Source organism: Mastigoproctus giganteus, chromosome 3 (genome assembly GCF_048544385.1).
Source record: "Mastigoproctus giganteus isolate SK-2022 chromosome 3, ASM4854438v1, whole genome shotgun sequence".
Taxonomy (NCBI): domain Eukaryota; kingdom Metazoa; phylum Arthropoda; class Arachnida; order Uropygi; family Thelyphonidae; genus Mastigoproctus; species Mastigoproctus giganteus.
Window position 1 is genome coordinate 51,422,782 of NC_143577.1, and position 144,179 is coordinate 51,566,960.

General features: G+C 38.4%; 1 protein-coding gene across 1 annotated transcript; it reads left to right on the forward strand.

The window, feature by feature from the left end:
* Window positions 1-18,368: 18,368 nt before the first annotated feature.
* LOC150087955 (uncharacterized) lies at window positions 18,369-73,165 on the forward strand. The gene is made up of 4 exons (XM_090370525.1): window positions 18,369-18,506; window positions 45,336-45,665; window positions 53,838-54,003; window positions 72,991-73,165. Exons 1-4 carry the CDS (start codon window positions 18,461-18,463, stop codon window positions 72,998-73,000), a joined length of 552 nt encoding a protein of 183 aa, XP_090226651.1. The 5' UTR covers window positions 18,369-18,460; the 3' UTR covers window positions 73,001-73,165.
* Window positions 73,166-144,179: the final 71,014 nt, after the last annotated feature.

A 144,179-nucleotide genomic window follows, 5' to 3' on the forward strand; every position in this document is an offset into this window, starting at 1 on the left:
CAGGACCCTGGGTGTGCCAAGCCCATACTCACCAGATGTGAGCCCCTGGGGTTCTGCTATGATTCCTCGAAGGAAAGGAAAAATGGTATATTCAAGACATGTTTAACAGAGTCCCAAAGAAAAATTCCTTTAGTCCGGAGTAATGAGATCAGACGATCGAGGAGGCCAAAAGATCAATCCGGTCTAATTCAGTGAACATCAAACATGTTACTCAGTGTCAGACAGAGCTCAGGAGAAAGGCAGAGAATGGTATTTGCCAGTTGAAATAACTTCCTCTGTTCAGCTCAAAGTTCAGTGAAAAATCATCACAACAAGTCACAATTGTGTTCAACTCTTGCTAAAATATGAGGTAGTTTAAACAATCCTCTCAATGCAGCCCTACGATTATAACAGGACACACCATAGCAGGGGTCTCGTAGGTAGCACAATTGGCAGGATGGCCGTCGCCCTCCCCACACCGCGTGGAAAAGACCTGAGTTCGAGTCCTATCGATAACGGGGGAATTTTTATGGAAATTTTTCACAACGTGGCTGAGTTAGTCGGTCTCAGACGAGGGTAGCATGATTTTTTATCCCGGAAACTGGGGTTTTTCGTCCAGCAAACAGAAAACCGGCCTGAGAACACACGCAATTTACAGACGATATACACGGAGCAATATGGCCTTAGTTGCTAATGCATACAACAAGGGTTAGTCTTGGATTAATAATAGACATTGTATGTACGCAAAGAGATTATTAAGTATCAAAAAAACAAAATAGGAGAAGCTGCTTTGGCCTAGTTGATATTTACGAAAAAAACACGGGATTACCTCTTTCATTTATTTATTTTTAAGACCTGTTTTCGACCATTTCTTAAGGAATTTAAATTAATGAAGAAAAGAGTCATATAACACACAACAGAATGAACTTCATCATATTTGAAGAGTTGCCTGGTACTGCGCTGCTTTCAAACAAAAGACTGCCAAAAGGTTATTCAGTTATTTGTTTTTTTAAAATCGAGACACTGCTATAACAACCATTTCAGAACTGACGGTCTGTCCATGAAGAAAACTTATAAAAGGATGAAATAACGCTATGCTTTTGGCAAATATCACCTTCTAGACCATATAGTTTTAGCTATTTTATAATTGATGTACAGCATTTAATTATAAGGCATAGCATGTCACATTGAACCCAATTTTTTCATAGTTTCATCTGAAACCATCCACTACCTGATAAAGGAAAAATATGTTACAGCAACATCTTGTATTTTAAAAAATGATGGAATAACTAATCTGTAATGCCATTTGTTTTTTGAAAGTAGTGAAATACCTAGATAACTCATCAAAATCGGTTCTTCTGAGATGTAAGACCGAAAGATTTTCCCTGTGCAGTTTAAATTCTGCAGGTTGAAAATAATATTACGTGAGGAATGGCTCTGTTATCCAAAATAGAGAGAGATTTAAAATATTCTACGACAGTACTGAAACTTCTATTACAGCAACAAACCAGGAAGACCATGAAAAAACAAAAATGATGACAGGAAATAACACTGACTGACTTTTATTTCTATTTATTGAGGTCATTAAAATTCCTAACCCTGAATCACGGGATGAAGCTCAACCTGCTCATAAAAGACTTCAAAATTTACGCCTCCTAACTCTGCAATGATCCATCAGTGCAGAACCTCGCCGCATATTGTTTCTAGGGTAATGAGCAGGAAGTGAACACCAGCTTTCACCACGGTTACGATAGCATAGATTATGTTAACGGTTTCTTTCGGATTAGTGAGCTAACGGCAAATAATGTTTTCTTTTCCTTTTCGAAATGAACTATCTGAGTCTTTCCTAATGCTCATGGCTGTTTCTTTAATTTCGCCATTTTATTTTATCTTTGTTAGCATCCCAAGAGTTTTGTTGTGTGAAGGACAAGCTGAATGATACCATAAAACAAAGCCGAAATCTCGTAACAGCTTATAAAGTTGGTTAAAGAAAATGTTTAATCCAGAAAATATTAGGCAAGGAAAGACGTTCATTTCTTAAATGATTTTTCAACCCAATTTGTATTTTTCAGTGTATTTTCTGGTAGATGGATAGAATAACAACCATGGATTTTTATTCTATTATATTTATTTTTTAGGAGGGGTGAGTGTCGCTAAAATATACACATAATTTAACAATTCAACACATTTTAAATCTTTGGTGAAATTTGGGATAAGATGGAAACATTGGTCTGTGTCGTTCAAGAGACGCTGTTTCTGTATCCATGGCTTTATTAACAAATTGCTATATTACTAGGTGTAAGCTTGGTTTTAATTAGGAATGTTTCAAAGAATAATTCAATTAATTAAATTTAGTCAAACCTACTGCGTGAAGGACTGCCCATGAGTGTATCTTTGTCTTTGTGGATGACTAACTTTTCGGATGACTAATCTCTTCCGGTTTTTTCGGCGTTGTGGGATGTATTGTGGAGTTATCTTCTGTGCTTTGGTTCGTTTCGGAATTGTGATATACTTGACCGTAGATGGGTGGGGGTGGTGTTTAGAATCCTTGGATTTTGCAGTCAAAAGCACATTCCCAGAGTACTTTTGTTTATATTTTCAGGTTTCTATTAAATGTCTTAGCTTTGCCCTTGCGGCATGTACAGCTATTATTATGATCAGCGTGAGTTCGAATCCCACCGAAATGAAAGGAATTTTTATGAAATTTTTTTAAGAGTGAACGAGTTAATGGGTTACAGTCAGGAACTTGGAATTTTCTCCTGCTAAACAGCCACAAAATATACACTTACAGACACAATATACTGGAATCAAATGCCACAAATAAAGTGGGTGTACCAAATAAGGCCTAGTTAAAGTTTGTTGGATCCTAGAATTTGATTGGTATACTCCTGAAAAGGTACAATAACGTTTGGTTGTCGTCCAATATATTAACTTTAAAATGTGCCATTATTAAGAGCATGGAGTTCAAAATAAGGCCCAAGGTGTATTTAAATAATCTTCTACGTCTTACTTGTTTTTTTGTCATCATGTCTGTTTTGTAGGTGATCCCAATAATCGTCCTGAGAATTTCGCCTTGTCTACTGCAATGGTCAGATAAATCCCCCCTCCCCTCCTAGGCGAGATCAACGAGAACAAAGTTCTCACATATTATTAGTATGCTTAATTGGGAAATATTTTTGAGGCTACTGAATTCATATGCTCAGAGAAATTCGTGTTAGGGACACACCAATGAGAGATCCATCAGTCAGTATTACTTAAAGGTCACTTTGACTTAAAACTGGAGGTTATCGAAATGTCCTTGGAGCAGAGGACTCTCAACGTATCGCGACGGATATGAACTCATAAAAGTGACCTCCCAGTTTCCGTCATAACGGTATTATCAAGTAGGTAGAATGTAGGAGACGAAATAATCCCCGAGTAGCGGAACAACCTAAATATAATAGAAGCTTCAGCTACGTGAGTTATGAAAGGAAGTGTTGGGACACGCTCTTCTGACGACGTTGGCGAAGAGGAAAGAGAATGATCCAGTTTTATCTTTGACACTGGAGGACTCGAAAGGCATTTATAATTAATTTCACGTAAGCATTTGAATACCCATCCGCGTCTCTCTTATTGTAGAGAGGTCGTTCGTCGCCACTCTCTTGACAGGTGCATAGCGTCTATTCATAAAACCCACGAAACAGCGACGTTGATTCTCGGAAGACGGCCAGGGATGAGTCAAATTAATAGAAACGCCCATCCTTAGACAGCAGGGTCGGCAACCTTTCGGGTATCGTGTTCCAGGTTCACTTTGGTATGGGTACATACACTCTCAACTGATATATCTAAAATATGAATAAAGATTTTAAATGTAGTTTGTACATCACAAATACAGACTGATAAAAACTATAAGTTGATTATAAAAATTATTTGTGCTTCGATACAGCTACTCCATGGCAAGTGGGGGCTAAAACTTCATTGTTTTTTTTTACACCATGGCAGAGCTAGCAGATCTCGAGAGAGGGTTATAGGTCATAGGGACCCTTCCCTCTCTCCAGAAACTCGAGAGTGTTTTTCATCCAGCAAACATGCAACATGACTACAGAATGCAGGGAGTTTTCAGAACAGAGAGTACTAATGCCTCATAGCCTTACATGCGTGGGCACAAAAATAATTTACTGTAACTGTTCATGGCAGCCAAAAAACCAGGGCCCAGTTGACAAATGGTCGCTTTTTTTGTTTTGTTTTTGTTCTGCAGCTGCGTAAGGATTGAATAGCCCCAGAACCAAGGCATTAAAATTGCAAGGGTCAGAAACTATATGAAAATAATTTTAAAAATTGCAAAATGAGAATTTCACACGATCGAGTATATATGAATTTGTGGCCGAATCGCTTTAAGGTTGACTACTTCTCCCTCTCGTAGATATTGCGAAAAGAATTTTTTTTTCTGAATGAAAGTAAGAGTTATAGTTTATTAAACATATGCAATTAATGAAAGTGGAAATCTCTAGTAGTTGGATCTCCTCTTTTTATAGGATTATGCAATGCATCCAAATTTTTTGAATCCAAATCCAAGTTTTGCAAATGAAAATTTAAAATCCTATGTATGATGTGTACTTACCCCAAACAGAAAATTTTAAATTCATTAGCAAACTAAGCATAGTGCGAACTCTTAAAACAAAAAGCCGATAGAAAACAAGCAAATGACACTTTAAAATTACCAGTCATTACTGTCTATTTAAATTCTTTGAATAATTTAACCTTACATAATTTATTAATTTAAACAAGATACGCAGAAAGATTCCATCTGCTATAATTAACACTAGTACGAACAAATACACAGAAAATCTGATGGATTACCAATCGATCGACTAGCAGGTAAGTGCATACTTAAGACAGATCTACTATCTGTAGTATTTTCGTGTTATAAACCACGAAACCCATGGGCTCGGCCAGAAATTTTCTTCTGGAAGAAGGAAAATGTTTGTGGTGTAAATTTTCCATCTTATGAAAGCGTCTGGTCTACTTTTTAATGTATCTGGAATCCTTGGGAAGGGATCAAGGACCCCCTACGCCTATACCTAAATCTTTATGCCGTGATGCTTTGAGGAATGCATTAAATAGTTTAACCTTCACATGGTATAGTGTTTATCATAAGAATAAAGAGTATCAACTACCCACATGAAATCATTATCCTAAATTATTAAGCAGTCTAAATATGTAATAAATTATAGTTAGCCAGTCAGAACAAGTTGCCTCTTAAATCTTCAGACAATCGTACTTTATGCATTCTTATTCTCTCACTTCTAATAGAATTCTGGTCGAATCTTCTAAAAGAGAACTCATCAAATCATAACTGTGAACCGGTTCCATGCGTACTTCCTCTGAAAATGGAACAAAGCAATTCCTGAGATCAATTGTCAGGTTACACGCACTGCCGCGTGCATCGACGGGCAAAAGCTGCATTCCAAGGAAAGATATAAAGTGCTATTCATATTATTAATGCTCACTGTGGAGGATCAAAGTTAAGCAAATTCAAGATGCTCATTACAATTTGTGTGTGCAACGGAGAAAGAAAATTTCATAGCTGCTTTTTAGGAATAAACTGGCAAGGTTTCCTGAATAGAGCACCAATTTTAGTGTTCAAACTGGACATTACTCCTTTGATCAGCCGTCGTAGCCGAGTGGTCACGCACAAGGGTGCGTAAGTACACGTGCCTTGAGTGACCGGGGTTCAAGCTCGTGACAGCTAAATACGGTGCCGTTTCTTGCATTCTCTCTACTTTTCATCCCGGGTCATCCCAGAGTATAAACAGAAAATTTATTTATTTATTAAAATGGACTGATTTGTGTCCAGACGACTATGGTTAATTCTTGTTCTTTCCTTTCCTTTAAAATATCAAATTATTTAATAGACTATTTCTGAATCGCAGAATTAATCATTTATAATTAATAAGTGAACATGTGCATCCTTAATTATTAATCTGTCTGCGCGGGTAGCACAGTGGTGACGTCACCGTTCTATCCACATCGAGTGGAAAAGGCCCGGGTTCGAATCGCGTCGATGACTGGAGGAACTTTAATGGGCTCATAGATAGCAAGGTTTTTCCCCCAGATAACTGGGGTTTTTCGTTCATCAAAAAAAGACAAATCGACCAGAGAACACACGAAATTAACAGACATAAGACACACAGCAGGGAAGATGAATTTAATTATTCGGGTGGCCTAAAAATAATAGTTTTTTTTTTTTTAATTATTAATCTGCTTTTCTTTTGATGATTTAAACAAGATAAATGAAACATGCCCAAACTATTATTTGATAACCATTAATACGTACTCCATGCTCGTAACTAGTTTATAATCATATTTAAGCATATAGCTGTCACAGAGGGTTGGCCGAGGGCAATCTCTTCTGCCCATGTGTAATGTGTCCATAAACTGCTTGTTCGGTTTGTCTGTTTTATTGGACGAAAAACTCGATTTCCCAGGAGAACAACTTTATTAATCTTGACTAACACCAACTAACTAGTGAAAACCCCATAAAAGTGCCTCGCGTCATTGACGAGATTCGAACCCAGATGTGAGGAGGGCAGCGATTACAACCAATATGCCACCACGACATTTAAGCATATAAAGAGTCGCCTGTTGTATTGTCACCATTGACCATCTACTAGTCGTTTTGCTATTGTAACCAGTGACTTACGTCATTTTTGATCTCCGCATAGTTATTCAAAATGTTACTGTTGTTGTAGGGTTTAGAAGCATCAGCGACCAAGGCCATATTGCTCCATGTATATTGTCTATAAATTGCGTGTATTCTAAGGTCAATTTTCTGTTTTCTGGGAGCAAAAACTCAGTTTCCGGGGAGAGAAAATCCATGCTACCCTAGTCTGAGACCGACTAACTCAGCCACATTGTGAAAAAGTCCCATAAGAATACCTCATGCCATCGCGTAGTGAAAATTCCCCATGAAATTGAAGATCTTCAATGAAGAATAAAAAAGCTTTTTTTTTTTTGCACTGTTAGCAAAATGTAATTCGCAACTCTATGAATTGATAAGAAACTCCTTCTAAAATAGAATTATTAAAACTATAGCCCAGTATCAATCCTATAAATGACTAACCCGTAGTTTTGAACATTGTCTCAGCACAGCTTATGCCGCTGAATTTGTTATTTGCATTTCCGGCAGATCTACAAAATCCTGGAAGATAGTGCTGAAGTTATCCTCGATGATTTAACCTCTTGGACTAATATTAATAAGTTAAAAATCTCTCCTTCAAAAACAACCATGATGGTGTCAGTAGCAAACTGAATTATGACCGACCACCTAAAATCCACATCAATGGAAAACAAATACACTGGTGTACAAAATTTAAGAACCAGTCAGGCTTTCATCTGTAGCTTCCCATAGGAGTGGCCTGGATATGGAAAAAGCATACCAAAGGAACCTCGTGAGGTACAGAAATGATGATGGAAACAACACCGACACAACAACGGAAACAAAACGGTACACAGGGACTTTATTCAAAAATGGCAACATAGTACTGACTGCCATGATACAGATGCATCACTGCCAAAGATGGAACAAAGAGAAGCGGTGGTCCTCAGTAGGAGATATGGCCACCCCTAATGCCGGTGCAGGCTTTGCACTGCCTCTCCATACTTAGAACAATGTTGTTGATAAGTTCTTGCGGTAACATCGTCCATTCCTCGGTCAGCGCCATCTTCAGCTGGTGAACATTTTCTGATGGGTGTGGACGTGCCGCTAGGCGTCTCCCTAGAGCGTCCCATATGTGTTCGATGGGATTTAGATCGATAGAACGGGCAGGCCAATCTATACGAACAACATCCTCACTTTCTAAAAGCATACCAACAGCTGCAGTGCGATGGGGTGTGGTGTTATCATCCATAAACACGAACTCGGGGTCAATGGCACCTCGGAACAGACGCACATGGGTAAGGATTACCTCAGTACAGTAGCGTGCACCGGTTACAGTACCGCCTTCCAGTATCTGGAGTTCTGTACGTCCATCCAAGATAACGCCTCCCCAGACGAGAACACCTCGACCCCTTTCAGTGATGTTTGCGGGGTGATACCGTGTGCCAACCTTTCGCCAGATTAGCTGACGTCCAGAATCGCTGCTGAGACTGAATCTACTCTCATCCGTAAAGAGTATTAAGTAAAGATTTTGTGGTTGTAACCTTTAGAAATAGTGTTGGTCCTTAAGTTTTGCACACCAGTGTACCTTTTGCGTCTAAGACCAAATACCTTGGCATAATCCTAGATAACCAACAGCTTCCAACCGCACATTGACAATCTGGCCATTAAAATGAAGAATTTTACATCCTTAATAATTAGAATAACATTCTCCTATTGGGGCTTAAACAAGAAAACGCTCACATTATATATATATATATATGTATATGAGCGTTTCATATCGTATTATACATATTTATGTATTTAGGATACCCAAAGTTGAAAATGGATAATGAATTTTTGTAAAACTGTTATTGAGACTACAGAAACGGGTATGCATGAGACATTCATTCAATGTGGCTATCTGTCCGCTCAAAGCCCTAGCAGAGAGATAGCCAAGTGGATGAACGTGATTTTTTCTTAATTTTTCCTTCCTCTGGCTGTGAAAGTTAGGAGAAAGGTTGATTGTGATACAGTTGGTTAGAAGTGACCACTATTTACTTTACTTTACTTTTCTAAATTTTTCCTTCCTCATTCACTTCTTCATTTATTATTGTATTCCTTTTTATAACCCTTTAGCTTTAATTAATTTTTCCATTTCCATTTAACCTTTTATATTCATTTTTAACATATTTTCATTTTAAAATTACAACATAGATCTTTAGGCGAACGGGCATTTGCTAGCACACCAAATTGCTAGGCAATACCGTTAGGCCTTAATGCCTGAAATTGCCTCCCAACAAAATATAACTACACTACAAACACAAACCCAAAAATTAAATAGAATCTTTCCCTAATTCTATTAATGTGCGTATAATGTTTAATTATTACAATAGCATTAACGCCACATATCTACAACTACAATACAACTGTAAATTGTATGCCTTATAGCGCATAAAACATAAAATTAGCAACTAAGTGTGTGTATATATATATATATATATATATGAAAAACGTAAAATTTGGAATGAAGTGCAAAATATCTGGCAATTTCGCTGGAACGCTTCTGACAAGGGAATCGTTACCCAAAAACTCATTGGCGAAGTTTTATTTGCCACGTAAGCTTCAATTATTAAATGGTTCTTCATATCTATAAAAACATCGTACATCCTAGATGATCATGGGTCTTTAAGGACCAAATTATTCCAAATTGGCCTTGAGGATAGTCCTTTATATCAATGTGGCTCTGAAGTATCTTGGTCACACATCTCTTTCACTGTGCATTTTATGATGCTCAAAGAAATGATCTTTTGAATTCTATTCCATTCCTGTGTGAAGGACATGAGAATATAATACTTCAAAATGTAGCACAATTTCGAGCCTTGGAATTTTTTTTTTTTCGGAGGCCTTCAATAGAAAAAAGCAATTATTAGCAACTAAGATATGAAATTTTGTTTTCTAGATCTGCTCATTAGCACACTGGAGACGATGGACTTGTTGATCATTACCTTTCTAATTCTCAAAAAGATGAGAACTCTAATCAAGTTTGATTATGTAGTAATCAAACGTCATATAATCTTCAATGAAGATGTGTAATTATCCTGTATATATATATATATATATATATATATTTTTTTTTTTTTTTTTTTTTTTTGGTGCGGGCACTCACTGAAGTAGCACTACCTCCAGTGGATGCTGGATCATCGTAGTGCCTGAAGTCAACCACGATTCACGCTTAGTTGTGACCTACCTCCTCGTGGTGTAGACAGGCTTTCCAGGTGATCGCCTTCCTGGTGACAAAGTGGCCAGAAACAACTAAACAACACACACAATGCACAAAAATAACATTACATACATTTCTGGCCTTTTACAGAATTCTGTATTCATCATAGTGTACCAAGGCGGAGTTGAGCTAATGTTTTGGAGCCGCCCTACGTAAAATACTATACAGTCCACACACCGGAATCTCTTAGGAGACCATGTGCACCCTGCTGTGTTGCATTTTTTCCGGGACAGAAACGGGATCTTCCAAGACGATAATGAGCCGTGTCATCGGGCCCGCACTGTGCACGAATGGTTCGAGGAACACAATGAAGATATCATCCATCTTGACTGGACTCCAAATTCACCTGACCTCAATCCAACTGAACACCTGTGGAATGTTTTGGAACGGGAAATGAGAAGTGAGGCATATGGACATCAAGAGTGATCTATTCCGATCCTGTTTCTGTAGATCCTTACAGACTACGCTAGATGTCTGAAGACATCTAGCTTAGTCAATGCCTGGGCGAACAACGGCTGTTACCCATGCGAATGGTAGCCCAATAGTAGGTAGGTGGACTCATATTTAGGAAGTGATTACTCAGTGTGTATGAGAAGAACATATTACGACAGAATTTCATATCTCCAAGGGATGAAATGACGTTGAAAGCGGATACCTTTTGATGTTGAGGGTGGCTCATTAGATAGGTGAGGAGTGCCGCTGTATAAATAATTTCAGCGTATAAAGATTTGATTAATACCCTTAAGGAAATATTCTGAATGGTGAGTCATGGATGAGAGATCTCATCGATTTCTTGACTCCACATATAGTAAAATCATATGTAAAGTTCTTGGCTATAAGTTGTATATTCACCCTTGAGAAGGTAGAAAGGGGTGTGTCAAGTACTGCAATTTATTAGTATCGATGTTTGTCATAAGACTTTATCTACTTCATTCTAGCCATAAACTTTCTTACCCTTTTTTTTTTATTATTTTTTTTTTTTGTTATTTGTATAGAAATTTTCCGCATTCCAAGTAGAATTAATCATCATTAAGTGGTATTAAAAGTTTGATAGTGTCAGCTATATCGAACAGCCGAATCCTATAATGTATGCAACCTTAGTGTTTTGTTTTTTTTTCGTGCTATAAAGACGTGTATAAAAGAATTCGAAACTGTCGAACAAAGGGTCTCTGCACGCTTAAAAGCCATGCCGAACAAAGAGCAAGGATACATAATAGCCAACGACCTTGTGAGTTATACAGAATTTAGTCTTCCATAACGTCGAACTGTTCCCCACCCTGTATCACCATTGTAGAGGTCAAAACAGAAGCGATGGTGTTTATGATTGTGAGTGTTACTGCTTAGAAAGTATACAATTTGCAGCCTCTGTTTCTCGTTTTCAGTTTCAAAATCCTATCACTGGCACTGGCACGCGCTGGCATGTGAAAATGTCAGCTAATCCTCTTACAGCGAATGCATCCCTATAACTAAAATATTTGCAGATACCGATCGAATTCCCTTGTAAATCTCGTTTGAGCAAAATAGTTCTGGCAAAAAATTCAGTACAACAAATTATTTTTAAAGTCCACCTATGCCTAAAACGTACTGTACCATATTTCTGAAAGTGTGGATTATTAAATTTTTTGGCTAAATTCGGAACAGGATGCGCACTCCAGTGAAAAAAAGGTTAGGGTATGTTACGTCACTAATTCGGGATGGATTCAAGCAATCAATCATTAGTAAATATTATCAATGATTAATAAAGCAATTAATAATTATTGGAAAAAAAGTTAGGTTATGTTACCCTACTAATTCGGGACGGATTCAAACAATTAATGATAGTCTGCAGTGCGACCCTATTCTGAAGTTTTACCAAATTTTATACGATAAAGTATTTCTTATAAATACAATATGATTTCAAAATGACGAGCTCTGAACAGATATTTTTACTTTTGTAGTATATACAGAATTTTGTCATTTCAAATAGTAATCATTGATATTAAAGTCGATATGTAAGTACAATAAAACGGAAATTGCTACTTCTATATTATATATAATAAATTATTATATTATAAGAAGGGTGCAGCAGAATTTATTTGAACAAAGGTTCTTTTGAAATAATTTTGAATATTCATTAGACCGAAATTCCTGTATAATGAAATGATTCTTGCATTCCTGAGAAGTTCGTTGTAGCGGGATTTTACTGTAGTATCGCATGACCGAAATAAATACATGCTTATACATCGCCAAAGTAGTCCACAAAAGTTGGAAATCTTAGAATCATCTTTACTGAAATTTCCAGTACCTGTACAATGTCTAAGATTTGTCAAGTTTCTACTGAGGAAGAATATGTGTATTCAGATTGGAAACGTTTACAGAAAGTACTTGTTTTATGGCGTTTAGTGCTAGTTTCTTAATACACGAGTTGTTGATCCATGGACTAAAGAGTCCCTGATTCAATGTTGATGTCGCTTTTTGATTCCTAAAAGTTGGTCTCTTGTGTCACACGATTGAATAAAGCTTGAAAAAGAGTGCAGAACAGAGGCATTAGAATGGAAAGCATAGATTCAAGCAAAATTGAACAGAAACATAAACTGCACTTGAAAGAGTCTATTCATGTTACTGAAAGCTGTGATGGTCTAAGAAGGCGCTCTGGAAACAGGTAGATATTATAAAAATTTAGTGGTCGGTACCAGAGGGTGGTCATGTGTTTGTAAAGCTAGTCTTAGAAAAATTTCTAGTCTTAGAAATTATTTCTAGTCTGCAATAAAGAAGACTCTAAAATGATTGTGGAGTTGCCTGAAAGCGCATAAGGCAACCAATCTGAAGGCAGTCTTTGCCAGCTAGCACAGCCTACAAGTATTTATTAATAAGGATTTTCTTCTCAGATAAGTATTACTATTAGTTATCTGAGTGTTAGGTTATATTAATCCGTCCCAGAAACACGGTACAGCAGAATGAAGGTCATAACACAGTACCACTGCTTATAATCCCGGAGTACTGGGAATAAGTAACTGCCCCAAATGACCCTTGCACGTCTACTCTGCTTTCCCATTTCTGCTAGCCCTCCATTAAGTATAAGTAAACTCCTAAATAGGCTCTAGTTGAAACCTGGAAACTGGAAAGGTAGAAAAAACAAACCAATTAATATGCCTGGACAATATATAGTGCAGAATGAAACACGAATGTGTTTTGTGTCATTCTCAAAAGGCAGAGATCGTCTATTCAGTATGCCCAAGATGATTCTGGTATGGATGTGGATCAACAGAGAAAAGAAACAGAAACCAGAAGAGATCTGCATCCCTATTATGTCGTGAGATAATAGGGATGCAGGATCACAAGAGAAGAATGAGTCTCTTGAAGCAAAGCGATAGAAATGAGCAAGACGTCGACACAGGTAGATGTAAATGAAAACGAGCTAGGCAATGTATCAAATTGAATCAACACATAGTTCGACTACACTGTAATGTGGACTCATAGACAAACAATGCAGTCATCTAAGTTCCGAGAAAACTGATCACTAAAATCGAAGTCTGTACCCAAACAGAGGAAGTGATTGACTTTCCCAGGATGAAATTAAAAGAATTGCGAAATCATAAATCGAAGAGACATTCCATACGATGAAAAATGATAGGCGGAAGAAGCTGATTTCCTTAATGCCACAAATGAGAAAATTTCACTGATAATGCAAGAAATAAACGAGCTAGAAGGAGAGAATGGACCATTAAAAGAATATAATAAGAGAGAAACTTTCATAACGAGAATCATGACAAAATTCTATAGGGCATGCAGAGGATAACAGACAATTTTAATGATTTGAAACTACCTGAGAGTGAATGTGATTTTCCTAACACTCGGAACCTATGGAGAGATCCCAGAAATTGTGCGCCATTCATGTCTAGAGGAACCACGAAGTTCAAACGTGTGAATTCAATCCGAGAACAGCAGACTCCAATTTCTTTGTTCAAGTATCGGTATAATAAAAAGTATAATTGCCGCAAGTCAGCCAAGAGGAAAAAATAGTTCCTCATGACAGAACCAAAAAAACCCTCACATCCCACTTTCATATGCCTTTAGATGAGAGTAGGACACGTTTAAAGAATCATGTTCCGAGAAAACTGATCACTAAAATCGAAGTCTATACCCAAACAGAGGTGAAGTGATTGCCTTTCCCAAGATGAAATTAAAAGAACAGCAAAATTATAGTTCCAAGACGCATCCCACACGATCGCAAAATCATGGTAGGAAGAAGCTGATTTCCTTAATACCATAAATGATAAATTTGTGTACAGCTGCAATCCGAATACATCCCCCTATTAAATAGAATCGATAAGCTGCGCAAATCAGCCTCTAACCAGAAAAGGTCTCATGTAAGCCAGGACAATACAAACGCCCAGATAGTAACCACTCTCCCTGCCTAGGGGTCCCCAGAGCAAAGAAGTAACTACCACAATCTGAGAGAGCAGAAGAAGACCCTTAAAGAGGGGGAGACCTGCAATTAGCGTCGAAGTTGAGATTATCTACGACATAAGGGCTATATAGGCAAGATCATTAAGCTCGAACCAAAGATAACCCAAGAACATAAAAATCTATTTCTCCAGAGAGCACGGAATCAAAGCAGAGGTGAAACAGCTGAAGAGGTGAAATAACCAGACAGCCAGAGTATGCGTCCTTTATTATAAGCTGTCTCAAAAACGAAAGCCATAAGATCTGTGATCTAAGCAACTAGCCTAGATAATAGATCTATAAACCGATATAGAGAGAGAAACTTGATAAGAAACAATAGGTATCCAATAGGAAATCCTGACAAGAAATGCAGGAGAGGAGAAGGAGAACGTTCTTACAGAACGTAGAACGCACTAGAAATAAGACGCACAATTTGCAAATTAAAAGTTAAAATGATTAATCATTAATCATTAACCATTGCTTTTAAATAAATTAAGCAATTCGAATGGGAATAAAGTTTCGCGGAATCTTGAGAGAAAATAAGTTTCGGTGTTCTTAAAAAAACGCCTGCAATTGAATTTGATACAATTTAAATAATTCTATTAAATCGCAGGGTTACTGTGACTAAACAATGCCAAATCAGAACCCCCTGAATCTAATCATGGATTAGATTATACAATAATTTATTTAAATACAATAACTATAAAATATCATTTTTAAAATTTAACTAACTTAAAAAAAAATGTACCATGGGTCCACTGATGTGAATAGCCAATCTTTCGAACCATTTGAATAATTATAACTGCAGTTATTTCGTCCAAGAACTACAAGGCAACCAGAATAATCTGAATTAAAACTCCATGTCGTAAAAATTTTACTTCCATGAACTATCGCTTGTTCGGCCGCTTGCAGACGACAAGACCATTGTCGTCTGTGATTAAGAGTCCTATTATTTTCAGAATCATACTCAGATCTCAGAAAAGCTTCTGATATTGTTCTACAAGAACAACTGCTGTACAAATTAGAGAGGTGTGGTATTAGAAACAAGTTACTACTAAAGAGATGGTTGAGTGAGAGAGGACAGAGAGTAGTTATTAATGACACTATTTTTCATGGACTGGTGTTATGAGTAGAATCCTTCAGAGTTCAGTGTCGAGCCTCTATTTCCAAGGTTTATTAACGATACTGATGAAGGAATATATCAGGTTCAATGTAGAAGTTTGCTGATAATACAAAGAAGAAGTGCAGGGTGGTAAATGACAGGAATCAGGGTGTGCTACTGCAACAAGACGAAAAAAAATCAAGCACATAGGCTAAGTGGCAATGGAGTTTAACAATTATAAATGCAAGGTACTGCACGTGGCTAGCAGTAATCTCAGAATAACAATGTTAATACCAACTGGGTATTAACAAAATCAAGATTGTTGGTGTTCTAGGGTTTTAGGCGCATCAGCGACTTAGATCATATTGCGTCCCATACACTATATTTGTAAAATGCGTGTGTTCTGTAGTTGACTTGCTGTTTGCTTGATGAAAAACTCGATTTTTAAGGGAGAAAAACCATACTATCCTCGCTTGAGACTGAATAACTCATCCATGTTATGAAAAAGGCCAATAAAAACTCCTCGCGTAATTGACGGGATTTGAACTCAGGCATTTTCCACCCGGTGTGGGGAGCACGGTGATTATATCAATTTTGCTAGCTGCACGAGACCCCTCAACGTAGTGGAGCATTTAAAAGACCTAAGGGCAATTATACAGTCCAACGTGCAGTTCTCTGAGTAATGCAGAAAATATCTGGACAGGCTGCCAGGTCTAGAAGCGTCATGTTAAGGAGAATGTGGATCTCTTGGAACAAGTGGAAAGAAGATCAACCAGATTTGTCAGGGGCTAAAAGCTTGGACGTTTTTCTTTGATTTTCGAAAAGCCAAACTTACCAAGTTCGAGAAAGAAAAAAAACAACAACAACAAAAAACAGTCCTATTAAGGCCACTTGAGAATTATCTCATCTACCCGTGTGTATTATGTCTGCAAATTGTGTGTTCTCTGATTGGTATGTGCGGCTGGAAAAGACTTGAGGTTGAATACCGTCGACAAAGGGAGGAATTTTTATGGGTCTGTTTCGCAACATGGCTGAGTTAGTTAAATCATGCTATCCTCTCAGGAGAGGGTAGCATGGTTTTTTCTCTCAGAAACTCGGGGGTTTTCGTCCAGCTAAACAGAAAATCGATCTCAGAACACATGCAATTTACAGACAATATACATGGGGCAACATGGCCTTAGTCGCCGATGCTCCTAAAACCCAACAATAACCAACTCTGATTGGTTTACCTTTTTTGCAGGACGAAAAAAAAAAAAAAAAAAAAAAAAAATTTCCGGGAGGAACCTTGCTGTCTTCGCTTGAGACCAACTAACTCGGCCAAGAGATAAAAACCCCATAATAGTTCCTCGCGGCATTCACGGGATTTGAACCCGAGAGAGAGACGCTAGAGAACGGGCTAGTCATGGTTGGGTTGTTTTGAATAAACCACAGCTGTTCGACAAACTACAACTAGAAGATACCACTCAGAAAAGAGATGACACACTTTCTGAACGAGTCTATGCTCTCACTTCGCAACTCTAGCCAATGCCTTTTTTAATATACAGCAATATGCACAGCGAAAGCAATTGACTAGCAGTTGCAAAATGTGATATGGAATGTTGAATCAGCATACAGAGAGTATTCATCAAATATATGCACATGGGCATATCGTATGCCAAATTTAAGAGTGACATCACCAGATGCGCTCACCAATAATGGTCTCGGTATGCCTAACGTGATTTTCCCTATAGTGCTTTTCCGGAGGATACATGCATAACTCTACCATGGCCCATGACATAATGAACAATTCTGCTCCATCAGCACTGGGAATTCTTCGGAAAGTACCCGATTGCCAGTTAATAATGGAATGGTCTGGAGAGCAAACAGTGAAAATGTGCCTTGGTCAACCGATTCTCAATTTCAATCCAAATGAGCATCTCTGGAATATTTTGGAACTGAAAGTCAGACAGAGATGCCTAAATTCTAAATTCTACGTATTAGTCATTATCTTGTGGGATGAGAGGCTTAAAGTTTTGATGATTGTATATCTTGCTGAGAGTGTGTCTCACAGAATGTCTGCGTTCATTAAAGTGAACAATGGCCACGTCGGATAATTTTCAAATTTGAAAATAAAAAATTCTCAATTTTTTTCCTCAAAAAGCAGACTATTTAATGACAAAAAGTAGAGTATAACGTTTCACGATTAACTTCTTATTATCAATAATTAGTGGTTCACAGACCACTAACTAGCCACGCTCATACAATATGAGGAGGACCATGACTTAAATCTCTCAATCTTTCGAGAAAAGTAAAATGGAATCAAAACTTTCAGAAGCGGTATAAGAAAGTATTCTAAAGGAAAAAGAATGTTTTAAGATGGACAAAGCCTGTCTCGTCTTATCACTCATACAAAAAATGTTGATAGATTTCACTACAGTTGTATGTAATCGGTACTGTGGAAAGGGGAAAAATATCTTTCGTGGTGGAATGAGTTTTCTTAGATTGTCCAAGAAAAAACTCATTTCCAAGATGCTGCAATAAAAGTATGGAATTCTTTAATATCATGAAATATCCGAAGGCAATCTTAGTATCGCTATTGCCTTCGAAAAACTGAGAGCCGATGAGCATTGCAATCTGACATTGCAACGTCTTTGTGCTGCTCTAGCACAATATCCACTTATTTTCTGTCAAAACTCTCTATTTCCGTTGTTTTACCTCAGGTAGAGGTTTTATCACGGACGAGTAACCGTAAACTTTCCCCGTTAGGTGTAGTCATGGCTTGCCGAACTAAACCACTGAGATCATATCTTGTACCGTTTCCGTCACAAAGGTCGGGGGGAGGGAAGAAAAACGTGCGAGGTTATTTTCACGACACTGGAGTTGTGTTCTCTTTTTTATTGTTTTGTAGAAAATCAGTAAGCGCCACCGTATCAAAACGTCACGGGCAGTAGAAACGCGTTCTGCTAGCTGCTGGCCACACAGGGCATCCGCGACTGGGAAGAGCAAGGATTGTTATAAGCAGTGAGGTCCTCACTCGTGTGCTTATTCTCCTGTTCGTTTATCCATCTCCGAGAAGATGGAGAAGTTGTGGGTTTTTTCAGCAACACTTTGCTATTTGTTAGGTAAGTGAATCGCCTCTTTATAAAACTCGTGAATAAACAAATTTTGTATTTTGGATGATGCATTTATGGATGCAGCTGTTATTTAACTCGCTTCAATTTGGATAACTAAAGTAACATAAATAATACGACATTGGATAGTACAAGACGACTAGTATAAGAGAGTTTCTCCTGACGGGACTGAGGGAGCTTTAGGGGATATTCGACTTTTTTTTTTTTTTTTTTTTGTAATGGTGTGTGCGAAAAGACAGTAGTGTTATCCATGAAAAAGAAATTTAAAATGTTAGAAATATATATTAAAGGTGAACCTACACTACATCTCTAATTAATTATTGTTTTTTCTCATTAATAAATGCCAATATGATTTTTCACTAATACATATATATTTTTAATTTAACTTTTTTTCTGAGGTCTAAAATGTAAATTCGAATCTATACGTGTTACCTATAGATTCGTGTTATATTATATAACACGAATTACCTATAATATAACACGAAACATGTTATATTATAGGTATTACCTATAATATAAACTACTCACAACCTGGCTTGTTTACACTATTTAATATTTTTATCAAATCATTTCACTTTCTAAGATAGATCCACTAACATAGACGGAATGGCCACAGTTTTTCTAGAGAGGAGAATATTTACCAGGAAAATAATTTAGGCGAAAGTCTAAAGAAAGAACTTTTAGGCGCCACTGAAGAATAATTAATAATGCAAGTAATCATTGAGAGGACAGTAATCATAATCAATAATGCAAGTAATCATTGAGAGGATAGTAACCATAATCAATAATGACTTCCATTTCATTGAAGTGTGGCCAGGAATTCCATCTGTGCTGCTCTTGACGATCTAATACCCAAATTATGAGTTTAGCATAAGGTAGTTAGTTCATAGCATTCTATTCCATTGTAGGACTCAGTACATATCTGAATTGCGGCCATTTACTCATTTTATATCCTCACGTGTAGTGCAGTGGATATATCTCTCATACCGCCATAGCCTAGTGGTCAGGCGCGCGGGTGCATAAGTACACGTGATTGGGGTTCAAGCCCGTGACTACTGAATACAGTGCTGTTTCTTGTATTCTGTCTATCTTGTGAACTCCTCTGACCGTTTGGTCATCCCGGAGTATAAACAGAATTTTTATTTATTTATTTTACCATGTAGAAAAGGCCTGGGTTTTATTATCGTTATCAGCTGAAGTAGAGAAATACTGTATTTACCATCAGAACGGTTTATTTTTTCTCCCCTCCCCCCGGCATCATGTAGCTGAATTAGGGCGAAGGTTGCAAAGTTTTTCCGTTCAGGAAACTCAAGTTTTTTACCCTCTAAAACAGACAACAAGCGAAATTTATAGACACATATACTGATGTTTCAGTTGCCTTAGTTGGATCGACAAAAATTCTAAATCAACTTAAAATAGCTCTTTTCTAATATAGGTCTAAGTGGATGAAAAAAACGCGAATCATCATCAGCCATTTTCATTCCATTGCCGGATGAAGGCCTCTCCAGCAACTTTCCAGTTCCTTCTGTTTTGCGCAATGGCCATCCATTTAATACCAACGAACTCGTGAATTCCATCTGTCCATCTCCGTTGTTATCTTCCTGGTTTTCTTTTAGCTCCTCTTGGGTACCATTCTGTTATTTTCTTAGTCCATCTGTCATCATATTTTCGAACTATATGTCCTGCCGAAGTCCATTTCTGTTCTTTAGTTTTGATAAGAATGTCCTTTATTTGTGTTTGCTGCCTAATCCATGTGTTTCTCTTCTTATCTAACAGTCTGATTCCTAATATAATTCGTTCTATTCTTCGCTGCGTAGTTTTCAGCTTCTCTTCCATTCTTTTGGTGAGTGCCCAACTTTCACCTCCATAAGTCATGGTGGGGCGTATACATTGGTTCATTATTTTACGTTTCAGACAAATTGGGATATTGTTCCTCAATATGTGACTATATTTCCTGACTGCTATCGATCCGAAATTTATTCTTCTCTTGACTTCCAGCCAAAAACTCGAATATATCACACTTAAAATACCACCACTTCTCATACGATGAGTAAAAACATATATATACTTCTGGATGACCACATAGACAGCATTACTATCATTATCATTAACCATATTTTGTGGTCACAGGGTTACTACAAACGGTAGCAATATTTAAAAATTTATCGTATTGAAGTAAACTTGTGTTTTTAAATGATGTACAAATACACTGTAAGTTTTTTTAACAATATTAATATATTTCAAAGTTATTATTTGTGTCGGGTAGATGTTCCAAATAGGAAAATCATTTACTTTACAAACACATGGTTAAATTTCAAACTGATACAGCTAATTATTGTCTGAAAAAGTACACAAGGTTAACTTTTATTTTTTATTTTCGCAAAATCAATTATTATTTATTAGTTATATCGTACAGCATTGTATAAATTTACTCTCTATACAGTACGGTTGTGATTTACGCGGTTTTTTTGCGTGATTTTGAAACAACGCGCCCATAGAAAAATAAATCTTATTATAGGTGTAAATATTAAAATAACTGGGCTATATGTTCATGCAGGATAAAAAAAAATAATAATAAAAAAAAAAAAAAAAAAAAGCTTACGAAATTTACCGCTAAGTGAAGATTTAATAAATAATTATTCGTTACAATTTTAATTTAATTTTTATCTGATTTATATTAATTATAAAAATATATTAATTTTAATTTATCTCATTAAAATAATTCGAAAATTTTTTACGCATTTCCCCCGAATTTTAACGAATTTATGGGATAGCGGGTCTTAATTAGCGCGAATCTTTGTTTATGCGCTCGTTCCAGAAACGCGACCCACGTGTAAATCATGACCACCCTATACTTGATGAACCTTACTCAAAATGAAGAAGACAAACCATTAAAGAACTGTCTTCTTCATTCAGCCCTGGTACCAAAGATTTATAGACATGATGTCTGTGCAAATGTTAGCGTTGCACAGATATATAGTGTTCGTGAGGTTTTAGTGACAAGTTCACAAAAGTCAACATCAACGGACTACGCAGAGTTAAATGCACCGCAAGAGCAATGTTGAAAATCCTAGAGCCATTACTCAATATATCAGAAAAGGTTGTTGTTCTTGTTGTAGTACACTTTTAGGAGTATCACCAACTAAGTCTATATTGCTCCGTGTATACTGTCTGTAAATTGCATGTGTTCCGAAGTCGATTTTCTGTTTGCTGGATGAAAAACTCAAGTTTCCGGAAAGAAAAAACCATGCTACCCTCCACTGAGACCGACTAACTCAGCCACATTGTGAAAAAGGCCCATAAAAATTCCTCAGGTCTTTTCCACCCGGTGTGGGGAGAATGGCGATTCTATCAACTGTGCTACCCACGTGGGCTAGCAGTAAACCAGGAAATTCACTATAAACTATTAGAAATTTCACTCCTTTTTTCACAGATAACCAGTTAGAAGGGTATACATCTTGTAAGGAGAAGTAAACATCCAAATCATAAAGATGGTACAAAGGTATAGCCTCTTGATTAACAAAACGCAAGCTAATAGTATGGATTTAAAAGAGGAAAATCTCCCCATAACATCATATGAGAAAATAAGACCATTTCGCTTACAAAGCAATGAACTTTTACAAATATACAAGAGATACTTCATTCATTAATCTCTAACATATAAAATGTACTTACTTGCATTTTACGTTAATTTTGGAATTACCAATCTTTAATTAAGTTAATGTATATAGTGTACATAAAATTGCGAAAAATTATAATTTTGTAAATTATAATTACATTTATAAATAAATTAATTAATGTGATATAATGTTTAAATTTTAATGAATTATGGGTAACCGAAGTGAATGCTCCCCACTTTCCTACCTCTTCAGAGCTGCTCTGTTTCTAATGACATTCAGCAATATATTATTGTAAAAAAATATGCTAAAATCGGGGAAATATGCAGCATTCGAAAAAAGAAAAAAACTACTTTTATGAAATTATTACTTTACTTAAAACGTTGCAGTTACAGTTCTTTTTCTCTAATTCAGAGAGAGAGATCTTTAGCATCCGGCTTTACTGTTTTGAAAATGCATTTTCTTTAATACAGATGAATCGCAAGGAGCAGGTTTTATATCCCACATTATTCATTTCTGCACGCAATATTAACAAGTAATATTGCGTGTAGAAATGAATGAATGCTTTGACGTAAACTGACGTAAACATTTGCGCGTTCTTAAAAAAATTTGTTACCTTCCTCAGTATTGAGCGAAATTTAAAAAAGTTGCGCAATTTTTACCTTCCCAGATACACTGATTAAATTTCAAAGTCGATAACAACAAATAACAAATTTATTGCCAATATTTATTTATTTTGTTCTCTGTGAAATGCTTTACTTTAAGCCTATCGTGCCTGACCAGAGGGTGCGCTCTCATCGCTTTGTTAAGCTGAAGACGTCACGCCCTTGGTATTTTTAGTACAGTAATTCCGCAACAAAGAACTTATAGTTTATTATTTTTATATCGTCATTCCAATTTCACAAGAAATTACTACTCTGACCTAAGCAAGCTAGACTGCCAATATCATGGACTCCAGTTCGAATCCCACCTAGAAAAAATAAAATCGCAGGTGGAAAAAAAACGCCAAAATCGCGCTTCATCGAACCTATCGTCTCCAAGGTCGAAGTGACGGCTGAGGAAGAAAGTGAGCGGCACCATTTGGTGTCACTCCCATAACTACCATCCACCACTAGATGCCAGAGATAAAAAATAGGTCCACCACCATAGGTGGATGAAGATGAGAAATAGAAAAATTGAACGTACTGTGTGGGCATGTAGACGTGTATATGTAAAGGGCGGCTCCTAGAACGTTTGTTCAACTCCGCCTCGTATCTCTGTGAAGAACAGTATCACTACAAATGGGCCAGATATGTATGTGACGTCGGTTTGTGTGTATTATGCGTGTGTTCTGTTGTTCTGTTCTGGTCGCTTGGCTACCCAGAAGCATCAGTCACCTAGACAGATGATTCTGGGTGCTCGTCCACACCACGGGAAGGTCGATCAGTCCATGTAAAGCACGTACTGTCTCAAGAGAGACTCTGACCCACCCCATTCCAGAGGAATAAAAAAAAATAAAAAAAAAATATGATAATAAATAAATGCATAAAAGAAAGAAAGTGATGCTACTAAAAAAAAAAAAAGAAAAAAAAGAAAGAAAGAAAGAAATTATATGTCTGCAATGTCCAAAACTTGCATCCTTAGTCCCCACTCAAAGCCATAGTGTAATGACCTCCTGACCAAGGCCTTTAGGGAAAAACAGGTGGCCCATGACTCTTACAAGAAGTCGCCTTCACAAGAGTCATACGCCAAATTTTCCAAAGCAAGGATGGATTTCCAGAAGAGGAAACAATTTTCTATTGACAATTTCATGAACGGCCGGCTATCCAGGGGAAAACGTGTGTGGTCCACTAGTCATACTTGCACCCCTCTATCTTTAGATGTCCAGGAATGATGTGAGAATGTGCTGCGTTTTAAGCGAGATCACCGTGTGTCCGAAGCATATCCTTGGAACGAAGCGTTTAACGTTTCTTCACCTTCTAGTAATACAGAAATTTCCGAAGAACAACTAATAAAAATAATAAATTCACTACCTGACAAGTCCACCATAGGAATTGACGCAATACCTCTTTTTAGTCTAAAAATTGCTTCTTATTTCATCAGCAAAGAGCTCACTCAACTCTACAACAAAGTACTCAAATTTGCACAGGTGCCGTCAAGCTGGTTATCATACAGAGTCGTGGCAGTTCCGAAAAAGGCTCGTGCGAAAAGACCGGCTGACGTCAGGCTAATATCAATTGCATCTCCCTTCCTGAAATGCCTCGAGAAGTGCATCTATAATGATGTAGCACTCGCAATATTTGCGCATAGGCCAGAACATACCCATTATGCCATGCCTAATAGATCTACTGTAACCTGCCTACAGTCATTATCACAGAAAATACTTCGCGCCTGGAATGACAACGAAGATCTTCACACCATTTTTCTGGACATGAAATCTGCTTTCGACTCAGTCCAAATAACACCCCTTCTTGCCTTACTTGAGAGATTCTACGGGATATCCGGAAATATGCTCGAGATCCTCAATAATTTGCTATCTAGGAGAATGCTTCACTTCAAAGGCGATGGCATTACAGTCACTAAAAGCGTCGAAGTAGGGATCCCACAAGGTGGTTCTCTATCAGCCTTGTTATTTGCAGTAATATTCGTTCCACTAATGGATCAAATTCCAGCTTTCCTATCGTATGCTGATGATATTGTTTGCTACTTGCCATGCAAACGCCATATTGGTGATTCACATAAAAGACAAACCGCCTCTGAATCTGTAAACAGCTACCTAAATACATTCTGTAAGTATGCTAAATTTTTTGGCCTGTCAGTCAATCCAGAGAAGTAAAACTATCTCATCTTTACGCCAAGTCAGATGACTTCTGCTGATACTGCATCTTCTCTACTTCAAGAATTGGCAGGAAATGTTCTGACTCCCACAAACAGCGTCAAATTCCTAGGAGTAATCCTTGATGCCAACCTCACCAATAAAAAACAAATCCAAGCTCAGTATTCCAAAGCCCTGAGAGCGTTCTGGGGAATGAAAATTGATCTGTGCAAAACGCACAATAAACAAATAATCAAGAAATACCTCGCAACTTACTTCTGTAGTGTACTCTCCTATGCCGTGGAAGTTTGGTCGGCGGCACCACCCACCAGACTCAGGAAACTATGGGGCCTCGAATTCTGGGTGCTGAAGTGGGCCAACTTGTGGTCGCACCAGATGTACACAACATCTAAATCTACTCTCTGTTGCAACCTGCAATACACGCCCATAGTCCACAGAGCCCATGTGCTAAAAATAAAGTCATTCCTTCATCTGTGCTCAGCTAAGCAGGATCACGCCGTAGCCTAGTGGTCAGGCGCGTGGGTGCATAAGTACACGTGCCTTGAGTGACCGGGGTTCAAGCCCGTGACTGCTGAATATGGTGCTGTTTCTTGTATTCTGTCTATCTTGTGAACTCCTCTGACCATTTGGTCGTCCCGGAATATAAACAGAAAATTTATTTATTTATTTATCTGGAACACGGTTGGTTAGCGTTTGCCAGGCAGACATCTCCGTAGTACCTCCTCCTTTTGCTCAAGGCTCCAGCGGTTACAGAATTTCAAGAGACACTTCCCTAATGTGACTCTGGACACTCTCAACTCGCTCAACATCGACATCGACCTGTGGACTATAGACAAGGCATATCGCAATGGCATCTTGTCCTATCTTGCTGTTTGTAAAGGACATTTATGTAAGTGCCGATGTCATTTCATGTTCTGCTCAACTTGTAGTACTTTTTCGCTGTAATTACTACTTAATTTTTACATTTTGATTATCATCTTTGCTTTGATCTATTAATTATTATTTAGTTATTATTATTATTTTATTTCAATTTTTTTTTCTATAATAAAACAAAATCACTTGTATAAACAACGAATTGTAAGATTCCTCTGGCTTTCTGTGCAAGGAATCACTATTGTATAAAATTTATGTTAATAAAGAATCTTATTATTATTATTATTATAATAAATACATAATAAAAAAAAAACAAAAGTGATGCTACTAAGAAAAACGAGAAAGAAAGCACTTAATTTTGTCTGCAGGCCGAGGAAAATTTTCACTTCTTGGGGATTTGAGTTTATATATTATTAAAAGAGATCTAACCAGCTATGCATCAGCAGGACCATTGTGCTGCATTCTGTTGAGATCTGTCGACACTGAACGCCTTCGAAGAAATACGCCTTGAGCGAAAGCCTGAAGAATGAGATATGACTCCGAGCTTTGTAGCAGAGACGACTCCTGTCCTGGTTGAAAATTATTAAGTGAAGAGGAAGTCTGAGCTCGTCATATAGGGAGCAATGAAACAAGATGTGATCCCAACTCTCTGGTGATCCACACGAACAGAGGTCTGTTTGTGATAAATTGAACCTAAAAAGACTCTGGTTCATCGATCCATGTCCTGTCAACAGGTAGGACGTGAATATGTCCATGCAGAAAAACAATCGAACACGTTTATCAAGGAGAAATGAAACTTGTGGTATAAATTTTCTCGTTGTTGCACCAACGGGAGCTGTATCCTATCGAGACTGCCAGATGCTAACTAACTCGTTCCACAGTTTCCTTCTTTCTCTTTTAGCATCATCTTGAAGGTTGATGGTTATTCCAAGAAATTCAGTCTCAATCTGCTTTTTCAGTCTGTACAAAAATCCTCTATAAGTAACTTGCAAGTCTAAAGGTAATGTTCCGGCTAGTACTTGCAGAGCTTGCGTCGAGACTGTCCTGCATGCCTTAACTAAACACCGCAAGATGGTTCTCTGCAATGATGAGAGTTTTGCTTTGAAGTGTTTGAGCCGTGCCCTGTGAAACCATGCACCGGCAGCATACGTGATTAGAGGGAGGAAAACTGCATTGTAATAGATCCTTAAAGTTTTTCTGGAGAGCCCCATTCAACACGGGACACCCTACCAGTAAATCTACGTATTTTAGATGATAAGTTTGTCAAGTGAGGAATAAAATTGAGACTGGAATCAATTACCACTCCTAGAACCTTGTACTGTTTAACTATCTGGAGACGAATGTTATTGATCTTGACCAACGGAGGACGAGAGATATCCAACTTTGATCCAAGAATCATCATCTTTGTTTTTGACAAGCTGATTTTAAGCTTATTGGCCGCAGTCCAATTGTAGAGATCCCGGAGAATAAAATTTGCGGTAGTTTCAAGATCGGCCCTAGAGTTACCATTTACCAAGATGGTGAGATCGTCTGCATACGCTATTATTTTGACGTTATTGAAAGATCGGGAGAGCCACTGCTGAAGCACCATGTTCCATGTAAAAGGACCCAATATTGAGCCCTGTGGGCACCCTCTAGATACTGATCTTGATACTTGGCTACGTTTAGCCTTGACTATTATGGTTCTATTGGCAAAGTAAATACGGATTAAAAGGTAAAGGTGGTTGGAGCACCTAGCCGATCGCAGACGCTCCAGGACGCTCTCCCACCAAAGGGAGTCGAAGGCGCCCTCGAAGTCAATGAAAACAGCCAGGGTATATTTATGTACCGAGTTTTGAACTGAAGAGACAAAGTCCACAAGAGCATCCTCGCAGGAACGTCTGGGACAGAACCCATATTGACTCCTTGAAAGCAGATCCTGTTCTACCAGTAGGGTATTCAATCTAATTGCCATTAGTCGCTCTAGCAATTTACCAAAATTAGCCAGCAGAGCGATCGGCCTGTACGATCTAGCCGCTCCAGAAGGCTTATCCGGCTTTCTGATCAACTTAACTAGAGCGACCTTCCAAATTTACGGAAAAGTTTCTTCCTGAAGGCATTTGTTGAATAAGTTTAGAAGAACATAAGGTTTTAATTTCAAGACTCTGATAATAAAAATGTTTTCTACAAGATCTAGTCCTGGGCACTTCTGAACATTAACTTTATACGAGACATCCTGCAGTTCATCCAACGTAAAAGGTTCGGTGGTTGTTGAGGACACATAAAATTCATTGTCTGATCGGATTTTAGAATGAACAGCTAAGTCTGAGGTAGGATCATCCAACGGAAAAAGAGCATCTAAGATTGCATTTGCAGAATCATGCCAGTTCAGTGTTTCCACGGAGTCCGCCACAATTGAGCCAAATATGTTAGAACCAGAGGTTTTTCCTCTTACAATCGTGTATAGAAGACCCCAAGGATTAGCATTTGCAGAGGTGTGAACGAAATTCATCCACATTTCACGCTTTCGAGAGGCAATGGCCTTCACGTAGCTTTTCCTCAATGAAGAATGCTGCTGGTAAAAACGATTAACGTCGGCTTGGGGCCAGTCTCTATGCCTTTGGTAGTACCTACGGGCTCGATGAACTTGGCTTCTTAACTGGGATAACTCCTGCGTCCACCATGAACACGTCTTCTGATTAACCCTCTTTTTCCTAGAAGACTTATATGACGCTTTTATTATAGCATTTTGAATATAGTCCACTTGATGAGAAATAGGTGAGGTTTCAAAAGAAGCAAGTTTCTGTTCATCAAGGTCCAGAAGAATAGAAGAGTCAAAAGCATTCCAGTCAATATTTCTGATGGAAAATCTTATTAATTCTGGCTGTGAGAAAGTGTGTGAAGATAGAACGGCAGAATCAGGGTAAAGCATATAATAGATGACTCTATGGTCACTAGAGCACCAGTGCGTATACACAGTCCAGTCAGTAAGCCGCAAATCGAAGTGAGAGTTTGTCATCGTTATATCTATATTAGATTCTCCTGCATAACTTGAGAAAGTATGAGGGTAATTAGGCTTGTTGTGAATTGAAACAAATTATTAATTATAAACTCCTCCAAGAGAAGGCCACGTGCATCTGTAGAAGAGCTGTGCCAAAAGTTTGATTTTGCGTTGACCTCCGATGAGATCAATATTGCTATTCGGTCCCAAAGTATTTATCACAGTCTCGAGGTAAGCAAGACAGTGATTAAAGTCCTCCGATGGAGGGCAGTAGAGAGAAATTAAGTAAAAATTCATTACGGAGTGTGTGACAAGAACGCAGGTAGAGAACTGAGTGCAAAATCCATGAAGAACCGTGATGTCTAAAGAGTCATTAAGAATTAAAATATTGAACGTACGTACAGCATCGAGTGTGGCGCAGGATAAAGTCACTTGCGTTCAGGTCTTAGGCAGAGGGGCCGGTTCGAAAAGTTGGAGACAATCTCCCGCGGACGACACTGGAGCGAGTAGCGCTGTTTCCCATATGTCCACTACAACTGAAGGGCAAGACCACCCAGCTCAGCCATCTGGAAGCGCTTTCTATGCAACTGCACTAGTGACCACCCAGGAAAGAAGGAAGAAAAAGCCAACGCATAAAGAGGAGTATGAAAATGAATACATTCATCATGCGAGCATACTACGAAGTAAAGAAGCTAGAGACAGACATGACAATATATAGGACGAAACTACACACCAAGTGGTTGGAAAGCAGGATTACTGTTAGCCAGCGAACAGCAGACCAGAGACGGACCATCGTTAAGAAGAACCTGACAACCGCTGCTCACTTGACTTGGAAAAAGTCAAGCAGGGTGTCACCAACACCAAATACGAACACAATGGAACCAGAACTGGAGGAGCAACAGCAAGTACAAGAACTTAAACCCGCAGCAGCCGAAATGGAAACAGACAAGATGGCGATATTCAGAATAGAAGAAGAGAGGAAAAAATCCCTAGCAGAATTCGAGAGAATGGATTCCACAAAGGCCAACATCATACCGAAGCAGAGACCCAACAGAAATCCTATGGCAAGTCACAGATAACCTCAATAGGCGAATAATACCGGATTATTTCAAAAACAACGAAGTAACACTAGACACCATCGGCACAGACATTTTATTACTGTGTCGCTGCAGCAGCCACTAGGATGGGGCATCAGAGAACATAACAAAAAACGCAAAGACAAGGAACCACCAGCCTGGGAAAGAAGGTTACAGCAGAAGATAGAAGATATAAAAGTGAAAATAGGCCAACTGACCAAGTACCGTCGGGGTAAAAGAAGTAAGAAGCTGATCAGAAAAGTGAAGGCCATCCTCAAGAAAGATAATAGCCACAAAAAAACTATTATATTAGGGCCACCGGTAATTTCTTACATATCCCCATCTATGTATTATGTCTGTAAATTGCATGTGTTCTCTGGTCGATTTGCCTGTTTTTGGACGAAAAAATCCCAGTTTATAGGGAAAAATAATCTTGCTATCTAGCTTGAGATCGACTAACTCAGCCAACGAGTGAAAAAGCCCATTAAACTTCCTCGCGTCATCGACAGGATTCGAACCAGGGCCTTTTCCACCCGGTGTGGGGAGGACGGTGACGATACCACTGTGCTACCGCGCAGACAAGACAACGTCCACAGCAAACACGAGACCTACACAGTATAATGAGAGGGCCGAAGAATACCTTGACACCCTCAAGCAGAAACTCTTGGTACTCAGCAAGAGTTCGCGGCCGTTACAGGGAGAGTGCTCAGAGGAAAACAGATGGGATATTTGATGAAAACCAGAGAGCTTCCAAAAAAAACTTACATGGAATTCCAGAAGGTTGCAATCCTAAACACCTGTAGGAGTTCCTCGACCAACAGTAATAACAGCAATAATAATAGTAGCCGGACACAATCAACCCCCCCCATACTTGGCCCCAGTACCCATTATGGGGGGAATAAACCCCATAAAGTATAAAAAGTTTTTTTTTATAATAATAACAATAATAATAATCTAGAGCTTATGTTTTTAGATACTCGCCTTTTAATCCATCTGCTTGAAGATATCAATTCAAGTGATATCTTCAACCACACGGATTAAGAGGTAATATCGTAAAAACATAAGCTCTAGCCAAAATAGTCTAATTATTATTTTAGTAAGGACTTATTATTCATTAAATTTGGAAAATATCACGCGACACCGTGGTATATCATCTCACAAGTTGATACTTCTGCTTTCAAATCTCATTATTTAACATTTAAATTGAATTTCTTGTTTAAAGAATCAATAAAAATCTATCTGTATACTAATTATAATTTTTTTAAATTCTAAACAGTATAAAAAAAACCCAAATTATGATATTAGGGTCCCCTGTAAATGATTACAACTAGCTATATATTTATTTTGTCTGTAAATTGCGTGTGTTCTCTGGTCGATTTGCCTGTTTGCTGGACGAAAAAAAAAAAAAAAACCCTAAACAGTACAAACCAAAGTTATTTTATGTTCATTTTCGTTAAATTTAATCTCATGAAAGAAATGAAAACTTCTTTCAACTTATTTTTTAACTGTCGCTAACAGGAGTTTTCAATAGGGTTTTATGAGCATCATCGACTAAGGCCATATTGCGTCGTGTATATTGTCTGTAAATTGAGTGTGTTCTGAGGTCGATTTTCTGTTTTGTTGGACGAAAAACTTGAGTTTCCAGGAGAAAAAAACCATGCTACCCTCGCCTGAGACTGACTAACTCTGCCACGTTGTGAAACTGGCCCATAAAAATAATTCCTCGCTATCGACAGGATCGAACTCAAGTCTCTTCCACCCGACGTGGGGAGGACAGCAATCCGGCCAACTGTGCGACCACGAGGGCTTGGTCAGTTTTGCTACCAAAAACCAGAATTTCCGGTAGAGAAAACCTTGCTGTCCTCGCCTAAGACCGATTAACTCAATCTCGCAGTGAGAAAAAAGCCTATAGAAGTTCTTCACGTCATTGACGAGATTCGAAACCTGGGCCTTTTCCAACCGGTGTGGGAAGGTGGTGATTATAATCACCTCGCTACCCGTGAGGACCATTCTTCTGGAGTTCTAAACAACGTTTCATTCAGATCACTGACGGACTACGGCAAAAAATCGGTTCTAACATTTAAAGCAAACTAGCTCAGCAATTTCAAATAGTATAGCCTTTCGGTATTATTATTATTATTATTATTAGTAGTAGTAGTAGTAGTAGTAGTAGTGGCAAATGATTCAAGGAAGAAAGCTCATACAGCATCAACCAAAAAAAAAAAAAAAAATTACCGACCTCATCTGTCCATCACCTATAACTTTCTTAAATATATTTAAACTATCCTTTCACAAAAACACATGGTAATTTGTTCCAACAATCAACTATTCTGGATGAAAGCAAATTTGCAAACATCTATTCTGTGGACAAATTTGCTAACTATCCTTTTACGGTTTAAGTTTATGTCCCTTTAAGCCCTCGTCGGTAGCACAGTTGGTTAGATCGCCGTCCTCCCCACACTAGATGGAAAAGTCCTGAGTTCCAATCCCGTCGATGACGGGAGTAATCTTTATGGGCCTTTTTCACAACGTGGCTGAATTAGTAGATCTCAGGCGAGGGTAGCATGGTTTTTTTCTCCCGGAAACTCGTGTCTTTCATCCAGCAAACAGAAAACCAACCTCGGAACACGCGCAATTTACAGACAGTATACGAGGAGCAATATGGCCTTAGTCGCTGATGCTCCATTCATTAATATACTTCCGACCATACTACAATAACAAAAACAGCAACATGTCCTTTTTTGTGTATTGTCCGAGAACGAGTAAGAGCCATAGAGTGCAGGGAAGCAACAGGCTTTTGCTGCACACACCAAAAAAAAAAAAAAAAAAAAAGTAGATAAGAAAATTCAAATTATGGTCTTCCCTTCTCATGTAAGTAACTACACAGTTGACCTTTGAATTTCTTCAAACTGTCAGCCTCAACCTCAACTATCTGCGGAAGCAACTTGTTTTTGTCTTCAGAAAGTAAGAATACATATCATATTACATCCTTCCCAAAATTTAATACAGATCCGGAGTTTCCCTCCACTTTTATTCTGTTTCCTCTGTTTCTCAAAGCGGTGGTCAACACAAAAAAAAAAAAAAAAAAAAAAAAAAACCTGTTCTGAGCATTGCTACACGATACGGGGAATAAAAAGGGAGTTGATTATCTTTGTATTTTTGAAGAGTATCTGGACTTCCTGAATAGTGTCTTATAATCATGTGACACCCTTTCCAGAGAATGTATGTATATAACTTCAGTGTGCCATATTCTTCATACGTGTTTCTATTATCAGATATTTTTCAGAACGAAAGTTTTGTCTGTATCATAAATTCTTTCTGTATTTGCAGGAACTAATTCTGACACCTATTTAATGAAAGTTGTCTTTAGAGACATCATATCTGTCAATTGTCTTTTCGTAAAAATTTAGAAAATACGCTCACATTTCTTTGCCATAACCTAGGGAGGTTCCTTCAGGTAGTTATTCAGAGTAAAACCACAAAACCTGTCTCAAATTATTCTCTCGAGTTTTGCCCTATATTCCAGTCATAAGCTAAACACTACGATCACATTTGATCAACTGGACTTTCCTCGCTCAAATCCAAAAATTTGAAGATAACACGCTGTTACTGCAAAATGCAAGGAAAATGACACCATTTTCGCTGTCACACAAGCTCCCACTTGGTGAACTGCAAACAACTTTCTGATATGCATAGTGCTGCCATCTTATGGGAGGCAACTCAAACAACAGGTGCACGTCATACAAGTGGCACCATTCATATTCATTAATATAATTCCGATATAAGATTAAGGGACCTTATAACTTGGCCCCCACGTACTCAGTCATCAACTTTTTCGTATTTTTCCTTTTGTCTCTGTCTCGAAAATTATCTGATGCCATCAAATAAAAGAAGTTCATTTTCTTTTTTACAGTAACTAAGTATTGTCTGAATAGGCCACCTCTAAAAATCAAATACATAATTTTTCGATAATTTGATTGTTATCAGTGACTGATATCATCGCTTTGTTGTGAATGATTGGGGCTTTTCTGCAGATTTCCTCCTAAAATATTCTTATTCCTAGTTAGTTCCGTCCTTGCCTCTTCTACAAGGGTACACACTTATTAATATACAGTAATTAGTAAAATTAGTAAATAATACTAAGTAAATAGAAATACAGAAATTAGTAAAACTCCACTAATCACTTGGAGCTCTTTGACTTCCTCTCTTTGCAACTTGACTTTCTCCAGTCCAACTTTCCTAACAGTGAGGTAATTTTCCCTGGTGATTTTAATGTTCACAACTCCAGCTGGCTTCCATTTTCTAGTCACACCGACCCAGCAGGTTGAGATGCTGAGGCTTTTGCAATTACTAATGACCTAGCACAGATTGTTCATTTACCTACAAGAATACCGGACAATCCTAATCATACAGCCAATATCTTTTTCTCACAAAAAACCCTTCTAAGTACACGGTCGAAGTGAGAGGTCCTTTAGGCACTTCAGATCACAACTTGGTGATTGTCTCTTCTCCAATTGAACCTTTATCTCATGGCTATTCCCAACATCGTGTTGTTTGGCATTACAAGAATGCAAAATGGGATGACCTGCGAGACTTCTTTTCTTCTTTTCCATGGTCGGATTACTGTTTCAAAACTTCTGATGTCAACGTTTGCTCAAATCGTGTCAGTGAAATTATTCTTGCAGGAATGGAATCCTTTATCCCACACTCCACTTTAAAATCTCGTCCTTTATCTAAACCCTGATTTTCCAATAAATGTGCTAAGGCTGTTCAAGAGAAGAATGTTGCATATCGTAATTGGCTTCTATCTAATTCTTCAGTTTCATTTTCTGCCTACACCAAAGCTCGCAACAATTGTAAAGCAGTTATTAATCAGTCCAAACTAGAGTTTAAACAGGCTAAGAGTAGAAAACTTGCTTCTTGCCCTAATGGTAGCCGAGCATTCTGGTCTCTTGCCAAAGCTATTGGCCGCAACTTTTGCCCATCTCTGCTCCCACCTCTGTCCAAACCAGACGGTTCTGTTGTCACTTCAGCCAAGGATAAAGCTGACCTGCTAGCATCCCATTTTTCTTCCAGCTCATGTATTAATGATCTTGGTAAAACACCTCCCACCATTCCCAACACGCTCCATTCAATGCCTCCTCTGGTCTTCCGTCAAAAGGATATCAGAAGGATTTTGATGAATCTTGATGCTAAGAAAGCCCCATGTCCTGATGGTACATCTCCACTTGTTCTCAAAACTTGTGCTCCTGAACTTACTCCTATTCTTTGCCGCCTTTTTTCACTTTCTTATTCCAAAGGTATTTTTCCTTCTGCTTGGAAATTTGCTCATATCCAGCCAGTTCCTAAAAAGGGTGACAAATCCCTCCCATCCCATTGCAATTACTTCTACTCTTTCTAAAGTAATGGAGAAATCAATTAACTGCCAACTCTTAAACTACCTAGAAACCTTCCGTCTGATCAACGATCGCCAGTATGGATTCCGTCAGTGTCGATCCACTGGTGATATTCTGGTTTATGTTACCCATTTATGGACTAATTCAATGGAAAGGTTCGGTGAAACACAAGTAATTGCTCTTGACATCTCAAAGGCTTTTGATCGTGTTTGGCATAAAGGTCTTCTAAACAAGCTTCCATCTTATGGTTTGCCAACTGTTTTTAGTAATTGGTTATCCAGTTTTCTCTCTGATCGCTCACTTAGGGTGATGGTAGATGGCTCTCTGTCTTCTAACTTCTCCACTAATGCCGGTGTCCCCCAAGGTTCAGTTCTTTCCCACACTCTTTTCCTCTTGTATATTAATGACCTTTTTCCATTGACTGAAAATCCTATCCATAGTTTTGCCGATGATAGCACATTACATTCCACTTTCCATTTTGAGAAACCTTGTCCTGCTCAATCAGCTTCAACTTCTCGAAAATCTGCTACCAATTCCTTAAATGCCGATCTTCAGGTAATTCTCCAGTGGAGCAAAGACAACTTAGTTGATTTCAACCCTTCTAAAACTCAGTCTTGTCTTATATCTCGCAAAAAGGATTCTTCTGCTCCTATGCTTATCTTTAGTGACACTCCGATTTCTAGGCAAAATGATATATCTCTTTTGGGGATTACCCTGACTTCTAATCTCTCTTGGCACAAGCACATTAGAAATATTGCTTCCTCTGCATCTAAAAAACTTGGTTTTCTCTTTCGCTCTCGGCGTTACTTTTCTTCCAAACAGCTGCTCACTCTGTATAAATCACAAATCCGCCCTGCCATGGAATATTGTTCCTACATCTGGGGTGGTGCCCCAAAACCTCTCTCAGGCTTCTTGATTCCATTCAGAAGAGGGCAGTTAGGTTAATTAATGATTCATCTCTAACAGAGTCTCTCCACTCGCTTTCTCATAGACGTACTGTTTCTGCTGCATGCCTCTTCTACAGATACTTCCATGGGCACTGTTCTTCTGAATTGGCTTCTTTAATTCCCGCTCTCTCTTTCAAAACAGTCCGAACACGTGCCGCCACTAGCCAACATCCATTTACTGTCCAACTTCAAACCCACAGAACCAACTTTTCATCTTCCTCATTTATTCATTCAACTGCCGTTTTCTGGAACAACCTTCCTTCATACGTATTTCCTGAAAATTACAATCTACAGAAGTTCAAGTCCAATGTCAACAAATATCTTCTTTCGTCTTCTTAACCTCCAACCGAAGCACGGTACTAAGTACTATAGGTTCTAATATCTCTCGTGTTTGGGGTTCACATAAAAAAAAAAAAAAAAAAAAAAAATTAGAACGGCATCGTACTCATTCAATATGACTTTTCGAGTTACAAATGAATTTCGCTTAGTAAAGGCAAGTATTGTTGAGTTTGGGATAAATATTAATTTAAAGAATATTTTCATATTCCTTAATGTATACCCAAAATGTACTAATGCTGCTTTCGGATGAAATTCACATATTGATGTAGTCCTTTGTATTTTTCATTTTTAGTAAGAGGGAATCTTCAGTCCCTTCCACATGGGTGTCACAGTAGCAGGGGGCAGTATCCTCACGAATTAGAATGCGACCGCTATTATGATTGCTGGGATGGAATAGTGAAAATTCAACAATGTCCGGGAAAACTGGTTTTTAGTTTGTCCAAATTGAAATGTGATTTTCCCCAGAACGTCAACTGTGGAGGTCGTATCAAAATTCCAGGTGAGTGTATGTTAAATTCAATACCTACACAAAGATAAAATTCTTGCTCACTTTCTATAGCCTATTCTGTATTATAATACAGAAGGTAAAAATGACTGAGGAAATAGTAAGAAATGGCCCTAATCATTAAATGTAAGTAATCAATGTTTTATGACTATGCTCTACAGTTTTCCACCTCCACTGTTTTAATATTCCCATGTTCTGATCTATACCTGCTTATTGTTATTCCAAGAATGTAGGATTACTTACCTTTGATTTATTTGAGAGAAGTTCGGGAACTGAACTATTATTTAGGAAATGGTGAAGCTAATAGGCAATCGGGTTGATCTCCTTCGAAGTAGTCTCCATGATACTGTATCCGATTCCAACGCTCCTGCAGCTTCTGGAGACATTTCTTATAGGCTTCTTTTGGAATTGCTTACAGTTCCTGTGTCGCGATCTGAATAATTTCCTCAGTCGCTGCAATCTGTGGCAATTCAAGAGAGCTTTAAGCTGAGCAAATAAAAAATTAAAAAAATCACAGGAAAATAAATCTGGTGAGGATGGCGGATTGGAGACCACGTTGATGTGCAAGAAATTCTTAAACGGAAAGCATTGAGTGTGCAGGGGCATTGCCTGCAAGCGCCGATTCCCGGAAGCCAACTTTTTTGGACATTTTTTCTGAACAGCATCGCTCAGTTTCCTTAGAACTTCTTTTTAATATTGCTAGTTAACTATTTGACCATGTGAGCCCACTGGATCTTCCTTACATTTGGAGGGCACAGTTCTAAAACGGTGTTCGCAGGCCGGCCGCTAGCTAGTCCAAAGGACGAATCTATTGGTAACTCTATTGGAGATACATCCGAATCAGCCAATGCACAATCTCGCTACCTCTATTCTGGCAGTGGAGGGAGCCCGGGTAGTGTGTATGCGGGGGGAGGGGATACTGTCGAGGCCACTTTATGTCAAGGAGCTGGGTATATTCATACTGTGTGGACGCATCCATAAATTTCATTACTTCATACACATGTCCTCCACCTTTTCTTACTACTGAATATATCATGAATGATCAAACTAATCGAAAAAAATTACCTGTGAAAAGATCTAAACAATCCCAAACACTTCCTCGTTCACTTCAAAAATACACGTGGTCTCCGTTCCAATCTCAATGATGTCCATTTTCTCTTACAGTCTATCGAGCACCACTTACGTTTTCTGACAGAATTCCAATTATCGGTTAATTCAACCACTGCTCATCTCGGTTGTCCTAACTATTCGCTGTACGATTCCTTTCGCTTCAAAGGTGGTACTTGTGTTTATGTCCGCTCTGGTGTTCCCCTGTTAGAGACAGTAATTTGGAATCTGCTCTTTTCGATCTTCTCTGGCTTAAAATCTCTCTACTCCATTCTGTCAAATTCATATTTTTACCTCTATCTTTCTTTTGAAATTTCTTTCTTTGAAATTTCTTTTAAAATTTCTTTGAAATTTGAAATTTAAAATTTCTTTGAAATTTTACTTTCTACAGTTCAACTTTCCTAACAGTGATGTCATTTTCTGTGGTGATTATAATGTTCATAACTCCAGCTGGCTTCCGTTTTCTATTCACACGGACCCAGCTGGTAGAGATGTTGAGGCTTGAGGCTTTTGCAATTACTAAACCTAGATTGTTCATTTACCTACCAGAATACAGATTGTTCATTTACCTACCAGAATACCAGAGAGTCCTAATCACAAAGCCAACACTCGATATTTTTCTCACGAACAACCTTTCCAAGTACACGGTCGAAGTGAATGGTCTTCTGGGCACCTCAGATCACAACTTGATGACAGTCTCTTTTCCAATGGAGCCTTTCTCTCGTGGCTATTCACAACTTTGTGTTATTTGGCATTACCGGAGTGCAAAATGAGATGATCTATGAGATTTCTGTTCTTCTTTTCCTTGGTTGAATTACTGTTTTAAATCTTCTGATATCGATGCTTACTCAGATCGTCACATGCTTACTCAGATCACACTGCACCTTAAAATTTTGTTCTTTATCTCAACTTTGGTTTTCCAATATATGCGATAAGATGTTGCATATGGCAACTGACTTGCCTCCAAATCTCCAGGTTCATTTTCTATCTACAACAAAGCTCGTTAACATTTGTAAAACTAATCAGTCATTAATCAATCAAAACTAGATTTTGAACAAGCTATGAGCAGGAAATTTGCCTCCCGTCCAAACAGTAGTTGAGAATTCTGGTCTCTTGCCAAAGCAATTGGCCGCAAATTTTGACCAACTCTATTAGCACCTCTGTTAAAACCCAACGGTTCTATTGACACTTCAGCTAAAGATAAAGCTGACCTGCTACCATCCTACTTTTCTTCTAACTCTTGTCAGTGTCGATCCACTGGTAACAAACTGGCTTATGTTACTAATCTACAGACAAATCAATGGAAAGTTTGGTGAAACTCAAGCAGTTTCTCTTGAAATTTAAAAGGTTTTTGATTGTGTTTGGCATAAAGGTCTTATAAATAAGCTTCTATATTATTATTTGCCAACTGTTTGTTTAATTGGGTGTTTAATCTAAAAAAACCGATTTTTTTAGATACATAAAAAATAAGATTATCATGCTCTTCGCATTTGATTGAGATTGTCTTTCTTTTTCCGGGTCATAACTATACACCCACGATTCGTCACCAACAATCATGGAAGAAACAACAGTGTGAGTCAGCCGCAGCATGTTGACGAAGATCCTGATATGCGAGAACTCGCCGCTCTCTGTAATCATCAGCGAGGTTGCACAAACTTGGCTGAAACGCATCACATTTCCAAATCTTGTGTTAAAACTGAATGATTTGTCCCATAAAAAATAACAATTTCACTAGGAGCTTCAGGGATAGTTAAACGAAGATCACTCTGATCAGATCACGAACACGAGCGTTTGGATCATGATTTTGAGGTTGAAGGACGACCAGAGCAAGGATATCTTCGAAGGACAAGAGATCCTCTTGAAACTTTGCGAACCACTGACAACCTTTCAACGAATCATCACATAGCATCCTTTCCGAAAGCTGTTTTTAACATATTTGAAGTAAAAATGAAAATCCTGCTCAGGAAAATCATTCATTTCAAACTGTGACGAAACACACCTATTCTAAGCATGCTAATTCAGACAGACTAAACGATGATTCAGATTATTATGACTAGATGGGCCACCGAACATGTGACGACAGGTTGCAGCTCACTAACATCGCAATTTCATGATACAAAGTCATTCCTTGAACTTTTTGATCACACCTTGTATGAAACTTTCTCCTATTAACTCTCTCATCTTAATATCTACATTGATTCGATTTGTGTTGATTTGCTATACACGCTTGTAAATGTAATATATTTTGAGATAATATAAATATCACTTATTTGGAATAGAAAAGTTGGCATCAAATCTATGTATATAAATATTTACAGATATCGACCTAACTCGGGATGCTCTAGTATAAGATCACATTCGTCGCAAACAATTCGTCCTGCGTATGGTTTTTGTTTTTGTTTTTTTTTTAAATACGAGGGCTGTTCTATAAAGAATGATCATAATTTTAATGAACAACCAGACTACTTGCTATTTCTAGCTGAGCTGCAGAATTTAAGACCAAACCAACATCAGATGCATCACCTAGCAGCTGTGCAGTTGACTCGTGCGCACGGTGTGATCTTGGCGGTCGGTCAAGTTTATGCGTGTTCAGTTTCGCCTATGTAACAATGGACATGATACACCAGGAACAGTACGCTGCTATCAAATTTTGTGCCTTCTCAAAAAAACATCAGCTGAAGCGTATGGAATGTTAAAAGAGGCTTATGGTGAATCTACGCTTCCATATAGCACAGCTCGCAGATGGTTTAGAATGTTTAAAGATGGACGTGATTCTATCACGAAAATCGGCGTTCCCGGACCTCCAACCACTGCTGCCACCACGTGAGAGAAGATCGTCGTATAACAGTAAGACAAACAGTAGAGTTGTTGAGAATAGCAGTTGTAAGCACGCACAGTATTCTCCATGGCTATTTGCATATGACACGTGTTTGTGCACCCTGGGTTCCAAAGCTACTCACACCTGTGCAACAGCAAGTTCGAATGGAGGTGTGTCAGGATCTGCCAATGGATGGTTGCTGAAGATGGTGAGGTTCTGCACAAGGTGACAACGGCGGATGAGACATGGCTTCATCATTTCGACCCACAAAGTTCTGTTTGGATGTCTACGTCATTGCCAACACCGAAAACAAGCTAAAGTTCTGGCTTCTGTATGAAAGGTTATGGTCATCTCTCTTTTTTTGACATTCAAGGAATGGTTTAACAGCATGTTGTGCCACGGGATACGACTGTTACGGGACCTTGCTACAGAACTGTATTGCACACATTAATTTTGAAGAATGCTAGATATGCTGGAGTAAGTGCATTTCATCAAATGGCGACTACTTTGAAAAGGATCATCAAAATATGCTTGATTAACGTTGTGAAAAAAAAAAAATTATGATCATTCTTTATTGAACAGCCCTGGTACTAAACTTATAACAATAGTACTGGCCCCTAATACTGTATTTACGAAAAAAAATTCCCAAATAACTTTCGATAAAGTAAAAATTTCAAAAATAATTTAATGACAAACAAAGGCATAAGTAATTATTGTTAATCAGTAAAACAAAGAGTTATTTAAAAATAAGAATTAACAATACCTTTATGTACAGTGCTTGAATATTAACTTAGTTTCGTTATTATCAACACCTTTCGCTAGAATGCAATATTTATAACATCTTTTCACGCACAATATTTTCGGTGTAGAATTTCCTTGCTGGAGGCCTGAGTCTTTTGATTTGGCTATACAGGTCTACTTCTAAGTAAGAATTTTAAGCCTTATTCACTATATTCACTGATAATTTAATTTGGTAATGAATGTTTTAACTCTATATAGTTAGTAATATGTATAAGTATATTAAATGATTATACATTTATTTTACTGCAACATATGCAAAGTGTTCATTTCAAATCTACCCGGAGGTATGCCAGATTCTGTGATCGACTTGTCTTTTATCCTTTTTTTTAATGAAACCCCAAACACAAAAAGTTCAGAACCTGCAATACTTAGTACCGTGCGTGGTATGAAGTTGAAAAGACAGAAGATACATTTCTGCACCGTGACTAGTATCCATTTATGACTACTCTCTGTCTCCTATTTATAGTTAGCCTTTATTTCAAGACCTTCAAGTAAACTCAGTTTGTTTCAGTTTATATAGCTTTTCATGGTGAACTGCATCAAAAACTTAAAGTAGAGATAATAATATCAAAGTTGTTTCTCTCATCAGAGACAACTGTAACATTATAAACTTCATAATAATTGACGCACTCGTGGGTAGCACAGTTGGTAGAATCGTCACCCCACACTTTGTGGAAAAAAACTGGAGTTCGAGTCCCGTCGATGACGTGGGGAATTTTTATGGGCCTTTTTCACAACGTGACTGAGTTATTTAGTTAGTCACAGCCAAAGGGGGTATGCTTTTCCTTCCGGAAACTCGGATTTTTTTTGTCCAGCAAACAGAAAATCGACCATAGAACCCACGCAATTTACAGACAGTATACACAGAGCAATATGGCCTTAGTCGCTGATGCTCCTACAACGACAACATAATAATAATAATTAACTAGATTGTTTAGGCAAGATTTCTCGTTCATGAATCCATGCCGTGATTCATTAAGGATACTACTGCTTGTCGAAATGGTCTTGTATCAAAAGCTTAATCACAGACTCCATGACCTTACATATCACTAAAGCTTATATTCCGATTCACTGTATAGTACACTTTCAACCAATCCCTTGTAGCAACCAGCAAGGATTTAATTTAACACTATATCAAACTTTCCGAACCCAAAACACGAGACGCATCCCCACACCATATTCCTCCTCTGAACTTCACTATAAATCCAGTACACTATAGTGGATAACTTTCGCCAGGAATTCTCCACACCCATATTCAGAAACTGAATCAAAGGCCGAGTCATGGGACTCGTAATTCCATATGTTATAGTGTTTTAGGCGCATCAGTGACTCAAACTATGTTGTGCCGTATATATATATTAGGTCTGTATATTGCATGTGTTCTGTGGCCTTTTGGTTGGACGAAAAACCCGAGTTTCCGGAAGTAAAACTGAATGTCTCGTCTTGGACTGGCAAACCCAGCAACGTTGTGAAAAAAAAAAAGAAAAAAAAAAAAGACAAAAATTCCTCACATCATTGATCCACCCGGTGTGAGGAGGATTTATTCCATAGGACTTGTTTCCATTCGTCCGTATTCTACAAACGTGAGCTAGGAACCATGCATGTGGGACTTGTGAGCAGCAGCTTCCTACAGACTGTAGATGTACTTTCAGATATCCTTCAGGCGGACATCTGGAGGTCCACGGAATCTGCAAGATTCAAACGTGTAGCTGTCAATGCATTGAGAAATTGTTGATATGGCGTCCGATGATCAACTCTTTTAGAAACATCGTAAGGTTCTTGCCGGGTGTCATTCTGCAAGTTTTTAATATCTTCGCTAATGTTCGAACACTTTTAAACATGTTCCTGATTCGCAAACTTTTTTTTTTTTTTTTTTTGCACCGCTCACGCAATATCACCTCTGTATGTATGACCCCTCTGTTAGAAGAATGACTATCAGTACCTAATTATAAAAAAAAAAAAAAAAATCCGAAAAATAAATTTTTTTTAGTTTTGTCGCTGGTGGGTTTTGAAAGGATTAATATTACCACATTAGAAACGTCAGAAAAGTGATAATCGCAATTCAGATACTGTATTACTAAAACTTGATCGATAAATATTATGAAGTGGATTACGAACAATTTAAAAAATCGCACTTAAGATTTTCTCCTACGTAGGAGTGCAAAATTTATCCAACAAGCCCTCCCTATAAGAGTAGGTGTAGTAATCTATACAGGAGAAGTGTGTTAAAATACCATTTAAACATTTTAACCGATGAAGAACTTAAAAAATTGTTTTAAACGCTTCGCTTTCAGATAGTTTACTGTTTGACTAGAATTGTTGAATAAGCTGTGTATTCCCCTAATCATGATTTTAAACGAGTCGTTGCCTTTGCTGGTTAATTACATTAAGAGATAACTACAAATTAAACTAGTGCTACTCCGTTATATTGTAATTACCTTTATAAAGAGTATCACTTTCTGGAAAACAGCTTTCGAGTGTAGCACAGCTGGTAGGATCGCCGTCCCCTCCCCCCCACACCGGGTGGAAAAGACCTGAGTTCGAGTCCCATCGATGACGTGAGGAATTTTATGGGCCATTATCACAACGTGGCTGTTAGTCGGTCTCAGGAGAGGGTAGCATGATTTTTTCTCCCGGAAACTCAGGTTTTTCGTCCAGCAAATAAAAAATCGACCACAGAACACACGCAATTTACAGACAATATACACGTAGCAATATAGCCTCAGTCGCTGATGCTCCTAAAACTCTACAACAACAACAACCTGACCCTATACCGATCCCTTCATCACATGCACAATCATAAAAAAAAAAATGTTCTTGTTTATACTCCGGAACGACCACCAGATCAGTGGAGTTTACAATAAATCAATCAATCAATACAAATGTTAATCGTATTTAGCAGTCACGGGCTTGAACGCCGGTCCACTCAAAGAGCGTGCGCAACTGCACTGACCACTCGGCTATGTCAGGCCTAAAATGTCAATGGTCAGGATGTCCAGGCAAGTTATCTTAAAATAAGAGAATGAAAATAACGTCACAAGAGAGCAGTTACTTAACTCCCGATTGGTCAATCAACGAAATGTCAATGGTCAGGATTTGGTCTATGACTCATTAACCTATCGCACCCTCTAAAGATCAGTCCTCTTTCAATTACTGTAATTATGTATATGGATTTTCAACTCCGAGTTAAAAAAAAAAAAAAAAAAAACCCCGAATATTTCATTTACAAATTACATTCTGTTGGCGAAAAGATGTATCCATAATGAATCTACATTTCTCCCCATATTTCTGTTTACAATCAGTTTCTTGTAATCATAATAAGGAAGACATTTTTATATGCAGGATCGACATCGGTGGCTCCTGTATCAAAACAATTAATCTTCCATTTATTCTTTAATATTTAGATTGTTCTGATTAGGTTTTTTTTCTTTTTTTTAAACTGTTATCTTATTCTTGTACTCAATCACAATGCAAATTGTTTCAATATACTTGGCGCGTGTGAATACAATCGATTTATGTGACGCGTCATCTCTTTTCTCTCCGTAGAGCCATATATCGTGAACGGACGCTGTGTGAAGGAGTGGGGAACGTTCCCCGATCCCAACGACTGCCAAGCTTTCTACGAGTGCGACCACGGAGAAGCTGTGAGAAAGGTGTGTCCGTACAGGACAGCGTTTAGCCCTGCAGTCCTCGTGTGTGACCACGCCCACAGAGTTGACTGCGATGGTAGGGGAGGGATTTTTGGTACGTTAGCACCACCTCTGTTGCCATTGGCAGCAGGAGACAGCGCAAGCTTTGCAGCACCTCCAAGTGACGGGGTATTAGGATCTGACGGCTCCATATCCTCTTCATCAGATGGACAAAGCAGTGTTGCTGGTGGGTATACATTTTTTATCTCTTACCCCTAATTGAGAATCTAACAAGTACTATTTACTCCTATTTACCACTGCGTATGAATATGGTAAACGTCTAAAGCAGAGGCGTAGCAATATTATGTAGGGCTTGGGGGGCAATGCAATTATTTGTGCCCCTCTATGTAAATCATTTAAATATAAAAATATTATTTACTGTTTTCGATATACTAATAAGAATCGCATTATTTATTTTATTTACATTTATTATAATGGCATTAGAACACAACGTTTAATTCATTTAGTTGGAAGTTAAATATTTTAATTGATTGTAAGATCATACTTTGGCACATGGCAATATTATCTATTTATTACTTCACAACATATTTGATATGAATATAATAGAATTACATGAAAGATTTATAAGAGATTATTTTATAAAGATATTTATAAAAGATTTTTTATAAATAATTTATGTTTATTTTCAATATGTATAAAATAAAAGTATTTTATCATTAAATCCCAACGTAGTAATCTCCATTTACTGATACAATTGGTACGAAAGCAATTCGTTGCATCTCTAAAGATTTCTAATGTGAGATCCTTATGTGGAATTTTTGGCTAATTTTTATGTTACTTTTATACAAATAAAATGATTAGCTTAGTCTATTTTATGGACTTTAGACTCTTTGGCGGTGGCGAGAGGAGTAATATTATTTTTATTTAAAAGAATCTTGAGGTTTAAGTTCCCGTTGCGAAGCCCATTCATGTTAAATTGATAAATTCCTGGAAAATAACGTCCATATTTTACTGGCGAATAAATAGACATTTTTTCCACTTTTTTGAAAGTATAAGAATAAGATCTCCGGGTTTTATTATTTTACCAATTTGAGGAGACCCATTCCGAAACGCATCAACATTTAAAATTTTTTTTTTTTTTTTAATATTAGCCTGTAATAACCTGTTTTGTATGCCATTGATTAAAACACTTATTCAAGTTCAAAGGACCCGAGGATTGCCAGCTTGACATCCCTGCTTTAGGACTAAAAGAACTGAAAACATTAGAAAAAAATTATATATATAAAATTCCTTTATTGCCTGAGATGATATTAATGACAAAAAGGGCAATACCCAGAACAGGTTAACCCGACCTGACCAGGGATTTTTTTTTTTTTTTTTTTACAAAATGGTATTAAAACAAACAAAATGGGATTAAAACTCAGCAAGTTATATAGCAGATTTGTAAAAGAAATATAAAAATCACGCAATAATTATTCAAAAAGTCAAAAGAAATTGTCCTTAAACGGCAGAATCGCAAAAATGTTTATACTAATTACATCAATTCATAGCTTTGTTGATGAAAAAGGAGTGTATCTTCTTCAGTCTGGTAAGGTTATGTTGAACAGTATGCGCAGATTTCGTGTATCCAGGAAGAATTTTCCAGTTCAGTAGGCCCACATATCGAGGAAATCGTCCTTTGCTGCAAGAAGTGTCAATGGGCAGATGATCGTCTTTGGCTTCCATTACACCTAACTGATGGTGTGATTTGAAGGCGGATATAAAGAGAGCAGGGAAAGAATAACCCATTTTCACATTCAGTTGGTGGAAAACAAAAATATTTGACGGAGGTGATGGGCCGAATGACAAACTTGGAGCAAATTACCAGATGGGGGAGAAATATAGAAAAAGGGGTAAGATGTGAAAATAACTTATGACGATTATTCTGTTTGAAACCAGTGCAAATTACATTTCACTGATCAGAAGGCTTTACGATAGAAACACTTAGTTTTGAGAAGAAGAATGAAGCTGAGAATCTATATGAAAGCCCAAAAAATTGATTGACCTTACTCTCAGGGGATATTTTTAGATAATGCAAACGGAACGTACTTTGTTTTAAGAGGATTGAATTCTTCTAATATTCGTGGATGTAAACATTAAAACAAAGTGTTTCAACTGTTTGTTGATACACTTTTCATGACTAATCATGCAATTTCCTGCAATAAGCTTCAGCATTCGTCTTTCTTGACTGAATTTTCTTCATTTAAAAAGAAGCACCCTCGTAAAATGTCTCTATTTATCCAGATAATTCATCTAATTGCGATCCTCTGTACTAGTATAGTAGGCTCGCCGCCATTTCTCACTAAGTAGGATAGATCTGGGTTCAAATATCATCGGTGACTGGAAGAACTCTTAGAAGCCTCTTCAGTAGGGACTGTAGTCAGCTGATCTTAAGCGAAGAAAGTAAGGCTCTCTCCCCCTCCCACCCACAGTATTTTTCAGCAAGCACGACTCTTACAATTCGGACGAACTGCTGCCACCATCAATTGAAATACTGTGAATCAATTGATATACTGAGTTGTGTATCAAGCCTCTAAACCAACCTTCTATTTACAAGTAAAATGGGTTTTCTGTAAACAAGAAGCATTTTGTCCTAAGTTCTTTCTGTAGGGACTTGTTTATAGATATTTCGTTTATGGACTGAGTAGGGATATTTTTTCTAGAGCCTGATAGTGATGTGGTGTATGGGCCCTGAAAATTTACAACTGTGCCCATAACAATATGTTCCCTCATCCTCCACGCTGTGAGAGCTGTTACACTGAAGGGATCTTTTAGGAGACACAAACATCCCCTTCAAAGTCTGAGCATCAACAGCAGAGGGAAAAATGTGACATTCTTCCCTTTGCTGCAGCTCAAATAGGATGCCCAAATAGTCTTCTTTTGTGGACTCTGGGTTCACAAAAAGAGGACTTCCAAGTCTTTTCGGATAATTTTTTTTTTCACTCCAGTTTGCCGCAGGAATAACACAGGATTGACTGAAACGTACAGCCATTTTTTCCACAAACCAAACTTAATTTAAGCTACTTAAAGCAGTCTGTTTATTAATCCTGTACGACCATAAACAAAGCGGTTCACAACTAAAAATCTTGACACAGTATTATCATTACTTGTATTTAGTGGTGACGTGGGCTAGAACCACTCTCAACTCACCCGGTTGTATTACAGATATAAAATTCTATGAACACTCATTGAGTTGTTATATGAGAACGGACAGACGGACACAGGAAGACATGAAGTGCATTACGCACTTTTTGAACACGCATAAAAAAATTCGCCAAATAATTCAGAATGCAGCTTATCCTCGCTGAACAACTTTTCTGTTACGTTGCTTCGCTTTAACGTTATTTACTCGTTAATCTTTCATGTCTGTGGATGTCACGAAGTTCGCTATTACGTAGTTTGCTAACGGTCGCTAAGATAAACTGTTTGACGGGGCGTAAATGTGATAGTAGGAGTAGCTGCGGAGCGGTTGTAATTACTTCACTTGGCCTGGCGATACAATAAAACATTTTGTCTGAATATTTAGTTTAGAGGTATTGTGTACCGTGCAGGGTCCTCCGTAGTAGCTTAATCAGCAAGATATATCGCTGCCATGTTTGGAGGGGTCTGGGTTCGATTCCCGTCGATGTCTAGAGGAATTTCCACAGGCCTCTTCGATAGAAGCTATAATTAGCCGACTACAGGCGCGGGGAGTAGAGCTTTATTCTAGAAGTAATTCTCGATTTTTCAACCCGCACATGGAAAGGGAGGGGGATTAACTACCTCTTCGCTTTTGAAAAGGGATTTTTATATAAGCACATTCTTGCAAGCTTCTGCGTTATCTGTGAAGAGAATAATTTCCTATACGGTTGCTCCTTACAATGTTAAGACAATCTATCTTTAGTACTGTGTTTGCTCTGTATGGTATTTCATGATTTAATATATATAGTCATCATCATCATCCTTTCAAGGATTTAGGCCAGATGGCCTGTTCCGGTCTCAGTCCATCTTTTCTTCGGACGTCCTGGATCTCTTCTTCCAACTGGCCGATATTTCAAAATCTTCTTTGGTAATCTTGCTGTGTGCATCCTGTCCAAATGATTAATCAATTTTTCTCTGTATTTGTCGATTCTATCTATTATTGAATCAATACCTAATTCTTTGCGAATATCAGACCTTTTCTTCTTGTCTAATAACCTATAGCCACTGATACGGCGAATAAATTTCATTTCAGCACTTTCAATCCTTTTCTAATCTTTTGATTTAATTGTCCACGTTTCACTTTCATAGAGTAAAGTGGGTCTTGCTATCACCTTATAAGCATTTATTCTTGTATGCTTTTGAAATTTATTCGGTTCTAGGATATTTTTAATTAAACTTGTAACTTTTAGAAAATAAGAAAGCTTTAATTTTATGTATTTTTCTTCGACATAAGAAAGATAACATCCAAGATACTTAAATGAATTTACTTGTTCCAGGATGATATTTTCTATTACTATTTTGCTTCTGATTGGATAATTACCTTTAAATACTATAACTTTAGTCTTTTCATTTGAAATTTCCATTCCGAATGTTTTAGCAATATTATTTAAGGTAAAAACTGATCTTTGAAGTTCGTCTTCATGCTGAGCTATTATTATTTGATCATCCGCAAATAATAAAGAATTTAATTTAGTTAGTTGATCAATTTTAAAGCCACAATTGATAGTATTCTTCCATTCTTTGACTATTGCATTTACATAAATATTAAACAACGATGGTGACATCGGGCATCCTTGACGAACTTCTTTACGAATTCCTCCTATATAGTCATTAAAAGATATATAACTTAGATATGTATGCTCAGATTTAATTATACGTGTTTCCTTTTACGGATGGTTTTAATTATAGCGTATGTAGATATCCTACTGACTTCTTATGGGAAAGGAAGCCAATCATACAGTCAGTCATTACTCGTAATTTTAAATCTTTTTAATAACTTTAGTTCTGTTAAGCTTCAGTATATTTTCCTTTAGCATCTGAGCATCTGTTCTCGATCTCAATAAATACAATACATCAAATTAATGATATCCTGTAAGGTAACAGTAACGCACTGCATGAGTTTTCCCAGGTTAGATGGATTTAGTGCATAAATATTATTTTAAAAAAATACTTCTTTAGTTTATGCTCAAGTTGCTAAACCCCGTTTTCCTTAATGTTGAAGTTTTTAGGAGCACAACTACTAGGTTCAGAGAGGATAATGTTTAGAGATGAGGTAGTTATGCTTGGCTCTGTACAGTTACAAATAATGGTACTACATAAAGTTTTGCTAAATAATTTGTAGTAAAAATTTTGCTCAACAAAATTAACAGAACACATAAAACGTGCCCTAACTCGTGCAGGTTGTGATGAAGCCAGACAAATTTTGGTATGGTAGCGTAACACTAAAAGGAGGAGACAGCGAGAAACTTTGGACAGGGTATAAGGGACATTTATAGGGGTTGTATGAGAATTACCAAAAAGTTCACATTAGAGAAGTCGATAAAAGATGCTCGAAAATATGGTCACATGACATCAGTATGGCGTATGATCCCCTCCAACGGCTAAAGAGGCCTGACGGCGGTGAACCATAATCGATATAAGGGTGTCTATAAGATTCTGTGGCAACAGATACTGTTCTTCCACCAGCGCAGACAGCGCACCAAGTGACCGAGGAGTTAACTGTCGGGGTGCAATGAGACGCCCAAGGGCGTCTCACACATTTTCGATCGGATTTAAGTCTACTGATCGTGCTGGCCATGGCAGTCGTTGGATATCTTCAGTTTCAAGATATTCCTCCACCACTTGAGCTCTATGCGCAGTCGCGCTGTCGTGCATGTCAAGTAAGTCTGGGCCAACCGCACCCCTAAAAAGTCGCACATAGGGTTTGTGGATCTGTTCTCGGTATCCTCTGCTCAGTTATGGTATCAAAAACATGAAGGGGAGTGCGGCGAGTGATCATTATTCCGTGCCATACGAGAACACCGCCTCTAGAAACTGTCACATTCTTTGATGTTGAAAAATGCTACCGCATTCTTCCTTGTTGTCTCCCGATGAAATAACAGCTAGAATCTGTTTATAAGCTAAAACAGGACTCATCAGTCAGGGCTCCAAGTCACATGCTCATGGCAGCAGTTTCGACGAGCTCTGTGGTGGTTTTGGGGATAATGGGATACAAACCACTGCCTTCCTTGCATAGAGTCCACTTGAATTGAGCTTGTTAATACAGCCCGGTTGGAAATATTTTCACCTGTGGCCGCAGCAACCTCAAGAGACAGTTGTGACAGGATATCATAGGGTCCGTCTTGCTGTTAGAGCCAGATAGCAGTCTGTTCTGGTTGACGTAGCCCTCTGGCGACCTTTGCCAGCTCTTCTTGTAATGTTTACTCTCTCCTGAAACTGCTTCCATGCTGCGGAGACAACACTGTGTGACACATTAAGCCAACGTGCCACTTCCACCTGCGACTGCCCGGTTTCAAGTCGCCCAACGGCCCGTCATCTCAAAGAATCATCTAAAAGACGATGACTTGCCATCTTGAGTATTGGAGACGTGCTATCCCACTGAGCAAGCAAGCAACCCCCCCCCCTGAATGAAGTGATGTGGTCGTAACCTGTGTTTTTAAAGGCATGAATAATTTGCACAATGTGCGGCTCTGTAAGGTGTTAGATCAATTTCTACGGGATACTCGGAATTTGCATGCTAGAATACATATGACATCACATATTCGCCTTCGGCGGCACTATTCACAATAAAATATTCCTGGAAACATTTTGTTCTGTTAATTTTGTCGAGCAGTGTAACTTTAAGGTCCTTAATTACCATTCATCAGACCAGATTACCTTTTTGTACATTCTCAAATGTCCAGCCTTATTTCTTTGTCCGTTGTATCCGTAGCTGCTTGTTTTTAGCTGACAGAGCGGAACCTGGTGAAGCTCTCTACTGCTATACCCCCCCATCCGCCAAAGGGTTCGACGCATTGTGAGTGTACAGATTTACTTCCTTACATCCCATTGTTGCGCTGTTCTATCATTTGACCGATTGTGGCAAGTCTGTTAGACAGTACAACTCTGTTCACCCAACGTCTGCCTCTCACATCAATAAACTGTCTCTGACCACAGTTAGCTGAATGTTTTCTTATTGTTGGGCCATTCTAGTTGGGCACGTCTTGCAGCGACTATCATACCGAGCTCAAAGTCACTTAGGTCACGTTATTCTCTAGGTGAATTGCACACACACACACACACGGCCCTTTCTATCTGAATGTCTTCTTTATGCAGCCTGGTGCGGACACGTTACACTGCCTTTCACCATCATATTTAGTTGTTATCACGACCATAGCAGACTCGCACGTGGCTACGGTCGTGACAACAACTAGACCTCTTCCAGCAGCGCAGCAAGTGAAAATAGTCAAATCCATGGAAAATATGAACAGAGACACTATCAATGCGTGGTTATCATGAACTTTTCAAACAGACATAGAACAATACAAACGTATCAATTAGAAATGGTTCAGGGTGGAAAAAAAAAATACCAACAGAAATCTTGATAACAAGAGTTCCGCTGTAGTTTTCTCTGACGCTAACCATCCCAAAATTGGTTAGCGTCCTATACCAGTACATGGTATCTCTCTCTTTTCATAATGCCGATGACCTTATATGTTCCATATGTTCTATACACACAAGGAATGCTAGAATTATGAAAGCAATAATACGTTTTTAACTCGTCACATCATTCTGGGCCCCCCACAAGATTTTTCAACCATACCAAACCAGTGGACAAACCTCTCCCCCCCCACCAAAAGACACTTCTGAAAGTATGCTAGTTTCGTTACTAGTTCGGTCAGGATGAGAATTTTCCTACTCAATACGGTATCGCTCGTGTATTCAGCAGAAGACCAAATAATTTCAATCGCGCTGCCTTGATATTTAATTTAACATTTTTAAATTTGTAATGACATTTAACATTTTTTAATAATATTTAATTTATTTTTTTTAAATTATAGAAAAAAATTATAATTTCATAAATCATAATCAGTTTTTATTTTGCTTCTTGCAACGTGATCAATCAGCTGAAACTCATTAATTGCAACTGGTTATGAAAACAAAATGCAACCGCCGCCACTAAGTGGTTAAAAGTATTTAATATTAGTTAACTATTTGATTTAATAGAAAATTTGATAAACATAAATCACAGAAACATAATTTAAGTTAAATTTAAGTGAAATATGTGTGCCATTCAGATTTTATCCTTTCTTATTTTTCATTTTTTAATCATTAGGGAATTTTTATTTAGAATATTTTTGTCACTATTTCCAACATCATTTGTTTAAAAATCACTTTCCTTTTTCTTTTCTTTTCACAGATTCATCATTTCGCTGTCCTGTGGCTCGAGGACTCTTTCCATATGTATACGACTGTAACAAGTTCTGGTTATGCCGTAAATACCGACCGGTTCTTCTCGCATGCCCGCCCAACCAACTGTTCGACCATATTAGCCATTCCTGTGGGCGTCCTGGATGGGTCAGATGGTAAGATTTCCAAGGATAAGGCAGTGTATTTACATAATCTTTTGCCGTATATAAGAACTAAACTGGTTTAAATTTAGAATCAGAAAACTATCCACCTTTATTTGATATAAATGACTAACAGGATAAAAAGAAACGAAAATAAACTTAACCCCCATATTCAAAATGGAGTGTCCCTGAAAGCAGACAGACAGTGGAAAGATGGAACAGGAAGAACAATAAAGAAAAGTATAAAATGCCACGAAATCAAAAATATGATTTTTGAAAAACGAAAATTCTATCGTTTTAGAAATTTACTTTAGCCAACAGTAATTACATATGGGTATAAGCTTAATTAACCAGGCAAGGAAGGATAAGCTTAATGATTCGATTTAATCTTAAGTTGCATTACACCTGCACGAATTGCATCTGACCGAAAGTATTAGAATCATGTATTTAGTAAAACCATAACTGGTTCTTTTCAGCAGGCATTACGATGTAGCGATTCCATCATTAGTAGCACAATGTATCAGTTATAAATTTTCAACAGAATCCTTTTTTCTTTTTTTATGGTAACCTTGATTCAAAACACTGAAGGTATTGGACCTCATTCGTACTCTAGTATCGTTTTATGGATTGAAGGTTAAGAAAGCAAGAAATACTTGTTGGCGTCGGACTTCAATTTCTGTAGATTGTAATTTTCAAGAATTCGATACGAAGAATGATTAGAAGTTATAAATGAGAAAAAGGGCGTTCCATGAACTGCCTTTTCCTCATTTATAACTTTTTGAACCGTGAATAAATGATGCATGAAGTGTCCATTTATATACATGTGGAAAAGGCATGCAGCAAAAAGTGAATGTCTGTGCGATAGGGAGTTTTAAAATGAGAGATTATTAATGAACCTAACTGCACTACTCCAGATATGGGAAGAATACTCCATGGCGGGATGAAATTATGATCTGTATGGAGTTAGCAGCTGCTTTGAACAAGAGTGATGTCGAGAATGAAAGAGAAAACCCCAGTTCTTTCAGTGCAGAGAAAATAATCTTTATGATAAGCATATGTCATGAAAGGGTAGAGGCCGGGCAGTGGCAGCCAGCTACAAAGTGCCACAATAACACTGAAAAAATAAAACCAAATATTTTTTTTTGCATTTTGTATTTATAAATGATTCATATTTATTTTGTTTATTACTGATTTTGTGTTTATTCTGTATTTATAACAACCGAATCTATAAATGATTAAATATTTAATCATTTAATAATGTAGGTGTGTTCGTAAGTCGATAGCTAAAAGCGATGTGCCACTCTAACATTGCTGTCATAAAGAGAGAGATAAAGCAAATAACCACTGTATACTCATAGTGGCGCTTTGGAACTCTTCTCTATATTCATTCGAAGAACGAATGAATGGGCCAGACAAGACTGGCTCCAGTTTAAATCTTCAATGCATTTATTAGTGTTTATTTGAAATCAATAAGATGACTGGGCCGGCCATGGTCCAGTGGCCTCCGAGTAAGGAATTTGCGAGTTCGAGCCCATACACTGCAACAAAAAAATGGACACCCCATGGCGACTGTGACGCTGCAAATCCAAATGTCCTTAATAATTCTATATGTATATGTAGTAACGACATAATTGTCAATTCTTCTGGCCTCGGCCTTGAGAATAAAACAGATTTTTTTGCGAAAGGCAACGATCCCTTATGGTGATGGAAGATACAAATATGCCTATAACAGCCACATTATTAAGTATGAGTACATATAATTTTATCTAAAAATAGTTGCATATAATATAACTGCATGTATAGTTTAATATTTTTGTGGTGGCAAAGTTTAGTGCAGTGTCTTGTATCTATTAGTATTATCATTGCATAAAGATTTCTTAATTTGCAAAAGAAAAAAAGCCTTTTTTTTTCTCCAGAAATACAACAGTGGATTTTAGAAGGATTAAAGTTCGCTGAGTTTTCTTCTTTCCAGTGGAAAACAACCTGCAGATCAGCATTTAAGTAACTGCTGGTGGATATTTGAGAATTTGTAGCTGCAATTGCACAGAAAGGTTTGCAAAATGTGTTCGGTACGGTGGGAAGATATTTACCAAGATTAAAATCAGTAGGAAGATCAACTATTAAAATAAGTAAGAGATCATTCCTGTTCTTACAAGAACCAACTTTGATGAAGGGAAGAATTATTAATATCTGATCATTGCCAAGAACCCGATTAAATGACTTCCTGGGACTTGTTTTGCTCGCGAGTTGTGTTTTTCCCACTCTGGAATATTAGGGTATATCCTTTTACCAGTAAATTATAACACGATAAAGGTTTTCTAATATGGACTTACTTTTCTCATATGGAAGAGCTTTACGAGTTTCCCAAGTATTGCACTAGAAATTAGGTACAATACTTTAAATATTTTAAAGTACTGCAATACCAAGTAACTCGTTGTTTTTTTTTTTTTTTTTTGGTAGTTGTTGGCGCATAGGCTTCTGTGGCCATAATGCACCTCCCAAGGTTTTTGCAGTACTTTGATCCAAGCCCGAGGCGGGAATCGAACCCGCGACCTTTGGGTTGTCAGGCAGGCAGGCAGGCACTTTACCCACCTGGCTAGCCCGGTCGGCGTAACTCGTTGTGAAGCTTCACAACGAGTTACTTGGTATTGCAGAGTAGGTAAGATGAAAGTAAGAGTGTATCGTCCTAAAATTCATAATGTTTCCAACTAAGAAATACTCAGGCATTTGCAAAGCGAAATTTAGCAGAGAAGGTAGCAAACCGAAGCTTAGCGAAGAAGACTGTCGTAAGGGGCAGATTTTTGAATGCCGCTAACTTGTCCATTATTAAATTTCAAAAATATCCTTCCAAAGCTATTCCCATCTACAGTTGTAATGAGAAATAATATTCTCTTTAATAAAACTCTCTAAGTGTAACTTATTGAGAAACCTCAGTGTTATTAGTAGAGAGTGATTTTATTTAAAAACGTGAGCTTGAACCATAGTCACTCAAACGCATGTACTTCTGTACCCTTCTTGACCACACGGCTACTGCAGAAATAGACAGTTGCATTCGTGGTTTTACTCGATAACAACCAAATCGACGCCACGTAAAATCTATCCATCACACTACCACCAACTTCGTTGTGTGCGGTACAATCTGGGTGAAACCGTTCAGATTGTACTGCACAATTTGGACCCATATCCAAGTGGATCAATCTGATACGCACATTTATTAACAATCCGACTCCAATTTTTATTGCTATAGAGGTGTTTTTGAATTTTCAGCTTCACCTACTCAGAAATAGTCATTTCATAGACTCAATTTTAGTTTTAATGGTATTAGTTATTTAAATAAAACTTTCACGATCTGTCATTTTCTTACAAAGCGGGAGCGTTACAACCATGCGTCTATTGAAATTATTACATAATACTGTAATTACACTTAATTCTTGTCTTCTGTGACTTAATAATGATCACGAAAAATCAGATGCACGTAGCGTGGCATAGTTGCCGAGTGGTCAGGAGCGCGAGTGCTGTAGCACACGCTCTTTGAGTGGACCGGGGTTCAAGCTCGTGATTGCTAAATACGATGAACGTTTGTATTGATTGATTTATGGTACACTCCACTGACCTGGTGGTTGTGCCGGAGTATGAACAATAGTTTATTTTACATCAGTTAAGATATTTGAAATCAAATTTAACTTGAAAGTAAGTGAGAAGGCTGGACCTGAATTCGTTAAGCCATTTCAGTTACAAAACCAAATGTTTATATTTTTCTTACTTATGTACCGTAGTCTGAAAATAAAAATAATGCAATCATAGACATTTATGTTGGAGTGAGTAACCTGTATGTGCTCGACGACTCTGGCTGGGCCCACACATTTGTAGGCGCGAAGCAGCACTGAACAGGAGATAGAAACATGAGGAATCATCTTCTCAAGAATTGCCGATTTGACAACCACATAAAAAAATAAATTTTCTGTTTATACTCCGGGGCGATCACAAGGTCAGAGTAGTTCGCAAGATAGGGAGAATACAAAAATATCTCCGTATTTGGCCTGAACCCCGATCACTCAAAGCACGTATACTTATGTCCTTGCGCCTGACCTCCATTACGGTGGCCATCTTCCATGTCATCAGTGAAGCTTTCAGAATTACTGATTTCATTAAGAGAAATGCTTTTGTTTTAAAAATTGCAGATATGCTGTCCTGTACAACACACCCATTCTACCAGTCATCGACCATACCTCTATTGTTTGGAATCCCCATAGGAAGTTAACTTGAAGCTGTCCAGCGTTACTTCGTAAGGTTCCTCTCCTCCAGGAATCCTCTGTTCTGCCATTCGAATTACTGTCAATCACCCTATGTATACTTTTGTCTTAAAACTCTTGATGTCAAAAGAATCCTAACTAATTTAAAGTTTATCTATAAAATACTCTTTGGGAATTGATTCTTCTCCGGAACAATTGTAACTGATCAACTTCCATGTCCCTCCTTGGCCAATCTGACATCAACAGACTTTCCATATCCATCTGTCCACGCCATCAAATAGTGATTTACGAAATAAAGTTCTGTGAATGAACACTCCCCCCAGTTGCAAATACACAGTACAAACGTTGTTCAGTTAAACCATATTCAACGTTTGATAATTTTCATCGTGGCTGTGGAAAAGGGTATCTGCACTCAAACCAATACGTCGACATGCTAGTTCAGAACAAGGCCTGCTTCATTTCGCTTTCCTTTTGGCACAGTTGTTTTGTAATTTTTCATATGGCATTTCAAATAGGCGGCGCGTCTTTAATGGATCACATCGATGATTCGATTTTTAATTGCTGAAAGAGAAGGACTATAAGAAATTCATAACAGAATGCTGACTGGTATATGGAACGGGTCTGCGCGGGTAGCACAGTGGTATCGTCACCGTCCTCCCCACACCGGGTGGAAAAGGCCCAGGTTCGAGTCCCGTCGATGACGCGAGGAACTTTAATGGGATTTTTTCACTTCGTGGCTGAGTTAGTCGGTCTCGTGCGTAAATAGCAAGGTTTCTCCCCCCCCCCCCAGAAACTGGGGTTTTTCGTCCAGAAAAATAGACAAATCGACCAAAGAACACACGCAATTAACAGACATAAGACACACTGCACGGCAGATGAATTTAATTATTCGGGTGGCCTAAAAATAATAGTTTTTTTGGTATATGGAGCGGAGAGTTTAGTATGTAGTGAGGGTTTCTACTTAAAAGCCGTTGTCAGTATGGTGAGGAAAGCAGTAGAATACAGTGTAAGCATTCTCCAGTCTCCAAAAGCGAAAAAATACCGATTAAATCCAGCCTTTGTACGCAAGATGTTTGAGTACCTCCCCGTGCTTCCCAGCGCGTCTTTTGAAGCAAGGCATGAGTCGGGCTGGCAACGTGTGGGTGTCCATTATCATGAAACAGGATAATTCTTTCTTTGCCTTACAACCTGCCACGGTCGCTTGCGTGTAATGCTGAGGTCCAAGCGTTTAAAGTTTCCTCATACAATTCCGAATTGATCGGGGCGCAGCGGTGCAGTGCTCGCAAAAGTTCATGGTCGTGGAGTGGGGGAGGTTTAGGAGCAACACGATTACTATTGATCTTGGAGGCACTGCGACTTTATTTTAGGGCTTGTAAAGTATGTCCATCAGCGGCCCTCAGACTGCCTATATCTGGCACTGCGGCGTACAGATTTCTTACCATGTGATGTGAATTCATCTTTGGGATATCCAGTATCAAGAACCACCTTGCATTTTTGCAACTGATGGCAACTTCCTTGCATTTTTGCCACTGCTAATATTATACTAACTGGCAGAGGTAGAATAACATTCAGCGTTATACATTACAGCGACGTTCCCTCGCCACGTCTCATCGAGTACAATGATTTTAATTGTGCTTATATGGAGCCAGATGGAAAGAAGAATGGCGAACGGATTGTTTTTAGTGATGAGCCATGGCTCTGTTTGGTGAATTATGGCAGAAGGATCCGTGTGAGTTCTGAAAGAATTATTCCTGACTATATTCAACAAAAATGTACATCAGGCATCATGATATTAGTGCTATCTCTTGTAATAGTCTCTCACCATTTGTTTCAGTTCATGCCTAATTTCACAGGACGAAGTTACGCCATTGCTGTTGTTGTTGTTACGCCATTGCTGTTGTTGTTGTTACGCCATTGCTGTTGTTGTTGTTACGCCGTTGCTGTAATTTACATAATAGGGGATATTTGCATAAATACTGTTCCCTTAATGTCAATTTGAAGGGACTAGCTAACCCAAACACGGGTAAAATTCTCCTTAAAAGGATATCAGGCACTTTTCTGATGCAATGCTAAGGCGCATAACGGTTTGCACTTGCGCCAAAGCAGAAGGAGATTCGTGCTTCTACTGATGTATGCTGGTTTTATACCTAAACTAACTAGAGAACTATCTTCTGATGTCTTTTATCATTTACTGCAGCAATTTTTCTGACTCTGAGCGTATGTTATAACTGTGTGTATTGGTGTTTGTCAAATAACTTGAATATCTCTAATATTACTCCTTTATGAAAAAACTTGGAAAAATCTACAAAAATCAAAGAATTATTGTCAGTTTTAAATGCAATGTTGTCATGAATCTACTTCGAAGACTCAGCATTATCAGAGTATGTGATTTACTTTAATTATCGACTTGGGTGAAATGAATTGTGTAAAAAGTACAAAGTATAAATATTGAAGCATAAACTAACGTAACTGTGGCTTATTTTAAACCACAGTTATTTTAATTGTTTAGCATAATACGCCACGTAACTAAAGCCATGATGTGTCGGTGTACTGTGTTGTTAAACTACGTGTGTTCTATGTTTCGAGGGATGAAAAATCTGAGTTATCGGCCGGGTCCAACCATGTATCCTCGCTTTTTATGGTATGAGCTTTTATGGTAATAAAGATATTTATATTAATCTTAATTAGACAGGATTATGAAAGTTGCAATTAAAATATAGGTATAAACTTCAAGTTTTGTTACTTGTAATTGGAGTAATTCGATGTGACTACAAACGTATGGGAAAACATTCGTGACCAGTTTCATTCTACTCGTGTGGATCTCCAATCCAGACGCTGGATTGCTGCACATGAGTGGATCTCCAGTCCAGAAGCTAGATTGCTGCGCATGAGTGAGTCTCCAGTCCAGACGCTAGACTGCTGCACATAAGTGGATCTCTAGTCCAGACGCTGGACTGCTGCTGTAACATAACACTGGAGATCCAGCGTTACGTTATAGCAGCAGTCCAGCGTCAGTGCAGTGACATTTCCTACATTTATTCTGTGTAGTAACAGTGATGAGTGATAACCATGGCCTTTAACAAAACTCCATAAGAAAAAATCCACGGTAGATTAACTAAAAATGAGATCGCCAAAGAGTTTATAAGTTCAATCCATGACCTGGGAATTGATGATCCAAAACGTCTAAACACCGAAGTGATCATGCGCTATCTTACTTGGCATTTCTGCAATAACATTCATAACATTAAGGAACCAAAAGGTTCTTCCACAGGGTACATATAGGCCTATGTAAAGCGCAGAAGGCCAGCTTGTCATAACGTATTTCTGTCATAATATTCACGATACTTTTGAAAAAAACAGGTTTTCCAATAGGGTTCTTACACGTAGAACGCAAGTGGCCCGCTTTCCGGGAATCAGCACCTTCACGCAGCTTAAATGACTCGTGTAAGTTAATGGGAGCGCACACAGTAACGACGTCAGGAGTGATCATCGCTGGTTTGTGTAAATTCGCCTTCTTGCTGGAATGAATTTTAGTTTAGGATTTCTGGTTATCAGCGGCTGAAGCAGTGGACATTGTGTTGTTGCTGGGTGCTGATTGGAGAAATGAATGGGAAATATGGCAAATATGCAGAAACAAGAAGTTCTTGGTTTGCGTCAAGTCAAGCGGTGATGAATTACAAAGTCCGAGTATGGCAGGTTTCTTTTTTTGTACAGGGGAAAGATGGAGTTTTCAGTTGGAGTTTTTTTAACATATCCGAGAGCATCTATACGTTGCTTTCTACATATTTTGAAGTTATACGGCATTAAGGGCAACTTGCTACAATGGATAAAAGGATGGTTGAGTGGGAGAAGACAGAGAGTGGTGGTCAATGGATAGTGCTCTACGTGGACTAATGTTATTAGCGATGTCCCTCAGCGTTTGGTGTTGGGCCCATTATTATTTTGTACATTATATCAAATGTACAAAATACATTATATCAAATGTACAAATTTGATATAAGGTATATCAAATATAATGTCAAAGTTTGCGATGACACAAATGTTGACAGGGTTGTTAATAACAGTAATGACAGTATGCTGCTGCAACAGGATCTGGAAAAGTTGGTAGATGGGCTGATAAGTGGCACTGAAGTTTAATATTGACATAACAATGAAGTATAACATTGACATATGAAAGTACTGCATATGGGTAGCAGTAACCCCAGAGAAATGTACCAATTATGTGGTGTTACACTCAGGGTAGTGGAGAATGAAAGAGACCTTGGGGTAATTGTGCAGTCAGATATGAAGTTTTCTGAGCAATGCAGATAGGCTGCCAGAGTAGGTCATGGAGTCTTGTCAATGATACACAGGAATTTTGCGAGCAGGGCTAAGGAGGTGTTATCCCTTTGTATAAGGCAATGGTCAGGCGACACCTTGAGTACTACGTAGAGGTCTGGAAGCCTCATTTTAGGAAGGATGTATAGTTGCTGGAACGAGTACAGAGAAGGGCAAGAAGACTGGTGAAAGGAACAAAGGGGGGAATCTGATGAAGAAAGGCTTAAGTTCTGAAAATTGTAGCTTCTGGAGACTAGGCACCTACGAGGCGATCTGATTGAGGTGTATAAGGCCTTGAACGAATTGAGCAGGCTTAATACTGAGGAGATTCTTCCTCTTGCTCAGATTACAAACCTGAGGGGGGTATAGATTCAAACTGAGGAAAGACAGTTGTTGAATAGATGTGCGGAAGTTTGCCTTTAGCCAGCGGGTAGTTGATTGCTGGAACAAACTTCCATCTGTTGTTGTGGAAGTTGATAACTTAAATAAATTCAAGGTAGAACTAGATAAACATTTGGAATGAATGGATCAGTGAAATGGGAAGGTTTTTTTTTTTTTTTGGCTGATGCTGTATGTTATGTGCTTGCTTTCTTGCATTATGTGCCTCTACTAATGCTAATGCTAATGGAGGCTGTTAATGGGGAAAAAAATCCATATTTTTATGATAATCCTAACTCTGGAACTAATCTATTATCGAATAATACACGGTTCTAGATTATTGATTAACTCATCCATTATTTTTCAGATTAATCGGAATTCAGAATCAAATTGGAATTTAATTCTCAATTCCGATTAATTTCAAAAAATTTGAACAGTTGTTATTGTGAACCGCGAAAGCAGAGACACAAGGTAATTATTGTATTGCTGTAAAAACATATTTAACATATAATATTCCCTTGTACAGATATCTCTACAGATTTTATAAACAGCTATCAGATTTTCAACAGATAGTTTTTAGAACGGCAACACTGCACCCATATTACCATAAATTTATAGTTTATTACTTATATGACACGAATAGAATTATTTACATTTTTTCTTTACATAATTTAAAAATTTGGATTTTTATGGCTATTAGTGAAATTTGGATAAGTATTATAATTTCTGCCTAATTTTAAGTTAGCACAACGAAACTATGGATGGAATCTTAAAGAAACTCAGAGAAGTATCGATTTCATTTAAACCCCGGAAATCGAGAAAAAATATTGCTAGAGCATTAAAAATAATAAATTATGAACTAATGATCAGAAAGAAGGCGCCCTCCAACCAAGGACGTTAAAAATATTCAGCTTGTAATTGGATAAAAGAATATACGTTTTCTTTTTTTTTTCCTCCCCCCCCCCTTTTTTTTAATCCCAAGGAGTCATTGCAATTGAATAACACGTTTTGCAGCATTGGTAATTACTGCAACCTTACCAGGATACACGCTGCTGATTCAAAGAAGATGTGCTGGAAATTGAAGTAGCTGTCTTCTGTGCAATTCCGGCTCGAGGTTTTTTTTTTTTTTTTTTTTCCGTTAAATCCAGGCTTTGGCGGGTATTTTTATTGATGCTTAATATTTTCTATTGCCGACTACAAAACTTTCGGTAAAGAAACTCTCATCCTATACGCATAGATTTTCACTTTATAACACTTGTTAAATCAATATTAATTTCATATCTGAACATTTAGTGATAATATTTTTTTTCAATTTTTACAAGGAAACCAAGTTCGATTAAACTTATCAATGAAGGTTTGTTTTTTCATAACTGCCTTCACACTTTGACTAGGTAATTTATTTGGCTGTCTTTATTATTGATTCGTACTACAACCAGATGTAAAGGATGGTTACATCATTCTGGCAGGCTCTTTTCCATTCTCTATTTGGTAGCTGAGTCTTCGTTGCCAGCACAATGGCTATAACTGCTGTTCGATTTATATTTGTGGAAAATGCCTTTCTAGGTTAGATTCTCGTCAGAATGGGATGAACGTTTTCTTCGCACTACAGATGAACTGGTTTGTCTCAAAGAAAGAAACTTCAGTTTTTCATCCTTAAAAAACAAGCTCATGATTCTCGTAGAGTTTTAGGTGCATCAGCAATACTGCACCGTATATAATATGTCTGTAAATTGCGTATTGCGTGTATATTGTGGTAGATTTGCTGGACAAACAAACTCGAGTTTCCGGGAGAGAAAAAACTGTGCTATCCTCACCTGAGACCGAGGTCGTTATGAAAAAACGTCCACAAAAATTCCTTCATTGACGCGATTCGAACTCAGGTCTTTTCCACCCAGTTTGGGAGGACGCCGATTCTACCAACTGTGCTACCCAGGAATGCTCAAAACATGCAAACTGACTATAGACTGAACATAATCTACAGACACAATATAAATAATATATTACGTGTTTATTACTCCAGGACGATCATATGGGATCAGAGGATTTTACAAGACAAAGAAAAGAATATTTTCGATATGATAATATTCAAGAAGTTCTAATGATTCTAGTACGTGCCGTGTGTAATCCTGTACCTTCATAATGACCACTTGGTTACAGTCGCACGATACCGACGCCTCATGGTCTTAGTCACCTTGGCGCGTATTCTAAACAGTCAAATTCAAGATAATCCAACTTCTTCCATCCCTTGACCTGAAATAGGGGCAGTTATCTAAAACTTATATACAATGATTGGGACCTGCTGCCAAACCTGCAAGAGTGTCCTCGAGAAGAACACTCCTACCAACACCCAACATAGTCATCCTAAAGTCAACAGGACAAGATGAACATACAAGCGAAGAAATAAAGAAGGTGGTAATGGAAAACCTGCGGAAAGACCTCGAAGCTATCCGAATTAAAGCAATAAGGAAAACAAGAAACCCAGGGATTGTAATAGAAACGGAGACCAAGGAAGAAGCGGAAATAATCATGTCCAATGCAAAGATCCCAACCTTGGGCCTTACTGCGGAAACCCTAAGAAGAAAAGGGCCATCTGTCATAATATTTGACGTGGACCAAGACATCACCCCCGAGACTCTAACCGGGGAAATCTATAGGAAAAACCTACAGAGAGGACTACCAGAGAGGGATGAAAAGCTAATGGTAATGCCCAAGTATAAAACAAGGGCCAGAAGCAGCGGAAACTGTAACTGGGTAGTGGAGCTGGCCCCAGAGGCCTGGCAAGTCCTTCGGGAACAGCGATCAATTTATATAGAGTGGAGTAGCCACAGGTACAGAGAACACGTGGCTATAGTAAAGTGTTTTAGGTGCTGCAAATATGGGCACACGACACACACATGTAATCAAATGGAACCAACCTGCGGCCACTGCTCCGAAAAGGGGCACAACTTCAGTAGCTGCCCAAACAAAGCAAAAGACCCTGTATGCGTCAACTGCAAGCTACTAAGGCTAGATCATACGCATTCCATAAGAGATCCAAAATGTCCGACATATCAAAAGTTCAAGTGTATATATCAACTCAGAACCGATTATGGGTACGCAACGTAAAAAATATAACGATGGAGTGCTAAAAATTCACCAAATAAATGCGCAACGTGCGAAAGCAGTGGTCGCCCAAGTATGCCTAAAAGCAGAAGAAGACAATGCTGATCTCATCCTTATTCAAGAGCCCTACACTCACATGAAGAAGGTTAGGGGATACCCTGCTCAGGTTTAAAATAGTACAGAGTGACGAAGATACACCGTGGGCAGCAATTATAGTCCGCAACCCAGAAATAACAGTAACCAAGATCCCACAGTTATGCAGGCCATGGGCAGCATGTGCACATATAATCAGCTCTGTCGGCTGCCTATATGCAGTCTCTCTCTACTGCAGACCTGGCGTCGAGATTGACTTCGCCATTACATATCTCCAGGATGTCCAAACTACCCTAGCAGGACAGAGGATCATAATAGGTGCCGACGTCAACTGCCGATCCCCAGTCTGGCACAGCGCCACGCCGGACCGGCAAGGCACCAGAAACGGCCAAAGACTGGAAGAGTTCCTGGCTAACTCAATATTGACGGTTAAAAATCAACCTTTCTGCCTCCCAACCTTCTGTAATACACTTTGGGAGGCGACCATTGACATCACCCTAATCACAAGAAATATCGATTCCCACGTGACCGACTGGACGGTGCAAAATGCTTGGACCACGTCGGATCACCGTACCATCACCTACCGGATACAGAGAACCACAGCAAGAATCGCAACAGAAAGGACGATGCTAAACAGATTTGCAATCTCCAAAGCCAATTGGGAACTCTACCGAGAACAGCTTATTAGTAGAGCCCAACATGATAGAATTGGGCAAACCAGACAGTATGGCCAAGAAATAAGAGAGGACCCAGACGAACTGCAACAAATAATAACAAACATCATAACCAAGGCAGCTGAAGTTGCCATAAAAAGAAAAACGCTTTCGAGCAAGACCATGCCCTGGTGGACCCCAGAGCTGCAACGACAAAGGAGATTAGTCCAACAAAAAAGGAAGGAATATCAGAGAGCACGGAGGTCGTGGCCACCCGCTGAGGTCACTTACCTGCGCCGCCAATATACAGTACTGAGAAATACTTATACCGAGAGTATAAAGAAAAGTAAAAAGTCCTCCTGGGAACGACTGGTCTCAACTAAAGGTAATGAGAATCCCTGGGGAGTGGTCTACAAGATCACAACAAATAAACTCCCCAGGGGGGAAATAACCACAGCAACTATAACGCCGCAACGCACCCTCACCACAACATGGGACGACTCGGTGGCCAACATTTTGAACACCATTATAAAAGACCCACCGAATATACTCACGGAAGACCAACAAGCTATCATACAGGCAAACGAGACCTATAACACCCAACAAATGGAGCCGCCAATTACCATGGATGAGCTGCAGGAAGCTGCAACACAAATGCGCAACAAGAAATGCCCTGGCCCTGACCTCTTGGACCCAGAACTCGTTAAGAGGGCGGTGGAGCACATACCGGAACCCCTGCTGCACCTATTCAACTGCTGCCTCAGAGTGGGCCATTTCCCAACTAGCTGGAAAACAGCACATCTCAAGCTCATCCTGAAAAACCCAACTAAACCACCTGAACAACCAAACTCTTACCGTCCTATAGCGCTGCTATCAACACTAAGTAAACTCCTGGAGAGAATACTACATCGAAGAATACTCAGCCACTACAAAGAAGCTGACCTAGAGTCACCCAGACAATATGGGTTCAAACCCGGACTCTCCACGATTGAAGCAATTCGGAACCTCCTAGAAAGCGCAGCACAATGTAATGAAAAGTACTTCCTGGTAATTGCGGTCGACTTCGCTGGGGCGTTCGACACCCTCTGGTGGCCGAGCGTCCTGGGCAGACTCCGCAAGGCAAAAATCCCCATGAATTTATATAATTGCATTAGATCCTACCTCTCAGATAGAAAAATCAGGGTAATGGCACCGTTCCGGAGCCTGACAAGATCGGTCCGCAGGGGCTGCCCGCAGGGATCTGTCCTGGGGCCGCTCCTGTGGAACATTGTTTTTGATGAATTCCTGGCACTCGACTTGGGTGATGTCAACGCACAAGCTTTCGCGGATGATCTCGTCCTAACGGTGGCAGCGAGCTCTAGATCACAGTTAGAAGCCCGTGCAAACCATGCACTGCAAGTGCTCCAGGACTGGGCAAACCTGCATACACTGGAGATTTCCCCGACCAAAACGAACTCAATTCTACTGAGAGGAACACTCAACATCAGACGGCCGCCCCAGATAAAAGTAAGGGGAAGCACAATCAAACTGGCAAAACAGATGAAATACCTAGGCATTATCCTAGATTCCAACCTGTCCTTTAAACAACACCTCTTATATCTGAAGGAGAAGCTGAGAAAATACGCAGCACTAGTAGTCAGAGTAACACGCAGAGACTGGGGACTAAACAAAAGAACATTATCCCTCTACTATAAAGCAATTTTCGTCCCAGCAATTACTTATGGAGCCCCAATATGGTACGTCAAAGCAAGAACTGCAGTAAATAAAAGAATCCTCGATACAATACAGCGAAAAATACTCCTCACCATCACCAGGGCGTGTAACACGGTGAGTACCTGTGCGTTGCAGGTCCTGGCGGGAACTCTCCCTCTGGACCTGGAGGTGGCGAGATGTGGGTTGATGTACTACCTGGCAAAGGGAACACCGACCACGTTTGACACTTTTACACTGGACCCTACAAACAACCACCGAATGGAAAAACAGAAAATCATGGAACACCTGAAAGAAACTTGGCAGAGGAGATGGCAAGAGACGACCAAGGGTGAAGTCACACGGAAATTTATACCCTACGTAGACAAGACCTATCCAAAAGCCCCCAAATGGTTCTACCCAGGACTGAACACCACCTTCCTCCTGACGGGCCATGGGCCCTTTAACGCAAAACTGAATTCATTCGGACTGACCGAGGACCCAACTTGCACCTGTGGCAATATGGAGACGTGGCAACATATCATGCACAAATGTGAATGCTATGAGGAACAAAGATCAGTACTCATCACCAGTATAAAATTTGTACCAAAAGACAATGAGCATCACCTCCTGGATTCGGAAGACGAGTACACCGCGTTCAGCCGCTACGCCCAGGACATCTTTAACAGAAGGAGAACAGAAATCGCTATCCGCAACAATATGGAAACATCTGAATAGAAGAACTCCATTGAAACTAACCAAGGAGGAGACATTCAAGACTACAGCATGAACATACCGCATGACTACAACCGATCAGAAGAAATTACCAACAAAGATAACTCTCCATTCATGACCTGGTGCAAATGGCCAGGACTGATGCTCTCAACGAATATGACTACCTGAATTGACATCAAAGCAGTACTACAAACTGACCAGAGTCATCACTCCTCTTCCTGATCCCATAAGATGAACACGAGACAAGTGAGACTGAACCAAGACTGTGACCCACCTGAAGCAACACTGAACTGAACATCCAAAAACCATGACTGTGACTGCAGCTACGCTGTTGCCTCGCCTTTTGGCGATCTGGGTTGGACACCTAGTCTGGCCCACTTTCTCTCCATATCCTGGCGGTGGGAGGGGCCGGGACCGTCCCCTCCCCCGTCTCCCCCGTTTACTTCTCCTGGTGCGGCATGGGCATGCCACACTGATATCTGGGGTCGTCTACCCTATTGGCCTCATACTTTGTCTTTCCCCTCCAGTCTTCAGTCTTTCCCCCACTCTCTCTCTCTATACATCACAGTGTACGCCCCACACGACAAAATCTTAAACTTCCAAATTATAACAGCCAAATCGTGCATCAATTCCGAAACTTAACCTCATTAGCGAACCACCCCCTAAAATCGCGTTATTATTATTATTTTTATTTATTATTACTATTTTTTTTTTTTTTTTTTTTTTTTTTTTAGGCCCTAGCCACTGAAATCTCAGGAAATTAGGTGGCAGGGCCTGCCAGAGTAAATAATTATGCTGGGTGTACCTGGTCTGCCTCCACGGGGCTGAGTGTGGGCAACGTTGGGCCCCAGCAGGGGTCTAGCGGCTAAATGGCCAGAGGAACAACGATACACAACACAATACTTCCAAATCCCATACACTTTTAAATCTCTGGCCTTAACAGTGATCTGTTACACTCACAAAGAAAACCACGCGGAGATGGGGGAAACCCCTGGTGCCGTTTGACACGAACACACTTTACACTTCACTTTACACTTACAATGATTGGGGTCAGAACTAAGCAGGAAAAAAAAAAAAAAAAAAAACACAAAGCGGTAACGAGAATCGAACATGGAAGTTTTTCCGAGCTATTACCGAACGAGAAATTAATTTTTCATGAAGTACCGGAGTCTCGAAGATTATCGAATTGCTGATCTAAGAAATTACATAAAATAAGTCGTTGATCTGTTTAGGGAGTAAACTTATTTGGAAAGACTTATCGAGAGAGAGAGAGACGAAAAGAAATTTTCCACTAGCACAGACAACAAGATAATTGGTTTTCTTGTAGGAAGATACTTTCTTCTCAAAATTGTAAGTCAGAGAATTTGGAGAAAATTGGCTACGAAGCCTTGCATAGGCAGTTACTTCAAGGTTGGCTTAGTTTCTTAATCGTACTCACTAAAAAAACAATAGACAGATAACATGTTGATTCTCTTTTACCGAGGGCAGTGACACGGTGGAACGGCCTAAAAGAGGAAAGTTACGGCCTAAGAAATTTTTAGTAAAATTTATTAAGTAAAAATTTGAAATGACAACAGTGTCAAATACACAGTAGGATCGTTTAATTCGCAGAATGGACCTATTAATTTTAATCTTAGTCGCTGATGTGTGCCAGTCCTTTTCGAAATAATCTCCTTCGAAGTGATAAGCTTGAAAGTGGTTGTTGTGACCACAGATTCTCGACCTTCTTTAATGCAGCTGTGTCACTTAAAAATAACAGTTTTCTTGAAAACCTCGTCTCCCTAAACCTCTAACATTTCTCTCGCAATCTCTGTAGCACTGATACCTCGTTGAACACAATAACAAATAACAAGACATTGCTTGATCTTCAAATCTTCCATTATGTAGCTCACAAAAAAGGTTCATACTAACAACACGTAATTAAGGCCACTTTGCAACTACTATAATTAACATACAATGTCAGAACTTGCAACTGTATCAGTGTATCCTTGAACATACGCTGTCCTACCATCTATCTCCAATTAACTTCGGTGGTTGTACGGTTGCGCTGTCATTGTGCCAATTAAATGATCAGCAGGTATATATGACCTACTCAAAAAAAAATTCCTTTGTACCATAAAAATATAAATCCTTACTAGCAGTGAGTTACATAGACTTGTTTTACTACTTGGCACGCTCAAAATGTGAAAACACTGATTAAGATTAACAAACTATTTCAAGAAGGGAAAAATTGGTTACAGTGAATATAAAAGTAAAATCACAAGTACAAACTAGTGTAAAATTCTTTGTATTTTTCAACAAGAGACTCGCAGAGAGTCAGCAGACCTGTTTTATTTTTGCTTTCCCTAATTAGCCTATGTTATTACATAGAAGCAGATAAGAAATATTTTCCACAGATGAAATCTTCTAGTTTGTTTTTGTAATAAGTTTGCTTAGCTGCTTTGAAGCAGTGTGAATTTCTGATAGTTTTAAATTTTGATGTAATGATGGATTTGGTGGCTTTTAAGAAAAAAAGTTTAAGGAATTTCCTTCATATTGTGCAAGTAATTTGAATGGGCTTTCTTGCTGACAACAGGAATTTTTTTTACTCCTTATGTACCATTCTACGCTTTTTTTTTTTTTTTTTTTTTTTCGATGGCATCGAAACCTTGGTTATACAACTAGAAAAACCTGAAAGGTCTTACAATAGGACGTTTCGAAATATGTAATAATACTTATATCGACTTATGAGTAATTCAGGATAGAATATCCTGGCATTTTTGGGCAACTCTTTAGGCTACATGGAATTTATTTGGCACTTCCAGTCTACACCACCTTATAGCCGATGATACACTAAACTTTTTATTTAAAAAAAAAATTGACACTTTTCAGTATTTTTCCATTTATACTCCACGATTATATGTGCAACCAAAACAACACACAAAAAAAAAATCCAAATTTCCTGTTGAAATCACATGAATCACAGAATCACAGACCATGAGACACCAAGCAATCATCAATATTTGCCAAATGTTTCGTCATAGACTATGCTAAACAGGTAGACAACTATCAGGGAGGTTGTCTTATGCAAGTCTATAAACCTTGGAATATAAGATATCTTCTGTTTTAATCAAAAGGAATAGTCCCTCAGGCGCATAACTCTACTCGAGTAGATAAGCTTAACTATATTCTTTGAGGTGAGTGAAGAGTTCAATGTGGTCACTTTACATTGATTCACTACACACTAAGTAGATAGATCGAATTAACTGACACACGTCTAGGAAATCTAGATTAGTAGAGTTTCCCTTTGTGAATAGCGTTTTCAATGAAGTACTGTTTGAAAGGCTTTCCTGTAACTGGCCAAGCTTAATTTGAAAGTCATGCGTCAATGCCACAAAAGCAGAAAGCAATCTAGAAAGGCTTATCTTATTACCGCCAATAATTATGAATCAACTCTCAGCTTCGTTAGCTACCCATTGCCGGTTTTATGGTTTCAGCTGCTGAACAGTGAATATACCAAAAACAATAATACCTACACAGACAAGGATTAATTGCAAATTTATTTAATAATACATTCACTTTCGCTTAGGAGGCAACAGTATTTAAGAAAAACGTGAAGATAGTTACTTTCACCACACAGACTGCGTCATATAATTGGTTTCCTTTAAGGGAGCAAGGAATTTCAAAGAACAATTTAAAAATTTGTTTTTATAGAAGATATGTGCGGTATTAATCTTAAAGAATTGTTGGTATTTGAAAATCCGTTTAATAAAGGAAATAATCTTATTCTTCTTGTTTTTCAGTATCCAATGATGACGATCGATGGAAGACCTCACTTCCGCACAAGCAGTGATGAAGAAGGGTGCATGAAATCCTGCTGCCACCACCCTGACTGAAGTGCGTGCATTTTTTTTTTTTTTATGTTACAAACTTCTATTCCCATTCATCTGGACGTTTCTAGTGGCACAACTGTGTATCCCGGACCTCTGTAGATGCTTATTGCCAGGACAAGTCCTATTTCTAAGAAAGCAGTCCTTAAAATCGTCGTGCCTCTGCAACGCCTTATTTGTATTAAAATGTGTAAGTTATAAAGTAAGGCACAAGAGCTTTTTCAGAGGTTAAATACTTTTTATATTATCTGATATGATGTCATCATTTGAACTGCGTATGTTGAAAGGCTAATCGGACTAATTATATGCACTTTAGTGATTAATATTTGGAGAGGTTAATGAGAAAACTGCATGATGTGGAAACTTCAAACTCTAAGAGTGTGAAAGCATTTTTAATTCTAACAAAAATTAAGTTGTAAATGATTTGTAATGTATTGTAATAATTGTAACTAACTTTTTTCTCTTTGCGACATCGGAAATTTATAATATCATTATTAATGTAAAAGAAGTACTATAAATGTAATAAGTATCTCTACATTGGAAGCTTGGTGTCCTGAAGAAGAATGGAGAGAGAGAGAGAGAGAGAGAGAGAGAGAGAGAGAGAGAGAGAGAGAAAGGTAGTTTTCAGTGGCAGCTTTAAGCACAAGCAAAGCAAGCTCTGAAGGATCGCTCCGCGTAAAATATAAATCATTCAAAGGTGGGAGAATTTTATATCAACAAAAACAATGTTTTTAATAAGAATTAAAACAGTAATGATATATTATTTACGGTCACACTGTACATAACATATACTACTGTATCACTACTGTATTTCTAAAATCTTAGACCTCGCTCTGGGTTTTCGCTGTAGCTAAAGCTGCTTTTCATTTCTTAATAATCATTAAGTATTGCAATTTAGGTACAAAGTTTTATTCGATTTTTTTCTCTTGCTAACGGCTAATAAAATAAATTGTTTCTAAGTTTACACTAAATTTTTAGTAGTGAAATTACTGCTTTAAAAAAATAAAAAAAAAATAGGTCTGAAACTTTTATTCACACTAAACGTGGAGGGGGGTGTCATTGCTGACTCCCAGGACTGTTCAAGAATACAGCAAAATTATTTTAGTACCGGTACATACAAAGAAAATCAAAAGTTTTCGGAGGTGAAACCTATCAGAACTCTGTATTGTCTGTGAAGTAAGTAATTTAATGTAGTCCAGTTTCTTATGAATAAAGTTTGTTTACGAAATTAGCATTTGTATCTGAATGAATGCTACATTATACATGCATTATTAAGTCGTGCTTAACTAATGAAAAAATTAGCTAAAGGTACAGGTACAGAAAACGTCAATGAAGAAAGAAATTGTAACTCTGTATATAAGTTCGGCTAATTATGGTTTCTATTTATCGTTATAACCGTGGTTACTGTAAATCAAGACAGGGTAGTTTTGTGATTCACTTAACCATATAATAATTGCAATGCTACTGTTATTAAAATTTCAAATAACTAAACCACGGTTTCCTAAACTTATGAAATTAATAACAAAATTATAATACATGTACTTTAAGATTTGTACAAAGAGAAGGTTGGGTTTTATGTGCCTTAAAACTGGAATGTAGGTTTGTAAATCACAGTTTTAAATAACCGTGGTCTTCGACATTGAGATTGTTTAAAAGACGATTAAAAAATGTTCTGTTTAGACTCGGGCACGACCACATAGGTCATAGGCGTTTACAAATAAGCCCTTTGAAAATGAATGTAATCATTAACCATATTCTAGACTTAAACCTAGGTAATTGTCAAATCCGTGTACTACTGTACACGGATTTGGGTTGACCGAAACCGTGTACTACTGTACATGTACTCTTACATTAACTGTTTGGCTAAACACAACTGAATTTAGCTTCGACTATTTTTCGAACTTGGAAATGATACCAATAACGATTCAACAGCAGTTATTGCTGGTAATTAAATCGCTAGGTGTTTTTCATTATTCAATTTACACGTCTTCACCCTAAATGAAACCAATATATTTGTAGCGGAAAACTTATAATCTGATCTATCTACGAAAAATGTAAACACTGTGAAAATTATTAGAGTTTAAAAAAATCTCTAAAAGTCAAATTAATAAATTAAACTCAAATTTCTGAAGTGCGTCCGTCCCGTTCTTATTATTCCACATTGGGTATGGAACCGAAAAAAAATATATATACACAACATAATGCATAAATTACCATGCTTTTTTTAATAGTAACCTGCAGGATTACTTCCAGGAAAACACAGCACCAGTCTATCAAGCCATAAGAAAGATAGACAGCCGGCACATAACACTCAATCTTGACAAGGAGACTCCATGGCAGACACTACAATGACCATCCTGACTATATAGATAAGCTGGCTTCCGACGTATGGCTCATGATCGGGAAGCTCATCACCGAGACCGAATGATTCATGCTCACCATCCAAGACCAGGTAATCAACACCAAGAACTACAGGAAATACATCGCTAAGAATCTAGAGTGACAAATGACACATGTGGCCGATGTCACCTGGCCCCTGAAACAATCCAACATGTCACTGTGGGATGCGGTGATATGTTGGATTGTTTCAGTTTTTATGTTTCAGATTTATGTTGGATTGTTGGATTGCGGTGATATGTTGGACACTCACAGATAATCAGGTCGCCATAACAGTACTAGAAATAATAGTAACAGAAGCTAGAGCAAAAATACCAGTTTATGAAAGACCGTATTACAAGTACGAACCCTAGGCCATACTAAAGACTCCTACGGACAATGCGATCCTACACAACAAACCAGACATAACGTTCATTGGCAAGATCGACATTGCGGTGCCCAACACCAGCAACCTCCAGAAAACTTACGAGGAAAAGATCAGGAAGTATACAGACCTAAGACATGAAGTCAAAGAAATGTGGCATATGGAAGACGTAATGACCACCCAGCTCACCGTGTCAACCACCGACTTGGTGCCAACGAGCCTCCATAAGAACCTAGCAATAATAGGCCTCACAGAGAACACTTACATGGAACTCCGGAAAGCTGCGATCCTGAACACCAGTAGGACAGTAAGAGAGTTCCTCGACCAACATTAATAATAACAATAGTAATCGAACACAACCAACCATCCCATGCACTTGGTACCAGTACCCGTCACGGGGCGGAAAAAATCCTATAAAAGGAGAGAAAGTTTTAAAAACTAATAATATTATTACTATAAATATTTGCCAAATGAAATCAGAACATCCGTGAAATATTTATTGCATTTCAACTGTTATTAAAAATCCAGGCGGAAGTAAGTAAGGTATTACAAAAAATTGAATGTTGCACTGTCAGGTATGCGCAATTAAGTGAAGACAATTACTTTTATATATCATTAGTTAATTAATTGGTAATAAGATAATTAGTTATTAACTTTTAACTTCTACTGTTCACAGAAAAATAAAAAAATATAATAATAATTAATTTAAGAAAGAAAAATCGAATGTGTTTTAAATGTAACGCAATCCGTACATTACCTAACTTGTTTTATTTATTCATTTTTACTATAGATGTTACCATGGGCATTACTTATCTGAAGGGCAAGTATAATTCTTTCATTTCCTTCTAACCGACCAACATCTACTCACTGCAATACTTCAGACTCACCATAACTTTGACTCTTAAACGATTCAGACCTAGCTGAAGGACAGAATGGTTAATAATTTGAAATTCAATGAAGTCTCTAAGATGTTGCGGTTCTCCTAGATTACTACAGGTTCATTTAAGTTCAAAATCTTTAACTGCTTCCTGGTAACTGATTAGTACTTTTTTCCAAGAAGAGAGGATAATGTCTGTATAAGTTTTCCTACGTTTCTTTCGATCAAATGGCCTCAATAGTTAGTTACAGCAGTTATAAGAAAACAACTACCAAGAAAGTCTCACTAATCTTCCTAAAATGGCCAATTTTCTTGTGTATAATAATTACCTTTGCTTGGTCATGTAGTTCAGGGTAATATAAGAATTCTTTATTGTCTTTTGGACAATTCAGAAGTTCTGCATTGTCTTTTGAATAACCTACAACGCGCTCGCACACACACTGATTACTTCGCTAATTACCTTTAAAGTGGCCCTTAAAAAAGAATGCTATTTTGTTCTAGTCACATACAGAGTTTTAGATAGCCAACTGCACTTCAAACAGATTTTGAAGTGTGGTTGGCTATCTCAAATGGCCCCAGATTTTAACTTTACGCTTAAGAGCTGGGACCATGGTAATTACAGCTAACATTTGGAACACTCATTTAAGACCCCTGGATACCTGAATATAAGACTTTAAACTGTTCATTACAACAGAATAATGACTTTATCAATAGTCAAGTTTTCCAAATCCGCTCAATTTTTGAATTAAATATTTTCTTCTGTTCCATACAAAAGAAAGATGATACAATTTTCAAATTGTATCAAAAATTTCAAAGGAATGTTCGCTCTTACTCAAGCGATCTTTCATTTATTTTATTTAGCATGATGACAACATCCCAAAGAATACCCAGAAATGTCACATTTAAATCAGTTTAGCAAAATGAATGTATAGCTGTAGTAGTATATCTGTTACATTCGTAATTTCAATAAAATAAATTAATTAAATCAAGTGGTGCAAGTGTTTAATCTTTATAAGTATAGAAAACCGAACCAAATATACTTCTTTACGAAATAAAATCCCCATGTATCGATTTCAAGACAGCCATCTTTGCTAAAAAATGTCACAAAGACACTTTGAATGCTTGTTTGAAGAGGAGAGCAATAGGGAAAACAGAGGCAGATCAAAGTCAAGCTGGAAGTGGCTAGGTGGCTGAATATTACATTCAGCGTAAGAACAGACTGCGGAACCAGTTCCAAAAACAAGCAAACTATCTCCTTCTGCTACCACATGATCACCTTCCATACCGTGTGGAAAAGGCCTGGATTCCAATCCCGTTTCGAAGGAGGGGGCAAAATCATAGGCTTTTTACACACCGTGGTCGAGTTAGTCGATCTCAGGCAAGGGTGGTCGTGTGTCTTTTGGACCACCGGAAGCTTGGGTTTTTATCCATCAAAACGGCCTCACCGAATACATGAAATGTACAAAACTATACACCGATGCCTCGTAGCCTTAGTGTCCTTCGTGCAAAAAACTAACAAAGCAAACTTTGTCTTTAAGACTTGTTCGAGATCATCTCATGTCATCTCCAAGAAAGATGAGTTAGAAGGACCTTTACCTAGACGAAAGACCCTGCACTTTAGTAGCTCTACATGGGCATTACTTATCTGAATTACTACAGTAACCATAGCCAATAAAACGATTCTTCTGAATCTGCTCGCCTCATTCCTGTGGAGTTACTGGCCTTTTAGACTTGTGATGTGATTCTTGTTCTCTGGGTGGCACCAAGTTTTTTTTTTTTATTTACTATTATTATTTTTTATGTATACAGTATTTTTCCTTTTTTGGGGGGGAGAGAGGAGGGGAGAACTTTCTATCTCTTCGAAGATAACTTTGCTCGCACTATTTTGTCTCTAGTGGAACAAGAATTTTTTTTTTTTTTTTTAAACGTATGCTGACCCTTTTGGGTGGTACCTTGTTGTTGTTTCCCCATGGCTGAGATTATGCCCGTACTGTTAGGTTGGGCTTTTGCGGTGTGAAAGAAATTTTTTTTCCCTTAGGAGTAAAAACTTATTCTTACTCTCTAAAACTTACACTTACACAATGGCATTATCTATATTTCACCCTGCTATGTACATTTTATTCTCATGCTATTACTTATTTTTATCTACCCCCACTTGCATATACTGCCGTACCAGGGTAAAGATGTACACTTCAAACTGAGTAAAAAATAAAATGAAATAAAAAATAATACTTTATCACCAAGTGATCTCCAACTAAGATCACTTCTATATTGTCTTCTATAATTTCCCCTCTCTCTCTATTCCAAACCAGTTCGAACACGTGCCGCAACCACTCAACATCCATTTACTGTCCAACTTCAAACTGAGTAAAAACTAAAATGAAATAAAAAATAATACTTTATCACCAAGTGATCTCCAACTAAGATCACTTCTATATTGTCTTCTATAATTTCCCCTCTCTCTCTATTCCAAACCAGTTCGAACACGTGCCGCAACCACTCAACATCCATTTACTGTCCAACTTCAAACTCACAGAGCCAACTTTTCTTCTTCCTCATTTATCCTTTCAATTTCCGTTTTCTGGAAAAACCTACTTTCACACGTATTTTCCTGAAATTACAATCTACAGAAACTCAAGTCTAATGTTAACAAGTATCTTCTTTCATCTTTTAAACCTTTAACCCACGCATGGTACCAAAGTGCTTTCTAATACCTTTCATGTTTGGAGTTTTCATTTTAAAAAAAGCAAGAAATCGAGTGAATTTACGGACTAACTAGAGGGAAGGAAGGTTTTTTTTTTTTTTTTTTTTTGTTAGTTGTTGGCGCATCGGCTTCTGTGGCCATAATGCACCTCCCAAAGTTTTTGCATTTTACTCTGATCCAAGCCCGAGGCGGGATTCGAACCCGCGACCTTTGGGTTGCCAGGTAGGCACTTTACCCACCTGGCTAGTCCGGTCGGCAAAAGGGAGGGAGGGGTGAATGTCCGTTAAATTGAAAGTTATTTTTCGAGGCCATTTTAAAGTTAAACAATAAAATATACGCTTTTTATTTACCATGACTGTACTGGTTCATACATAGTACACAGAACAGTGAATTTAATTCAATGATTGCAAACATTTCTGAAGAATTAATGAAATGTCGAAATGTTACAGAATAAGGTTTTTCGAAATCTATAAAGGCTAAATGAAGACGAGGTAGGGTTCAAGTTTACGGTCTCAAAATACATAAAGAAAGAGCTGAATCAAGCTATTTTATAAGTATTCTTAAATTTCAGAAGCTTTTTTGGTAAATATAAGGCGGGGATCAATAAATAGAGGCAATTTCTCTCCAGCGTAGAAATTCTGCACAACAGGGAGCCCCAATCAAGAGCACGACACACTACGTAACAAACTGAAACCAGCCATTCGAAGCAAATGCAGAGACATCTTTCTCAAGGTGTTCGCCTTCTTCGTGACAATGCCTATCCTCATACGGCTGCTGTAACGAATGAAACTCGGTCAGGTGAATCTCGAGATGCGCACTCATCTACTGTTCAGTCCGAATTATGCACCGCCAGATTATCACCTGCTCGGACCGTTAAAAGAGGCCTTTCTGGGTGGTCGATTCTTTCGAAGAGGAGATCAACCAAACGATGCATAACTACAGCAACCACCAAAACGCAGATGGCATCGGAAGCTTGTCAATCATTGGAGTAACAGCATAAGAAATAAGGGATGCTTCAATGGAAAAATATCAAGAATAAAAAAAAAAAAAATACTGTATTTCTTTTGCGCATTCGACTATTATGAAATTGGCTATACCTATAAGTCGTCTTCGCATACACTTAATATCGACTAGTTATGGCTTTGCTTTCGAGAATCACTCAAGTCCAACTAATATTCGGATTATATACTGCAGAATTAGGCATTAGTGTTTAATCTCGTTATGGATTTAAGTTTATGTTAAGAGACAGCGCAAAAACCAGGAATAAAAATCGAACACGAAGACACGAAAGAAAAATTACTTCACTGGATAAATTTAATCGGAAAAGGGAAAAAATCCTTTGGCCCGACACTCGCTGATGAGACTGAAATCAAGAGATTAAAGCAAATTACTTCTCTAAACACTTGTAAACAGCATTTGATGAGACATCGCGATTCCAAGTCCGACGCCAAAGGTGGTGCATCATCGGTGTTCCTTCGAAATTAGCTACTTGCCGAGAATAGCCAACTAATTTCATCACCAGCGAAACCATCAAGTGCGGATGACAAATTTCCTTAGTGAAGCGTGCCTGGGAATACAGGGACCGGCGTGTTTGCCTCGGGTTGTAAAATATGCGTTCAAATCAAGTAATATATGCAAATGGTGTTAATACATGAATCACCGGTTTCCCTCCAATCACAGATGTCTGTTGGCAATTTTCGTACGAAATTGGTTCGGCTGCCGTAAATTGAAGTTGATGAGGTCGGAGGCATTCACAGTCGATGTAGCGAGAAAAGCGCCGATAGTTGTTAATATTCTGGAAAACGGTTGATAAATCGCGAGAGGTGAATGATAGAAGAGCTAAGATCCACAGGGACTAGAATGATGGTGTTTGTTTAATGACAGAAATCAGCAGATAATGGGATCCTTCTTGTATCTCGGCTTCCGTCCCTCCCTCCTAGCAGGGCAATCATAACTCACCGCTCCGCTGACTTCTCCATTGGCTTCCTGCTGTTACTCCTTGTTCCACAGACCCTTTAACTCTAATAGGTCGTACGCTCCTCACCTAATTGAACCCATTTCTCATGTCCGAGTCTCCATAGCGGGCTATACTGCATTGTTCAGCATCAAACGGTTGAAAATCGGTGACAAAACACTCACTATGTCGGATGCCTCAGGCGTTGGGTGTGCTGCCGTTTCAAAAGTGCTTCACTTTGACAATCATGTAGCTCGAGTGGCTGCGACGCTACTTCATATGATAACGCGTGACACTGAACATCATACGTGGGGTCGGTGTGCGTGCTCTGACGCGACTTTAGACGGTCCTCTACATTCACCGATGGAGACAAACACTTGTAGTAGCTCCTCTCGAAAAGAATCTCGAGAGCCACAAGTAGGGTGGATCGGTGGAGCAGGTTAAAGGTCAGCGGAGGACGGAAGAGAGGACGTTCGGCGCGTGTCTCCTTTTGGAAACAGCTTGCGGCACATATGGAGTCTCACGTCTACTTTTACGGATTGAAAGAGAAGTTAGAAAATAAAAGAGATACCGTCTGCTTACATTCTAATAAAAGAGATACTCTCTTGCTGACATTCTCTATCATATGAATCTACAGAAGTTCAGTATTCAATTTAAATGAATACTTGCTGCCATATTCTATACATGTTGAGCGGCGAAATCATGCAGAGAGGCGCGTGCACACGCGGACAGAAATAATACAAACGCAATGGGAATGCAAGCAAAGAAAACAAGCTTAAAATGAGAACAAAATTGAATTGTCGAAGTCTGTGATGGGAGTGATAAAAACAAATCAATGAATTATTTCTGTGTGAAAATCTTTTTCTTCTTTTAGAATGCCACCTCCAGCACGAATAATTTTCACTACAATTAATAAACCGTTTTGAATGTAAACCTTAAAAACCGTCAACCCATCCATGGTTGGATGGGTTGAACATTATATGTTTTCATTTTTTGAAAATTTGAAAACGTGAAAATTTGCAAATTTTCACGTTTGGAATTAGATTCCATATGACGATTCTGAATCATAAAAAAAGTAAGCGTACACTTAGATACTAGACAACTTGCTTAAGGAGTATAGCAAACAACAGGCTTACCAATGATCACTTCGCCAATGGAGGATTTACCACTGTCAAGTTGACTGACACCATATTAAGAATCGAGAGTCTTCTACATAAAAGGGACAGTGTGATATACCATTTAATTATAAATTAAATTTTAATAACAAATAAACTACACACCCCGGTCAAAAAAAATGCAGTCTTTTGTATTAAGACAGTCACAGACAGAAGAAATGCAAATAAATGAGAAAAAATGTAAATAGATGCAAAGAAAACTGTGACGTGGGGTGATGACATATTACCTCGTTGAGTATAAAGACTGCACAGGCTGCTCGACTGCAATAATCTGACGCCGGAATGGAGAAACGCGTGATCTATCAGACTTTAAAAAAGGTCTTATGAATGCAGGAGCCCCGATTCAAGAAACGAAAGATATAACTAGTTTCTCAAAGGCATCAATCTCAATGGTTTTTAATGACTGGAAACTAAGCGGTTCCACATCTCAAAGACGTAGGAAAACAATATTTCAAGAGTGAAGTCGTCGTACTCTAAGGAAGACTATACGGAAAAATAGGCCATCCAGTGTGCAGTAAATAACACTGGAATTCAACCAAGCCCGGAATTCCCTTATTTCAACCCACACCATGCGCAGGGAATTGAAAAAATTGGGTATTGGCAATCGCCTGCCTATTCGGAAGCCACTTGTTTCAGAGAAAAACAGAAAAATCCGCTTGCAGTCGTGACGAGAATTATGATTGGAACAATGGACGAAAGTCATGTGGTCAGATGAATCACGAAACACTTTGTTTTGCACTGATGGTAGGCAGAGAGTGTGGTGAGAACCTCACGAAGCGATGGACCCTGCTTGCCTTCTTAAGATAACCCAAGCATCTGGAGGTGGTATCATGGTATGCATGAGGAATGTTTTGTTGGTATGGACTGGGTCTATAGATACCGGCAGAAGGTCGAATGTCATCCAGGGAGTACCTAAATTTTGTATCAGATGTGCTGCACCCTGCAGTGTTACACTTTTATCCCGAAGGTGATGGACACTTTATGGGCAACTGCGCATCGTGCCAGAATCGTGAAAGAATGGTTCAGAAAACATTATACAGGTTTCCACCATCTTTTATGGTCCTCGAATTCACCTAACCTCAATCATATTGAGAGATATGTCGGATATGCTAGAGAGTGCTATTCGGCAACGAAGTCCTCTTCCTTCAACTTTGTCTCAGCTACGCGATATTTTGCTGGAGATTGGTTACAAAATTACACCAAAACGCAATAAAACAGCTTACAGAATGTAAGCTGTTTTATTGCGTTTTGCCGTGCCGCACACTTGCTATTAATCGAAACAAAGGCGGCCCGATTCGATACTGAATAAAAGTTCATATTTTTGGCCAGTGTGTGTATAATATCTTATCCAGCCTGGAAGATGTACTTCAAGATCAACAGAGCAACTATAAACTACCTTCAGTAGTGTTTAGGGCGACACCACATTTTCAGGAGTGAAAATCAGACAAACCGAATTCTGAAGATGAAAAAATGGGAGTAGGATGCATTCTGAAGGAGAAAGATCGGAATATTGCCGAGACCCAGATATAAACGATATTATGATGTAATTTTTTATTTCCTTGGGTTTTCCAGGGCACCCCAACTCTAATATTTTTAATAAAGAAATATATACTTACACCTCATAGCCTTAGCTGCTTTGGCGCGTAAACACACACACACACACACACACACACACACACACACACACACACACACACACACACACACACACACAGTGCTTTAAGTGTGTCATCTATCGCTTGCCTCCATGTGTTGTTCCTGTATAAGGGCAGAGCCTGGCACTACAGTGGTATTCAGTATACTGATGTTTGTATCAAGAAGCAAGGATAGACCAACCGTGGTAGAACAAGTCAGGAGTGCCATGCAGATAAGCCGCACGTTGTTGACCAAAGGGACAAGAGGATGATCCAACATCAGTACCTTTAATGACGGCCCATCACAAGCAAATGCACTAACAGTGGGCACGACAGAAGGCTATAAAGGGCTAGAATGGCTAGAAACGGGTCGCCTGGGCTGATGAATCGCATTTCCAACTGCACTGTTTCGTGTCTGGATCTAGTACCACCGAATAGGATGCAGTGTAGTCGGTATGGGTTACCATACCGACATACTTGCAGACACCCTCCACCACCTCATACGCTCTATGCTGTGATACAAGTACATCCAATCTTGTTGTGCACTAAAAGTGAGGAGACCAGGTACTAGGTAAATGTTCTTAATGCAAAGTCGTGTCAGCATAAATTGATACAGAGCGCGTCGGAATGGTAGTCTCGTTCTGTAGTGTTCAAAAGATAAGCAAAAGATCAAATTTTATAAACTCCATAATGAGTAAAATTCCTATATACGGAAGGCCGAATCTTTGCTGGAATATTCGGCCTTCTATAAGATTAAGCTTTCCACAAGGCCTATTTTGATTATATTAAAGCTTTTTAATGGCCTGAAATTCCAAAGATATTTAATAGAAACTGAGAATAATGAAATTTAAAAAGAGTTACAGTACTCAGTTTAGCACAATTTTTTTTTTTATTTGCATTTGGATGAATTGACCTAGTGAGCACATTACATCTGGCTTTTCTTTTCTTTTTTCTTTTTTTTTTTTTTTTTTTTTTTAGCTTCAAGTTCAAAACCAATTGTGAACATTCGATTTTTTAAATTTATTTTTGATAAAAAAATGAAGTGGCCAAGAAACGTTAAAGTTTATTTCGGTAGTAAATGTATAAACCACGATATAAACAGCAAAAAAGTTATAGACAGGACCAGCTTGGACAGGTTGTTTCCAATATGCAAAACAGACGACCACATAAAACGGTTGAAATCAATCCGCCATATTTCACCTTTCACGTTTACAAGCTGTCAACTTGGTCAAGGTAACACGGTTTAGATAATTATCTGAGGTGGAGGGCAATAGTGAGAATGGAAGCGGGTCAAAGCTAAGCCATCGTGCTAAAATCGATAAATTCCGACCGCAGTGTGGTAAGCTGGTTATGAATACAATGCATAAACAGGAACAATGCATAACAAAAATCCGTCGAAGGTCATAAGCGGGTTGCTTTATTACATGCATTCTCATAACTTAAATATGCGGCCGTGACTATACTGTAGATCAACTGGCAGTGGAACTTGCTGTCGTGGCCTGTGAGGTGGCAAAGCAGATAAACAGCCTTACGATCTGCTTAGAAAAGTTAAGAAGTTCAATTCCGTCGTCAACTCTCTGTTAAGGCTCTTTTTACTTAGAACCACAGCTAGCTGGGCCCAGGCGGCAAAATTATTTTATTAAGCATTGAAAAATTACAGCAAGAAATACTGAAATGATTAATATTAACAACTATACTGATTTTTCAACAAAATATCCTCCACGAGGTTTTATCACTGCCTTGCACAGACGTGGCATTCTGGAGATTAATTTTATAACAGTGTCTTGACTAACATTATTCCAAGGGAACTGTAAAGTTACCAATAAATTGTGTGAAGATGGGCACGTTTCACGGATTTGACGGTCTAGATGACTCCATAAAAGCTCTAATTGGGTTTAATTCAGGCGAGTAGGGTGGCTACATCATAATTTACAATACTCCCTCCTGTTGTTTAGGTACTAGAAAGTACCTGCACAGCTTAGAGCTGTGCTTCGAGTCACTGTTTTGTTGTAATATAAAATTTCTTCCACAAAGTCGAAGACCAGAGGTTATTGCAAGAATGTTTTTATAGCCTTCTTTTCTTAAAATTCCTTCAGTTCTGACGATGATACTGAATCCTGAAAAACAGAACAACCGCATCTAATGATGCAACCACCATCGTGCTTGACTGTAGGCACTAAACAACGTGGCACCATTTTATTTCAGTTGATCGTCTCACATAAACTCTACGTTTGGATCCAAAATTCTCAAATTTGGATTCATCTGTCCACAGTATGTTTTCCCATTCTCCAATTGTCCAATGTTGATGACTTTGTTGATGACAATGTTGATGACCAAAGCCAACGGTTTCTTTAGATTTCCGGTTTTAATAAGTTTACGAACCATGAAACCCTATTTGTTTAAGACGAAGTTGTTCAGTGGATGTAGACACAGGAGTTTCTCTGTTCCTATTAAACTCAGCTCGGATTTCAGCTGCAGCAAGTTGTCGATTGCGTTTAGAAATCAGTGTCGTGGTCTTATCTTGTGGTTCCGTTGTTACGCACGGTCGTCCTGATCGTAGTTTGTCCTTTAAACTGCCAGTCTCCTTGAATCGTCGAATGATAAATTGCACTCCTGTAAATGAAACATCTGTTTCATTTACAGGTGTGCAATTTTCTGTCAATACTTCTCATAACTTTCTTTATACAGAGTTATAATAGCACTTGATTTTTCAACGCTCAGTTCCTTCATGCAATGCTTATCACGAAACACACAAAACTTAAACCAAAAAATCTTTTTTGAATGACAGGTGTTCGATTTTATAAGTTACATCTCTTACTCCTCAATTTATATTATTGCAAAACACTCTAGAATCACCTACAATCTTCTATAATATTGAAACAATACTCCCACTTTCTAGAATATTCTATAATCATCTACAACGTTCAGGAATCTCTTACAATGTCTACAACATTCACAGTCGTCTACACCTTTCTGGAATATTCTCAAATATCCTAGAAATTTCTTAAATATTATTTAATTTTTATACATAATAGAAAATATCTTAATAAAAATTGGCAATCAAGTTGGTCCTATTTTAATAAAAACTTTGAAAATTAAGAAAAATGAAACGTGATTCCAAACTTTTCAGCGAGAGTGTATACTGAATTAAAAGCTTTAAAAATATAATGATATAAAATCTGAAACATAGGAGCTTTTGTCATATGTATGTTGCCTTTAACAACTGTTCCGGACCTAGAAATCATACAACGCGGCCTACTATACTACCTAGACAAAGGCACCCCACAGACTTTTCTGGGGTTCACTATTGACCTAACCAGCAACAGAAATGTGGAAAAGAAGAGGATACAAACTCACCTGCAGCAGGCATGGCAGGAAAGGTGGAGCAACTCTCAAAAGGGAGAGATCACAAAGAAATTTCTACCCAATATTGAACAAAACTACCCAACCTCACCCAACTGGTTCTCCCCAGGTCTACAAGCAACGTACCTCTTAACTGGACACGGAGCTATTAATGCCAAACTGTCTCTACTTGGGATTCAGGTTGATCCAACTTGCACTTGCGGGGGGCTGGAGAGCTGGCAGCACCTAATGTATGACTGCAGGCTCTATGAAGACCTACGTGGTGTTTTACTCACCAGAATCCACTACTTGCCACAGGGACAAGAACACCACCTCCTAGACACGAAGGAGGAGTATCAAGCCTTCTCGGATTATGCACAGGCACTGTTCACGAGGAGGAGGACGAGGAGAAACCAAATGGCCGCAGCCCACAACCCACTACCATTATAACCAAAGAACATCTGTTCTTCAGCTCACCGGGCTCCCTTGCCTGGTGCCTTTCCACCCCCTCCCCTGCGCCGGTGGTGGGACGGTCCCCCCGGCGCCCCCTGCTTTCTCCTGGTGAGGCATGGGCATGCCTCACTGACTTCTGGGGTTGCCTACTCTATCATCCCCATATTTCTGCCTTAACCCCCCCAGCCTTCAGTCTCCCACCCACTCTATCTTTATGCTAGCGAATGTCCTACACACAAAAACTTAATTATGTCAAAATTCCCGTTCGGCCATTCTTTCGGCCGTTATTATGCAAGCATTATCCCCCTCACCTAACGATCATCAAACCGACGATGATGGATATATGTCTCAGTCTGTACGTACGTGCATATAAAAGAGCGCGCGCGTTTTTTTTTTTTTTTTTTTTTTTTAGGTCCTAGCCTCTGAAATCTCAGGAAATTAGGTGGCAGGACCTGCCAGAGTGAAACTAAAACTACTGGGTTCCTGGTCTGCCTCCACGGGGCGAAGGTGGGGCAACGTTGGGCCTCAGCAGGGGTCCAGCGGCTAAACGACCAGATGAACAACGGTACACGACATCACACAGATACAAAGCCCACACACTTTTAAATCTCTGGCATTTCCCAGTGAACTGGTACACCCACAATGAAAGCAACACGGAGATGGGGGAAACCCCTGGTGCCGTCTGACACTAAATACACCTTACACCTTACACCTTACACCTTAACAACTGTTAACATTTTCAGGGGTGTAGTGAGCATAAATACATGAAAAAAAAAAAAAAAAAAAAAGAGGAAGGGTAGGAAAGGACAGGAAAGAGTCATTCTCGCCTGTCCCGAGGTTAGCGTAACATCTACTCACATTTTTTCCCATGTATTTATATTCACTGCCTCCCTAAAAATGTTAACAGTCGATGAAGGCAACGTACAGATATCGAAAGCTCCTTTTAAATTTTATTTCATTATATTTTTAAAGCTCTTAATTCATTATACAGTATTTGTAATATTTTATTGCACAGTATATGTCTACCCACTAAGAGAAATAACTACAAGCCCTCGTGGGTAGCACAGTTGGTAGGATCGCCGTCCTCCCCACACCGGGTGGAAAAAACTTGAATTCGAATCCCGTCTATGACGGAAGGAATTTTTATGGGCCTTTTTCACAACGTGGCTGGGTTAGTCGGCCTCAGGCTAGGGTAGCATGTTTTTTTCTCCTGGAAACTCGGGATTTTCGACCAGCAAACAGAAAATCGACTTCAGAACACACGCAATTTACAGACAATATATACGGAGCAACATGGCCTTAGTTGCCAATGCTCCTAAAACCCAACAACAACAGTAACTATACAAAAGAAAATAAAGTTTTGGAGAAAACTTTACACAGCAACTTAACACAGCAACAACTTTCTCATGGGACATCGGCTATTGTGAAAATTCGGTCTATATGTTTACTCTCCATGCTAATAATAGTAGTGTCATTATTTATTACTTTAATATTTGTCTTGATTTCTATTCCGAGTTAGTAGAATTTATTTTGCATAAGATTCAGATCCGTTTATTGGTACTGGTCGACAGTGAAATTTGTATTTTGACTTTCAGTTTGCTTAATTTACCTCCTGGTTAGAAGGCGTTAGCCATATTCAAACACTTGTTTTATTAGTGTTTATCGAAGATCCATGGTACATGGATACTCGATTTGCTATAATAGAAGACTATGAGAGAAACGCGAACTTGAGGAATTTTCGCAGTAAGCAGATGTACCATTGTTATGACGGAAGGAATTTTTATGGGCCTTTTTCACAACGTCGTGCAGCACAGATTCGATTTTCGGTCAATGTATGGGCCGGTATTATGGGAGATCACCTCATCGGACCTTACCTGTTACCGTGTCGTCTAACCGGACCTATCTACTTGATCTTTCTGCAGCAAGTATTGCCACAACTTTTGAGAGATGAACAGATTTCTGCATCGACGCAACAGACAATGTGGTTCCAACACGATGGAGCCCCTGCCCATAGCGGAGATGTTCGTAACTACCTGGATGTCACATTTGGTCAACAGTGGATCGGACGTGGTGGTCCCGTGCGTTGGCCTGCTCGGTCACCCGACCTATCATGTCTTGATTTTGATTTCTGGGGTCATATGAAATCGCTAGTTTATGACACCCCTGTTGACAATGCTGAGGAGCTGGTTGCAAGAATCGCAGTAGCTGCCGAAGAAATTCGAAATTCGCCTGGAGTATTCCAGAATGTTCGGATGTCCATGCGTCGGAGATGTGAGGCGTGCATTGTAGCCCGTGGAAGAAACTTCGAACACTTACTTTAATCCATGTACCTTTTGCTTCTTTTCATGTATTATTAAAACGATTTCTCACTTACGGTCTCTTTTCTTTATGGTGCTTCTGTGTACAACACCGCTTCAGGAAAGCATTTCCGACCCCACATTGCTATATGATTTCGAGTTGTCAGGATGTACCCTACCCCTCTTAGAAGTTCTGAAACGTTTAACTGAAACACCCTGTATATGGAAAGATTGAAGAGTGTGGGAGAGAGAGAGAGAGTGTGTGTGTTTTGGGGAAGAACTCTCTCAATTCACAATTCGGAAAGGCTCGAACTGATGGTAAGCTTGGGGGGGCCGGGTGAGCCCTTCTTTTGTTACAGCCATATTATAACCAATTAAGAAACGTTTTATGGGTGCCCTGGTGCGTCATATTCAACATATGCACGGCCTTGCTGTGATATATTAAGTTTATACAGTATCTATTACAATCACTCTCGTGCGTGTTACAATTAACCATCAAGTGAGAACAATTGTAACAATGGTAGAATCGACCTGAGTTCGAATCCCGTCGATAACGGGAGAAATTTTTATGGGCCTTTTTCACATGGTGGCTGAGTTAGTCGGTCTCAGACGAGGTAGCATGGTTTTTTTTTTTTTTTCTCGGAAACTCGGGTTTTTCGTCCTGCAAACAAAAAATCTACTTCAGAACACACTGCTATGTTTGTTTGTTATTTGGTTTTTAGGAGCATTAGCAACTAAGGCCATATTACTCCGGGATATGCGGTGGTCATTTCCTGACCTTTCCGCATCCTCCGTATTTGGTGGTGACGGGCTCGAACTCCGGTCTAATCAAGAAGCGTGTGCTACGCACTGCTGCTCCTTCCCACCTGTCAGAACACGCAATTTATAGACGACATACAAGGAGCAATGTGGCTTTAGTTGTCGATGCTCCTAAAAACCCTATTACAACAAAAACATTATTACATTGTAAGTAAAGAATGCATAAATTATATTTGCATTTTGAAAATAAAATTCATAAAATGTAACTTAACAGAACTGTAAGGCTAGACATTACAGTTCTGTTAAGAGTATGTACACTGCCCTACCATTAAGACAAAAAAAAAGTCTTTAGACAAAAAAAGAGTTTTTATTGAGTCATTTGTGCTGAAACCTTTTGCTTTTATGACGGCCTTCAATCTTCGCAGCATACTCTCAACCAGCTTTTATAAATGTCAGGTGATATGTTCCTCCACTCGGCCTTTAACGTAACCACCAGTTCGGCTTTGTTCTTCGGGCCATATCGACGTGCACGTACCCGACGATGCAATGCATCCCAAAGATGCTCGATAGGGTTCAGATCAGTACTCTGGGCTGGCCAATCCGACTTTTCCACACCCATGTCCTCCAACCACTCTGTTACGACCCGTGCAGTAATGCATGGCGCGTTGTCTTGATGATACAGGTATTGGCCTTCCCCGAAGTATTACCATAATGTTGGATGTACATAATTTTCCAGTATGTCCTGGTATTGCACAGCATTCATGGTTTTGTCGATAACGACTAATGGGTCCAAGCCAAACCATGACACTGCCTCCTCCAAACTTCATTATTGGAAGGATACAATCAGGAAGGAACTGTTCCCATGGCATTCGCCACACCCAGGAACGGCCATCAGACTGGTAGAGTGCGAACCTCGACTCGTCTGTCCACAGGACTGTTTTACACTGCTCTACAGTCCAGGATTCGCACTCCTTACACCATGTTAATTCGCCTCTTGCATTTGTTGAGGTGATCAATTCTGTTGAACCGTTGAGGTAATTCTGTTGAACGTGTCAACTTGCATGCCCACGTTTGCAAGCGCAGTGTGCATATTTATAGCAGATTCTGTGACGTGTTGCATATATAGGACCTTTTTCCCCATCCGTGGAGGGTTGTCCGAATATTAATGGTAGAGAAGTACATTAAGCAAGATTCTTTATCATAATTTGCAATAAACTAAAAATAGCAATATTCATACCCAAATACGAGAGTTTACATTGATAATTATTGGCTTAATATACTACCTACCGAAATATTCAGCAAATTCATTTGCATAAAATAAATATTTACTGGAAGACGAGTAAGTTCGAAATTCTGGAGCATCGACTACTTTGGTCATAGTGAGCTAATCAGGGAGGACCGAAACGTCTGCAGAGGTGAATAGCTTCATAAATATCATATTTATGATATATCATAATTACGATATCTCCTTCCTCCTGATTAGTTTTATAGGGGCGGTCAACCACCTCTTTAAAAGACGAAAAAGAAAAAAGTCAAGCTAAGTATTGTTAACCAAATCTATACCAAAATAACTGTATTGGTATAGATTTGGTTATATACATTTTTTTGAAAATTAATTATTAAAATTAATAACCACTCTTCTACCACGTAAAATTAATAATATAGCTTATTAAGCTTATAGACCAAGCCATTATACACTGTGCTGCCACTTTATTAGGTACACCTACCTAGTAGCGTGTTGAGCCTCCTTTAGCTTTCAAAACAGCTTGAATTCGTCTAGACATGGATTGAACAAGATGCTGAAAACGTTGTGCAGGAATGGAGTACTATGCAGACAGGAGTGTGTCACGCAGTTCCTTGAGGTTCGACGGAGATATAGGCCTGCAGCGAACAGCACTTTTCAGCTTATCCCAAAGATGTTCAATAGGATTGAGATCCTGGGACTGAGCGGGCCACTGCAGCAAAGAAAAGTCATTGTCATTAGCATTAGTAGAGGCATATAATGCAAGAAAGCAAGCTTATGATACAGCATCAGCCAAAAAAAAAAAAAAAAACCGCTCCCATTTCACCCCTCCGTTCGTTCCAAATACGTGTCCAGCTCAGCCTTAAATTTATTTAGGCTATCAACTTCCACAACAAAAGATGGAAGTCTGTTCCACCAATCAACTACCCACTGGCTAAAGGAAAACTTCCGCACATCTATCCTACAACTGTTTTTCCTCAATTTGAATTTATGCCCTCTCAGGTGATTATTCTGAGCAAGAGGAAGAATCCCATCAGCATTGAGCATGCTCAAACCATTCAAGGCTTTATACACCTCAATCAGATCACCTCGCAGGTGCCTAGTCTCCAGACACCGTAATCTGCAAAATTTAAGCCTTTCTTCGTAAGTGCAACCCTTCGTTCCATTCCTGGAACCATTCCATAGTGATTCGGGCTTAGTGCACCGGCGCATTATCCTGCTGGAAGTAACCATCTGATTGAGGATAAACTGTCGACATGAAAGGGTGCACTTGGTCAGCAACGATGTTTAGGTACGATGTGGCATTGAGACGTGAATCTATGGGTATCAATGGACCCAACGTGTGCATTCCCCACACCATAACACTGCCCCCCACCACCTTGCACAGTAGTCGTTAGACACGACGGGTGAATGGATTCATGTTGTTTTCGCCAAATTCTGAGCTTTCCATCGACATGATGCATCAGGAACTTCGACTCGTCGAACCAAGCAGCTGTTTTCCAATCCTCGATAGTCCAGTGCTGGCGTTGCTGTGCTCACAGGAGGTGTGCTCTCTTGTTCTTCATTGGTAACAAAGGTACGCGATGTGGCCGTCGGCTGTTGTAGCCAATTCGCGACAAAGTGCGACTAGTGGTCCGTTGCGATATTTTGTTCTGCGCATCAAAGTTGCATTCTTACGTAATGTGCGACATTGTGGCCCGTCTGTTTGCTTGCACAATTCTAGCCATCCTCCTCTGACCTCTCTCATCAACAAGCGATTTTCTTCCACAGGAGTGCCGTTGAGAGGATGTTTTCTGTTCGTTGCACCATTCTCGATACACCCTAGAAACTGTGGTGCGTGAAAAGTTCAGGAGAACTGCCGTTTCATAGATGCTTTGTCCAGCACGTCTTGCACCTACTACCATGCCACGTTCAAAGTCCGTTAGATCACTCCTTTTCCCCATTCTTGCTACGGTTTGTACGCTTAAGTGATACTAGAAAGGTTGTTCTGCTGCATTTATATCCACAACTGTGGTCATGTGAGACCACAGTTGTGGATATAAATGCAGTTGTGTCCCACAACGTTTGTCCAACGTTGTGGGACAAACCATTTGTGTGCACAGCAGGGATGTACCTAATAAAGTGGCAGCATAGTGTACATTTAATTATTATTATTATTATTATTATTATTATTATTATCAGTTTATTTCCCAAGAAACCTTGGGTCACCCCAAGACGGCTCTGTGCTAGAAGCGTGTGAATATTTACAGACTAAGGTGCGAGGAACACATGTACAATATACAAGAGTACATGCGTGATCGACCCGAGACATTTCCAGGATTAAATATACAAAATACACAATTGCATGAAAACAAAACAAAGTCGTTGTGAAATACAAATAGGCAAGTTAAAAAAAAAACAGTCAGTCATGTCCAGGAGCAGGTGAATATCATAGATTCATTATCTGGTAGCAGTTCTTGAGGATTTCCTTCCTGTAGAGCTTGTCTTCACAGAACCTGTCAGGGTGTATCCTAAATTTATATGAGATTCGAAGACAACTGGCTGGAAACATGTTCCTCAGGGAATCAATGCTTGACAGCGTAAGACGCAGAGGAAGACAGGAGTTTGGGTGCTCCCTTCTTGCCCGAGATTAATGTGGATACCGATGAAGCATCAATTCGCCCCGTTAGAAGCCGTGCAAGCGTGAGGACATTTTTTGTCATGATGCTATCACTATTGTATAAAATTTATGTTAATAAAGATGTATGAATCACTATTGTATAAAATTTATGTTAATAAAGAATCTTATTATTATTATTATATGTCTCCAGGGAGTGGTGCCCAGATTTGCCTGTAGAATCGATCTGGAGTTAGTTAGGGGATGGCCTACCATCCTGTTCATCCATCTAAGCAATCAGTACTCTAAACTGAGATACTTGTGAAAGTATGAGGCAGGGGCAGATGACCAAATTTCTGATGAATAGAGAGAGATCGGCGTAATACACCTCAGGATGTGCCGAACAAGCAGCGCTGGCTGATGCTCACAAACGAGCTCCTGACGCACTGCCTAAAGAGCCGCGTACGTCTTCTGCCTCATCCTAGCAAAGTGAGGCTGAAAGGTGAGCCCAATATCCCAGGTAAAGTCAAGGTCAGTATGGGAAGTCAATTTTTGCACCAGCTCCCCCACTAACAAAGATTTGGATATCATTTTCGACTCTCTTCTTGGTTATCGGTAGTTGTGCTGATTTGAAAGGGCTCAGATGCAGCTAAAATATGGCAAGATAATTTTAAAAGCTCAATATCTGCCTAGAAACTTGTTGGTTGATATCATGAATCTGATGATTATGATCTGAGCTCACGTAGAACTTCAGATCGTCGGCGTAAGAGACAAAGTTAGGATTCTGAGCTAAGAAAGGCTCCAAAACTGCTGCAAAAAGGCAACTGACAGCACGCTTCCTTGCGGGATGCCTCTTGAGACGTCAATAGTTACCTGAAAGTCGTTGTGGGTCACAGACAGGCGTCTAGGAAATAAAATTGACTTCAAAATTTGAAGTAAGGTATATGCCAGGCCGAAGTAGTGTTTCAGAATGGTAAAAAGAGCTGGGAGGTGTATTCTGTCATAAGCCGATTTAATGTCCAGGAATATGATATCAATCTGTGATTTGCTGAATTCTGAAGAGGGTATCAAGAAAATTGGTAGTTTAAGGTAATGTTTCAGACACCTTATCGATAACCATCATCAGACCATGCTGCTGTCAAGGCTACTGCATCGGCAGGTAGACACTTTTATGTTTTTTCAACTCACTTTCGATTTCGCTCAACCAAAAATATCGGGTTTTTTTTTATTTTTTCCGGTTCTGTGCCTTTATTCTGCTACATGATGACTCGTTGTAAACATTTTAAATTCGATTTCGTGCTCTCAAAATCCTGATTTGAGGGAGACTGAAAATGAACAATTAAAAGCAATACAAAACGAGAATACCAAAGTCCTTTTCAGATGCTGTAAAGTTTCTGTATAAAAAAAAAAACGCTTCTGGAGAAGATGTAAATTCTTAATGCCTTTCTATGAATATTGTTGTTGGAGTTTGGGAGCATTGCCGACTAAGGCCATGTTGCTCCTTGTATATCTATAAATTGTCTGTAAATTGTGAGTGGCCTGAGGTCGATTTTCTGTTTGCTGGACGAAAAACACGATTTCGGGGGGAGAAAAACCATGCCACCCTCGCCTGAGACCGACTAACTCAACCACGTTGTGAAAAGTGCCCATAAAAATTCCCCCCCCCCCCCATCGTCGACGGGATTCAAACTCGGGTCTTTTCCACCCGGCGTGGGGAGGACGGCGATTCTACCAACTATGCTACTCACGAGGGCTTTTTATGAATAAACCTTGCATTTCTTAATCATCATACATCAGTATTTTGTAAAAAGTAACAAAATTCGGAAATAACGTTTGTTACCAATTTTTAATGATTTAATGGGACAACAAACAGCGAAGAATAATTATTTATATAATTATTTTTCGCTGTTTAATATAATAATTATTGTAAAGAATAATTATTTCAATAACTAAGTTTGTGAAAGTTTTGATTATCTGTTTTCTTTTCTTTTTTTAACATTGGGACTAATCGAAAGATCTCTCTGCAGTCCAAAGTGCTTCCTAACCTTCAGCTTTTACTTGGGCTACCACTTCAATAATTAGATAATAATTTGAGTTTTCTATTAGGATTTCCTGTACAGTACTCCGGAACAAAACAGACAAATATTAGAACACAAGAAATGCTCTCTCTCGCTCTCTCTCTCTCTCTCTCTCTCTTGCTCTTTGAGAAAGATAAATGAGCAGATTCAGAAGTGAATACGATGAAATGAGATAAGTCTAATCTTTTTGAAAAAAAGTTCCAATAAGAGCGAAACATGAAATGTTTGGTGAGATTCAGATATCAACAAGTAACGAAGAATCTCTCCGTATACAGGATATTTTTAAACTAGAAAGGGTGCTTCACTTGAAAGGAAAGTATGCCAAGATTACCATCAGTTCAGTTTATTATGTCACGCCAATACAAACCTCCAATTAAAATCAGGTGAGGCTCATATAATTGGACATAAACAAAATTTTCAACTTTCTTCGATTTGAAATAACGTAGTAAAAGATCTCTGACTTTATTTTAAGAAATGGCGGTGGTGGTGCGTCACTCAAAGAACCCTCTTGATATAATCCCACCTTACATAATTTAATAATACTGTATTTTATAAATATATTTGTCCATTCACGCTCATTACTGTTGTTATTGCTGTAGAGTTTTAAGCGTATCAGTGACTTATACCATATATAACTTGTATCATGTCTGTAAATTGCGAATATTCTATGGTCGATTTGCCTGTCTGCCGCACGAAAAACCCATGCTACCCTCTCCTGGGACCGACTAACTCAGCCATGTTGTGAAAAAGACCCATAAAAATTCCTCCGGTCATCGATGGGACTTGAACTCAGGTCTAAGACAGTTTTGTGCAAGGCAATGAATGATGGCGGAAATCTTTTCTAAACCTTCCATAACTAAAAATTGCAGAAAATGGGGGGGGGGAACTGTAGAAAATTATATAACAATTGAACCCAGAGGAAACTACGATAAAGGCGAAATATTATTTAAATTTTGTCTAAGTATTTGAGCAGTTTTGAAAGTAAATTTTGTTAGATTATCTAAAAATTTCCTTGCTTATATTCGTACATTGTTATACGAGTTTAATGGTATTTAGATTAGAATTTAGTGGCGCAATATGGTCTAAGTCGCTGATGCGCCTAAAACCCAATAACGTTATATTTGAGACTTTAAACTCTGACGGCTGAAGACAAAAGCTGTACATAAAATCTTTTCCCTTAAAAATTGAACTGCTTGCATAAAACTTTTGCTGAAAAGTGAGAGCAGTTTTGAAAGTAAAGTTTTGGGAGCAGTTTTACAAAGCATTGACGACAAATATCCGCAGATCTGAGGGGTTTCGCGCATTTATTTGTTCGATTAGCCCCAATTTTCTATAAGGCTTTCGTCAAACTCGCTGAGAGCAGGGAAAACCTGCGGCATGCTTGCTTAGTTATAGGCCGTTTTATCTATTTACGAGCGAAAGATCGTTCACTCGTGTTTGCCACTCTTTCCATCAATTGCGACAAGTTACTGGTTATTATTGGGTGCGGTCGGCGGAAGCGTGGCGGTCGACCTTCGTCAATTTGCTCAACAAGGTCGCCGCCAGAACGTTGATGATTCCAACACAAAGGCCCTATGGGGACCCAACGAAACGCTGAGAAAACTCGCAGAAAATGATTACATTCTGCGGCAATTTCTGCTTACCAAGAACCGAAACGCTGTACAAACGCGCTAAGCCGACTGCGCTAAGGTAACAAAGTTTCGGGAGAAACTGCCGCCAGGATTACACACCTTAACGACAAGCACAAAGCTCTGTGTCTTTATTGAATCATACCTAGACGCCCCGGCCGATCTGGAGACTAACAGTTGCAGGCAGATGTGAGCAAATGAAAATGCACCCGTCACAAAAGCGCGAGACTGGGAGAGCTTTATGCGTTAACTCAATTGTTCGGTGTGAACCAATCAGGCGCTACCAAACTGGAGCAGCGCGGACTTAGTAGTAATCAGATGTTTATGGAGGAGCTAATTTCACATGCAATCATGCTACGTAAAGGCCACCCGCGGTGAACGCGAAACTCCCGAAATCATCCAACCTCCGTTCTGCGTCATTAGTTGGAGATTTGCTGCAGCCAATCAAGACGACACCTTGTGTAAAGCAAACATTAGTTGGTAACTGGTGTCGGAGATGAAAGTTTGGCGTCTTTTAGAAAGCCAAATAGCCACCCTCGTGTAATAGTTGAGTGATTAGGGTCAGTTAGTTTAGTGTTAAACCGACTGGAAGCAGCGATAAGAACGCTTCTACAGAGCCACTTAATCCTTCCGACAGTTAACTTAAAAAGTGTTAAAAATGTCAGTAGAGAGGTTTAAGAGGTCATCCGACAGTCCGTACGACCTTTGATTTACACCTGGAGAATCGAACAACAAAAACACAAGATGAACTGCCGCCTTCGTTCTTTTCTCATTCGAGATATACTCGGGGCCGAAGATACTTCGGTATCACCCTCCGACTGCCATGCGACTATGTCAGCGGTAGGAGTGAAGAATACGAACGGTAGGTGAGACAGTTTATGATTCTTAGTGGGGTGTAAGAAACATGTGGGTGAGAAAGGGAAATATTACGTGTGTTTTTGTGAAAACCTGTCCATAATTGCTAACTGCTACTATGATTGGACTTCCACTTCCCACCCCTCCCCGATCTCGAAGTGTTGATGGTCATCTGTCTCTCCTCCCCACCATATTTACTCGCGTGCCAACTTAAAAAAAAACTTTCATTCATTGGTTAAATCATTAAGTCGTTTATGTATCGTAATAAATTTCATTGGGTGAGAGGAGTTTCACAAGATAGAGAGAGAGATAATCAAGAACAGCACAGTACTTAGCAGTTATCAAGTGGGCTCGAACATCGGTCAACTGAAACGCGTGTACAAAAGTACCCTTGTGTTTGACCACATGGCGTGCTGAGTGACCAAACACCTACGTACAAGCAGACATATTTCCATTTTAAATCTTTCTGTATTTCACTTTAAATGAAGGTTATTTGAAGATGATTATGGAGTTATTAATTTCTGTGTGTAGAGAACAAAATTAACTCTAAGCTGACTGTTGCCCTCTGTTTTCATTTGTTAGCAATTCTAGAAAGAGAAATTCGGTCAAAGTTCTGTTTTGGAATATGATTTTAATCGAAGTATTCTAAATACGGATGAAACATGTTACGTATATCACAAATACCTAAATATCAAAAGAGCAAATGCAAACCAATTTCTATAATCAGATCATCCGTGACTTACGTGGATGGGGGGGTGCATCCCAATCTTTGCTCATTAAGCCTCCTCTTCCCAACTCTAAATTCTATACGTAATCACTGAGAACTTACTGGGCTCATGTAAAAATTTTGTCAGGAAATTTTGATTCTTTGCTGCACTAATGACACATGTTTAGACATATAAAGTATGAAGGATAAGTAATCTGAATAACATTTTCCAAACAGACCGAGATGCGAGAGCAAACTGAGTACAAGTGTTTATTTGTTAAAAGTTAGTTATGTTACTATCAACACAACACTTCTCTTTAATCAAAACCAAAGCTAGGTTAGTTAGATTTCACCCATGAGCAAATCTCTAGAAATGCTCCCCAATCCTAATTCACACAAATCTATACGTGCTTTTAAGCTGCGCTCGGGGATGCGCTGCCTCGCTGGCTGTCCTCTAGGTACGCCTCTGCGTTTAATATTTTGTACTTGCCTTTTTTGTGATGTAAGGATTAATCTGTACTTTCTAAAGAATTGATGGTATATCTAAAGTAAATATATATCTAAAGTAAAGATATATATTTTCACATGCTTTCAATATATATCTTTATCGCTTCCGGCATAAAATATATATCTTTATTACAATCAGTAGTAATATTAATGAACGATGATTGACGCAACACCCATAAAGGCAGTAACACTAATGGTTTAACATATACAGATGAAATAATCAATAAATAAATAAATCAATTTTCTGTTTATACTCCGGGACGACCAAACGGTCAGAGGAGTTCACAAGGTAGATAGAATACAAGAAACAGTTATGTTACTATATGGTTATGGAACTATAACGTTTATAGTTCAGTAATAAAAGAATTTATATTAGTAAAAAATAAAACGAAATCCTTTAAAAAACTTCATTTTGAGTGTGGATTGATATAATCGTCTCCATTGGTGAATGGATTTGGTGAGACAGAGAGAATACAGTGTCACTCTTCGATTTGGTAAAGTTCAGAGTCACCCGCTCCACCATATTTTGTTCTCACGTCCGCAATCCGAGAAATGGTTATTGTTATCAGTTTTTGAAAATATGATATCCTCCAATATGTACTCCAACATAATAAAATGATATCTGGTTAGAAAAAATGAAATTTTTAATATGGAGGGTTTCAATGATTAGCCCTCTGGAGGACACTCTCTAAAATTTTTCGGTATGTGGAGACTGAAATCTTGCACCTCTTCCCTAAGACTGCAGCTAGTTTTCTGCTTGAACTAGGGTGCCCTGTTCTGGCTCTCGACTGTTGTCCAAAATTTCCCAAAGGATACTTCCCTTGTTCTGGAACAACAATTGCGACTTGCAACCTGAATCCAGTTGAACAACTGAGAGCCAGAGCAAGTGAAGTGTCCTTCACTTGCTCTGTGTTAGAAGTGGCGTCCCTCACATTATTCTCCTCAAACCGCTGTTGTACTGAACATGCTTTGTGACAACACGAATACGGCCTCTCTCTCTCCAAAGAACTGCTTTAAGGCAAAATTATTGGAAATGTTACCAGAGAGAATTTATGGCCGTATTCATGGCTTCATCAATCACAACTAGTGCACCAAGTTCAGACCGTGTAAAAACGGCCCATACCTTCACACCAGCAACTGAAAGCAATTGTTGGTGTAATACAATCTGGGCGAAGCCGCGTTTTGGGCATCGCCGCACCAAGGTGCATCCATCTCACACCTGGACTGCATAGCATGCTTATTGCTCCCCATCACATTTTGCCAGTGATGTAATATCCAGTCCAAAGCTTCCGTTCTACCTGTCATTTACCTGTCACCACGATAGACAGTGACGTCGCAAGTTGAGAAATAGATTCGATTTGCGAGCAGCTATGAAACGACAGTCAGAAAAGGTAGTGCATTTCCGGTAGCTGTTGATCGTACAATTATCCCACTTCTGCCAATTGTCTCTCCTGTCACCTCATTAAGAGTCTATGATTTTCTCTTTCTGTTAGTTTCAACTATCGATATGCTCTTGAAGTCATTAATGGTGACCTCTCGAATCGGAATGAATGGTGGGTTACTTCCTGTCTACCATTGACAAACAGTGTTTCCAATGGTTGATTTTAGGTATCCCACGCTTTATACTATTTGTAGAATGTACTTGCCAAGACAACCACACGATCAGAGGAGTTCATAAGATAGAGATATTGCAAGAAACAGCACCGTATTTAGTAATCACGAGGGCTCCAACTAGGGTAACTCAAAGCACGTGTACTTATGTACCCTCGCGCTTGACCACTCGGCTACGTCGACCTATTTCACACCGCTCAGTCCTCCGTGACTATATAGTGATTTGGCCGCTTACTTGTTTGGAGAGGCTGGTTCGATTCTCGTCGATCGAGGCTGTGGTTAGCCAGTATCGGGCAGAGGGAGTAAGGATTTCCCCCCGTGAATTTTCTTGGTTTTTAAACCAGCACAATATGCAAATCTGCCCCGTGAACACACACTTCTGCAAATATAATACACTTATAAGAATCTCAGTTATTACGCTTGGGCGCCGTTAACATAATAATAATTATCACACCTCTCGTGAAGAGATCCAGGTCCTCTTCTTGTCCCATTCAGTGCCATCTACCTGTCATGTGACCTCTAGAATAAACCATTACTTCCCAGGAGTTAAACGTCCCAATACATATTTGGAGAATAACATACAGTCTACGCTCATGTATAGACCATTTATTCACTGTTAAGCAAATTCCGGAAAAATGTCAGGCTACAAACCAAGATGTAGGTATGCTGTTCAGACTTAGAGAAAGCGTATGATAATGTGTCAAGAAATCTGTGGAATAAAAATATTATTAACAAAACTAAACATCAAATATATAATGCGATACTACAAAGTGTTTCATTATACAGATGTGAGATTTGGACCTTAAATGAAAGACAAAAAAATAAACTACTGGCTGTTGAGATGGATTTTTGGCGAAGATCGGCAAGCAAGTCTAGGATGGAAAAAGTTAGAAATGACGTGATAAGTAACACAATGAACGTCCGAAAAACCATCATTGATAAAATAGAGGAGAAAAGATTGGAGTGGTTTGGCCATGTAAAGAGAATGGAGGACGACAGATTGCCATGGAGAAGGAAATAGAGAGGAAGACCAAGAAGGACGTGGATGGAGGGTGTGAGAGCAGCTATGAATAGAAGAGAACTGGTGGGCAGAGATTGGAAAGATAGAAGAAAATGGAAAAAAAAGGATAAAGGAATAACTTTTTGCTGTTAGGTTGAGGAGAATCGTTGCAATAACGGAATAAATCCTAACAGGGTATACAGTCTATCAGAATGTAATGTATGACTTCGCTTGTGAAAGATGAACGTGTTAATAAACTAAACATATAAAATAAATTCTCTTTATACTCCGCAAGGCCACATTGGGTCAGAGGAGTTTTGAAATATAGTACAATGACCTACAAAAATTTTACTGTACTTTGTGGAGTTACGTGAATTTAATTATGCGGCTTGCGAAAATATTGTAGAACGTTGTCCTTTGCTATAATACCAATATCGGATATTGTACAAGTTTTTCTTTTACTCTTTGCGAATAATATACCAGTGGATTATTGTAAATTATACTCTGTAAAGTAAGTAATCATGCTCTTGCGCACTTGCCTGGAAATGAAGTTTGCGCCCAGCACACCGGTAAACAACCCGATCGTGACTGCATGAAAAGTGACAATTAAAAACAAAAATTGGATTCTTGCGCCACTCTTAAGATAAATCTTACTAATGACGTGATCCGCCAAAAAAATCAAATTGCCAATTATTAGTTATTATCGGATAATCATAATATGATTAAGGATTATATATGAATGTAGATGACTGGTTAGTGTAGCACTACAGTAGTACCCGCGTTTGAGCTGACCGAGGTTCGAGCTTACATATCTGAACACGATAATGATTATGTCCTTATCAAAATAATTAGTTTTAAACTCCTCTCATTACGTGTGTGCTAAGCGCTAAAGCAACCAGGGCTATGAGACATCAGCATATTGTGTATGTAACTGAATGTATTCTTCGGTGGGTTGTTTGCTTTCTGGGCGAAAAATCCGAATTTCCCGAGCAAATAAACAATGCTATCCTCGCCTGAGACAGACTAACTCAACCACCTTGTGAAAAAAATCATAAAAATTCCTCATATCATTGACGAGATTCGAACTTCGGCATTTTCCACTGGGCGTGGGTGGAGGTGATTATACTCGCGCTGCAGTATAAACAGAACATTTCTTGGCAGCCGTAGCCGAGTGGTTAAACAAAAAAAGTGCAGTAGTACAAGCGGTTGAGTCGACGGTGATTCGAGCCAACGTAACTTCCAAATACGGCAATGTTCTTGTATTCTCTGTATCTTGGAAGCTCCTCCGACTCAATGTGATTGTTCCGGAGTATAAATAAAATTTATTTATATCTCTTTAATTTTAATTTTGCCACACTTCAGTAAGCACACCGGTTGAGAAGCACACGTTTGAACTATTAAATTGCAGTAAATTAGAGCATGTCATTTGTGCTTGCAAGTTCAAATAATAACCCTCAATTTCCAAATGTATCGATGAGGACATTTTTATTTTCAAACGTCTTCATGTATATTTGTATGCCTACTTTCCTTCAGCTTACAAGCATTGTTTTTGATGCTATTTATGAGTTGGTAGGTGAAGTAGTTATGCTATAGGGCTTTAAAGTCGTCCTATCTGGCTTACCTCAGTCAAATCATGGAACAGTATATTACACCATCGATGACGGACTATAATCTTGTTAGTATCATTCAAAATCTTCAGAAAGTCGCGAACTCAATTTGTATTTAAATGATTTATATAAATTAGTTTAATTCAACATTTTCGCAGATTTTGAATTTAAAATTTCAAATGGGAAATTTCAATTTCAAAAAGCATTAATTTCATATAATCTTTACATTTATACGTAAGTTATAGATTGCAGTAATATTATATCAGCAGCAGCAGTAACTTAAAGGATAAAATAGTTTTCCTTTGAAGAATATTTCAATTACAATAGTCAAATAAGAACCATCTAACGCATAAATGAGAGCAACAACTTACAATAAATAAAACTGATTAATAATTAATAAAAAAAATTTCAATACTGTTGATTTTTAATCTCCATATTTTATTATAATTTTATTCTTGCTATATTTTAAAAAAGAAATTCATTAAACACAGAAATACAGTTTTCATGAGATAAGTATCGTTGTTTATACAATTTTATGAAACTATAAAAACAGAAATTGCTATGATGAATTTTTTTCATTGGATGGGGAGAGAATAAAAATGGGACACATGATCTCTTGTATATAAAAAACACACTGAGTTTTTAATTGTACAAGTTAACCAATTCTCGTAGTGTTTTTTTTTTTTTTTTTTTTCAATTTCTGAAGGATCAAAACTGTAGCTGAGTGGGCACTAAAAGTACAAAATTATCAACGAATTGAAAAAAAAAAAAAACTTTACATATTCCTGGAAAAACGTCTATCACATTTTTTTTTTTAAATTGGTTGTTCTACACTGAAAGTTATCTACATATCTTTGTAATATGGCGTATAAAGCCCTCGAGGGCAGCACTTTTGGTATAATCAGTGTCCTCCCCACACCGGGTGGAAAAGACCTGAGTTCAAATCGCGTCAATAAAGTGGGGAATTTTTACGGGGGCCTTTTGCACAACTTGGCTGAGTTAGCCTGTCTCAGGAGAGGGTAGCATGGAAACTCGGTTTTTCGTCCAGTAAACAGCAAATCGACCACAGAACACACACAATTTACAGACATATTATATACGGCGCAATATGGCCTGAGTCGCTGATGCGCCTAAAACCCCTACAACTACAATAATAACTCTAGTGTGTAATTACAAATATCGTCCTCACGAGCCCATTTGAAATAATCGCCGTCCTCTCACATCCTGTAGAAAAGACCTGAGTTGGAATCCCGTAAATGACGCGAGAAATTTTTAGGGGCCTTTTCATAACGTGGATGAGTTAGCCTGTTAGGAGAGGGTGCCATGGTTTTCCCCCAGGAAACTACAGTTTATCGTCCAGCAAGGCAAATAGGCTACAGAACACACGCAATTTAAAAACATATACACGGAGCAATATAGTCTAAGTCGCGAATTCGCCTAAAACCCTAGAACAACTGCTAACATAAGGGTCTTGAGCTCCGAACCTAGTCAGTGCGGATCCACAAGCAACATAGTGGCTCTAGCGGAACCGGTGGTTCCCATAACTCCGCGATCAGTTATTTTGTGCTGTATACAGTAGTAAATAAATAAGATCTTTATTGTACAGTACATCGGTACACGCAGGTACCACGACCATACAATACCCTTCACGGCACCATGCCAGGGGTTAACAAACGGCAGAGATAACCTCGCCGGAATTATAAAGATTAATTTTTAAAAAATTAATTAAAATTAAAAAATTAAAATATTAATTAAAATTAAAAGATTAATTAATAAAAAAAAAAAAAAAAAAAAAGTACTCATAGCAGATAACATTGACTTGAAAGGAAAACTAATACAAAAATAACAAGTTGTGATAACAAAAGATTTTCCTCGAGTCCAGTTTTCTGAGAGTCTCTTGCCCCGCCAAACCGATCTGAGATCAGTTGGTAGTTGTGGAGACCACGTGCAGATCTAGGATGATCCGTCTATACTTTTTATCATCTATGATTTTAAATAAGTCAGCATCCAAGGATTGAACCAGGTGGAGCTTCTGATAAGGGAGGAACCGATCTTTCAAATGTAGTCTCGAAGGAAGAGCAAGAAGCTTGGGAGTGGAGCGGAGACCTGGTTGGGGAATCCGCCAGCACACGGTGTCCCAAACGTTGGGTGCTGAGACTCTCCCGGAAATCATTTTTACGGTGAAGATGAGTCTTCTCTCGTGCATTAATGCTGAAAACCTGGTTAAATTCAGCGCGTCGGCCATCGGTGTTGTGCGCTGCTGTGGTGGGAGATGACACTTCCAGGTTGCCCACTTCAGGAGCCAGTATTCAGCGGCTTTTAATGGTTTAATTGTGGTGTCTGCAGCTGAGCCCCACAACTCTACTCCATACAGTATACTTCCAAAAACCATCATCCTGATATACATTTTTATCAGGTTTGTGTTGTCAATGTGTAGCAAGTGCTGCTTGGCAACCCACCGTTTCTTGTTGAATTTAGCACAGAGTTCGTCTATATGATGATGGAATCGTAATTTTCTGTCGAAGATTACACCCAGATCTCTTTGCTTTTCAACGCAGGGGATCGGGACTCCGTCAATCGCAGGCTGAATTATGGTTGGTATGGGTTTAAGAGAGAATACCATGATGGCAGATTTCTCAGGATTCACTTGCAGGTCAAAATTCGTGAGGTACTGCCGTACTTCTGATAAAGTCTTGTTGATGGTTACTGTGGCATTTTTGGCTTCATCGGTCAACTTTATTTTTGTGAAGATCTTTAAATCATCTGCATATGATATCATATCTGTTCTATTGTGTATTAGTGGGTAGATGATAGCAGTGAAAAGAATTCCGGACAGGACTCCTCCTTGTGGAACGCCTGTTTGTATTTGTCTAGTATACCTTTGTTTTCCTATGTACATTTGGATGATTCTATTCTGAAGAAGGGATGTCAGAAACTTCAATACTGGGCCTGTGATGTGATAGTAATTTCGAAGTAGTTTGAGCAAGGCTGGGATGTGAACACTATCGAACGCAGCTTGTAGATCAAGATATGTGATTGCCATTTCTTCTTTCTCCTCAAATGATCCAAGGATTGCATTAGTAGTCATAATCAGGTTACTAACTGTTGATCTGTCTTGCAACGAATAATGAATTTGCTGGGGCCTGTGCGGGAGAATGTGCGTGGTAAGTGTTTTCAGTACTGTTTTTTCAAGTAATTTCAATAGACACGAGGAACGAGAGATGGGTCTAAAGTGCCTGGCTTCAGTTGGCTGGGAAACTTTTGGGAGTGGCCTAACAGAATATAAATTCCATATTGGAGGAAAAAATTCTCCTTTTAATATGCTATTGAAAATTATTAGGAGGGGATCACTTAGAAATGGGCTCAAACATTTAATGATAAATTGTGGTACTTTGTCGATTCCCGCTGTACCAGTTGCAGGCAACTTATTAATCGCAGATAAAAGGTCTTGTCTTGTTAATTCAATGGTTTCAAGTGCGTCTCTGGGCATATCATCATCAGACATGGGAATATCACTGGGCTCATGTTGGTTTAGCTGAACTCGTGCAATAAAGTCCATCCACCTTTCGGGATCAAACTGTGGAGGGAGTTCACAGTATTTCTGTCGGTATGGTGGACAGCCCTTATGAAGTGTGGTTTCAATGTGATATTTTATGGCTTGAGACTTGAGGCGGTTGAAGTTTGCTCGTCCTTTGGAGTACGCAATTCATAGGAAGGACGTACAAACATAGCCTCCACAATAAATATCATAATTCGCATTAGTTGTTGGGTAGCACCAACAACTCTGTAAAGACCAGATAGTGTGAAAGATATGTGGTTTATGTAGTGTAGTGTAGGGTTATTTTGTTCATATAGCCCCTTAGACTAGAGGCGCGTGGAACACCACCGACTCCAATTAGCGCACAAGGCGCGGAAAGCCGAGCCAGGTATTAGAGATCAAATTCTCTGGCTGGGCTAACACTGAAGTCGTCTGAACTTGCCAGGGAGGGTCCTAAAAAAAAAAAAAAAAAACAAATAAATAAAATAAAATAAAATATATCAGGTTTTTGTTGGAAAGGAGCGCGGGTGAGACAGTGTAAGTTATGGAGTATAAGTGAAGGTAAAGGAGGTGTATGACAGGAAGACTTCCAGCAGGAATTTAGAAGTTAAAGGGTTAGAGAAACCCTGAAGAGGAAACCCATCCTCCACGGGGGAGGGAGGATTGTTAAGAATACGGAATGATTTAGGACAGTAGAGCCCACCAGGCGAAAGGTTTGGATGAGAGGTGGGGTACAATGAATTGGTTTTAGGGGAGAATCAAAGCTGGAGCCGGTGTCAGCCCATCCCACGCCATGCCGCCGAGGAAGGGAGCGTGACGTTAGCAGGACAAGAGGAGGTTTCCTGGTAGGTTACCCCATTGCAGTCTAGTTTGGGAAGGGGGACTGTCAGAACAACACACACACACACACACACTACATGTGCCCCACCACGCACTCACCTGTCATGCTTACACGTACACAAGACACTTTTCTTTTTCTGACATATATTTAGGGAACAACAACAACTATTTCACAATTAACAATAGCTTCTGCTCATACATTTGCCATCTTTCATTCATCTTACATCCAGACAGAACACAGTTGGGATCACAAGCTTTCATTCAGCCAATGCACAGCTTACACACGTGACCATCCATTCATACTACCATTAGAAACATCTTAACCTACAAGGGAGGATTTTTTTCTCAGACATATTCAGAGTGCACATATATTCGAACACTTAACTGACATCCTCATTCACAAAACCAGGCCACATATTCATTACATTCGATACTGCACTCTGAATAAATAAACTTTTTTTTTTATTTGCAGCTTAAATAAACTCATTTCCCACCGAAACGTATACACTCAAGGAGTTACACATTTACTCGAACACATTCATACATGTACACGTACACCTAGCCTTCGAACGGACATACACACAAAAGGTTCAAAAACAGTTTCAGATTTACATTTACTCACACATGTAGAAGACGCACAGAGACTTCTACATGTTTAAACACTCACATTCGGTCGCATCCCTGCAGATGGCAGGTCACAAATTGCGTACACTCATACCCAATACTTTCACACGGTTACCAACACTCCAGATAATCTTTCATGTTTGCACTGGGCAGAAAACATATACTGACAGGACAAGTTTCGTATTCATCTTAGTTTTTCTATATTTAGACAGTTGTCACAGTCTGGGTACTCGCGGTTTGTTTCTTCGCCTAGTCTAGAATACCTTTTTGGTGAAATCTGAAAAAGCTTTGTAGTGTGTCCTCTCAAAGATAAAAAGGTGCTCATTACTACTCACGTATGAGTGGTCCTATTTTTGTCATTAATATACTTCTGTGGCTTTGGTAGTTGGGAAAATCATAAAGAATATGCGCCCAATCCTCACCAGCACCACAGATATACTTGGGGTCTTGGGTAAGTCTTAACTGGAATAGTTTAGTCTTAAAGTAACTATTCCCGGTGAGTATAAAGGTAATATAGAGGCCAGGGGCATACCAGGGGGAGATTTAGTCAGACTAGGGCTACCTGAGGGAGGAACCTCCTAGTGACCCCCCCCCCCTTGTCCCATCTGGTTTGCCAAAGCTGATGTAGAGCAGTAAAGACTCTCTTTCTTTCTTGTTTTGTGTTGGTTTCAAGGTTTAGAGTAATTCCCATGATGTATGTAGGGATCTGCCTCTTGATCGTATAGTTGAGGCCACTCCTAATTACTTCTAAGTCAAAGGAGGTTATATGTGCCAGAAGCTGGAGAGCAGGTGTGCTGACAGTACAGCAGGCTCTGGTTATAATTAATATTATAATACTCTGAATTGAATCTAGCCTGGTTTTATATCTAGCTAGGGTAGACCAAGAGAACCAGGTGCCTGCACCATAGGTGATGGCTGGAAGGAAGATTGTCTTATAGATAAGTGCAAGAGTCTTCCTTTGTAAACCTCAGTCGGCACGGCTGATTCTTGCAATCATGCCAATGTAATTTCTTACTTTCTTCGCTACATAAATAAGGTGTGGATGGAAGTCAGTTTGTGGTCAAACACAACACCTAGAGATTTCATTTCTGTGACCAGTGCTATTCTTTTGCCTGATATTTTAATTTGTGGCAGTTTTCTGATATTAAAATTTCCTTTTAACAGCATTGATTTAGTCTTTGTATCTGAGGTTACTAGTTTGTGGCTTTTGACCCAATCCTGCAGGATATTTAGAGCATGGTTTGCTTGTTGTTCTCTGTTGTTGGCCTTCACAAAAAAACAAGGTCATCTGCAAAGGTGACCCTGTCTGCGTGTCCAATATCCATCTCCAGGAACTCATCCAAACCCAGGGACCTGGAACTGAACCCTGAAGGCATTGTCGGGTTACAGTGCGTCTAGTACTTTGATAGCGGGTTTTAACTGTTACCTGTTTCTTGCTAAGATACTCTGATACAATTATATAGATTTTGAGGGATTCCAGTCTGTCTTAGTCTTCTGAGTATGTGGGCCACCATAAGTTATCGAAAGTGCCAGAAAAGTTAGCAGGTATTTTTCCTGGGCAGTGTTTACAACACTGCCCAGGAAAAATGATGTAATTCATAGTATCTTCAGTTGGACATCCGAGCTTAGAGCCAAATTATTCGGCCAGCTGAAGGTTTGAATTAAGGTAATTAGTCTCCGCCTGGAGACTGATTACCTTAATTCAAATTAGCCTTTCTAATACTTTAGCTAAGAAATTAGCGTTTCTAATACTTTAGCTAAGAAATTAGCCTTTATAATACTTTAGCTTAGAAATTAGCCTTTCTAATACTTTAGCTTAGAAATTAGCCTTTCTAATACTTTACTCAAAACTGGCAGCAAGGTAATAAGATAATAGGATTTAGGGTCATTTGGTGGTTTCTCTGTGTTTTTAGTATGTGTCTGATGTTAGCCAATTTCCAGTTATAATGGGGAGCATTCCCTTTGCTTAGCAAAGGGAATGCTCCCCAATTAGGGGAGCATTCCCTTTGCTAAGCAAAGGGAATGCCCAGACGTCATGACCCAGACGTTTTATCCATTTGGTCCTATTTATTGCAGTAGTTAGTTCTTCGATGATGAAGGGAGCTTCTGTAGCTATAGTTGAGTATCTGCTATTTTAATCACAAAGATGTCTTTTTTCCTGAGACAGGAGTTGGTCATCCACTAGAAACAGTGTATTCAGGATGTTATTTACTGTTTCCTCCTAGGTATGGATTGTTTGCCCTGTTAGGGTATCTTCACGTCTCACCTTGGCAACTTGTTGATAACTATGGTTCAGAAATGTCGCCAGTAAACTTTCAATGCAGAACATCCAATTCCAAAAATCATAAAACCGCGGGAGGTAAAATTTTGTATTATCCATTTATGTAATTTGGTATTGACTGTAACACTTTTAAGACTTCGTATCACACTTAATTACTATCTCAGTAAACTAAACATAAATTATTCATACAAAGTAAAATTATTAGTCTTTATAACGAGAAATCAACATCAGAGAATAAATTTCGGAAATATTAATCTGAAGATAAGTAACCTAATTTGAGAAAATCTACTGAAAATTTATACGCATGTTTCCGTACCGCATACATGTATTTATGTGAGTGCGCAATTTCGCAAATTAAAATTATTAAATCAAGGTACAGAGGCCAGAAGGGGTTTACATATTCATTGTGACCGTACACATATGGAATTAAGGGCAACCATGATTTCCAGGCACTATGGTTTACAAGAGCTGGTGCAATTTTCGTGGTAGCATATGGGACTGAATTTGCAATCTCCTTGCTTGTGACCGCGGGGTGACTATGTGTTCGTGTTACTTGTGGTCTTGAAAAGTACAGGAGGCTTGGACTACGTCCGATCACCGCGTAATCACCTTCCAGATGGTGCACCAACTGGGTCAGATCCCATCTCCAATCTATGACATAACTAGGTATAATATAAAAATGGCAGATTGGAACACGCATACTGAAACATAGGTTCCATACTTATGGGGATCCCTCCCCACAACACAACTACCTTCACCCAAATGAACAGGTTTTCAAAGTTAACTGAAACAATCAGGAAAGCCAGTGATGCCTCTATGAGAAGGAAACAATCGAGAATTCATGCATCCCTGGTGGTGCTCTAGACAAGAAAAGACTTCCAAAGATTCAGTTGACCACCAGCTGAAGCAAGTGCATGAAGGGAGATATGCCGCTCTCTTAGAAACTCTTACACAAGTCTTATAGGATAAGAGAAGAAGGAATCGTGGCAATCTCTTGTTGGTACCTCTGGTAATGTCGTCCTATGGGGGTGTAGTATTCAAGATAGAGAATAATTTCATATGAGTCTTTTACTCATATGAAAAATACAACAAAACTAAGTACTAAGAAGTAACATTTTGTATCGAAATAGAGATATTGTGGTTAGAAATGAACAAATATTTAGTATAGCATTCAACAGTATAGCAAAAGACCAGCTCGCAGCTCGACCGGCACTACAGATAACACACGGTTTACGCCGGTTCACGATGCAGTGACTATCAATTCATTTAAGCTTTTGTAACAATTCTGTTTATAGCATACATTTTCAGTTTGTGCCGATGCTGGAAATGTGTGACAAAGCTGAAATACTGAAAACTAAAAGGACAAGTCTCATCTGATGCATCGTCATCGTGAATATCACATAAGACGACAGAAAGGAAGGAAAGAAGAAAGAAAAGAGAATATAAGGGTTCATTGGTCATAAAAAAAAAGGAAAAATAATTTAAAACACCGTAGTGTAACAATGTGCACCAAACTCGACAGCCTTATAAGTTAAAACTAAATCAAGCGCTTGTGAACGAAGAGTAGAATATTTTTATTAGCAAATATTAACGACATTTTAAAAGACAAAATATATCTACGCAATAAAGGTCCTGATCCGACAACAGATATTGCAAGATACTCTTCCACAAAGTCTAGTCTGTGCAAAAGAAAATTCTGGATCCTATAAGCAAAAAGGACATGGAAATATTAAAACTGATTTTCTTTCGAGATGATTCCGGTTTCTTTAAAAATAAATGCGGAAGTACTGATTGCATACTGGCATTTATTTAACAAGAAAACAATTTTTGCGAACAATTAAGACTTTTTTTATGGTAGGGGCATTTTTAAAAAAACGTCATATATGGCTACCATAAATGATGTTCTCGTACCGTGCAGGGGTCGAGATATATTGGTGGAGAAGAGAAAAGATACTTGCTGACGTTGGATATGAATTTCTGGGGGTAATTTTCAGGAAATGGGTGAGAAGGAAGTTTTGAAAATGTTCTTTGTTATAAAGAACTGAACATTTCCAAGGTATTTTACGTGTATACTGTCTGTGATTTATACTTTGTTTCCTGAATAAAAAAAAAATAAAAAAGAGATAAAATTAACATGGATCTATTTACCCTTAAATTTTAAGAAGCTTAGCAGTTATGAAGCTTAGCATATGGTCAGAGGAGTTTACAAGACATGGACAACACAGAAGTGCAGTACTGTACCCTCAACTTCTGACACCTCCCTTACGGCAGCCTTTTTATGTTTGGGGAATATTCTTTCTAGGGCATTCATTACTTTAATTTTTAATTCACCCTTTTTTTTGAAAAAATAAAAATTCTTTTTATACTTCTTCGAGATGACTACTTAGGGTCAGATCTCATATCTTTTCCCTTGGTTCTCTGCAACATCTTTAATTTGATCTCTTGTGACTTGTTTCCTAGGCTTAAACTCAAGGTTTATGTGTAACGTAGTCCTCGATCTTATTAAGCTATGACATTTTGAAATACTCCGCTGCTATTCTACTAAGAATGATTAGGCGGAAACGATGAACATATAACACTCTACGACAATGGTTCTCAATAATTTTCGTATTTCTTGGACTTTCTTAATGAAAGTTAAATAGTCTCTCTATAACTACAGAACTCTTTTTTGATCATTTTTATTTAATCTATTTTAAGCAATAATAACTAAAACAGCACTTTCTGATATTGTACGACAGTCTTCTTCCACGGATCGCCGAACGCAAATGCACACACTGCACACAGATTGGAAATACTTGCTATAGGATACTACATCGGATACAGACACCTTTCAATAGAGAAAGGTCACGAAATTTCATTTTTAAACGTTGTATCGCGAGATAACTCGATAAGTTCTTTCACAAGATTAATATTTGTGGCAATGCTGAGGAAATCTGGGAAGAACGAGAGAATGTAATCACCTAGTCAAAATCCTTTGTAGAAGTAGACAGAAGGTAACTGATCAAAACAGACTGCAGAACAGACAGGTGTTTAATAACAAATTCTTTCAGATGGTGTACTTCTATTAATGCCATTTATCTAACTTCCTTTTCTTTGCCATAAATTATTTATCTAGTGAAAATACAATTAGAAGACAAAATCAAGAATAATGTTTCTGCACTACCGTTTACACAGTCTCATAATTCTGCTGCAACTCACAGAGGTTATAAGGGCGGAGCCATACATCAGTAAAACTCAACAGTGGGCCTGAATATATTAAATTTTTGCGAAACACTTTGAGTTTTTCACTGCACACAGGTTGGGAATACCTGCTATAGGATACTACATCGGATACAGACACCTTTCAATGTATTCTGTATTCACCGGTACAGTCACTTCTTGTCGTAGCGGAGTGGTTAGACGCGAGGGAGCGTAAGTACACGTGCTTTGAGTGACCGGGGTTCAAGCTTGTGATCTGCTAAATACAGTGCTGTCTCTTGTATTCCTCTATCTTTGTGAACTCCTCTGGCCATGAGGTCGAACCGGAGTATAAACAGAAAAATTATTTTAGTTTTGTTTTAAACGCTCCGAACTTCGTATAAATTTCCCTTTAGTTGTGCGTGCTTATTTAAAGTAACTTTACAGTCCAAAATGAGGCGTAGATCTTTTTTTGGTGCACAATCCTATTAACAAATTCTCTGTTGATGGTTATTTCTAGGATTGCTGGCTTCGTAATCTGTGTGAATGTTATCATTACCGATTTTTGCCTTTAAAGTTAACAACTTCCCAAATTTAACTGCCCTGAGCAGTTTTCCGCATTTTTGAAAGTTTGGTTCACCTCCTCCCGAACTGTCTTCTCCTCTATCCTTTTTTCTGAATGAAAACTTTGAAATAATCTGTGTATATGATCATCTTATTGTGCACACTTAATAGAGCGGCTTTAATGCAGCTATGAACGGGAGACCTGAGAGAACTTGAAATGTGTCGGAAATTAATTCGACCTTTAATTTATTATAACTCAACTTTATCATCCTGTTTGACATGGTCTCCATTAGCATTTCAAGGAGTTTTCCATTAATATTACATTTCTTTAGAGTTTGCCTAATTTCTTCTCAACTAATATAGCCATATGTAGCAGCCCCGTCCAGAAAAACATCACATCCAGTACGTCTGGTGAGAGTAGGTGGAGATGTTCATGGGCTATTTTACACTCAGGTTAAGTTGTTGTTACTTGGTTTTTAGGAGCATTAGCAACTAAAGCCATATTGCTCCGGGGATATGCGGTGGTTATTCCCTGACCTTTCCGCATCCTCCGTATTTGGTGGTCACGGGCTCGAACCCCGGTCTAATCAAGAAGCGTGCGCTACGTACTGCTGCTCCTGCCCACCTGGCTACGGAGTCGCCTTAGGTTAAGTAAATCAGATTTAGGCAAGAAGTGTTCTATACAGTACCGGTGTATAGAACACTCCAATTTACAGCCATGATATAGTGATGCCTTATGGCCTTAGTTTCGTCCGCGGAAATTCTAAACAATTCTACTCCCTCTCTTCCGCCCCTCCAAACATTCTCTTGGAATTTCGACGCTTAATAACATGCCTCTCAGCCAATTTACAAACAGCATATTCTAGTCAATCTCTCCAACCAGCAAGATGATTGCAACTCTACCCACTCCAGAATGATTACTGGAGGAGCAATTTCGAGGCTGGAAATTGTTCCAGTAATCCACGATGAGAATGATTTTAAAGAGCACTGCGCCACGTTTATACAAACTTGACTACTAAATATGATGGAACATATCTTTTTTTGTTATGAAATGTAATAATTTGTCCGCTTGTCACCTGTTTAAAATTGTATATTTCTAACCAGAATTTAAAGGTCGATTAATTAATGTACGGGTAATCACTATTTTTGTTGTAAGATATTTTTCCATGGTCACCAAGCCCGGATCAACTTTATTTCTACAGAGTTAATAGATAAAAGCTATGAAAAGAAATATTTTTAAGATTTAACAAAAAAAAATTAAAAATTTTAATAACATAACATTGTAATTTGATGAAAATATTAATTTTTATTATTTCAAGTGGGTTGATTACCCAAGTGTCAATGTTCACTTTCATAAACCTGTATGAACATAGTGATAAATAGTACTACTTAAGAGAGATACGCTGATGTAATATTTAGAGTATAGAATGTAATAAGAGAAATACATATATATAAAGAAAGATGGTGAATGCCATGAGATATCTAGAATGTAGATCAGACAGAAGCATTTAAGAACACGTTAATAATTATACAGCAGTGTTATCATCATGAATTGCTTGAGGAATAAGCCTAATTCTAGGGGGAGCGTTTTAGTGGACTCAAAGGACGTATAAAAGACTGAAAAGATCTAAGTTAATAACCCTAGAACTAAAACCTAAGGTAGTGAGAAAAAGCTATGATTATTAAATTGGGTATTTAAGAAAACTGATTATTAAATTTCAGTTACTGACAAATAATTTAACTCAATAACTTTTGATGCTAAGAAAGTTGTAAACAACACTGATTTAGAAGTAAAGGTGTGTTAAGCGGCAAAGCAACTAAAGATATGAGACGTCAGTGTATTGCGCCTCTAAGATAAAGGTATAGTACTAGTAATTCACACGGCATTAATAATTGACACTTATAGGTATTGAAGCGAAGCAATCTTCTTTTCGCAACTTCTACACAATTGTGTTTATTTTGCAGTTATTAAACGATAACTAGAAAAGAAAAATCATCAGTAGCGAATTAATAAAAACGCTCATAAATACAAAGGTGAAAATTAATACATAGCGATATTTCGATTTCTCACCATTATTAAAAGAAGTTTTGGAGGAAAGAATTACACCAGAGTGATCCAATCTAATTTTGGTTATGGTCAAAACGGATAAAATGCTGACGGTCGCAAGCCGCAAGAACAGTTCCTTACCACAAATATCGCGTAATTTTCAAACCATAATTTAATTTCTCCTATTTATGTTTATATTTACAAATTAAGTTGTTTTTTTTTTTCATATTCAACCGTTAAATACAAAATTCCTACAAATTATTACATGATACTAATAATATTCTTATTATATAGTTATAACGTAATTAAATAGCGAGAAAAACATAAGAAACATCATGAGAAAGCAATACATAAGAATAGAATATTACTAAAAACGCATATTTTCAAAAGTCAATGCGAAGCTACAATTTGTGAGACGCTAGTTTTAGACTAAGATTCCAATTTTTAATCATTTAAATAAAATCTGTATTCTGACAAGAGTTCAGTCATCAGCTGGGGCCCTAAGGAACAGTACGATTTTTGGCCCCTACTACTACTAAATTTTGTGCATTTTGATGTACAGTATATTTCAACTGCAATATTCATCGAAAGGGGACGCAGGCGCGCTATATGACAGCGGTCGCACAATGCGAAGAATGGACCGGAGTTGGACCATCTGAATTACACCAATCATACTACTTTAGAATGATTTTCACAAATGTCGATTTGTATATCGAATATAAATGCTGGAATTTAATAAATTGCTTTTTGGAAATAAAGCCAATATAAAAATAGGAAAAAAAAAAAAAAAAACATGATCTGGCCTGGAATTAAAAAATAAAACTATTGAAAAAAAAAAAAAACTTTTAATGTGTTCGGAGAAGTAGATTATGGAGTTGTTCATAACGAATTAAAATCTGACAGCGCTTCAATTCCATATTTAATCCTGTCATTATGTCTAATTAAGAAAGAACGAAAGCTGGAACAAACGAAAATCAAGAGAGAGAGCTCTAGTAATGAAACAGGCTTATATTTAATAGAGACAGGAGGGAATCCAAAAGCAGAAGAGTCGTGTAATAAAAATATACAAGACGAGTTTGTTTTAATGTCATTCCAAGTCACGAATAATTAAAAATACTTCAATTCTGCGTTATAACTAGTTCAGAAGATAATTTGAAATATGGAATTGAAAATTCCAGGATACCCTTCCTGGATACCTCGAGGAAGATCTAGGAGGACATGGATGGAGTACGGGAGTGTATGACAGCCCGAGGTTTAACTGACCAAGATACTTTGAACCGCACTTTATGGCAGGAAAAATTTTCTACCAAAAAATAACTTGTAGGCTGAGGAAACCCATTGTAAATGGAAACACTCCTCTTGAAGAAGAAATTGAAAATTCAATTGAAGTAGATGGCTATATAAAAAAAAAAAAAAAAACTCTGGTACTACTATTTTGTCGTATTTTTTTTTTTTAATTGGAACTTTCTGGTACTTAAGATAATCGTATGGAAATACGGTGATCGTAACTGTGCGAACGTGAGGATATTTTAGTGATAAAAGAAATACAGTACAATACTTGTAAACTTATAAAAATAATAGAAATAATATACAGCCAGTAACGTGTTTACGAGTATCTGCGCTAAGTGAGTGCCTGGAGTGCATTTCGATGTATATTCCAGTTGAAATATAAATCGAATTGCACAAAATTTAGTAGGAGTAGGGGCCACAAAGCCCTACGGCGCCTTAGTGCTCCAAATGATCGATGAACTGTTGTCAAAATACAGATTTTGTCTAAATTATTAAAAACTGTAACCAAGTATGATCCACAATTTTCAAAAATCTTTCGAATTAATTTGTTAATGCTCTTTCAGTCAGTTCATGACCTAAAAAACACGATCTCTTCCCCTTTCCATTCAACTGAAAACGTGTCCACAAAGTCCTACGGTGCCTTAGTGCTCCAAATGATCGCTGAACTGTTGTCAAAATACAGATTTTGTCTAAATTATTAAAAACTGTAACCAAGTATGATCCACTATTTTCAAAAATCTTTCGAATTCATTTGTTAATGCTCTTTCAGTCAGTTCATGACCTAAAAAAAACGATCTCTTCCCCTTTCCATTCAACTGAAAACGTGTCCACATAATACAACTCAACACAGGTTTTTTAGCCGATCTAGTCACACGACAACATTCCCAGCAATAGCAGATACACTACTAACTGCAACTGTACTTTGCCTCATACCTTGTATAACCTTCTCCTCCCCAGCACTTGAGTTTCCGTCGATTTACACCCTTAGGAAAGCGCAGGGAACGCTTACGAAAACAGCAAAAGAAACGCGTGCCGGGGCACATGTGGTTCGGACCTACCCACTGTAATCAGGCTAAGTAGTTCACAAATTGGCCCGAAAGGTTACTTATCGACGAAGCGAAGTGTAAGGCTGTTTGGTTTCCGCAGCGGGTGATAAAACTCAATAACGAGGCTTACTCGGGAAGGTGAAGGACATACGGAGGCAAAGTTTTTCCCACCCTCTGTTGGTTACAAGTCGGGTAAGACTCCTGCGTCCTGGGTTAATGGCAGAGAAAAGTTTTCAGGTCGCAACAGGAAATAGAATGAAAGAAAGCCGAATGCAGGGGCTCGTGGCTATAGCGAGTACGTCCAGAAGATACACAGAAATCCCATCGAGTTTGTGTTGAGAAGACCAGCTATACTTCTCTCGTTATGCATTCTAATGGCTTCCCTCTTTCATACAAATATTTCACTTCATGAAACTCTGGGAATTTTTCAAACAGAAAAACAGAATAATATAAAGAGCCATTTGTTTGCAACATCCATTTCTGATCTTCAAGCAGTTTTTACTCATTTATGATGCTAGAAAACAGGACTTGTTTTGTTATTCCTTTGCGAAAAGCTCTTAAGCATACCACCCTATTTACACTTCTAATCCTTTTCGTTTAAGAATTAATAAACGTCTAGTCCGCCATTTTCTAAGATTTGCTTCATCCAAGTTTTCATTTTCCGTACTCCTTGACGTAGCCGAGTGGTCAAGGGTGCGAGTACACGCTCTTTGAGTGGACCGGGGTTCAAGCCCGTGATTACTAAATACGATTAACATTTGTATTGATTGATTCTTGTAAACTCCACTGACCTGGTGGTCGTGCCGGAGTATAAGCCCATTTTTTTTTTTTTAACATCGTTCACTCCTTGTCTCTCTCCGTCCACTTCTCGCTTTTTATTATCTCTCTCTCCAAATTAGAGGGGCTCATGGTTACGACTGTAGTTTTACATTGAGTGAAAACGGGCAGTAACCCACAGAAGTTGAAGAATATCTCTTGTCGGAACAAAGCTTTCATGAGCTTTTTCACACCTTAGCCGATTTAATCGGATCAGTGGTGAGGTTTACATAAATAGAAACGATTAAAAATCCCAACCCGTTTTCAGAAACTCTGATTTTTCATCAGGCACACATTAACCTGCCATTTAAATATACACAATTTGTAGTAACGATATAATATTATTCCGAACCCAGTCAAACACAACTACATGTATATATAATAAAATGCACATATGCATTACAAACCCTGAGTAAGATTACTGTGGATTTTTCCCTTTCACTCGTTTAGAAAAGTTTGGGTTCAAATTCTTAATTTTTAAAATTCGTCATTCTTATGAATTCTTTAAAGCCTGCAAATGAGGTTGGCTAACCCTTTCAGCATTTTAATACTTCCGGCCGTTTGAACTCTTGGCGCATTTTTAACTTTTCGACGTTGAGGAGTCCGTATTTTTAATTTCGGCGTTTTGATTACTGGTATTTTTACTTTTGGTATTTGAAGAAATCCGTAATTAAAGACGGCAGAGGTTGCGGGGCTGTGAGAAGAATCGCAAGTTATTTCTAGTCTTTCAACGCGCACAACGTGAAATCATTTCCGTGAAGGTACATATGTCGGATCACATAAATTCGGTGCACTCTGACAGATGTCAATAATCCAAAGGACTCCAAAAACAAGTAACCAACCAACTGTACATATAGAACGATACAAATTTGTATCATGTTATGTGTATAAAATTTAAATAAGGTATTACTGAAAGAAAACGGTATCAGTGTTTCCTGTTTCCCAATACTGTACATAAACTTCTCTTTTTTTTTTATACATATATATATATATATATATATATATATATATATACAAAGAGCTTTGTACAATTGCGATAATACAATCCTTAACTTGGCAACTATAAACCTTTCCTATTAAGGACAGTGTCCCTGCCACGAATCACCAGGTAATGTAAAACAAGTTAGTTAATGTACACAGTTCATAGTTACATTTCAGGCACGTTAGCAAATAGCAATAATTCACCATTTATAACAAAAAAAAAAAAAAAAAAAAAAAGGGAAAAGAAAAGCAAAAGATTTCTGCTTTTCTTTTCCACCATAGTGCCCATTCATTCCTGTAATCAAGGTACGGCAACAAATATAATACTGTATCCAGTGCTTCAGCAACAACAGTATATACGCTATCCATATACTATGTATAGAAAAGTTTAGTTGTACTTGCAGTACAACTCACACTTTCCCACCCTAAAACTTTGTAAACATTAAAAATTACAACATTTACATATTTACACAAGGTTCGCGAAGTCCAAGAAAGCCCTATGCTTCTATATATTCAAGAAAAATTCATATCACTCACATGAGACATGCCTAATTTTTGTAATAAAGCACTTCGTAAATCCCCATATTGCTCACAATGCCTTAGTACATACTCTGAGGCGTCCTCTACCTTGCCACACTGACACAATAAATCCCTCTCAACGATTAATTCCACTAATCTCCTTTTCTGCTATGGCTAGTAATCAACGTTGTTACAAATAAACCAAGGATCTGCCAACTCCTATTACAATGCATTGTACAGACACCAGGCAGAAAGGCATATGTAATCCACCACAGCTTAGAACTGTCCCAACGTTGTTGCCAAAAATTTCCAATATCAAGCCACTTTTACTATAAATTTTGTTGATATCTGGACATGATCTTATACCCATAATCTCCATACTGGAGTTATCCTTTGTAGTATAGGGGGCTATGGGCATCGTAGAATTTTAACTCCAACTTAGGACTTTTTGCCGACCGGGCTAGCCGAATGGATAAAGTGCCTGCCTGGCAACCCAAAGGTCGCGGGTTCGAATCCCGCCTCGGGCTTGGATCAGAGTACTGCAAAAACCTTGGGAGGTGCATTATGGCCACAGAAGCCGATGCGCCAACAACTAACTGGAAAACAAAAAAAAAAAAAAAAAACAAAGGACGTTTTCTCCTTCCGATCAAATATTTCAAAAATCATTTTGTGCTTCTCAAGCCATAAGGCACACAAAGAAACATCTTCGGTTCAGGTAAGATGCATCTAATAACCTACCAGTGCATTAACTGCTTATGCTGATACTGTGGAGGTTTCTCACATCAATTCAAGTGAATTGATGTGAGAAACCCCCATGTGAAAAAAACGTTGAAAATGTTACAGGAAAATTTATTGAAAATGTTACAGAAAAATTTATTGAAAATGTTACAGAAAAATTTATTGAAAATGTTACACCAAAATAAATAATAACGATAGTAAGTACATGTTCCATATGAACACGGTGTTTTATCAGTTTTTCTTCACACTATCATACGTATTAATGTACTTTTATATGCAGTTTCATTTGAAATGAATGTTTGTCGTTCAACAATTCCGTAAACAGCCTCTCCATGCTGATAATCAAATAGGATTGGGTCTGGGGAAGCAAAGCATTTTCCTTTGGAGATGGGGGAAGGTAATCCACTAATGAAAGGATAACCCAATAACCTGTGTACGCAACTTCGTAACAGCTTTCATGGTGAAGTTAACAGATGGCGGTACGCACTGGGAGTCATTTCTATTAGTAGTTTCATTTCTTTTTCTTTGAGACATTCCATACTCAGTTTTGCAAGAAAAACATCACAGAATATATTTCACCGCGGTACATTTTAACTGTACATCGCGTTAACTGTAATTTTTTTTTAATATATACACTACGTTCTGATATGCACTACCATAGCAAAGGTATTCAGAAACCGCCTTAAAATGCCGTGAACGGTGCAAACGAGATGTAATAAATGCACAAAAGAAATGTAAAAAGACAGGTCGGCTAAAAATATTCAGAGCTTAGGGAAAAATCCCATTGTCTCTCCAGCTTTTAAATGTAACTTTAAAACCAAGCAAATCTTCCGTTTCGAGAATAGACATCTAGAAGGTTCCGAAACGGGGGCTTTTGAAGTCGGCTAAAAAAGTGACGGGTAGGAATCGCCGATCCCTGAAGAAAGTAGTGAAAGTGAACTGAGCGACGTCCTTGGAAAATGTTACGCTGAATAGCCCGATAGCCACATAAGTGTCTGTAAGTGCGTCCATGGTTCCCCAGGAAGCTGCATGGCATTACATTTCACGGCAGAGATGCTGCTCACAAGCCTCACATAACACCAACTAACGCCAACCATAAATGCATATGCAGTATCTTGTTAAGGGTATTTACGTGTCTGATTTCAGTATTACTTGTTATACATGTTGTTACAAAGTATGTTCTTTAATAAACCAAGAAACTGATTAGAACAATTTAAAACATAAATATGAGAAGTGACTATAGCAATATCGGTATCATAAAAAGATGTGGATATTCGTCGAGGAACGATTACACGGATCTGTGAACATCAACACAGAACACTTGGAAGCGTTACATTAAGAATACTTAACATGGCCAGTCAATGAAATACATTTAAATCTCTGATATTTAATGTCATCTCCGTAAGCAAAATATTTAGTGTCGGTGTTGTTAAATAGATATGTAAGATCATTTATATAAGGATTGAATAACGTAGGATCTAAAGAATATTCTTTGGGTACTCTTTTTTTAAGAATACTACGTGATCTTATACCCATAATCTCCATACTCAAGTTATTCTTTGTAGTATAGAGGAACTCCATACTCAAGTTATTCTTTGCAGTCTTGAGGAACTCCAGTATATAACAAGAAACTAGAGAAGGATGTTCCATTTCTTAAAATTCAACGGTTGCGATGAGATATCGATATGAATCGACTGAAGTATCGGATCGCGAAAGTCCTGTGTAAAGAATACATGGCAAAAAAAAGGGCTAAGAGTCGAATATTAGATAAATCAGCATAAATGTCTACACGATGTCCAGCGACTAGCTGTTAAAAAAAAAAAAAAGCAGGTTAGAAATAACAGAACGACCATGGGTAAATGCATGCTCTAGAGACAAGAATGTTCACAATAAGGCGAGGGAGAAGTTCATGGCAAACTATGGTGTCGAATATTTCTGATAAACGGTTTAAGAGAATTAAAGGTCTGTAGTTTAGCTAACTGATTCGGAAAAGCCATGCAGCTAATAATCCAGCAACGATATGAAGAAAACTAAAAGAATTCAGTGCAGATTAGAAGTGTTTCTCAGTGATGAGAATCGAACCCAGACCTCTTGTACACAGTCTGAGAGCAGCCACGCTGTCTGGTCCATTACCGCAATTATTTCACATCCTGCCTAGTTAGTCGATCTCGGGAGAGAGTTGAAACACAGGAAAAAAATGTTATGCACTTCAACTATCGGACTAAAAAATACACACAACACAAGACGCAACGTTCTGACGCCTGCAGAAGAGGCCTGAACATGTACATCACACTGCCATAAGGGAAAATGTGACATAAAGGAAACAAAGAAAAGCAAAAAAGCAGACAGAAAAAAAAAAAAAAAAAAAAGACAATAAATTTTTGTTCATGATGATGTTAGATAGATCGAGTTTTCAATTACTTGATACGTATCTTTATTTTGTAACACTTTCTCCTGTTTATGATTACTGCAGAATATTCACTGTCAGATTATTTATCAATATCATTTTCTAACTGGTGGTTTGCCAATTAAAATTGCAGCTTAGTAGATAAAATTTCAGACTGATTTCTAAAACTACCTTTCCAGAAATATTTACGGATCTTTCTTATTAATATTAAAAAATAAACAGTAAATTATAAGTCTACAAATCACAGTAGTAAAAGTTCTCTATATTTATGCAATGTCAGTAAGAATAAAGAACCAAATTTCTTAATTAAACCTCCTTATGAAGAAATTATGATGATATCAATAGGATGCTAATATTTGTAAACGTTGGCACTTAGAATAAATAGCCTGCAGGATCTCTCTCTCTCTCTCTCTCTCTCTCTCTCTCTGTTATAATCTGATTCATTTGAATATTTTAGAACATACACTTCAACTTACTCGGGTTTATTCATTACTACTTAAAATACTACAATATTCCATATTATCTGTTTTCAGAGTAATTGAAAATCTCGATCCCTGAAGGTTCAAAACAATACCCACTCCGGCAAAAAAAAAAAAAAAAAAAGAAGAAACAATTCTGGCGCTGCTGGAGTTATTATTAAAAAACATTATATGGGGCGCCTGTACCTCCATATACCAGAATAGATAGAAAGCACAACACCATAAACACAGTGTTCTAAAGGAGTAGCAGCAGCTTAATTGGACTTTTTGGTTAACTTAGGACCCCACAGCAAACTGTCATTTCCATAACAAACCTTCAGTGGTTTCCAGCTGGGCCTTTCACAACGGACAAGAACTCACAAAAAATAAAGCGCTCTAGCAAAGACCCGAAGAACGACAATCATCGACATCACACGATGTTGTAGGGGGAAACATAGACTTACTGTTGTCCCCTACAATACTAACTTTGTCACTTTTGGTAGTTTAGATGCCCATTAACTTGACCCCCATCGGTTTTATCGCCTTTCAAAGTTCGTTACACGTCAGCTAAAAAGATTCTGTATATTCAGCCACAACTGCATTAGGATCGACACATCATACACTGAATGTTGTTAGGATAACGAGTTACGAAAGGAACACTTGACCCAAAGCTATATTTATGTAGCATTCTATAAAACAGCAGTAACGTTATTATTATTATCAATAGGTACAGTTTGAATTCAGAGTTGAACAAAGAGACCATTTCTCCCTGCATGTCTAGTTGAAAAGACGATGATTAGGTCTACGAACTTATTATATATTTCTCCTCCGGTAATCGAAATTGGAATATTAAAAGAAACAAGAATATATTAAGTCAACGTCTGATTGCGGGGCAAACGGTTTCACATTACAGTCTCGAGTACAACTTCCGGACTGTATTAGGAGAACGCCTAAAGATTTTCAGTTATTTATGCATAAACTCCAACATTCAGATTTGAAATCTGAAAATTAGAGAACAGATTCCGCTACTATAAAATGCTAAACATCTTTGAAGCCAATCCAAATATTAATCACTCTTCATTTTCAGTGATGTTCATTCGACTTAAATGACCAAATCAACAAATTGATTTGTTTATTGTGTGGGTTGAAGAATTAAGAAAACTAGTTCGCTTCAAAATAAAATGGAGTACACCTATTTAAATTCACGGATGACCGAACTGGATCAAATTTTATATTTAGAATAAAATCAGCGAGAGAGCACAGAAAATGAACTAACGGGCTTTGTGTTTGAAATTCCTGCATTACATTAACAGCGAGTAATGCAGAAATTTTATTATAATATCACTGGTTATCGAAGAATATTATTCGAACAGTGAACTTTTTGATGATTACAAAATCGAAACTTGAGGAAGAATGGTCCGCTATACAGGAATGCCAGTGCTAACTGTACAGCTGACAACTAACCCTCGTATATTAAGAATAAAAGAGAATATAGGAAGGGATAATCAAAAATTATCGAGATCGAATCAGCGTAAAGTACAATATTACACTTACAGGAATGAGTGGTTAATCCCATTAAAAAAAGTAGGCTTCTTCAACACATACGCATTAACTGCTGGAACCATTTCTCAAACTTAATTTTCGGAATTGCCAAAATTATACCAGAACACGTGGAAGCATTCTTTTTAATTATTTTTTTATTTAAATAGTCACTCTTCTGCAATTTGGCACTAAATTATGCACTTCTACTGTCGATTCTCCAACTAAAATAAATAAATTTTCTGTTTATTCTCTGGGACGACCAAACGGTCAGAGGAGTTCACAAGATAGACAGAATACACGAAATAGCACCATATTCAGCAGTCACGGGCTTGAACCCCGGTCACTCAAGGCACGTGTACTTATACACCCGCGCGCCTGACCACTAGGCGACGGCGACCATTAGCAATTTAAATTTAATGTCCTTGCTTTTGAGGAATATATCCCTACTTTAAAGTGGCAGAATCACTAAAAAATTCATGCATCGATCATTGTGGCATCTCCAAATGCCAGTTATAACAACTGACACTTTCGTTCGCAATTTTTTTACGCAAGCTTTCATGCATACGCGTTGTTCCACACCTCTCAGACTTAGTTAAAGTGCATAATTTATAGATTAGTCCTATTCGTATTTGGCTTAGACTAATTATAAATATCCTACATTTTGTCAGTATTATTAACAGGGGCAGCTCGTCCATAGGCACTGCAGCACCCCCAGCTATTTAAATCTAAATATACAGTGAACGAAGTTATATGAAATTTTGTGAAGAACAATGCAACGCAATGAATATTTTTATTAACAGTACCCGCATATAGTATGCGCATCCTCTTATTTCTAGTAATCATTTCAATAATAAACGAATAAAAACACGAAATCGTTTCCAACTTTGAAGTTTAACCGTATGCCTCATTGTGCGCCAGACAGTGACACATTTTGCATTCCAGTGATCTGGTAGTTGGTTGCCACTGGCAACTTGACAATATACATTTTTTTATAGGTGAAACGAATCAAAGTCACTGTAATTTGAGCAGTGCAGATTTCATCGTTGACTATGATGGGTGTGTAGCCACAATGTCGGTGTCTTTTTGTTATTCGCCAGAATTCCCATTAAGTAACTAAATAATATATGTGTCAAGTCAATTCTCAACATTCAACAGTGTAATTATGTGATTACAGCTTAATTGCGAATTGAGCTTGAACTTGGTAAGTTGAAGTTATATTATGAGGTGATGTGTAAGTAAAACATTATTTCTACGACACACGATTTTATGAAATTTGATTCGATCATGGTCTCCATGCTTCTCCATGAAGTAAATCGCGTGACAATGAATAAACTTCAGCAACTTAGTTTTTCACAATTATGTCTCCAAGAAAAAAATGCGATTAAAAAAGAAGGCCGCCCTACACCAAAGATTCAAATTTCTCAGCGGGGAATAAGTAATAATAAGAGATACATTCGCAGTTTTAAAACTGAATGGTACCAAAGGAAAAGTTGGCTTTGTGGTTGTGAAGTTAAAAATGCATTGTTTTGTTTTCCATGTTTACTGTTCGGAGGAGGCGCCTCCGTAGCCAGGTGGGCAGGAGCAGCAGTGAGTAGCACATGCTTCTTGATTAGACTGGGGTTCGAGCCCGTGAGCCACCAAATACGGAGGATGCGGAAAGGTCAGGGAATGACCACCGCATATCCCCGTAGCAATATGGCCTTAGTTGCTAATGCTCCTAAAAACCAAACAACAACAACAACTGTTCGGAGGTGTCTTAACATGGACAAAAAGTGGCTTTACAAACATAAACAGAATGAAAGAAAAACTCTAAAACATGAGAGTTCGAAGAAACATATTGATAATGTGATTTCACTGTCGATTGTAGGAAGCGTAAATATTAAAGAACAGCTTAGGGAGGCCTACAGACTTTCGATCTGCAAACATAACAGAAAAGTTACCAAGCATCGCGAGGTATTATCTAAAATAATGGACTGCATTAAATTTTGTGGACAAATTTGTGGAAAGTTTGACCTTTACATGGACATGAAGAAAAAGACGATTCTAAAAATCCAGGAGTATTCAGAGGATTAATAAATTTCGTCTGTACATTAGATTCCAATTTAAAGAACCATTTAGAAAGTAATGCAGCATTTAAAAGCATTTCAAAAACTATTCAGAATGATATTCTTGACTGTTTGCTGCAAATATGCCGGGATGAAATAAAAAGAGAAATTAAAGAAGCTTCATTCGTAGCTGTCATGGCTGATGTCATGGCAGATGTTTCAGAACATATACCAATGGTAATTGTTCTGAGATATGAACTGAATGGAGACATTTTTGAGCGTTTTGGGAGGTTTTTCACTCCGGAAAACCAAACGGCAGACGAAATATGGAAGTGCATTCTAGATCAGTTAGACATAATCCTCGAAGAAAATACTCAAAAACAGGTTTCTCAGCCATTTGATGGCGCAAGTGTGATGAAAGGTAGGAAAAGGGGAGTTCAGGCTAAAATAAAAGAAGTGTACAAAAATGCACATTTTATTCACTGCTGTGCACACCAACTGAATCTGATGATGAGAAATGCAGCAAGTAGTACCCGAGATTCAAGAATATTCTTTTCTAACCTCATGTCGATACCAATATTTTTCTCGAGATCACCACAGCGTCTCTCTCTGTTCTCAGAAAGCATATGGACAGCCGCGTTGCCCGACCTTCCCGTACAAGATGGAACTGCAATATACGCGCCGTGAACAGCGTTTATGAAAACTTTGAATCCTTAAAAAAGTGCATGGAGGAACTACAAGTGACAGGAAACGCAGATAACACGATTTCAGAAGTGACTGGAATTTTGCACATCTTGAGTAATGAAAAATTCGAGTTCTGGTTAGAACTTTTCCATCATATAATGCCTCACGTGGAAGTTATTTTTAATCAAATGCAATCTCGAGAAACTGAGGCAGTTAAAGTACACGAATACATAGGAAACTTTAAGAATGCCGTTCTAAAAATCAGGAATTCAATGTACTGTAAAAATGCTTCAAAAACACTCATGATTGAAGTGAAGGAAGTATGCAACTATATAAGTGTTGACATAGGCGAGAGATATTCTTTTACAAAGCAATTATTTGCCGCTAAATTGTTTAACAAGGAGAACTTTGTTATTTTTCGTACGAAAATGCCCATGGAAGAGGTAAGGGAGACCACTGAGGCATACCCATAATTGAAAGAGAAAAACTTCTTACGGAATTACAAGTTTTCTATAGCAGACATGATCTACACAATTATTGCAAATTAACTAACTTGCTGAAATTTATCTCAGAAAATAATCTAGCTGAAGTTCTTGGTGAACTTACAAAACTCATAAAAGTTCTTTTGACCATTCCGATGACTACTTCAGAGCCGGAACGCTGCCATTCGACATTAAAAAGAATAGAAACATTTTTAAGGATCATTATGAATCAGAAAAGGCTAAATGCTCAAGCAATACTTTCAATAGAGAAAAGCTTGGTCAACAGTGCACCAAACTCGAATGAAAAAGTTATTAATCTATTTTCAACAAAAAAAAAAAACAACCAAAGAATAGATTTTGTTTTTAAATAAAAGTTCAAGTCTGTTAATGGTAAATGCCTAGTTAATGTTTTGTAGTATTTTTAACTTGCTTATTATTATTATCCGCCACCTTCGAATCCCAACAACGACAGAGAAATGTTTATGAGCTTTTTTCACAAAGTGGCGGGTTAGTCGATCTCAAGCGAGGGCTGCATCGTTTTTCCCCCAGACGCTCAAATTTTTCGCCCAGGAAACAAGTAAATAGACTAATGAACGCAATTCACAGACATAATATTGACGCCTCATAGCCTCAGTTGCTTTGGCACTTACACACACACACAAGCGCTGTCTCTGTCACTTTGTGTCTACGACAATGGCATTGCCCTCCTTTTAACCAATTTATTATGCTTCTCCTTTCAGAGTCCGTTAAATCAAAGTGTTATTCATGGTTCACCGACTTCTCACTGTTGTCCTCCCTCATAATACAATAGATTTGTCACTTGTCACCCGTTTGGAGAGGTGTAGGTGTGAACCTCGTCAGCACAAATCCTTAAAGGGCTATTCAATCGGAGCTGTTACAGAGTTCACAGAGGTGGAGAGAGATGAAAGTTTCCTCATTTAAATGTTTCCGGATTTTTCAACCAATACAACATGAAAATTGTACATTATTGGCTATAGTCGTTCCAATGATCAGAACAGTTGTTGAGCTAAGAAATCTCAGAAACAATCAATCAATCAATTTCTCACCAGGCCTACCTGTTAGCGGTTACTGTTCGAGTTCGACACGTCGATCTTTTAGGGCATGAGCACAATGCATTCACAGCGGCACCGATGTGGTTACGTCAGGGATTATACGTTGCAGTGGTGCGAAAACTGCGGATCACGATAGCATCTGTGGTCGAGGTCAAACATTTTCGAAAAAATTGTATTTCACGTATTCCACCAAATAAAAAATATATATACTGTATATAGAAAAATGGGGAAGTAGTCTAGTCCAGTAAGGCAGCAAATGCTAAACCTCAGCAGAGCACAAAGCGATAAAAAGTGAGGGAGACAGAATGAAGATAACTAATAGACAACTAATAAAATATGCATAAAAGAAACAAATAATCACAGAATTGACAAAATAAGGATGTTGTCACACAACTTACAAAAAGGCCTCTCATCACGTGTCAACAGCCAGGATTGCAACCAGAGTAGAAGACACTTGTTGCTATTTGTACGTGGTGTCGTTTGTGAAGAGATGCATATAGATACACAGACTTAAAAAAAAAAAAAGGTATAAGGGAGGAGAGTAATAAATATTATACAATTGAAATTTGACTGGGCGACAAAGTTTAGAGAACATAAAATTATAGTTTTATTACGTGTTCGAAAATTCAGAGCCGGACCCAAAATTTGCGGGGCCCTAGGGTCCTGTGCAAAACTTACGTGGCGTGTTTTTGTAATAGTGATTTTTTTTTAATAATTCAAATTTTACAGTAACTAAAACATAATTAAATAATTTTATATTATACTGAACAAAAATTTTCAATACGAATAACATTTAATACATTAATCAACAGAGCCCCGCGCTCAAATGGTTTTGACCATTTGAGCGAGGAGCTCTGTTCGACAGAACCGGTTGAACATGCTTGTGTGCCGGCACTGACTATGTTCTATAAAGTTATAATCTTAGTAATTGATAAGGAGATAACTACATTTACTTTTAGTAATCACAGAAAAATAAAAAAAATGAATTAAATTAAGAAAAAAATCGAACGCGTCTGAATATGTAACGCACAGACCAACTTATCTAACTTGTTTATTTCTTGCCCTTTTTTTTTTTTTTTTTTTTTTGAGACATAAATTGTGTTTTTAATGTTTTTCAGAGGCAGAATTCTCTGGAGCCAGTCAAGCGCTCAATTCGCAATTCATCCAGCGAGATCGAACGCCCCCTAATTGTGGAAATGAAGATTCCTCAGATTCTGCTGGCCCACCGATGTCGGCAGCCATGGGTTACTGCGACAGCAGGTCCGCAAACATCAACGACGGGGAACAGTCTCCGAAGTCTCGAAATGAACGTTCTGACGGGGAGCTCAATATTAACGGGGACAGTAAGATGAAAAAAGCTCGACGCAGAAGAACAGCATTTACACAAGCCCAACTGGCGTTCCTAGAGAGAAAGTTTAGATGCCAAAAGTACTTGAGTGTAGCGGACAGAGGAAGTGTGGCGGAGACGCTCAACCTAACAGAGACACAGGTGAAGACTTGGTACCAGAATAGACGGTAAGGGTAAGAAGAGAATAGAGGAGAGATAATGCTAAACATTATATCCATAAGGCTTCCTGAATAATGCTGAAATAATTTCTGGTAGATTGTTGTATTGAGATGTCCTTGATTTTCATGTGTATGTAAAATTTAAACTTTTTTGAAGACTAAATGAAATGGGTTGAAATGAACTATATAATATCGGTGTAAATACACCATAGTTTACCCATAAATTTAACTACATAAGTTAAGTAGTGTAACGGCATCGTTTGATTTTATCTCATATTGTGGCTACCTTCACAACGAGATACCAGGCATTGCACTACTTCAAATAAATAACGCCGCTCTAGTAGAGGAGACTACTGTTATTTATCCTCAGTTGGCACCACCCAGACGCGTTTCGGAGTTTGTTGGCTCACTCATGACACTTGTTGGTCACTTAGTCTTCAAAATATTATCATTATCTTCATCATTTGGCATCTCTCATATTGTGGACTTAACTTCGCAACCGTGATGGCAGGTCTGCATTATCAGGATACCTGCCCGCCCACCGATGAGTGAGCCAACCAGCTTCGAAACGGTGCCGTCATGGGTGCTTTATGCTGCCGGGAGTCTCCAAGAATAGGTAGCAACAGTCTTCCCCACTGGGGAAGCGTTGCCTATTCGAGGAGTTTTTGAGTGGTGTGAATTGAAGGAGTTAGTCCCTTTCATTCTTCTACACCGTTGCTTTTCTTCTTCCTCTCCTACTATAACTTTTCCTCTACTTTTTTTTTGCTTTTCTAAGTGTAATAGGGACAAGTGGATAGTAGAATTATTAACCCACACACATACAACCAGCTCAGAAACGCGTCTGGGTGGTGGTGCCCACTGAGAATAAATAAGTAGTCTCCTCTACTAGAGAAGCGTTATTTATTCAAAGTAGTGCAATACCTGGTATCTCGTTGTGAAGGTAGCCACAATATGAGATAAAATCAAACGATGCCGTTATGTAGTTAACTTATGTAGTTAAATTTATGGGTAAACTATGGTGTATTTACACCGATATTATATAGTAAAATTTAAACTGTACAATGTAATGCTAATATAAGTGAGTATGGGCAGTCCAAAAAGCACTGTATTATATGTTTAAATAAATGAAAATGATAAAATTAAATGCTGCGAACACAAATACACTGGTGTTCAAAAAAAGTGCATCACCCCTTAAAATTGTAATTGTCGTCCGAATAACGTAAGTATATGGCAATATTTCTTACACATTGCATCAGATAAGATTGACACGCGGAGGTGATGACATAATATTGCATCAGGTGTTACTTTCAGCTATATAAGCACGCTCTGTGAGAGTTGCGGTCATTCCTTGCTTGCCATTTAAAAATGATAAATTGAAGCAAATTGAGGGCTTCTGATAACATTTCAGCCATAATTGTCGTGTTTACCAAAACTGTTGTATAAAGGTTGCAAATGCTCATTTTGGGAATATTTTGAGAGCACCTGTCAAATATTATTTAGCTTTGCCTTAACTATTAATAAATATCTTTTGTTTATATTTATATTAGTGATGCTAGTCATTAATGTAACATACCATCGCGAAAAAGGGTTAGAAATGTGAAATTCCTAGGTGATGCACTTTCTTTGAACATCAGTGTACATGGTGTTTCAATCAAAAGGCACTGCAGTCCATCTCGCTTATTTTTAGATTTTGATCATTTGTTGTCATCTGCTCGTCGATTTGGGCTGAAAGTTTTGAATATGTTTTCAAAATTGGGCTAAAGTATTACCAGTTCAGATTTTAAAAATTCTAAACTTTTTTTCTCAATTAGAAAGTTATTTCCTATACTTGGGTTTAGTCTAAAAACGTTATTGGTGCACTTCTGAAAAGAAAGTAAACTGATTTTATTTGAAGAAAAGAAAAAGAAATTAAATATAATGTTTGCAAGCATGAGGAGATGCGACATAACTCGCCTCCTATAATTATATCAAAGAGAATTTTTAAAGGCAGTTCAAGGTCATTCACTAGATATTCCGTGACACATTCAGCTACAATTCCATTCCTTCTCACCCACGAACGTTGGAATCAGAAATGCACTGCTTATGTACACTGAGTGGACAGAAATCACGGAATACCTACCTAGTAACGGGTAATCCCCCCTTTTGTCCGGATAAGGGCAATCACACAGCGAGGAATTGAGTCCACTAGTTCACGAAAGCGTTCCACAGGTATTTCCATCCATGCTTGCTGCGCCGCTGTCCATAATTCCATCGCATTCTTGGGTGGAGGATCCAAATCTCGAAAGGACCTTTCCACAGGATCCCAAAGATGCTCCACACAGGGTTCATGTCGGTTAACAGGGAGGCCATTCCATGGTGCTAAAATCTGTGGAATGCTCTTCGAACCATGTTCTAGTCACCACGGCTCTGTGGGTAGGCGCATTGTCCTGCTGGAAGAATCCATTGCCCTTTGGGTGCACGATGACCGTGAAGAGATGCAGGTGGTCTGCAAGGATGGACACGTAACATGGACCGTTCAGAGATGCGGAGAGGAAGTACCAGAGGTCCCAACGTGTGCTAGTTGAACACGCCGCAGACCATTACCGACCGTCCACCTGCCTGAACAGTTCCTTGTTGACATGACGGGTGCATAGCTTCGTGCGGTTTCCACCAGATCCGCTCGAAATAACTGGAAATGGGTCTCATCAGACTAGGAGACCCGTCTCCAATCATCCAAGGCCCAGTGCCGATGTTCTTTCGCCCAGTTCAGGCATAGAGTCCTGTGTGTGTGCTGTGATGTTACAAATGGGACTCTGGTGGGTCGGCGGCTCCAATAACCTATTGCAGCTAATGATCGCCTGATGATCTTGGTGGAGACGTTTATGGCACCTCGTTGAAGTCGGCGGTGATTTTTGCCACTGTCGCTCTCCGGTTGGCTGAAACAATGCGAGACAGACGTCGACGGCCACATTCATCCACAACCTTTCTTCGTCCACAGCGCTGTCCACGATGAGATGTCATTCCGGAAATGTCGTATTCCCGATACACTCTTGATACTGACTGCTTAAACTGAAAGGAGAGAATTTATGGGATACCTGGTTCCTGGGCAACGCAACTCTGTCATCCCTCTCACCACTTCAAATAAATCGACGTTTATCCAAACTGACATCGAATTACCGTCTACGTGAATGCAGTGTACCTATATACCTGCCAAGCGGTGGGTTCATTCACTAGCGAGAGGGATGACAGGGTTGTGTTGCCCAGGAACCAAGTATCCCATAAATTCTCTCCTTTCAGTGTAAACAGTCAGTACCACTAATTATACGTATGAAAGGCATAAGGAATGAGAGAGAAGAGGGCAGCTATTGAATGACCTTCAACTATCTATGGAATTTCTCTCCATTGTAAATTACGCATATTGAAGATTGAACGCTATATACAACCTCTCTCTCTCTCTCTCTCTCTCTCTGTGTGTACACGCTTTTTTTTTTCATTTTTTGTTTTATTTTTTTCAAATAAAATCGGTTCACGTTCGCTCCAGAAGCTCTGGAGCGAACGTGAACCGATTCGAAAAAAAAGCAGCTGGTAAAGCAAATTTTAAATTCAGAAATCGTAAAATCTAAACAGTAATACAACGACAATACGATTCGTACTAATTCCAATTTAACATAAAATTCAAAATTTCAGCTCAAATACGTCAGATCCATACGACAAACAGCTTAACCCCAGTGATTCCTGAAGTGTAGGATACTCTTAGGGGCACACAAGGCTTGGAGGGGACAATTTTGCTTTTATGAAGTGCTTTTTTTGTGAAATACGGACAAACCAAAAATCCAGGAATGAAATGTGTTCCATTTCAATCTTTGGGATTAAACGCATTGAAGTGTATACACTGCTCGACAAAATTAACAGAATAAAATGTTTCTCATGAATATTTTATTGTCGCCGAAGGCGAATATTTGATATAATAGGCATCCTGGCATGCAAATTTCGAATATCCAATAGAAATTGATCTACCACCTTACAGAGACACACATGATGCAAATTATTCATGCTTATAAAAATATGAGTTGCGACTACATCACTTCATTCCTGTTTTTTTGGTTTGCTCAGTGAAATAGCCACATCTCCAGTACTCAGGATGGTAAGTCATCGTTGTTCAGATGATTCTTTGAAATGGCGGTGCCGTTGGACGACTTGAAGTCAGGCAGTCGCAGTGGCTGTGATACGTTGTCTTAATGTGTCACGCAATGTCATCGCGGCCCTATGGAAGCAGTTTCAGGAGAAAAAAAATCATTACAAAAAGAGCTGGCCACGGTCGCCCGAGGGCTACGTCAACCAGAACAGACGGCGATCTGGCTCTAACAGTAAGATGGAACCCTACAATGTTCTGTCATCAACTGTCTCTTGAGGTTGCTGCGGCCACAGGTGAAAACATTTCCAACCGGACTGTGTTAAGAAGGATCAATTCAGTGGACTCTACGCAAGGAAGCCAATGGTTTGTATCTTATTAACCCTAACCCACTGCAGTGCTCGTCGAAACTGGTGCTGTGAACATGCGACTTGGAACCCTGACAAATGGGTTACAGCTCTGTTCTTTGATGAGTGCCGTTTCAGCTTACAAACAGATTCTAGGCGTTATTTTATCTGGAGACAACAAGAAATGTGGTACCATCCCTCCAACATCAGAGAAAGTGTCCCCTCCACCGTAAGTGTCCCAAAAGTGTAGTCTACTGTGGGGCGGAATAATGATCAACGGCCGCACACCTCTTCATGTTTTTGATAGCGACACCGTAATTGCGCAGAGGTACAAAGAGATCCTCGAACCCTCTGTGCGACTTTTTAGAGGTGCAGTTGGCCCAGAATTTCCTTGCATGCACGAGAACGCCACTGCACATAGAGCGCAAGTGATGGAGGATTATCTTTAAACTGAAGATATCCAACGATTGCCGTGGCCAGCACGATCACAAACTTAAATCCGACCGAACATGTATGGGGCGCCCTTGGGCGTCGCATTGCACGCCGACAGCCAACTCGTTCACTTGGTGAGCCAAGGCCTGCGCTGGTGGAAGAAAGGGATTTGTTGCTACTGAATCTTATAGACATCCTTATATCGAGCATGGTTCACCGCTGTCAAGCCTGTTTAGCAGTTGGAGGGGATCATATGCCGTACTGATGTCATGTGACCATATTTTCGAGCATCTTGTATCGACTTCTGTAATGCGACCTTTTTGGTAATTCTTACAACCTCTATAAATGTCCCCTATATATGTCCGAAGTTTCTTGCTGTCTCCTCATTTCATCACTATTCTATGGTACACCACCATACCAAATTTTGTCCCGCTTCATTGCAAGCTGCACGAGTTACACCATATTTTCTACGTGTTCTGTTAATTTTGTCGAGCAGTGTATTAATTTATAAAACTATGTATACTCACAGCTAAATTTTATGTATGATCTGTTTATTGTAAATTTATTAAATATTTAAATGGGGAGCACAAGTTATAAAAGTTTGGGAATCTCTGGAACCTAAAAATAAGCAACAGACTCAAATGGCTTTTAATTGAAACACAAAGAGAGAATGAGTGATGTGATTTCTTTCAGGTGTTAGAGAATTAAATTTAAACAGTTAAATATTTATTTACCAGCCAATTTCATGTGAGATTAATTACGTCACTTAAATTTTTAATTTAGGAAAAAACTCCGATTAGTTTCAACCAGAGTTTCACTCTGTTTTTATTTCAATTGGATTGCGATTTGTTGTTTGTTTGGGGATTTATTAGGCGCATCGACATCTGCGGCCATAGTGCGCCAGATTGCGATTTAAATGGTTAAAACATTTCATTTTGGAAATACTAGGTGATTTCTAGTTGACATAGTTGTTGACCAACGATGTTTTAAAACTACAAGTATATTAAGTGAAAAGTTTATAGTTTAATTAAACCTTAGTACTGAGTACATAATTCTCAACTAATCAAGAACGAAATGTCCTCAAATTTTATAGCAGACACGCTTTAAAATCATTTTCATTAAATCGTTTATAAGAAATGTAAAAAGGTGACATGTTCAAAATGGTCATTTGCGTTACTTTAATTTTTCTGTGATTAATAGAAGTGAAAGGTAAACAATTAATTATCTTGTTACCAATTAACTAATAATATACAAAAGTAACCTTTTCACTGCACTGCACTTATCACACAATGTAATATTCATTCAAAGTTTGGTAATCCTTTACTTATTTCTTCCTGGATTTTTAATAAAATTGAAATGGAACGTGTACTTCACTGATTTTCTGTGGTTTAATAAAATAAATAAATAGCAACACGTATCTGAGATTGTAGTATACTGTCAACACCTTCGTAATGTGCTTTTCTTATTTCTATCTAGATTTTAATAACAATTGAAAATAACACGTAATTCACGTTTCTGATGTGATTAATATGTTAACAAATAATTTATTATTTTTATTATATTAATCACAGCAAAAACATGATTTTTTTTAAATTTTCACGTTTTTAATTTTTTTTTTTAAATCACAGCAGAAAAGTGATTTTTTTTTAATAGTTCATGATTTTATACGATCTCTTTACACTCCAGCATGACTACCAAGTCAGAGGTGTTTACAATTAATCATTTCGACAATGAATACAATCGCTAACTATATTTAGTAGTCATGGGCTTGAATCACCGTCCACTAAAACGTGCATGCTAACACACTCTCGGGAATGCTCACTCGGCTACGTCAGGCCTTAAAAAAAACGAAAACGTCTGAATTTGATCACGTGTACCCGAAGAAATAACAACACACATGAAAGTGATTTATCCATTACACTAAACTGATAGCAAAAAAGTTGGGTTCCTATAAAAAAAAAACCACCGAGTTTCATATGCGTGAAGATGGAACATTTCTTTTCTGCGCATCCGCGCAGAAAAGAGATCATTTGTTACCATTCACTGGTTTCAGAAATTATCAGACATATTTCCCATTCATTCCTCAAATCAGTGCGTGGCAACAAACATAATATCCAACGCTTCGTTACAATATGTGGATAGTCAATGTGATATATAAGGAAAAAAGAGATTAATAACTGCCGGATTTCTATTTGTCCTCAGATATCTGTGTTAAATGGTACATTTTAGATAAACAGCCCCCCGATGTCAAAAGAAAGCAAACAAAAAAACTTAACTACCTACTAATGTAATGAACCTGTCCGTTCATATATTAACGCTAATCATATCAAGTATATTCTCCTGAGAGGAAGAAAATACCGTGGAATTATTATTGCAATAAAGATTTCTTAAATGAAATGTTGAAAGAGTTTGTATTATGAAAGTTGTTTAGAATATTAATTAGGACTAATGACAATTTCTTTACTTCTGTTTTTCAGCACAAAATGGAAACGTCAGAATAGCCAACGACTAGAGCAAATGCGACAACAGTGTCAAAATGTAACCAAAGAACCTGCAGCCCCTCTTTCGCCAAATCCCCAGCATTCTTTCGAATCCCAACTCGTACCTGTTAATTATTATGGTACTTGTGTTATCCCTACAGGACCTGTTACCTCCAATGCTACCTGCCTTTTACCTCCAACTATCTTAAGAAATATCTACGTTCCAGGTTTCCAGATATGAGCACTAGAGTCCCGAAGTCTTTGAAGTCATGAAATGCAAAAAAGACTCCGAATTCAACAAGACCCATTTGTAATTAGTTTTGATTTTCCATCTAGAATACACATTACTACGATGAGAAATTTTTGAATTCACATTACACGCTCTACATGATACCGAGCCCTTCGCAGTACTGCAATCTAGTAGCAGACGATCATTTGGTATCCAGAAGAATTTGCTTCGAATAATAAGAACAAGCATTTTCTTATGTCGACTATACGTTACTAAACACAAGTAAAGTTGTTATCTTCAACTGAAGACTATGAGAGTACAATATCAAACATAGAGAAGGAGCATGTATACCTTTCATGCTCCTATGTCCTTTCCAGTGGATTACACATCTTCCAAAAGATTAATTTGTATCATCATGGACTATAAGTAAATTGGTTGAAAGCCATTTAACGCAGAAGAAAGACATTTATGTGAACCGAGTGAATATAATTTTACCAACATATAAAGATTATGGAACATGAATAGGGAATTTTGGTTGCTAAAAATCACGGAAGCTGCCATGGCAACACAGGATAATGCATCAAAAGGGAATCTTTAAAAGAACTATTTTTGATCAGCAGAATATGAAGGACAAATGCAAACTGTGACGTTGAGCTCCAATGCGTAATTTATGACTTAAGTGAAATTATACCCGAAAAACTATAAATATAATGCTCCTATGTCTTCTAATTTATAGCAGCATTATACCTATAGATAGGCTAGGAGATCTAAAAATTATATTTACAAATAAAAACTCAACGCGGGTTTGGCCTCATGTATGGTGTCATTAATTAGTAAAGATCTTCATCTGCGCAAGCAAAAAATGCATATATAAAAGTATATCGTAAATACACTCTGAATGGCCACTATTAGGTCCATCTACCTTTTTCGTAAAATGGAGTGCTCCTTCAATAACAGCATACAGTGTCGTACCATGCGATATAAAGTAGGTGGCCAGATATTCTGGATGTTGTATGTTTCCAACGTAGTGCGAGAATGGGCAAGAAGAAAGATTTAAATGACTTTGAACGTGGCATTGTGGCCTGCACCAGACACGCCGGCATGAGTATCTTGGAAACTGCAACTCTGCTGGGGTCTTCCCGTACGATTGGTCCAATAACAAAATAACAACCATGCACTGGGAAATCATACCTACATGTTAATAATATGCTAAAATATAATAACAATTAGTTTCGCCCATAAATATCAAAAAAAAAAAAAAGCCTGTCTGCCATGAGAATTAAAATCTCTCCTTTTCAGTTAACACGTTGATGCTTGGATGGAGAACAGTCATCCCTCAAATTTGGCCTATGTCCCTCTTCTTTCAAATCTAGCTTGACTCTAGAGGTTATTTTCTTGAGTAAGGAACTACCATCACCGTGTGTTTTGTGGTCATTTAAGTCCACCATGAGAGTATAGTGGTTTTGCGCCTGTCACTTGTTTGGGGAGGTCTAGGCTCGAATCCCATCGGAGACTCGAGAAATTTTTAAAGTTCTCTTCAATTGGAGCTAGTCAGTTGATCTTAGGTGGAGGGAGTAGCCTTTTCACCGTGAGTTATTCCGAATTTTCAGCCAACACATTTGTATATACATAATGAACACAACGTAATACAGAGGCGCCTCCGTAGCCAGGTGGGAAGGAGCAGCAGTGCGTAGCACACGCTTCTTGATTAAACCAGGGTTTGAGCCCGTCATCACCAAATACGGAGGATGCGGAAAGGTCAGGGAATGACCACCGCATATCCCCGGAGCAATATGGCCTTAGTTGCTAATGCTCCTAAAAACCAAATAACAAACAGCGTAATATAGCTTTAGATGCCAATTCACTAAATAAATAAATAAATAATAATAGCACCTTTACAGTTCTTTTTAAACATTGTGTAGGCGATTATTTGCATTCTGTTATAACCATGGAAAACTAAAACTAATCATAATCAAAACAGTTAACGCTAAAACATAATCAAATGCATAATCTACATTTTGCATTTCTGAGGTATGCATCTTAAAACAAGATATTTTTTATCTAATTCGCCTAGCCATCAGCAAACTTATTTTATCCCAGGAAAAATCTTATTTACAGCTGAACATGGAGAAATTCCTTCCCTTTTGCCCTCCTAGATTTCCTCAGCGTGCATCCTAAATCCTTCTTCAAGTCAGAGTTTGAAATCATCCGCCACCTTCTATTTCTGGACATCCTAATTACTTAGGATGTCCAGAAATCAAATTTTGAGTAATCAAAAAAGTCCGAGCTGGAAAGACGGTCGCCACGGGTGGTCTTGCATTGTCGTGTAACAAAATGACACTTTCAGTCAAACGTTCAGATCTCTTGTTCTGATGGCTCGTTGCAGTCAACTTTGAGGAAAGAATTTATGAGTAAATTGTTTGAGTTGAGTGTTTCACTTCTACACGATATGGCACAGCAATAGCCCCAGTAGGTTGAAGAACAGCAAGAGCATAACTTTTCCAGCGCTCTCGTAAGCTTTGAACTCCCTCAGCAGTGATGATGACTGATTTTTCCTGCACTGCTTGCTCTAAGATTCAAAGTGCATGCGGCATGTCTCATTCCCGGTCATTATGCGATCCAGTGAACCGTTTCTTTCCTCTTCATATTGCGTCAGGTGCTGCAGACACAATTCCATTCAAAAACGTTTCTGTTTATCGTTGAGTCACTTGGATTTAAATCCGTCATGTCATAAATGATGGTGTTTGTCACAGAAGAAAACGTTGTGAAGACATTTTCTTCTGCGTTGTCAAGACAACGTTTTCTTGTGACAAGCATGAGCTTGTCCTAGGAGAAATAGTAACTATCCGCCAGAATTTTTATTTCTTCATGGTAATGGTTTTTGACCATTCATACACTCGTTGGCAAGACTTTAAATTGTCCACGTACACCTTTTCCATATTCCAGTGAATTTCTGTTGAAGAGGTACCCTCCACAGTAAATAACTGAACAGAATTCCGTTGCACTAACTTGAATGCACCCGTCATCGTGAACATCGCATTGTCTTTACTGCTGCGCA

What these genes read in the sequence shown, in the direction of transcription:
- LOC150087955 (XM_090370525.1), top strand. Translation starts at nt 18,461, where the DNA reads ATGGAGAAGTTGTGGGTTTTTTCAGCAACACTTTGCTATTTGTTAG. An exon ending in AACACTTTGCTATTTGTTAG is followed by an intron (nt 18,507 to 45,335) that starts GTAAGTGAATCG and finishes TTCTCTCCGTAG; the next exon opens with AGCCATATATCGTGAACGGA. An exon ending in TGGACAAAGCAGTGTTGCTG is followed by an intron (nt 45,666 to 53,837) that starts GTGGGTATACAT and finishes TTCTTTTCACAG; the next exon opens with ATTCATCATTTCGCTGTCCT.